The sequence below is a fragment of the Embiotoca jacksoni genome, unplaced genomic scaffold, assembly GCF_022577435.1.
Source record: "Embiotoca jacksoni isolate LCO1_2020_lvr unplaced genomic scaffold, fEmbJac1.0.p SCAF_10, whole genome shotgun sequence".
Lineage (NCBI taxonomy): Eukaryota > Metazoa > Chordata > Actinopteri > Embiotocidae > Embiotoca > Embiotoca jacksoni.
Window position 1 is genome coordinate 16,518,518 of NW_027185230.1, and position 122,170 is coordinate 16,640,687.

The 122,170-nt window shown below is 40.2% G+C and overlaps 4 protein-coding genes across 21 annotated transcripts in view; 1 reads left to right on the forward strand and 3 right to left on the reverse strand.

Annotated features, from left to right (window-relative positions):
• Positions 1 to 7,035, reverse strand: part of ptpn13 (protein tyrosine phosphatase non-receptor type 13) — a 41,410-nt gene extending 34,375 nt beyond the window's left edge. For 6 of the 7 annotated variants that reach the window (XM_069170148.1, XM_069170139.1, XM_069170163.1 and 3 more), the window contains exons 1-2: positions 6,203 to 6,359; positions 1,042 to 1,161 (exon numbers count right to left, since the gene is read on the reverse strand). In XM_069170148.1, the coding sequence (XP_069026249.1) occupies positions 1,042 to 1,156 (115 nt within the window). In that variant the 5' untranslated portion in view covers positions 1,157 to 1,161; positions 6,203 to 6,359. Of the gene's footprint in view, positions 1 to 1,041; positions 1,162 to 6,202; positions 6,360 to 7,012 lie in introns of those variants that run through there. The other variant, XM_069170116.1, reaches the window with a different exon arrangement.
• Positions 7,036 to 9,481: 2,446 nt separating this feature from the next.
• Positions 9,482 to 47,587, forward strand: mapk10 (mitogen-activated protein kinase 10). Of its 6 annotated transcripts, none has more exons than XM_069170239.1 (14): positions 9,482 to 9,836; positions 20,994 to 21,065; positions 22,315 to 22,484; positions 27,318 to 27,447; positions 27,912 to 27,970; positions 28,429 to 28,567; positions 29,549 to 29,714; positions 34,175 to 34,246; positions 35,316 to 35,498; positions 37,106 to 37,230; positions 38,040 to 38,066; positions 39,441 to 39,504; positions 39,725 to 39,802; positions 43,073 to 47,587. In XM_069170239.1, the coding sequence occupies exons 1-14, from the start codon at positions 9,834 to 9,836 to the stop codon at positions 43,213 to 43,215; spliced, it is 1,431 nt and encodes a 476-aa protein (XP_069026340.1). In that variant the 5' UTR covers positions 9,482 to 9,833; the 3' UTR covers positions 43,216 to 47,587. The 6 variants fall into 6 exon arrangements, with proteins under 6 accessions (XP_069026340.1, XP_069026376.1, XP_069026359.1 ...); XM_069170275.1 differs by lacking the exon at positions 34,175 to 34,246 and adding an exon at positions 30,530 to 30,601 and having other exon boundaries at positions 9,485 to 9,836; positions 43,068 to 43,176; XM_069170258.1 differs by lacking the exon at positions 34,175 to 34,246 and adding an exon at positions 30,530 to 30,601 and having other exon boundaries at positions 9,485 to 9,836; positions 39,725 to 39,832; positions 43,073 to 43,165.
• Positions 47,588 to 48,056: 469 nt separating this feature from the next.
• On the reverse strand, positions 48,057 to 109,573 carry arhgap24 (Rho GTPase activating protein 24). 7 transcript variants are annotated; one of them, XM_069170183.1, is made up of 11 exons: positions 109,382 to 109,573; positions 109,122 to 109,307; positions 100,748 to 100,963; positions 88,794 to 88,881; positions 61,858 to 61,980; positions 57,046 to 57,253; positions 54,258 to 54,390; positions 53,261 to 53,334; positions 53,054 to 53,175; positions 51,763 to 52,945; positions 48,057 to 50,757 (listed from the first exon to the last, which is right to left on the reverse strand). In XM_069170183.1, the coding sequence occupies exons 3-11, from the start codon at positions 100,946 to 100,948 to the stop codon at positions 50,493 to 50,495; spliced, it is 2,397 nt and encodes a 798-aa protein (XP_069026284.1). In that variant the 5' UTR covers positions 100,949 to 100,963; positions 109,122 to 109,307; positions 109,382 to 109,573; the 3' UTR covers positions 48,057 to 50,492. The 7 variants fall into 7 exon arrangements, with proteins under 7 accessions (XP_069026284.1, XP_069026275.1, XP_069026298.1 ...); XM_069170174.1 differs by having other exon boundaries at positions 109,122 to 109,573; XM_069170197.1 differs by lacking the exons at positions 88,794 to 88,881; positions 100,748 to 100,963; positions 109,122 to 109,307; positions 109,382 to 109,573 and adding an exon at positions 76,108 to 76,503.
• Positions 109,574 to 118,363: 8,790 nt separating this feature from the next.
• Positions 118,364 to 120,167, reverse strand: esm1 (endothelial cell-specific molecule 1). The gene is made up of 3 exons (XM_069160025.1): positions 119,637 to 120,167; positions 119,135 to 119,278; positions 118,364 to 118,933 (listed from the first exon to the last, which is right to left on the reverse strand). Exons 1-3 carry the CDS (start codon positions 120,064 to 120,066, stop codon positions 118,839 to 118,841), a joined length of 669 nt encoding a protein of 222 aa, XP_069016126.1. The 5' UTR covers positions 120,067 to 120,167; the 3' UTR covers positions 118,364 to 118,838.
• Between the last annotated feature and the right edge of the window lie 2,003 nt (positions 120,168 to 122,170).

Consider the following 122,170-nt stretch of genomic DNA (forward strand, 5'->3'; position numbering starts at 1 on the left):
GCTATTCAAATTTCAGCCTCTGTCATTACTGTAAAACTACACAAAAGGTCATAATTTACTCAGCATAGCTACAAAGCTACACATTGGTAAAGGACAATGTTCACAATCACTGCAGCACAATGCCATGTAAAGATTACAATAATCAAAGATATTCAGAGTATCCAGCCTTGCATTTTGTCCTAAATGGTTATAGAGCTTTATCTCCAGAAGCCTTTGTCACTAACATATCATGTCACTGCACAATCTACTTGTTCTAAAGGTGACCTCGGCATCAAAAGAATATTCAGAGGTCACACTGATAAGAGAGAATTCCTGCAGCATGTCAGGATAGTTTGCGAAGGAACAACTCTGGAAAACCAGATGTTGAAGACAAGCTGGTTTATACAGAAACACACCCGGCCAGATGTTAGCTTACCGCTTCATGGAGATTCACACGGCTTTTGGTCAACGGTTCAGATGATACAATCGTGTCCAGTGTAATCAGGTGCACTGGAGTTTTGTATAACAATAGGCGCCACCCAAACTTTTTAACAACACAGAGGGGAGTGCGGTGCCTGCTGATGACTCGCATCCTGTCCAATGTGTCCAGAATTAAACTTCCCATAATCACTCATTGTTTTCTTCTGTCACAAAAACTCTCTAAATCTTATCTCTTTGTGCAGTCGAGGACATCCCCAGACATTTACAGGCACGACCGAGTCACAAAAAGGATTAAAACACAAGAGACAAATCTGCACAATCAACACTCGTACAAATAATGCCAAACCACAAAGCAGCAAACTGACAATAGCAACTCAAACTTTCACAAAATGAATACGATTCAAATCAAAGGGCAAACGGTAGCCATTGTAAATGCTTTCATTCGATTGTTTGGTTTACATTGTTTCTTTGGATTTGAGTGGCGGATTAGTTTGGGTTAGTGATCCAGTGCCACAAGCAATAACAGTGGGACAAGGATAAGATAAACCTGAACTGTATTTGTGTGCATGTACAGTAAGTTCTAAGGAACATCTTTACACACTTGATTGCACATGTTCCTACCTTTGTGAAAAAGTTCTTGGAGGCTCTCTGCACTCTGGCTGAGCACTGCCCAGACCTCCTCCTCCTGGAGCGGACCTCCTCGAACCTCCAAGGCTTCTGCCAGGGACACATGCATCTTCCCTGTGCAAGGAGAGGAAGAGGACAATGTGAGGTCAGATTTATAAAGGAGAATGAGCATCACAAATGACAGGAGCCTCTGGTATATCAGCCCAGAAAAGCATCTGCAAATCACTGGTGCTTCTCTCATCAGAGCAATATATACCGCAGACTTTTAATTGAAACTTTCCCGGGCAAGTACCGTTTCAGAAATTTTACCTTTTTGTTAGAATAGATGACTGAAAATATACTGATTTGACATTTTACTGTAATTTGGTTGAAAATTATAATCCCAACGGATGTTTAGTGCTGCAAGAAATCCACACGTTTTTGTTTTTTTTTCCACTTTCATGCCCTTGGGCAAAATCCCATATTTTCCAAATAATTCCGGTTTTATCACACTCTGCAGCTGAGGAGGTAGCGCAAGCACATGATGCATGCATGCACACACACCCTGCTTTACTTCAGTTACATTCAACAAAGTAGCAGTTTATTACTCTGGGCCTCCGAAAACCTCTGAGATTGAAGACAGCAGCTTCTGACTGAAATGGAAACTAATCAGGAAAAGCAAAATGCCGTTTTTTTTTTTTTTGGTGTGATCTTAAAGCTGCCTCGTGCTATACATAAGTAATAATCCACACTTCTGTTCCCTGATTACACGTCGTAAAAACTATAACTGGGTCGAGCTCAACAGCTCGGTAGTTTATATTACCCTGTGGACAGCCCAGCAAATCCACAGCTGGTGTAGAATTTATGCTAATTTATGGATCAATATTTCCCAGCAGTACATGTACAGGACTTAACTTTGATTTAGGTTACACACAGCCAAACTACACCTGAGAGACACTCTTTGAATTCACTCACATAACCTGAAGGCTGGCTGTCTTACTCGATTTCATTGTGGTTATAATACATTTTAAAACAAAGTTATGAAGGTGAAGATCTACGTTTTCTTTATTTTTTGGGGGGGGGTTTTCTTTATGTTTACAAACAAAACTAACTCAAATAGGGTATGTGCTTCATGCCATCAACCAGCTGATAACCATCCATACAGGATCATGAATGAGGATGCCGTGCACATATGCAAATGTTCAGGGCAATGCAAAAGGGCCACAAAGGAAATGTGTGTTATATAAGGCTGAAAACAGAAGTGAGGTCATATTCATTTTATGGTAAAATAGTGTGCACGTGTGTGTGTGTGTGTGTGTGTGTGTAGAGTTCTCAGAGAAGTGACAACGGCATCTGAACTTTATCACTTGCTGTGAGAAAGTTAACCTAATGTCTGATTAGAACAACTCCAGCTATGATCGACAGACCTTACAGCATGCAAAGTAGCCACTTGAGAAAATCTTCCTTACCTACATTACACTACATACCTTTTCTTTTAGTTGTAGTATGACTGTCTGACCAGATTTGATTTTGCAGCACATCTAAAATCCATAAAAACCTGCCTGAACCACTTCAGAAATAATCTTCTCTCATGGTAGAATTATATATTAAAACACTGCTGTATGTAATCATGCTGGACACTTACTGTTTGTGACAAAGTTGTATTGCTCCTCCACTTTAAAAGATCTAGAACCTCAAAGACTCATATTTTTGGGTGAAGTGACGACATTTCTAAATACTTACAAAACAAAATATGTCACTGACAGACAGCTATACTAGACTATATCAAGAAATTATGCTTTAGAAAAACAGCATTTCCCTGTGACTCCTAGACTGAATACCATTACACACGATGTTTTGAACTTTTGCTGTCTGTTTTTCACAGTTTTTTTCCCCATAATTAAGAAAACCCACATGAAACAGTGCAGAGTAAATATGGACTCACTAGACCATGGCTTTCAGACAAGATTTTATAAATCACAACTCGACACAAAAACAAACATAAAAATGCACGTAAACAGGAAATGATAAAGCATTATTTGGATGTGTACCAGAGTTAAAAAAAACAAACTCTTTCCTTCTCTGATCATTGAAAATTAAATTCACAAATCTGCAGACCTTATGTCTATGCAATACAGCTTGGCAGGTAAATGCAGCAAAGACATAAAAAGGAGCTGGACAGCAACAATTCCCAAACCAAATATGTCCATTGAGAATTGAATCTGTTACATGACATGCTATTTGTGGTTTTACGAGCAGCTCGTGTGTTTTGAGTCTTGGACCACACCTCGACATCCTCTGGTATGTTGAACACATTTTCATTTATTCACCAAAGTTCCAATTTTCCTGGCAAACCAGCCAGTTGGTGCAGAAATATATCAGTTTAGACAAAATGGTAGAACAATCATTGCTATCCCCTAAAAATATATTACAAAAGGAAGCAATGTTGTGCTCGGCATTATGAGGTGAATTCGTGCATATCACGTATCCATGAACCGACTGGTCCTTTCGGTATAAACTGGGTCAGCTGCCTCATTAGTGACGGGTTGTGTTTCTGAAAGCAATATGCGAAACAATGTGCTTTCTATGAATCTAAGTTTGGAGAGGAGAGTTAATGAGTAAGCATGTCACAGGCCTAAATGTTTATGCAGGAATGCAGGTTAACCATTCTCGTCAATGGGAGGCGTGAAGTTTGAGGCGAAGTGGGATCCTGCCCATCTTGCTCATTACCCATGAGAATGGGGAGACCGGGTGCTGTGAAGACTGATTGTTTTGTGGCCCTTGTTATTTCAGCAGAGACCTACAGTGGAATGTTTTTTATCCGCACTGAGGCTGCTGTGCGGGCCAGCCCCTCTCTCATTGGACCGCGGTCCTGCTCATTATTGAGGGTGCTTAGGAGGCAGCGGCCCAAAACAGCGAGAGCAAGGCAGCCTTCGCCACTTCAGCGCCTCATTCTCTTTTTATTTTTCAAACAGTGGATGTTTGTTCCCAGATATTCCCATGTATTACCACAGCCTGAAAGAAAAAACTAAACAAGGATTAGTCCGCTGCTGTTGCTAAGTGTCTGAAAGTCTTGGCCACAGTCACAAGGATTTTAAAGAAAATAATCCTGGAAACGTGATAGCGTTCTCTACTCCGCACTTAGATGAAGCTTTTCCCTTTCCTCCCACCTTCCTGTCTGTGACACAGCTACAACCCATGAAATGGATTTAATAACAATCCCCTGAAAACTTGCACTGCAGCTAAATAACAATGAAGTAACACATAATTTCAGTTTCTGCTGCGGTCTTTAAAAGCTCACCCCTCTTAAGTTTACCAGGAAGAAAAAGCTGTTTCCTTGAAACATTTATTTCATCCTAAATCTTTTGAAAACCAGAGGAGCTGCACTTTTGAAGCAGCTGTCCATAAAAACGCCAGATTCCACTTCTATTTCCAAAAGCACAACTCATAATATAAGATATGAGAAGGAATTTGTTCATATCCTCCAAACATCAGAACTGCGGTCTCAGCTGGCAAACACATCTGGAACAGAAGCCGGTGAGAAGGGACACTCTGCGCCAGCATTGAGGTGAAAATCTTCCTGAAGTTATTCATGCCAGGAAAATTCAACAACAAACTCTGAGTGAACCTCTATTCCGCAAATCATACTGTGTTATGCAGCCTGCTAGCACACGATTGAAATCCAAAAACAGACAGTGTGTTTTGAATTTGAAGAAGGCCTTGATCAGGATATCTTGCGAGCCAACGTGCCCATGATGTAAGGAAGGATGTTTTAAAATGCGTACAGCAAACCAAAACCAGACTGTATGCCACTGAACTGATAAAATACAAACTTAAGATTCATAGTTTCAAACCTCATCCTTTACTTCTTCCATATAGCAAAACCAGAATTGTGGTTGTATACACAGCTGTGCCTTACTCAAATTGTGAGGAAAACAGTGGAGCAGAAGCTGTGACTCACCTAAATAAAAAGGGAAAACCCAATGGTTGGTTTTCATTATTCGTAACCTACTTACATTTAAGGCAATTAGCTGACATGCTTCGACAGATTACTCTCCAATGACAAAACACCGGGTTTCTGAGACCGCTGGCCATGACGGCACCGAGCCTGGCACCTTCCCAGTCATGAACTGGTCTGACTAACTCACCAATAAGCTACTCTGAACAGTTGGTGGTGTTTTGTTGTTTAACACAGCCAGGGTCAGAACCAGCCAGAAGGAGGGCCACGACTGTTTCGTTGATTATCAGCCCAGCTCTGGACCAACAGCCCTCACTTCTCATTTTTGGTCCCGACCTCATCCGCTCCATTTCTGTTAATCACAGGGTTGCTATGGAGTACCGTGACATGCAGAGCATGGTTTTGCAAAACCTCACTCCAACCCCCTCCACCACCACCACCACCACCCTAGCCCCCACCCCTTCCCAACACACACACACACACACCAACCTACTGACTATTTCCCCCCATTTTTTTTTTCCCTGAGGATGCCAACATCACCTCCATCCCAGCCCCCTTTAGATGGGGATGCTCCTCTTGTTCAGTCACACAGCCTCACCACCGACCTCGTCAGTCTACATGTTGACCTCTGACTTAACTTTACTGCTTTTCTATGGTAATGAAGGGGGGGAGGGGGTGCACAGCAGCCTCTCGGTCTGCAGTGACAACACTCTGCCTCTAAAGGGCTTTGTTAGGGTTAAACCGGAGGAAATGTCCTCCGAAAATATTGTGCATGTTGGATAATTCTCTCAGATTTATGCGAATAATGCGGGAGGATGAACTTGAAATCAGCTCAAGGTTGATATGTATTGTTTTTTTTGTTTTGTTTTGTTTTTTTTAACAGAGGCGTCTCCTCCCTCTCAAACTTCAAACACAGTTACTGGAAACCAAAGATGTCCCACAAACATGAAGCGTTTAACATCGAAACGTGTTAGTTAAACATCAAAAACAACATGAAGTAGATAACTAACAACAGTGTCAACGTTTCTTTTTGTTTTGTTTTTAGGAAAAAAAAAAAAAAAAAAGCAGCTTCGGCGTTTTGAGCCTCTTTTTTTTTTATTTATTTATTTAACAACGGACTCAATCCTAGTTAGCTTTAGTAAGTTCGCTACAACAACCGTAAAGTTCATATAAATCACTTTTTTTTTTTTTTCCCCGAGTAGTTTGAGAGGAACTTACCGGGCAAGAAGAGCTTACGAAATCACGAGAGAGGGGAAATGTGTTGGTGCTCCGACGAGGCTACGAGTGCGCACACAGACGGCACCGGACGCCATCCCATCCGCAAAGCAACATCTTGGATAGTAGTTGACTCAACAGGTTTTAACCTTTCTTCACATTTAAGAAGAAGGAAAAAAAAAAAAAAAAAAAAAGAAAATCCTCCTCCAGGGCTGCAGGTGGAGCTTTCTGACTCGCCGCAGTTTGAAAATATAATAGTTTAAAAAAAAAAAAAAAAAAAAAAAAAAAAAAAAAAAAAAAACCTAAACAAATCTCTTCGGAAAACTGCTCCACAAGTCGCGTTTTGATGGCCACTGAGCGGTACCGAGTCCTCTTCCAAGCGAAGCCGAGTTACCATAACTGCGGAGCAGCGGAATAACCCCTCCCTTTGCCCCCCCTCCCTCCCCAACTGACCGGGGAGTAACCGGACACCTTACTATGGCTGTCCATTGGCTCTCCGAGAGGGGGACTGTCATTTAACCGTTTCTACAGCAACGCACACAAACTGGGAGTACAAAAAAAATGTACAAGCGAGCCTGGATGTGGTTTGTGTCGTGTTTTTCCTGAAGTAAAATACCAATACAGAAGTGTAAAAATACTTTATTGCAAGAAAAAAAATACTGCATTAAAAAAATATATATATATATATTTGTACTGGTTTGGTCCCTTTAACTGTTATTTCAAAGATGAGCTGTTTTGATGTGCATCAGCATTATGCATGTGTGTGTGAATAAACTTATAATTGAATAATGCAAAAGCTGATGATCACTATACCTTTAATCAGAGCAGAGACAGGATGTCCTCTAAGCACATATTCATGCAGGGCGTGCTGTCCTTTCCCCCCTGGGATCGTGTGAAGGAGCTGTAATGTTTTCAGTCTCAATACAAAAAAAAAAAAAAAAAAAATCTAGATAAGCCTACATGTCTGCATTTCCCACAACATCAAACCGAGTCATTTAAAGCAGCCAGGAAGCAATTCGCTGCTGAGTACTTCCTTCCCATGGAGCACTTCAAAGCTGTCACTTTTATGATCGACCTTGCGCCATCTAGTGGCTTTCAGTCATCATTACACACCGCCTCGGATAAATGGTGGCTGTGGTGGAAGGGCTATCACTGCCTGCCTGTGCCTGCCGGTGCTAAAAGGCCTGATTATCATCACCAGCCATGGGCTGGAATGAAAAGACTTGGTTACTCAACTTGCACTGAATTTCTCTTTAGATTGAGACAAGTGATATTTTTTTATTTTTATTTTATTGAACATTTCAGAAACTGCTGCAACGTAAAATTAGACTGTTATACATGATCTTCTCTGAACTCTTTCACGACTCATGTTCTTGTATGTCTCTGTATGTTCAAACTTATTCATAAAAAAATACAGTATTTAGGATTTAATATCACCCTTTTTGGGTTATAGCTTATAATGCAATAGATATGTCTTGCAATAAATACACTACGCTGGTCCACAGACACGTGAGTCTGTTGAGGGCATCACTTTTATTGCATCAACTTAAGATGATACAACTGAACAAATCACAAACATAAAGATTTTCTTGTTGACAGGCATAAAAAAAAAAGCTCTTATACTTAGACACAAATTTTAGCAGAGCCTTTATAAGAATTATCTACAGATAATTTAAATTATAGTTTGCTGTAATCTGAAGTAGGATACTAAGAATAACATGGATCTGTGTATAAATTATCCACAAACCCTTGTCCACATACTGTCTCACCTAAAACTCTGAATAAACACTGAGGTATCTGATAAAATGTTGAATAATTATCCCTAATAGAGGCAAATAGCACCATCGACTGGCCTATTAGAGACTGTCCCATGGATAGAAACAGTGGCTCTTGTCTCAGTAAAAAAAAAGACTGGAACACAATTTAAAAAAAAAAAAAAAACTGCCTCTTAATTTCCAGTTTATGACATTTCAGAAGAAATTAGGAGAAGAACAACTTGAGTGATTTGGTGGTTGTCGTTCTTCCCGTTTGCGTGTGAACCTTCCTATGACCTTCTCGGGGAATGTTTGGGCAATGTGGATTACAATTATAAAAGTGTCTAATGTTTGAAGGACTTGCTTCTGTTTTTCTTTGTTTCACTTCTGGTTGGTTTTAATTTGATAAACTGCTGTCAGAGTGATCCGTTGTGTGCCGCCTCTCCTTTGACTCACGAGCCTTTAATCTCTGTACATTACCTGAGGCGGAGGGGCCCCATCAAGGAGACAGAGCCCGGATAAGCAATGTCTCATAAAGTGTAACCAAAGGGTTCTGGAGTTTGGATGTGCTCTTCCTTCTATTTCTGTCAGTATACTGTCCTCAATACCTCCTCATCACTGCTGGTCTGAACCCCAAGGGCAATTTGCACTAAAACCTTGAAAGAGTTGATATGCCTGTCATGACAATCCTGGATATGTGGGGCACCTGGGATTGATGGATGAAGGCATATGTTGTTGTTTTTTTTGACTGGTAAATTTAGCCTTTGGGTCCAGCTGGAGAGAATTAAAAACTTCCCTGGATCTCTTTTGCACTCTCTTTGAAATAGGCCCTCTGTCTGTGTCTAGTTATAATAAAAGCTTCCCATAATAAATTGCAGGGTCTTTAGAAATGAATAAACTCCGGGCTAATCTGATGGTCGTACATGTAAATCCCCCAATTTTTCTCAGGTTTGTGCTAATGCCTTGGATTTCTATATCAGTCTAATCTTGGAATATAATTTTGATGTAAAGTGTCTTGTTTAAACACGCTTCTTAAATTGAGAATGATGAATTTTCACACTCTGAATTTAAGGCATCTTAAGTCAGATGATTACACGGGGCACCCTGTTTACCAGTTTTTCAAGTGGTTTATTTCGCTGAGGCTCCCTGTCAGGTTGCACGTTTTGTGCGCACGAATTATTGATGATAGAGATGATAAAAAAAACAACAACCCAACAATAATATTGTTTTATTTAAAAACACACATTTTCTGGATCAGGTGCTGACAATAGGCTCGATGAGTTGATCGATGAGAGATGTGGGAAGGTTACTGTGAGACAAATCTAACCAATAACACCGGACTCCACCGCCTCGTGATCGCCCTGGCGGGACGGTACAGGACGGGATCACAGAGATGCTCCCCACACGCCCCTCCCATCCGGAGACACTGCCTCCATGTGATCTCTCCCTCTCTCCCCCTCTCTCCCTCTCTCTCCCTGCTCGGGCTTTGACGTCAGACGTGCTCCTGTTCGGTTGCTGTGGCAACATATTCCCCTATACCCCCGTCCTCTTCCCTCCCTCTCTCTCTGCTCTGTTAGGTCCACAATGGTACAGCCAGCATCTTGCCGCACAATGGTTGTAAGGTGGTGAGCTGAGGGAAGAGTGATTCAGCATCAGCAAACCTCGGTTTCGTCCACCTCTGCCTTTTTCTTTCGTCATTGCTTTTTTTTTTTTTTTTTTTTTTTTTTTTCTTTTTTTCTTTCTTTTTTTTACACAGTATTTTTCCCTCCTTTCGTTATCTTTATGAACGTTTTCATTAATCTTTCAACAACAATGGTCACCGCGATGTTTCCCGTCGGGATGTTTTGAAAAGGACTGGCACCGTCATCAGCTGGCACGGAATGGTAAGGCCGGACGGGTTTGATTAATGTGGATGTGATGCTTGGACCTCAGCTGCCCGGTAAGGTGGAGTGATGAATATTGATTGCAAGGGAAGGTTAATGAAGTCCACTAGTGATGCCTCGGTGGGGAAAGGGACAGCGATTTAAAAATAAATAAATAAATAAAATCGTCCCCATCTTGATACACTGGGATGTTGTTTTATAACAAGTAGCAGCACTGTGCGGGATTTCATTATGGCGTTAGTCCAGAATTGACAAAATGTTGTCCATCCGCTCTCCATCTCTTTACATCCAGGCATCCTGTAAATGCCTAAAGCATCCCAGAGCTTAATTATTAGTTTGTACCAAAACACACACAGTGAATCACTTTATAAGTTGATAGCCAGGCTACTTCTCTTTGTTAATAATATTTAGACTTAAAAATGTTTAGCATTATAATCAGGCATTCATTTCTGTGAACCATATCCACATAACCTGAGTGTTCAGTGAGAAAAATAACACTCTTTACTGCATGAAGCACCGTTAGGCATATTTAATTGGGAGTGCAGTAGTGGTGCAAATGGATGCTGGTTGAATGATGCTCTTCAAAACACAAGCCTCTCACAGGCTACATACTGTAGGCCTACATGCAGGGTTTGTCCCTCCTCCCCCTCATAAGTCAGCTGCGCACCTTGTGCATTATGCAGACCATCACTACTTCACCAGGGACATGTCACCATCCTCAAATCCCGTCATGAGTGCCGGAAAACTAGATGTTCTCATGCAAACAGTCGGGATTAACGGCGATTTATAGATTCATAAGGGTGATTTTCTCGTTCGTGGTTTGGATATCGGAGCTTTATATGTTTGTGGTGTATATTAAGGGGAAAGTTTAAGGTTTTTTTTTTCTGCAGGCTTTGTCATTAAAACTTGAACTTGAAAGATAATGCAGAGGGGATGGGATGTTATTCGCCTGAATGGGGGCTACATTCTGTGTTATGGATTAAAAGAGATGAAGCTACAGAGGAAGGCAGTTTCTCTAAATCAGCTTTGTTTTGGGGGCATTCGCCTGCACATGACTAGACCGCTGGAAAGACATTTCATTCGATTGTAAACCCACCAGACCTATTACACTGATTGCACAGATATTTAGGAAGTGTTACGAATGCTTTAAGTTGAGCTCTCTGCTCCATTTCTCTTTTGGTATGTTTATATTTTTAAATTTCAGATGTGTTTTTGTTTGGTGCTTGCCCACAGTCATGGACTAATTACTGGTGTTGTGCCGTGGAGTCAGTGAAGGTTTAAAGGTGTCACAACAAACTAGACGGAAAAGAAAGAGGTTTTAGCACTGTGACCTTGGGTGCTGAATTATTCAGGAGCAGGCTTCCATGCTTGTGAAAGTGCTGCAGGGAACAGGCTTAACAATTAAACAAAGCTTTTTATGGGTGTTTCTGCAGCTGCAGAAGACGGTGACATCTCTCTTTTGATAGATAAATCGCTTCACCGTCCTTCTCGTTGTCCTCATCATCATGAGCTTGTAACAAATCAGTGCAAATATTTAGATATTTTTGGTGAATATTAAAAAAGTGGCTCCAGTCTTACAATTTCATTTGAGGTAGTAGCCACTGCAAGTATAAAGTGATAATGAGTGACATTGATTTGTGGGGAGGTAGCTTGTTTATCCAATGGAGGATCATCAATGAAAATAGCCACCAGCAGACGAATGTTATGCTGCACTGTAGCGCTTGTATTTTAATTCCACTTTGCTTTGCAGACTTTTGAGCATCAGTACAATAATCCTTTGTTATGCAAGAATGTAAATCGATGTATCAGGATGAGACATTGGTGGGATTGCACGCTCGATTAATAAACAAAGTAAACAACAATATCTTCTGATGATTATTTTCTTTGTCAGGTGTCAGAAAATAGTCAAAAAGGCTCATCCAGGTTTTTCATAGTCCAAGGTGATGTCTTCAGATGTAGTTTTGTACAATCAAGAGCCAAAATCTCAAATGTATTCAGCTTACAGTGGTGAAAAAGTGAACTACTGACAATTAATAAAATGAGGAGGAGAGGAGCGTAACCAAAGGACCAACCAATAATGATGAGGTACCAGTCGAGTTCAGGATAGTTAACGGTGTGCAGTAATGAACAGAAGAAGTTGAAGAAAAAACTTCCAAAACAATTCTTGACCATCATTTATTTAAATATCCTCATCAGTCAATTGAGGGCCATTCTGCCACGAGTTTTAATTATATTGGAAGGTCAAAGTCATCATTAGAAGAGGATGAATCACTGAGGAAAACTGGCATTGTCTGTCATCACCCAATGACCCTGGCTGAGTGGTGTTCCTGGCTTTGGATTACTGTGGTCGTCTTGATCATCCATCCCTCCATGTAGCAAAGGCAGCTCAAATATTAACTTCCATAAAACATCTTCAGCAGTTGTTTTGTGGTAGATAATTAAACAAGGAGGAAAAAAACAAGATAAGAGAAATAACCTGGTTAAGTAAAAGGTTCAATGAGAAATAAATGTACAGTATGTTAGAGATGAAGGTTAATTTACCCACCTGAAGTCAATCAATGTGCTGGTAAATTAATAAGTGCTGACATTAAAATGCACATAACTATTAGTATCGATAGATACTGGAAATTGCTGAGCTATTTAAAAAACTGAAAGCTGGGTCTTTGAATGTCTTTCATATTGTGCTGCTCTTATTTTGTTCGATTTTGTAAATTAAATTCTTGTTGCCTGAGAGTTTATTGAGAGCAATTCTGCAAAATGAAGGTAAAAAAAAAAACCTGCAGATTGACATGCACAGTTACACAATTGGATTTGATCTGACAAATATGCATGCTTTTATTTGCTTTTTACAGACAGCTGAGTACAACTCTTTAAGCCATGTTAGATTTGGTCCCAATCTCCTTGCAGCACATCTGGAAAGAAAATTAAGAGTCAGTAAAGGTCAGATGTTGTAGCAACTCGGGCCATCAAAGGATTTTAAAGAGGGTATTAAATCCAGACAAATGACTATGCTAAAAAAAACTGTCTGGTTTCACCACATTTTCTCAAAGTATTCATTGAAGAGTGGTATTACTAAGTGAATACCACGTGGGCAGGTGATCCACACCCCAAGTTGTTATTAGGATGCACATTTGTGATTTTGGTGTACGAAAACAAAAAATGTAAAATAGCCATAGTTTTAGAGCGGTGTTCATTTTTAGAAACCATCGTCTGTAACCATGGCATCAGAATATCTCTATGACAATGTCAGATGTAATATTTTTAGATCTTATGTGTTAGGAATATTCAGGAGGTTGTTTTACAGTCAGTTCAATAATGTGCTCCAGTCTTGCCCTCTTCTTCTCCTCAATTTGAATCAGGTTTTCTGAGAAGCTGTAAATCAGAGGAATGTGCTCAGCACCTGCCAAAGCTGTACATGTTGTTACCATGCAGCGTATCAGAAAACTGCTGCGTAAGCAGGTTTTCAGCTAACATGTCCGTTGTATTCACAAAGTGAATGAAGCGATGTTAGCGAGACAAGACGAGAGCAGAGACAGAGGAGAGGAGCGTATTTCGGTTCTAAAGAAACAAATCAATAGATGTCAGTGAACATTTACATTCTCACAGCCTGTGGATGAGCTCGGGAGTCAGTGCCGTCTTGTTTTCCTGGCTGGGCCTGCAGTTTGAAGTGCTGTGCTTCCCTTCCCCTCCCCTGAGCCCAAATGGGAGGCTGTGCTGCGTTTGGCTCAGGCTGCACAGTAAAGGCAAGGCAAAGCTGCATACTGCAGGAGAGGCTGAGGCTGCTGAACCAAGCACTCACAATGGAGCTCGGAGGGAGGGGGAGGGGAGACGGTTGCAGCGAGGCTGGGAGCCTGACGGCAGGAATGGTGGGAGCGAGGGAGGGACAAAAGAGAGGCAGGAAAGGGAAAGCGCAGGCTCTCCTCAGTGTTGAGGATGGAGGGGAGAATGAAGACATAGATGGATATGGACAATGTCGTGGTGTGCATTGTGTGACATTCACAGAGAGTGAAGCTTTCAGTCTTATGACAGAGGGAGATAGTATGGTGAGAGGTGAGAGGAGGGGAAGCAAAGATGGATATGAGAGCAAACAATAACACTGTGTGTCTGTGGACATTTGGACGGGCACATTGTGCTTCATCATTACTGCTTTAGTCGTCAATCTACAGCTCAGAGCACACACAAGCATTATATACAACTCAGAGGAAATCCTATATTTCTATACTGAACAAGGATTACAGTGAGAATTACCGTGTATATACACTAATGTTTTCTGAGGCTGGAGCAGAAACAGCCTGTAAAATGCTCATTAACAGCCAAGTGGATGGTCACACTTAACTTTTACATATAGATGAACATCATTATTCTTTCAAACACCTTCTGTTGTCACACTATTGCTGTCCATGTGCTTTTTATTTAGAATGAGAAAAAAATGTACAAAAAAAATATATTTTCATGTAAAACTAACTTTTGTATGAAATATTTTCCTAACCAAACACACCTTTCAGTCAGGAGGGACTCTCACCAGATATTGGGACGACGTCCCTTGGCTGCACTTCTCCAGCTAATAATGAAATGGACGACACACAGGAAATATCTCATAGCACTTCTTTTAATAATAGTCTGTGGGCTTTTAGAAACTTACAAAAAGCTCTGTCACATGAAAGTGCCCATACACCTGCTGCAAAGCTGCCTGTGTCCGATATTTTAAATAGTTTGGATAAAAAAAACACTAGTACTGTTGTTTGCTACATTACTAATACATATAGCATCATGGTAATATTTCTTACCCGCTGTCATAGTGTTTCTGCTGAGCATCGTCACAGAACCATGACTTTGATATGGTATAGTAAATTATTTATGAGTGGTTTGCGTTTTACTGTTGCTTCCATTATGGTCAATCTGTGTTTCATGTAAGTGTGTTTATATGGTAAGGGAGTTCATAATGTGAAAAATATGCCAGAAACCTTTTAGCATACAGAGACGGTTGAAACCGCTGTCACATTTAGGATTTTATCTCTGTTTTTTATACAAGTCCATAATATGCGAGAGGTAATTCGTCCTTAGACAATGATGTGCTCTATTTCACCACCAACAAACCATTTTACGTCAGAAATGTAAAGATCACAGGTGTAACTAATAACGTTTAGCTTCATTTGACCACAGCTGCCACTTAGACATGTGGTAGCAGGAAAACCACAAGCGTGACCAATAACATGAACACACTTCATTTTGTTTACCAGTTGTTTTCTGACTCAGTGGTCGGCCTTACTCTGATCACTTCAATGGAGAGAAGTAATTCTTGACATTAATTACACCTGTGCTTTACCTGCTTTGAACATCTGAATGTGTACTGTGAAGAAGCAGACCAGTTTCTGGCACATGAAGCCAGTCATTGTTTATATTATTAGTTACAAATGAGCTTAACAAGTCAAAATGTCAAAATAAAGTTGTACTTTTTCTCATGATTTTCTTTACCTTTTTGCTAATGCTTCATTCACGTGATATTGTTCAGATAGAAATTACAAGCAACCGTGACCTCTGAGCTACAACAGACCCTTTTGTTTTTACAGCAGAATTCTTTTTTCACATGAAGTAAATGTTTAAATAAATTTAATTAACTGCAGTTCAGTTCCATCAAACATCTCAGTGAGCCATGACCACGAACCAGCCTACAACATCTGGACCATGTAACTGGCTCAACTAAACAGAAAGCAGTTGTTTTTTTAACATAATCAATTGCACTAATACGTACTTGTGCTTTTCTTGCTATGACAAGCCAAAATGCCTGCTGTTAAAAAGGTCTATTCCAATTCACTTTTGTTTTTTTGATTTCTGACTTACTAAAAATAAACTTTTTTCAGGTTTCAGTCATGACTGAGCACCAACAAATACATAACGCAATGAAATAATACAATTTTGGCTGCTTATCTTGGAGGACTACAAGGCTGGTTGGAGCGGGAGTCACGATCTTGGAATAATGCGTGAGAAAATCATATTTGGAATAACAGGAGTTTTGAAGTGCTGCGTGAAGGTACAAGATACTTGAGAAACTCGTAGGCCAGTTTAATAGTCTTAACCGGAGTCTTCCAGCTATCATATACGAGTCAAATATGCACCTTTTTGCCAGGTCTGTGCAATAAACTAAAACAGAAAAGTATCCTGCTGTGGATTGCAGCAGGATTAAGAAGTACTGCCGCACAGAGACCCTGCCTCGCCTCCCATCTATGCAGAGTGATCAATGCTTAGCTTGAGGCACTGTTGTGCCTGTGGGGGGGCTGATGCAACCAGGATCTAAATAACAGCTACAACTGCAATGCACACCGACGTGCCAGCAGTGGAGATTAATGGTCCGCTGTATGTATAATATGCATCATCTCATTCAAGAAAAACGTTCTGTTCTGCCATACTGCTTTTGTCTTTGTTTCATTCGTAAACATTCTTTAGATTTCTTTTAGTAACAGTTGTTAAATCAGTGCTCTCAACTGTATCTTTTGTAACTGTATAATAGATTGTCTTTTGTGTGTGTTTGTGAGTGTGTTTCGGTTTATGTGTAGCAGAGTAGCTGATTTGGGCTGTACTTGTGTGGAGGACTTGATATTTCACATCTTTTCATGTGTCTCTTATTCTTTGTTGAGGCCAATCAGAAAAACAAACATGACTAACACAGCACAGTGTACTCCGATGCCACCTTAAATATGGATTGAAACCAAATCATTATGTCATTTTTTTTAATCCTGCTGTCCTAATTCAGCAGTAATGTCCTTTTTAGAATCATCCCTTGATTTTTTTTTTTGCATGCCATCATCGGTCTGATCTTACATGCCACCCAGATGTTCATAATTCTTACCCGAACACGGCTCAGCACTTGCATGGTCTCTGTCTGGACGTAATGGCCGCTGGCTCACTTTGGCTCCACTGCTGCTTCATGAAATTGCTTTGACACAGGCTCTGAGTGGTCGTGTTCCCACAGAGAAATTGAAAATGCAGCGTCAGACATCAACAGTCAATTCCAGAAGGCCGACGTGGTAGCACCACTAACGTGCTACAACTTGGCAATTTTATACAATCTATACTGCAAAGAATTCTCTGCATCTGACAGCGTTGTTGCTTTCTAAACACTGATGCAACACTCTGAAACAAACCTTAAAGAGCATTTCAGAGGACGGAGAACTTTTTAAATGCTCATAACATGCAAAAGTTCTTTAACACCAGTGTCTACCCCTGATTTTCTTCTGTTTTTCCAGTGAACATTCACCCAGCTTGTTATGAAGGGAAACCAAATGTCAAGAAAGTACAGAACTGAAGATTAAGCTACTATAAAATGAAATCTTTTTGAGCCCTTTGAGCTGCACGGTCATGAAGTAAGGTATCAGAAAAAGTATTGTTAGTATTAAATGGTTTGGACAAACACAGTACCACCTGGGTGCAAATGTCATCAGAAATGAATCACCAGTTCGCTTCCTGGCCGGCCTGACCTTTACAGCGTGTCATCCCCTGCTCCATTTCTCCACATACACCGTCTATCGCTACTGGCACCATCTAATAAAGGAAAAAGCTCAATAAATAATCTTTAAAAAAAAAAAAAAAAAAGTATTTCTTTTGTATTTGCACCAGCTAAAGCACTGTATTCGCACTTGTATTGGTATTAAAAAAAAAAAAAAGTGCCACTTTTCAAGGACTATGGATCCCACATGGAGAGTGACTGCACTATAGTTTTGTCACAGTTCTTATTAAATGAAACTGTCCCATTAACTTTAAATGTTTTTGTTCGAAGCTGTATTTGGAGCCTTTGCCTCCTCTTAACAACGAACTGACCCCCAACACGCAACAATCCCGGTAACTCAGTCTGACAGTCTACAGTCTGTATTACAGAGCAATGTTGCAGCTGAAATGGAGTTGTCAGGAACAGTTTATTTGATCCTTACTGGGAAGTAAGGTGAATTAATTGCAATGTATGTGCGAGACTCCCGACTGTCTCACACTGTCTTGGAGTAAGCCAGAGTTGAAATGCCAACCTTATATATTTTTTTTTGTTGCTTGTTCAACCTCTCAAACAGCTGCAGTTGACCTGCACTGATGAGACATATTGCAGTCAGAATGATATATGGGCATTTTAAGGACTGGTGCTGAGTGTAGTGTTAGCTACCAGCGGAGCGGCATTTCACCCGTGACCACTATCAGCAGAATGTGGTCGGAGGGTTGAACAAACAAGACCAGAATCTGCTGCGTTTCACCCGCCGAAGGGAGGAACCGTAGTGTGATTTGATTTGGTTTGTCATTTTCATTGCTTCTCTATTATTAACTCTTCCTGTTAAGTGCACAAATCAATCTAACATATTTTGTTATTGACATGGCAGTCGGCTACTTTCTGACTCATTTTAAACTATCAAATTTTCAAGGTACATTTTGTTTTTGTTTTTTGTTCAGTCCTTATTTATGGTTACGCCCCATTTTTCATTTATTCTGGTGAATCTCTATATTCTCAATAGCAATATGTTCCCACTTTTATTTAATTGTTTACATTAAATTATGTTGAAGTAATAAAGAAAAAAAACATAATCCACGCTTCGCATGTCTTTCAAGGTTTGCAAAATGTGCTATCTAGCAAACTACTGTATCCCCCGCACAAAATCTCATTCAGAGATGATCCAGGTGGTGTTGGAATTATTATAGCGTATACTGCTGGAAGACAAACATTTTGGCCTGTGAGGGGTTTAATATCTTATGTACACAGATGGCTAAAGATTAGAGCGGCACAGACATGGCCAGCTCGGTGCCAGGGCCGATTCACTGCTGACCCGTTAGATTAATTGCAAATATTGTGCTGGTTGATGCGGTGGTCGTGATGTTTGTCAAGTCAAACATACAGTTGTGGTGTGACATTACTATAGTGGTTTGAGAGATTGTAAATGATCTACGGATTAGACAAAAAATAAATAAATAAATAAATTTAAAAAATCACATCTGTCTCCCGTAACCACCCTTCCCAGTGCATTAGTTCTCAATATACGGTTTCTTTCTCGTCTTTATTTTTTTCTCTTCTTTCCTCGCTTTAATTGATTAAAATTCAGAAAGTGAATGGTTATTACTTAATTGCTCCTTCACACATTGCCACGGTTCATTTGAATGCTCCACACCCTGCGGTGAAATGCAGACACGGCATACGCTGTCACTTTGTACTGTAACACTGTAAAAGGCCAGAAATGTCCCATCTTCGTGTCCCACATCTCTTTTCTGCCCCGTTCCCTTTGGATTTAGCACAGACATTAAATCTTTAGCCATGATGGTATTAGAGGACCGGTGGAGCTGAAAGATAGCCTACACTTATGTCCAGAAAGTTCCTCCAGCGGGGGAAAATTTCAAAGCCACATCCTTTTATCTGCTATTTTAGATTTTGTGAAAAATGAGGACCTCCTCCAAACTGTTTAGGGACATTTGTGTGGGTTTTATAATTGCACACCTACTCTTGATGGGCTGACATAAGTCTTTTTTCTATTATTTTATAATGCTATCATTAGCACTATGTATCAATTTAAGCAGAAGCCATTATCATTAGCACATTGGGAGCTTCATTACCTGGAAAACTCTTGAAGTCATTGTGGGCGAGAGCTTCCGCTGATCTCGCTCCTGCTTAAATGTAGAAGCTTTCGTTCCACTGTTTTACGCCCTTGCAATGTTTTGAACTTATCTGCCAACATATTATCTGTCCCAAAAAATTGGCAAATCTACATTTCAACCAAATTGACCCATTAGTTGTTCTTTCAGCCTCGCAGCTTAGCCAAAAATCACTACACAGCTTTTTACGCAAATGCAATCTCTGATGGCAGTGGCTCTTCGAAAGCTTATTTCATCTGTGATAGCAGCATTAAATCCATCCCTGTGACACAGCATGCGGTGCACCGTTATCTCCTATGTGTCTAAACTCATACGTCCCCTCAAGGTTGAGAAGGTTAATGAGTTCAGTGTCAAAGTGTTAAAATGAGTTTGGATGAGAGCACGAGATAACAGGAGAAATGTAAATTATTTTGGTCGTTGATGGCGACTGTACAAGTTGACGTATTTGTGGTGCTAAAAAAACGACTGAAAAAAATTCTTATGTCGTTGTACAACTCAAATGTCAGATTTGATGATTATGAATAATTCATGTGTTGAAAAAAAAATATTTACACTTTAAAAGGGATGTTTTAAAAAGTCAATTTTTTTTCGTGCTTAGCATTAGATAACACAAGATTAGCTCTACAATGTTTGTATGCTAAATACGAAGAAACAACTAGCAACTGTTTATCTTTGACAACTAAAATGATCTCTATACATATGCAAGTGTCAACTTGTGAGCGTCACAGGTGCTGGTAGGCGGATGTTGTTATCTTGGTACAAAGTCTGGCTAGCTGTTCTTTGTTGACCCTTTAAATCATCTTCTGTACTTATTACCTTACAAATAAAATATTAAAATGAAATCAAAATTTCCCACATTAACTGTTTACATGAATTATTAACTATAAGCTTTCACAAAATAAACACCAGTTTCTTCTAAATAAAATCACCATCACAGTTAGAAAATAAACGTTGGCCTCAGCCTGCCCGGAAGTCATCAACAAATACGATCATATTGTCTTTCACACCGTCTTATTTTCAACACGAGCCACGCCGGCAACCTAGAACTAAAAGCCGTTGATCATCGTAGCCACGCTGTATTGTATCCTGATGAGAAATCAATATATCGGTCAGTTCATATTTATGGAAGAGTTGGTTGTGATGACTTATTGTTTTTCTCACTTTCATTGAGAATGATGAGGATAGAGTCGAGGGAACACAGCAGTGCATTTTCTGGGAGGATTCAGAAGTGTAAGTGAGTGCAAAGGCTCCAACAATTCATTTATCAGAAAGATATGATAAATAAATATTGTTGTGTATTATTCTATATGTCGGGCGCTGCAAGTGACTCTAGATAATCCAGATAAAGATGAACAAATGTACCACGACTCTATTTTTGTGTGTCTTTGCTCGTCTAGCAGCAGCTCCTGTTTGGAGCCAGTTCATTTGTCATAATGGGAGAAATTGCAGCTCACATTATTGTAAATTCCTGCTCGTCATGTGCAGACCACGGACGTCCTGCTCGTTCTCTAACACTACCTCTCCTCTGTTTGTGTCTTCCAGGTATTTATGAGCAGACATTTCTTATATAACTGCAGCCAACCGGTCCTTGATGTAAAGATTGCCTTTTGTCAGGTGTGTGTTCCTTACGGGTAAAAAAGGTACAGTACTCATTCCCTTCCATTTCCCCTTCATTGTTCTGTATGTTTTGCTATTGTTGTGTTTCTGTGTGTACTAAATGAGATCGCACTAGAGCAAAAAATAACATTTAATTGAGGATAAAGACAAAATCCTACAAAATGGTTTGATTAGGAGCACTAGTGAAATACTCTTTGGGATTTGTTTTGTTTTTTAAGGTGAAAAGCTTTCAGCCTTGTGTTAATAATTCACTATGCAAAGCTCAAAATAATTTAGATAGACCCAATTTTCTACAATTTGTCTGTAACTGAGATCTCTGCTTACTAAAAAGTAGCAAGGCGTCTTCCTAACTGAAGCTTATTCAAACGTCTCCCCTTTAACTTCCGACAGTGCGAATACAAAACTCATTTGGGGGTGTAATGACATAAACTGTATTATCTCCTGTCCGTGTGGCGCTGCAGGCGAAAGCTACAGGCTATTCCACTGGAGCTCTTTGCATGGGATGTTTGCATTACACATGCGTGTGCAGCTGGATGTTTAATAGTCACTGTAGGTACCACTGGCTGCACAGTAAAGGCTGCAGTGTAATTTATCAAAATAATTCGATTATACTGTAGGTTTGGATGACCATGTAAACCTTAAATATGTCACGTACTTTGATTTTTCATGGCGATTAAGGGAGGTCTTTCAAACTAATAGTACTGCTTTTTGTAGTTTGTGAACTGTTGTAATTACAGAGTCTGTATTTATCTGGTATTTCTGTTGCATGACTGCTCTGCCCAAGTAATTATAGCCTGATTATCGTGTGCACATTAGTAACAGAATAATGTCTTCTGTCGAGTAAAGACGTTAGTGTCCCTAATGTCATTACATGGCTATTACAGAGGTTACATGTCTGCATGGAAGCAGTGAGAGTGTAAACTCAGCTCTACTGTATGTCCTGCCATGTGTATGCTGTTTTTACCAGTTAGACTTGAACACACACTAAGTTGTTGTTTGAAAAAGTAACAATGTCCTGTTGACTTATACAGCAGTTGCTAAATACAAATCGACTGTGGATTGGTCAATTGTTTTTAATTATGGTAAATAATGTAAAGTAAAATATACAATATTAATGTGCTAATTGTACCTTTTATGGTCATTGTTATAACTGATGTTTCTCTTCCAGATGTTTTATGACTTGGCAGGTAAGTAAACACAAATTATCTTTAGCATCACTAACTTTACTGTGTTTTGTCTCATGCAGGGTTTTGGAAAACAAGTGGATGTGTCATATATTCCCAAGCATTACAACATGAGCAAAAGCAAAGTGGACAACCAGTTCTACAGTGTGGAAGTGGGAGACTCTACCTTCACAGTATTAAAACGTTACCAAAATTTAAAGCCCATTGGCTCTGGAGCTCAGGGAATTGTCTGGTGAGTACTCAGCGGTGTTTGTCTTTTTATGTCCTATTTTGTAACATCGTGCAGTTTGATGTGCTTTTATGTCATATTTACTGTGTGACAATCTTTTTTTAGCCGTTCGTTGTTCTCCTGGTTGTACTGTAGTTTATTACTGTGCTGCAGGAGAATAATTAAGAAGGGAGAATCCCCGCTTCTTCATTTTACTGGTGTAGTGAATACAACAGAAGGTTTTATGACGTTTCCATGATTAATTCTGGTAATTTGGCAAAAGGGGAAGTCATATTTAGTCATATTTTCAGCTCTCAAAAACCCAATTGAAACATCTGAAAACACAGCTTGTAGCCATGTGACTCATGAATGTAGTGATGAAATGTTAAAAAAGCAAAATGAAAAGAAATAGATGAGCTTAACAGTAAAGAAGGAAGAACTTGTCAATGTAGATTTTCCTCATTTCCTCAACATATTTCTGTCAGTTATTCAAGACATCTTTAAAAAACAGATAATAAATGAGAATCAGTAATGTCTTCTGCACAGATACATTTTTATTTATGTCAGTAATACTTATAAATACAAGAATAGACCTTTGTTTTATATTGTGATCAGTTAAGAAGGACAAAAAATATTATTTTGTCACAGGTTAATTTCTTATACAACATGGTGGAACTGTATAAAAAAACAAGGGTAAAAAGTAAAAAAAAATATATATAACTGTCTTGATCACTGGTGAATTTATATTTCAAAAGATTAAGTGGTGATGATTTATATTAGAAATAATAAATTACAGTAAGACAAAAAAAATTGCGTGAAGAACAGCAAAGAGTGTGAAATATCTATTATAACCGATTGTTTCTCATTAGAAGCTGATTGATACTGAAGACTTGGCAAATACAGTGGGTATGGAAAGTATTCAGACCCCTTTAAATTTTTCATTCTTTGTTTCATTGCAGCCATTTGCTAAAATCAAAAAAGTTCATTTTATTTCTCATTAATGTACACTCAGCACCCCATCTTGACAGAAAAAATCAGAAATGTAGAAATTTGTGCAAATTTATTAAAAAAGAAAAACTGAAATATCACATGGTCATAAGTATTCAGACCCTTTGCTGTGACACTCATATTTAACTCACATGCTGTCCATTTCTTCTGATCCTCCTTGAGATGGTTCTACTCCTTCATTGGAGTCCAGCTGTGTTTAATTAAACTGATTGGACTTGATTAGGAAAGGCACACACCTGTCTATATAAGACCTTACAGCTCACAGTGCATGTCAGAGCAAATGAGAATCATGAGGTCGAAGGAACTGTCCAAGGAGCTCAGAGACAGAATTGTGGCAAGGCACAGATCTGGCCAAGGTTACAACATAATTTCTGCAGCACTCAAGGTTCCTAAGAGCACAGTGGCCTTCATAATCCTTAAATGGAAGAAGTTTGGGACGACCCGAACTCTTCCTAGACCTGGCCGTCCAGCCAAACTGAGCAATCGTGGGAGAAGAGCCTTGGTGAGAGAGGTAAAGAAGAACCCAAAGATCACTGTGGCTGAGCTCCAGAGATGCAGTAGGGAGATGGGAGAAAGTTCCACAAAGTCAACTATCACTGCAGCCCTCCACCAGTCAGGGCTTTATGGCAGAGTGGCCCGACGGAAGCCTCTCCTCAGTGTAAGACATATGAAAGCCCGCATAGAGTTTGCCAAAAAACACATGAAGGACTCCCAGACTATGAGAAATAAGATTCTCTGGTCTGATGAGACCAAGATTGAACTTTTTGGCGTTAATTCTAAGCGGTATGTGTGGAGAAAACCAGGCACTGCTCATCACCTGCTCAATACAATCCCAACAGTGAAACATGGTGGTGGCAGCATCATGCTATGGGGGTGTTTTTCAGCTGCAGGGACAGGACGACTGGTTGCAATTGAAGGAAAGATGAATGCGGCCAAGTACAGAGATATCCTGGAAAACCTCTTCCAGAGTGCTCTGGACCTCAGACTGGGCCGAAGGTTCACCTTCCAACAAGACAATGACCCTAAGCACACAGCTAAAATAACAAAGGAGTGGCTTCGGAACAACTCTGTGACCATTCTTGACTGGCCCAGCCAGAGCCCTGACCTAAACCCAATTGAGCATCTCTGGAGAGACCTGAAAATGGCTGTCCACCAACGTTCACCATCCAACCTGACGGAACTGGAGAGGATCTGCAAGGAAGAATGGCAGAGGATCCCCAAATCCAGGTGTGAAAAGCTTGTTGCATCATTCCCAAGAAGACTCATGGCTGTACTAGCTCAAAAGGGTGCTTCTACTCAATACTGAGCAAAGGGTCTGAATACTTATGACCATGTGATATTTCAGTTTTTCTTTTTTAATGAATTTGCACAAATTTCTACATTTCTGTTTTTTTCTGTCAAGATGGGGTGCTGAGTGTACATTAATGAGAAATAAAATGAACCTTTTTGATTTTAGCAAATGGCTGCAATGAAACAAAGAGTGAAAAATGTAAAGGGGTCTGAATACTTTCCGTACCCACTGTAGATATGTTAAGAGAACCTTTATCAGCTTTTAGTCATAATTGTGCCGCAGATGTGGAGGCTGTGGGTTTATATCCTCTCCAGTGCTATGAGCATGATGACATGCAGTATCTTTTATTTTTAATATGGCTGTATGGGCCATAAGGGCCTAACAAGATGGGCACTGAAGTGAATCCTTAATCCAGATTGCAGAGAGCTTGTAGTCATTGTAATTCAACTCACGCCTGCCCTGTCAGAATGCAGTGGAACAACTGCCAAGCCTCCATTTAAAAGGAAAGCATCTTACAGTCTCCATCAAAATGACCAAACACATCTTTGAGTTACATTCATGTTAATGTCGTGTCACTGTGGTGATGTGGCCGTCTCACGAACCCCTCGATGGGGTGACCCAAGTTGACATGTTTCATTTCAGTGTGTCTTACATAGGGTTTGAAGATTCAGCACCCCTGCCCTTCACTTGCCCTCCTTCATTGTCCTTCCTTTGCTTCCCATGCCCTCCGTCCTTCTCCCCTTCCGTTCCAAAGCAATTTTGTGCATTTGCAAAAGGAGCTTGGCCAGGCTGTAACTGCTAATGCTGGGATTGTGCCCATTTGAAGGATATTGTAGAGATGGATGGCAGGGAGTGCAAATCTAATTTAACCTGCTCTGCTGTGTGCTTCTTGGCTGTGCCCGCAGCTGTCATCTGGTGTCATATGGTGATGGTATTACCATGACGGAAACACATAAAACCCCAAAGATAGATATAATATCCTACTGATTATAAAGATCAAATGGGATATACCATGAAAGTATTCTCATTCAGAGGTTAACAAATACATGAGCAACCTACGACAATACACAAAATATGTGTATTTATGCTGGGAGAATGGTTTGGTTGCTGTATGACAATAAAATATCTAAAATAGTGCATAATCCCCAGCTCGGTGGTATTATCACATTCACAAACATCTGTCTGATTTTGCACAGACAGTTCAATTCCTTTCTGCTAACAGTTAAACATGCCCTCACAACTACCAACAGAAAATATGCACACAAGCAGACAGAGATCCTGCAGCTTATCTGTAAAAATCAACAGTGAGGCAGAAGGCATTCTGCTATTCTTATGCAATCAGTAGACTCGCGTCCCAGTAAAGCCTAAGAACATGGTAATGAGGGAAAACTTGTTCTCGCTTGCCTTTGCTGCATTTAAGACTCACTCTGCCAATGTTGTCGCCCACAAACATCCCAATCTGTGCACATCTCTGCCCTTATGACTCGAGCACTTGGGCAGGACGAGCTTTCAGAAGCATCTTAGGAGGGATGAAGGCTTTAAGTAGTTTAGCTGGTCATGACATCATCTTTCACTCAGCTAGAAAAGTGATGACTGGCTCAAATCCCTATTGGATCAATGCTTTTATGAAGGCTCCACTGTTTCCATGGGCACACATCATCTCTGGCCTGCAGTCTCCACAGAGACGTGACGAACCATGCAAATCCCACCCAGCCAGCCTCAGTAAGCCTGCGCACAGATGTCTTGAAACTCAATTTGTAGCATCTTGCAGAGAGACTCTATCAAAAAAAGGCATACTCTTAAGATACAGCTGAGAATAAGATGTGACATCTTTATGGCTGCTTTTTGTGTATACTGCTGTTCATTGAAAGCCATCATAAATAGACGCAAAGAGATAAAATCCCAGAAGTTCTCAGGGGTTGGGATTGTGTTGAGTCAGCGAAGCACCCACTTTGCTGTAATGGTCACTAAAATGGTTTGAGACACTGTGTGGAAAGAGAAACCATCTACATTGTACTTGTACTGTACATCTTATTTCATTGCATTGTACTATTTATTTTCTTGTTAACAATAGAGCAACATCTATGTATTTATAATCAAGTCTTTGCAATCGATTAATAGTACTAAATGTCCTGCCTGTTATCACGCCGAAGCATGTAATACAACCATCAGAAAAATTGTCACATTTAGGTGGATATACTTATATGCTTTCTTAGAAAAAAGTGTGGAGCTACTGCGAAACTGAGCTTAGCTTATCATAAAAGCAGCTATCTTTGCTCTGCCCAACAGTAAATATATCTGCCCACCAGCACCTCTAAAGCTGGCAAAAAACAACAACTAATCTGTATGAGTTATATTTATTTCAAAACAATAATCTGCCATGTATTTGCACAAATTTTTGTTTGGTTTTTATAGATGTGAAAAATCATTCCTTTGTTTTTGTGACCAATGACATTCACCACAGATTCTCCCGGTGTTATGCAGTCCCACACACAGAGAGAGTCATCCAGCCATAAATGCTTAAAGAATACTGATCTCCTGTGGTGTCTCCTCTGCAGCGCCGGCTACGATGCCGTCCTGGACAGAAATGTCGCCATCAAGAAGCTGAGCAGACCCTTCCAGAACCAGACCCATGCCAAGAGGGCATACCGGGAGCTGGTTCTCATGAAATGCGTCAATCACAAAAATGTAAGTGTTTCAGCTGAGAGGTAACAAAAAGGAAGGAGGATATACCGGAGGAAGTGAAGAGTGAAGTTCACTTTTAAACTGTACCCCAGTCTGTCTCTATTTCTGGCTCCCGATAAAGCCCTTCGCCACAAAATGCAGACATGCTGCCGCAATGTTGTGACCGTACTAAATTCTATGCCTCCAGAAGTGTACCGAACTGGCAGGAGAGTGAAACAGAGAGCACTTCAAGGCATGAATGTAATCACCAGCGCCGCAGTTTGTGCTCTTCTGTCTCTATCTTTTTTTTTTTTTGTCCTGTCCTCCACATTTATCCCCACTCTTTTGTTCCAGTTCACTTCTTCGGCTGACTCTCACCCAGCAGTGTCCTTCACCAGGGTCATTACCAACTTGTCCCTTGCTTTCATGTATTGTGTTTATTTTTTAACTCTGTATGTTGATCCTCTATGTGCTCTTCTTTCTTTCAGATTATCAGTTTATTAAATGTCTTCACACCACAGAAATCATTAGAGGAATTCCAGGATGTGTAAGTATAGCAAACCCTTCTTTGCATAATTCAATTTTCTTGAAAAATATTACCATTACATGTTTTAATTTAATTTGAAAAATTACTATGTATATGCAATAGAAAAGAATGGGGCTGAATTTATTATGTATTATGAGCACGTCATTCCTTCACACCTGCATTTGTGAGAACACAATCACTGGAGTAAAGCCAGTGAAAGTACTCTGGGTGTAATGTGAGGCTGCTGGAGGTTTCCTGTTTCAATACTGAATGATAAATGAGACTGTGTTCACTTTTCAAACAATCATCAGCCAAACAGTGCAGCAGAAGGATTCATGTGTCTTCCTGGCACATTTTTCCAGACAGAAATTAATAGAGTGGTTGAAGTTTTGAAAAGATGACTGACTCATCAAATGCCAAATGAGTCATCAGTCACTCACTGAGATGTCACTCATACATCAATTAAAACCTTTTCTCAGGTACCTAGTGATGGAGCTGATGGATGCCAACTTGTGCCAGGTGATTCAGATGGAGCTCGACCATGAGAGAATGTCCTACCTGCTCTACCAGATGCTGTGTGGTATCAAACATCTGCACTCAGCCGGCATTATTCACAGGGTAGGAGAGATCAGTCTTCTTTATTAAACTGCTGAATTTGGTTTTGAGATGTGTACTTTTAAACTTGTGGAAATATGAATTTGTAATGTAACATTAGACATAAACCACGCCCTCTTCCTTCTTCGTTATTTGAAGTCAGAGTCTGCAAACTCTGCAATGGCCATTCACCAACATGGCGTTGCACTGTGCTCACATCGGGGTAGCGTCTCATTTATTTACAGCTTGGCGAGTATCAGCGCACAACATATGGTGGTCAATGTCGATTGGTTAAAGTCTGCTTCAACAGATTCAAAATGAACCCGAGGTCTGCAACCTGCCTATCGGTATGCAAAGACTGGGAACAATCCTCAAATCGAGCGTGGCCAGGGCAGGGCACCGGTCCGAGGCGAGATGGGATCAAGGGTGTAGCATGTGTTACACCTTCACATGGAAGCTTTTCTCTGGCACGTCAACCGAAGTTAGCATATGGCCTTTTACAGCCACCCGGGGGTAACGGACAGCAGGGGTTACACTGCCCACACAAAGGGCAGTTACAACCAGGTTTTAAATTTGAATAGATTAAACAAACTAGATACAAGGCGTTAATTGATTTGTGGAGGTGGTGATAGCTGGATGTTGTTCCAGTCAGACAGAGCCAGGTTAGAGGTTTCCCAATGGTTCCAGTCTTTGTGCGAAGCCAAGCAAACAGACGTCTGGCTGTAGCCTCGCTGTGATTAATGGGCGGAGGTGAGGGTGGTGTTGATCCTCCCATTTAGCTTCCTGCCAGAAAGCATATAAATACATTTCCCTACATGTTGAACTTTTCCTTTAACTGATAATTTCTTTATATTTTATGGTAAACCCACTGACTGTCTCAGGGTGGACTTTTTTCAATCATAAATAACATCAATGAAAAATTACATTGAAAACAAGCACAAAGACTGTCAGTTGAAAAATTATCAAAAAAAGAAGTTCTTACGTTGTTCCTTGTCTCCTCTCCAGGATCTCAAACCAAGCAATATAGTGGTGAAGTCAGACTGCACCCTGAAGATCCTGGACTTTGGTCTGGCCAGGACTGCAGGCACCAGTTTCATGATGACCCCGTACGTGGTGACGCGGTACTACAGAGCCCCAGAGGTCATCCTGGGAATGGGATACAAAGAGAACGGTGAGAATTACCAGTAATTGGATGTGTATGTGCTCACATGCATCACACTCACACACCTTAAAAGGATACGAGTCATTTTATTACTTGCCTTCCTTTACAATGCGACAGTGAACTAATAGAGACTAAAATAGATGTATATAGCTGTGTTTACTAATATAGTTACATCACTAAATTACAGCAGATAACTGGAGCTATTTTTGGTATGGCTCCAAAAACGTAATTTCCTTGCAGTGGCAGCGACAGCCAATATCTCCGTGAGCTGTATGTTTTTATTTTGAAACCACTATAATTTACCGGCAGTAGAACAGACATTAGGAGCTTCTGACTCTCGTGACAAGAATTTAACTATTTGTCTTTTCATGTGCATTAATGATCAGGAAAATAATTACATAGACGCGAGAGTGTCATAACGTCAACTGTGAAACCATATCGACAATTCTGGTTGATATGGCACTTGAGTCAGAGTGAAGTGTTGGAGTTATGAGTCAATGATTAAAAGCCCCCAGAACAAGAAGACATGTGATTGAACACCAGCCGGGCTGTGACTCATTAGCCAGATTCCTCCCAAGAATGGAAACCCGTGGGCTCCGAGGCTTTGAAATCACTGCCGCTCGCAGTCTCTGCTTTTTCTCCGTTTCTGCTACCTGCGTTTCATTCTGATTTTCCTCAATGCAACAAGGTCTCTCACTAATTACTTCTCTCTACTTGAATAATCACTGTTGCCTCTGAGAGCTCACTGTGGATGACACTAACCTTTGCTTTCCCCTCTGTTCTTCTGCTCCCTCTTCGTCTCACCCTCACCTCTGTGCGTGCAGTGGATATTTGGTCGGTCGGGTGCATTATGGGAGAAATGGTGCGCCACAAAATCCTTTTCCCTGGCCGGGACTGTATCCTTGTAAACACACAGAAAGATTATCTGGTGGTATTCACTTGTTTTTATGAAAATCATAAATGAAAATGTTCTTTATTTGAAACACAACCATCCATGTTCAGTTTCAAAATAGATTTAGCCTCTTTTGAAATACGCTGGAGCGATTTTACCAATTGGTAGAGGTAAAAAAAAAATAAAAATAATAATCAGATGGTATTTTAGTTATCTTTTGCTTTAATCATTTTACATTTCTTGGTCACACCTGATTCGCAGACACCGGGCCCGATGTTTGCTGTATGTTACTGAGGTGAACTTAACTGCTCTCACGACTGGCTAGCTTTATAACACACATTTGTACCAACTCTTTTAACACTTTTCATATAACCTACAGTAACATCATGAGCTTTATTTAGTCTCATATATTCTAGAAAGAGTGTGCTATTTGGAGTGTTTCTACAGCGCTGCCTGGTGAGCTCTCTTGCGGTGTCAGGGGGTCTAATTGCATCGACTTCTTTCAGTGGGGTGCGTTTGGATAAATATTCCCCGTGCTGTGTTAGCGCACATGTGTGCACATGTGAAGTACATCTTTGCCATCTATGAGTCAGACATTGTTATTAAGCATTCAGGAATGAATAATTAATATGTTCCCTTTGCGCATCTGTTAATAGCAGCTTAGTTGAACTCTTTTGGCAGTGAAGAAAGTCAAAGGTCAAAATTCTAATCTGTTGGCATGTTAGTGATTCATTTTTTTAAAAATGAAAAAAATAATGCTATTGGTAAATAAATATTAAAACTAGGATGATGCAAATCATTTTCTATGTTGAAGGATAAGCCTTGTGGTAAATAGAACGATGTTTTTAAGTAAATCCCACAGAAAAAAAACAACAACATCTAGCTGTTGTGATACTCATGCCACATCCGCAGCTGAAAATAGTTTCCCATATTTATTTCCTGTTTGAGTAAAAGTACAGCGACCAGCTCCAAAGAAAATGAAAGTATATATGTGGTCTATTTCAGAGGATTTTTTTTTTTTGTGTCCCGCAGGAACAAAAATCATCTTGAAGCTAAGTGCCAGAGATAGGGTGTTGAAGTCGGAGCGTAGGCAGCGCAAATGTGATTCTGCAGTTATTTAATTGCGGCTGGTGTTCAGATCCAGTGAACCTCTTGAAATCTGAACCATCAAAGTCTGTGGCTGTAAAAACTCCGCACCCTGTCGATGATTAAACGCAGCGCTCTGTTGGTACCTCTCACAAGTCACTTCCTTTTCTCCCGGCTTGAAAACACACCGATAGTCAGAAAACTATCGGCGTCGTAAAGGCCAGAAGGAAATAAAAGTAAGAAGAAAACGGCACACATGATGCACAGTGGCAGCATCCATCTACATTACACTGCAGTTCTTGACCTTCTGCACATAAATCGAGATCACACGCGTCACGCTGCATGCTGGGAACCTAACAGATTGTTGGTTGTTGTCAATAATAGTCATATAGAATATCGCAGGCCTCATCCTTTAAACAATGATTTTTAAGTTGTTTTAGAGGCAGATAAATGGTGAGAAACACAAGACCATTGGGTGTGCAGGTGTTTGTGATAACACTCAACTCTCTGCAGCCTCTGAAAGATTAATGCTCTGGAAAACCAGAAAACCCTGCAATGAGCTCAGCAATATCTCTCCCCTTCTGTCTCTGCACTCACAACCACCTGAAATTCTTATCATCCAACACTCCATTCTTTCTAACCCGAGATCAATGAAGTGTATTCAAGCACACTTTTGTTCATCTTCGGCTCATAGATCAGCTCCGGAATGGCACCCTGTTGTGGCTAATCTTAATGGGCTTCATAGACTTTTTCGACCCGAAGTATTGACCTCGCTAAAGTTATCTCCACATTCCTGAGTGGCTGTCAGATGATGATATAGAATCCGTCTGCACAGACAGGTCACAGCGCACCGGTTGTTCCATGATGGATTAGTACAGCAGCGTGTTGAATAAGTGGTTATGGAGTGATGGGGGAGGGAATGAAGGTGTACTGTAGTGTGGTAGGTCGACTGGTCAAATTCACAGGGACGGTATGTGATGCATTTTGTCATGACTATGAATAGCTTATTATAGGAATGTATCAAAGCTTGTTAGCGTTTTGGTTTTCTGGGAGTGTAAATGATTTATTTTAATATTGCAGCAACTGTTATCATGCTGTTCGGGTAACTCCTTGGTCTTTCTGTAATTTAAATCTGGCTGAAGCAACATGCTTGAGTTTTAAAATGGCTTTCTAAGGAAGAGCTGTTAGTCCTCTAGTTTTAATGAGATCAGTGTGAATCTAACTAGTGTGAAAATGGAGAAAGTCAAAAATATTTGTACTCTTTGATCGACCAAAGCAGAGGGTTTTTTTTTTCCATGTTTTCTCAGTCCTATATTCCCCAGCTCTATATAGCGCATAAACGGGAACCTGAAAGAAACTCAGTATTGGCTCAATATTTCATGGGCTACTGTGGGTTGGGCTTGAACATGTTAACGCCGACGAATGGCCCTATTTGGAAAAAAGTCAATAAAAGGAATCTAGCAATAGAAGAAAAATGAAAGCCATCGGGAGAGCATGACCTTGTAAAAGCTCATCAAATAAACTGTCACAAAACTCAAAACTAACTGACTTGTTCGTGTTAACGCACTATTGCTATAGTGTTAAGGCCTTCTGCTAACCTCGTAGTCACCAAATGAGCTAATGTCGTCGTGCTATGCATAACAGATTGTTCACAAATGAAACAAGAAAATAAAATGAATGTATTATACTAGTGTTAATGTTAGTTTATATTTTGAGGCAACTGCCAGCAGCATAATATCTCTGACTGGGAAATACAAACTGGAGGTTGATGTGTTTCTCACTCAAGTGCTGCGGATTACAGTTTCAATTAAATGACATGAAGGCAGCATTGGGGCATCTTTGGCTCCGATATTGTGACATGTGATATTGTATTTCTGACTATGTGGCCGAGGTTCAGTTACAGGAGGGAAAACTAATTCTACAGATTTTACTGGATACTCAGAGACATATTTACCAAGTAACAAGAGATAAATGAACGATTAACACATTAAACATCTACAATCTATATATTTTTTTTATAACAAGTACAACAAACATATATAACAAATGTGTCAAATTAAAATCTGAAATCCATGTCACTGTGACAGGCCTTGCTCCTGATGAACCTACAGATATACAGCAGCTTATGGTGTGTTCCAGCTCATTGTTTAGTCGTTTGGCTCTCATGGCATTGTTTTTGATGACAATGGGGAACCATTTTATTGCTAAAAAAGGATTAAGCCAGTTTAAACTCACTGCCCAGCACCAAACAGCACACAGATAATAATAATAATAATAATAATACATTTGATTTTTATAGCGCTTTTCAAAGACACTTTACAGGTTAAAATGATCAAAACACTTACCGACCATGTGGTGACAATTTAGCAGCTTAAAAAGTCACATATTTGGTATAAAACAGAACTGACAGAGAGTGAATGTTGAATTTAAATACATCGTGGGCACAAACATGACAACATGCGTGTGCCTGTATGTGTTTGTGTGACCCCAGTGGACATGTGGTCAGTCGGCTGCATCTTTGGAGAGGTGATAAGAGGGACAGTGCTGTTCCCTGGGACAGACCGTATCCTTCCGACCTTCTGCCACTTCCTCACTCTGTTTTACAAGTAAACCCGAACACAGCAGGAACCCTGCAGCATTTTGTTGAGAGCAACCGTGTTTAGGTGCATGATGCCCGTTTATATGAAGCGAATAACTCCAAACACAAAACAGCATCACGCTTTTACGACAATGACACGCTGAGGAGAAACACCTCAAGCCATCCGAGTGAATCCAACTACTTGCTAAAGAGCCATGAATAAGAGCCTTAGTGGATGAGAAAAAAAACAAAAAAAAAACTGTCTCACTGAGCGCTGGGTGGATCATAGCCAATCTGCAGTGGAGACAAAACGGAGGAAGTGTGACGCGTTCCAGCAAAATAAAGTAATGGGGATCTGTGGCGGCCCTGGCATCTCGCTGCCTCTACTGGCACTCTGTGTGAGAACTTGGGGAGGGAGGGGGTCATTCGGAGGGTGCGGAGGGGTAAGAAAGAAAATATTTGTCTTTAAGGGGGTGGTAAAATGCAGGCTGACACTCCACGAGTCTATCTGCACACACAGTCAGCTACATGCACATTTTACATGTTTAACAAAAGCTCATATTGTCAGCAGGAGGTGCGTCATCAGCTCTGTGCTTCTGTGACCCACTTCCTATTTTCAACAATGGTTACACAGTCAAAAAAAGAATTCACTAAACTTCTAAATTAGTTAAAAAAAAAAAAAAAGAAGCTGTTAATATAATTTGTGAGAAGCTGATTTGACGAGAGTGTTGATGGGATGCTTATTGAGGTCAGTCAGTTTTCTTGTTTCTAACAGATGCTTCTTTTACCGTTGAGTGCTTTTTGCAATGCAAATAACAAACTTCTTTAATTATTTTTGTTCAATTCATATGGGATTACTACTTCCATTACTGTTAATGCACCCCCCCCCCCAAAAAAACCCAAAACAAAACAAAACAAAAAACAAACAAACTGTCTTTAGATGCAAAATGAAATCTATGACATCGTATGCGGGTAGAAGCGGAGCAGGCATCGAGGCCTACAGGATGCGACATATTCCAGGTGTGTTTCCCTTAATCCTGACCTGCCACACCAGACATCGACCAGTGGAACAAGGTGATCGAGCAGCTGGGCACCCCTTCACCAGATTTCATGAAAAAGCTTCAACCCACAGTGAGGAACTACGTCGAGAACCGGCCAAAGTACGCGGGCCTCACCTTTCCCAAGCTCTTCCCCGACTGCCTTTTCCCCGCCGACTCCGAGCACAACAAACTCAAAGGTGAGATGCAGTTCTACACAGCGAACACGTAAACGTGCTGTGTTTTGTATCCGAGCCGCACTCTGTGAGCCGTCCTGAAATCAAACCAGTTTTTTTTTTATTATTATTTTTTATGCAGTGTTAAACCAAGACATCATTTTTTTTTCTTCTTCTTCTCTGTCTCACCTGAGAGGTGAAGAAGTAGAAAATCCTTCCAGTGAGATACAACTAAATATATATTTCCTGTTACATCAACTCCAACATCAAAGCTGTTGGCTGGTGAAGATTCTACCTGAATCCTTTTGGTGTTCCGGCTGCTTCCTGCTGGAGTGACGGTGTTAAAGGAAACGCACCCATGGGTGAGGGAGAGGGAGAGGGACGGTGTGAGGAAGCGTTGAAGTGCTGCTGTTTTGTGCGTTTTGTACTGTGACAGGTCGGAAGTGACTCAGACGTGAGAGAGACATCCTTCAGGCTTTGGTTATTTTGAACCGTAGAGGAAAGGAAGCGGCAGATAGGGATTTGAGGACCGGTGGAAGGAGAGCGATACGGGAGTTATTTTATGGATTTACCATGTTTTTTTTCTTATTGATGTGTTGACTACAGCGGGTTGCACACGGCTCATCTGTCTTTCTCTGTTCTCAGTTCAGTTTCTGCTGTAGAGCTATTTATAGTGAAGGTCAGGATGTGTAGGAGAGCGATGGCGTGTGCTTTAAGGGTTCTCGATTTCACATCAGTCCAGGAGGGCCGGAGGGAAGACGCAGTGGCCGGCCGGCTGATGCTGACTGCTCTTCTGTTTGTGGATGCCAGATGTTTCACAGAATACAGTTCATCCTGCATACTGAGCTACATTTAGAAACATGCCGGTGGGAGATCATTCCTCAGATCATACACATTAATTCAGACCAAGCTGACACGATCAGCCGAATTTTTACATCAACAGTAGATATGTGGGACAAACCAGAATATTAATGAGGACATCAAAATGAGGAGAAATTTGGATGGTTCATGAAGTATTTAAGAATTTCGAGAAATGCCTTTTAAGCTAAATTTGATATTCAATATTTGATCATTACTGATCTGCGGATTTCTGGATTTTCTGGCTTCACCTGGCAGAGTTTGCACTGTGCCGCATTTCTGCGTACTTTTTGAAGGAGTCTCTTCATGTTTCTGCTGTTTGTACCGCAGCGTCCGACCTCACAGAGACACGTGTTTTACAGAGGCCTGGTAGTAACGTGTTCCTCCTCTAATTCTTTTGTTGCTTAATGAAAGTTGGCAAACAGCTTTTCGGTGCACTGCTGCCACCTGGTGAAAGTAAGATGTTACTGATCTATGTAACTGTACTACATGCTTGTATATATTGTAGCTCTTACACAAATGATTTATAGTGACACATGGTTAAAATAAAACCACAACGCTCTGCACAACTGTTGTTGTTATCTGCTATCAGTCACAAGTTTCTGTGAAATTATAGTTTCCTTTGACAAACTGCTGCTGCCATGTCTTGTTCTCTCTCCTCTCTTTCTGTTCCAGATTTCCCTTTTGCATATTTTAGTGGCATAAAAGAACATTTTCTTGCCTCATAAAATCTGAACTAGATGTTGTTTGTTGGTTGATGTTTCAAACCACAGCTAGCCAGGCCAGAGACCTGCTGTCCAAGATGCTGATCATCGACCCCGCTAAACGGATATCAGTGGACGAGGCCTTACAGCACCCCTACATCAACGTGTGGTACGATCCAGCTGAGGTGGAGGCGGTGAGTAGGCCTTTGGCAGAGCTGTGTATTGATTACTGTCCCGTGCTCAGTCCTGTCTCCCCGTGTTTGAACGGTCAGCACTGTTTATTTTGTATTTAATGATGACTCCCCTCATTTCATTATTTAAAAAGACAAACGCAATCATAGTGAATTAAGACATGAATATCAATTTTTAAACCAGTTTATTCAGCAAATGCTGAGCTGCATTTATGATTGATTTATGATTTTTGTTCACATCTCATTTTCATTTATCTCTCACACAGTTTTATTCATTAGTCTACAACTGAAATGTGTTTAAATTCAGTAAAACAACGCAGAGTTTTTGCTTGGAAATCTTGCTGCTACATTGTAAAACAGTGACTTAGTGCATCGTTCTGTCTTGTAATGTAAGACTGGTGGTGTTTCTGGTTTAACCGGTGAAGCCTAACGTCTTCATCGGTGCCTCATTAGTACGAGGTGACAGTGAGATTGGGAAAAAGCCATCTGCAGCTCAGTAAAGTTGTACAGATACCACTTCTACTCGCAGCAATAGACTAATGAGTGCATGAGCAGCTGATAAATGTCAGTGTTACTGCGTGAAATATCCGGCTGGTTAATAGTAGCATTTTACATACACCTCCATTGTAGTTATTACCAATTTTTTTTTTAGCAGATTTCATGACTGTCCACTTGTTTGTCCACTAGTTGTTGGTTTTAATGATGCTATTGTTGTTAGAGTTGATGCAGTATGTATAATATGGCTGTGAATGGCATTTCAACACATTTTCTGCTGTTTTCCCCTTCTCTAATGTCATCTCATGCTGATGAAGGCCAGAGATCTCATCCAAATATCCATGGTAAATAACAACCGCCCTACATCGAAGAGAACAATTGAATGATACTTTTTTTTTTTACTTTAAAGAGTATAAATGAAATGAAATACATTTGGACACACTTGACTCAGTGCTGTCAATCCTTGATGATTCCTTCCTGGCATGTTTGAAGATATATTGAAGTGAAAATGACAATTTGCATCTCCTCCCTCAATGAAAAAAGAAAATCCAGAATTGGGGGAAATATTTTTCAGTTGAAAAGTTTTACCGCTGCATACGAGATGTCTCCTACATGACCGAAGAAGCTTTCAAATTTCCATACTTCTACAAGTTTCCTATTGGACCAGGATTGACTCCTAAACTAGTTGTAATGTGACCTCGAAGTCACATTTCAGAGGAGCTCAGAGAAACTTTCAGCCTCTTTTAGTCTCAAACTCTGCACATACATGATTCTGTATAACTGGGGGATATAACAGGGATTTTAGTCGTGATAGTGATAATAATAATAATAATAAAAAAAAGGTCATAATAGATGTGTATTAGGGAATTAGAATATAAGGCTTTAAAACAACAGGACCGAGTTATGTGTGTCTGTGCAAATCCCCAAAACTGCACGCAAACCATCTCAGAGAAGTGCATCCGCTGTATTAAAAAATTAATTTGATAAACCCCTCACTTCCACAACATTATGGATTGTTGGTCTGTCCTGCTGTGGCTGCTCAATGCTTACGAGTAACGCTTCCTCCAAGGTCATATCGCTGAGGTTTATGGGTGGTCCTGTCACCTGCAGTGATGGAGAGGGGAGAATTATGGTGTCAGGAGTCTGGGGCAGGATCACGATGAACGGGTGATAAGAAGGGCTGAATGGTTGCCAGACAGCATATTTGTGTTCTGTCAGATGAAACGAAAATCCTACGTGTGAAGGACAAAGGCACTTTAGCTGGACAAGCCAACAGATATGTTGTTACAAAGATCTGAAATATGTTGTGTGATGAAATGTGATGCAGAGAGCAAACTATGTATTCATATTGAACTTTGTGGAAATCAATCACCACTGTAAAAGATTATGGGTAAATAAATCACTGTTTACTTTAATTCGTCTACATTTTATATTTTCTTCATCGTCCACACGCAGGCGGCATGTTCTTTTTGTACATACATGTTAAAACTGTCCTGGCAGTCTGATGTGTTTTTCATGTTCAAATACATGCCCATATTTCTTCTTTTTTATTAATTCATCAACAATTAAATGTTGACAATTTTGACGCATCGTTAACCAAATCTGGTGTCTGGTAGATTTTTGAGTTTGGATGTCCACCTGGAGATGCTGCTGATTGGACCGGTAGCTGGATTGTTACTAAAATGCAGCGTGCTTTCTTTGTACTCTCTCGCCTTTAGCCTCCACCTCAGATCTACGACAAGCAGCTGGATGAAAGAGAACACTCCATTGATGAATGGAAAGGTATGAATCGCTTATTTAAATTACGGAATCGGGAAATCACCAAAAGTAAAAGATCTGGCAGTTTTAGAAGAACCTGTACATTGTTTGTGGTGTTACGGCTCGTTTAACAGTCTGTATTTGTTGTTGTTTTATGTTCAACTTCCCCGGTTTGTTCAGTAATTAAAGGTCATTTAAATGTCAATGTCTTTTTTACTGACTTTTCTCTTCTGTGCCTTGGCAGAACTAATCTACAAAGAGGTGATGAACTTTGAGGAGAGAACGAAGAATGGCGTAGTGAAGGGACAACCTTCACCTTCAGGTACTCTCAGTGCATAACCCTAATCGCTCTGTAAGTGAATTTACTATAACCTTACTGGAGTTCCCCCTTGTAAATAGATAAACCCATTGTGCTGTTGACCATGTGTCTCCGTCCCCTGCATCTCCAGTTAAATGTTGTGTAGTGTCATTTTGTGCCAAGTGTATTTATAAAAATGACATTATAAGACAGCTAATCAGTAACTGCTAAACTTGAATATTTTAAAGAATATTTAATAGCAAATGTTGTGTGCACTCTTTTATGTGTATGTGTTTATATGTATAACATATCATGACTTAAGGTTTGGGTTCTTTAGGGTCCACCACAGGAAATATCAGCACGACATTTCATATGGTTCCTCTCTCAACAGGACTGCACACTAAAAAATACTGACAGTTTATATTGTATTTAATTATAAACAATTAGAACATAATTTTTTTGTTACAATGCAAGTGCTGTTCTCATGATGTGCCACGGAGGGGCAGTATGGAGTCACGTTAGCACACTGACCAGGCCGGCCTGCCTGCACTGTGATCCTTGTGAAACACGCTTATTGCAAGAGACAGCAGCATCTGCTGATCAGGAGAGGAAACTGCCGCATCCGAAATACCTTCAAATGATCTCATTTATGCAAAAACAAACCCTCCTCCTGCAAACCCATAAGGCCTCTGCCTCATTTAGCTGGGCCAAAAACAAGCAACACAAATTTATAGTTCAAACAACATGTAAACTATGCTGTCCTCCTTTCTGCATTTCTACAAGCTAAAATATTACAAAGGAAGAATGTGTTCAGAATTAATTTCACCCATAAAGCAACACATTTTTTTTTTCCATCTGTTTTTTTTTTTTTTTCACCCTCCCTCTTTTGCTCAATCTCTTGAAAATTCACGACACCATCCTTCCTCTTCTTTCCATCCACTAATTAACCGAACGGCCCGGCCTATAATGTCAAGCGCTGAATAAATCAGACGCAGTGCAGGAGCTGCAGACAGCAGCGTTTTACCGCAGCGGGGAATCAGAAGAGCCGAGAGCACACGTGATGCCTCACTCAGAACCAGTGTGTGTGTGTGTGTGTGTGTGTGTGTGTGTGTGTGTGTGTGTGTGTGTGTGTGTGTGTGTGTGTGTGTGTGTGTGTGTGTGTGTGTGTGTGTTGAGATTATAACATTAATAGAGATTTTACCAGGCCACCCCTACAGTATTTATCGGTGTGAGACAGTGTATAATATCTATAATATTATTAACACATTCATAATCTTTGCACTATAGCCCACATGAGCTTTTTGTATCTCTGAAAATATATATTAAAAAAATGGTTCCCAGAGTGTGGAAGATTACCGTGAGGGAATATAATATAACTTTTGGTAGTAGTTATGAATTATTGTTTCCCCTCTGTGGATTAGTGTTAGGATGGAAAGTTAGAAATTAATCTTCCACTTTATAAATCAGTTTTTGGTTTTTTTAGATTTACAGTTGTACTCCACTCGCTTTGGGAACTCGTAACAGTTATTTCTGATGTATTTAAGTCAACATCCAAGTGCAGCAACTGCTGGAACTGATGCCAGCTATTAATTTTGTTCTCGGTTTTATTTTGGGTCAGCTGAAGTGCCTCACCAGCCTCCATTAAGCAATTAACTCTCCCACAGGAAACAGACAGAAACAGCAGATTCACGATGTGCCTACACTTTACATGTCCGCTGCACAAATCAGCGTGTTGGGACCGTTTCCGCCGTCCACTTTGTTCTGAAATCTTGTTTTTATGGCCGACAAAGCAGAAGAGTGCTTCATAAAGGTGTGTGATTGGGAGGCTGGTAAATTCTTCACCGCTTGCTGAGAGACGGGAGAGGAAAGTAAGCTTTTATAAAGAGCTGCTGAACTGAGTTTGCTGTAAAGAGGTGTGCAGCACACCTTCAGGTCAATTGGCAATCTCATGGCAATCCCATACCAAAACCACAGACAATATTTACAGATGCGTAGAAGAAAACGCACGACAGGAGGCGATGACCCGTTAAATTAAAAAATGCACTCTGCAGATTAATCATGGCGGGTTGGTCTGAACACAATTATCACGTAAATTATAATTTTAATGTTCAGGAGTGTTTTCGAAATCTTGAAATCCTGTGAAAGGAGGTCATATTGAGCAGAAACCTGCAGTCGGCAATGATAGCGAGCTGACCGGTAACACAAAGGCCTCTAATAATATGGACCAGCATCTACATTGCAGATGAAGGTCTGAGAGTGTATAAAAATGACAACATGTCCAATAATTTGTTTTTGCGCTGAAGTCTCGTTTGGTCACGCGAGACTTTGTGTGAGATCTTACGTTCCGGGAAGCACCTGAAATTGTTTATTATAAACGCGAAATGTGTGGTACTGCTTTTTGACTTAATTGCCTGGTGTGCGTACTGCTATGGTCAAAATATTGAAATTAAATCTGCCGTTATGTAAGTGGTCTTTCACGTTTTTAAAACCCGTTTACATTATTTTGCACCAGGCTTTACGCACATTTATAGCCTCGCACATTTGGCCCACATTTAGCTCCTAAGAGGATAGATTTAAATTTTATTTAATGCATTTCTTATATCATTCATTGCATCATTAGCATCAAAATGCTATATTAAGACTTTGCTGCTTCTGTCCTGATTTACTTTAACTTTACTTTAGAGGAAACTAAGCATCCTTTGCTCCTCCGTAACTCAAACACTGATTCAGTGTTAATGGGGAAAAAAAGCAGCTGAGCAGATTGAATTCGGAGTTTCTTAATGAAGTCTCCAAAAGTTTACTGCTGACTGTGTCCAGCTTTGATTTCAAAAGATCAATGAAATAAAATTGAATTGCAATTTGAAAGATTTTCAAACAAATTAACTTGACTTCTCACAGTATAATACAAAATAAGCAAGACTTGTATAAAGACATAAGTCCTAATAATGAAGGAGTCTACAATGAAATGCACAAATCATCAAATAGCCCCTTGGCGGCATGTAAATGTTTCTAACATCCCCTTTATGACCTGCTGAAACCCTGCAGCCTTTAATGAGCTTTCCTGTGGAACCCACTGGACCCAAACCTTATTTACCTTTGTCTCATATAGAAACACTGTGATTGTGGCGTCTCACAGTTGTTGTTCGTGTTGTTGATGTCTATATTCAGCATTGGTCTAACTGTACCCTCTGCGTGCACTTGCAAAATATCTCCTTTGGCTGTATTTCTGCTGCTGTCTTTGCAAGGACTCTTTTACGTTGTAACCCCCTGCTGCTGTTGATTCCCTTAGCACAGGTGCAGCCGTGAACAGCAGCGAGAGCCTCCCTCCCTCCTCCTCCATCAACGACATCTCCTCCATGTCCACCGACCAGACCCTGGCCTCAGACACTGACAGCAGTCTGGAGACCTCTGCAGGACCCTTGGGGTGTTGCAGGTGACTAGCCGCCTGCCTGCGTAACCCCATGTTCTTCAGAAGGTGAAGAACCCAACTGAAATGACCCGACTGAAAATACACAACAACAAAAAAGAGAAAAGATCAAAATGAATATATTAAGAACAAAAACATGTGTCATGGAAACACAATCTGAAATGATGAAATCTAAAGCCTGTGCATTGTCATTCAAAAACAGCAGTGGTATTTAAAATGAAGTAAATGAGCTGAGGTATATGTTAATGATCTTCTAGTTGCTTTGCTTATATTACCCCACATATCTTGTATATGGCATCCAAACAAAAATGACCAAGTGCTTAGACTTGCATCTCCTGTAAAGTGCATATTGGCTGGCTGCTGGTCTCCCAATTCCTTACAAACTCATATATGCTCCGATCATTGTGGCAAGGTGAGCTGCCATTTTGCTCATCGCTACTGCTCAACACAGACTTCCTTCTCCTTTCTCCCCTTTCCTTGTTCAACTCTTATTTAATAACACTGCTGTATTTTAACCTCAAGGCTTTTGTCTGAGACCCCCCCCCTCCCCCCTCCCCCTCCTCTCCCCTCCTCCCCCCACACACACTCGACACAATCCCAAATGTAAGGTTGCCTGATTTGTGTGTTTTTATGTGGTAATTCTGCAGGGATATGTAAGCTGCTCTCACCCAGAGCGGCGCTCCCTCTGCTACTTGTAAATATTGTAATTCTGTACAGCTGAAGGGCAGACAGAGTGGGACTGACGGCCAGTACACTAGGAGTTTTTTTTCTGACTAAGCGCACCTTGCCACATCACCGCTTTCCACCTCAGTTGCCCCTGCCTATCGCTGTAGTCCTGCATGGTTAGATTTAAACAATGCTAATCTCACTGTATGCTAAAATGAGTCTGTATAGAGACTTTTGTTTATATACGATGTAAACTAACTCAACTCCAGACAAAAGGGGGATGGAGGGGGAGGAGGGTGAGGGGGGTCTGGTCACAGTAAGACATGTGAGTGTGTATGTGTGAGTGTGTGAGTGTGTGTGTTGGTGAACAACAGGCAGGCCATGAGTAACCGTCAGGGCTGAGTTCAGGACTTATAAAGGGTCAGTACACGCAGAAATAAATGATTTTGATTGTACTCAGACTTCATAAGATTCCCCTTAAAGAAGTCTGATTTGTGTGTAATGTCCCTTTTATTTCCCCTGGCAGCGTGTGAGCGGTCCCTCCACCGCCCCACGGGCCGACCCACAGCCCTGCATGTCATTGTGTACCATTAACCCCACATAGGCACAGGAGGTGGATCTGTTTCACTGTGGCGTCGCCACACAGAGACGATACGTATTTATTTATTTGAAACACAGAACACTTCGAGAACGAGACGCAGGTGATACAGTTGAGAGTTTAAAGGCTGGTGATGAGTGTTAACCTCGTAGCAATGACTTATTCTTCTTAACTTAGATAATATGCATCATTTCACCACACACCACCCAGATATTACATAAAACTAGACCGAGTCCCCCATCAGTTATGTTCCATGATTTCTTAGCCGGACGATTTTACTTACTGATTTATTTATTTTGATAGATGGAATCTGAATATGGCAAGTGCCTTTTGGAATGAAGCATTGCAGGTGCAGAAATGATATTATTTTTGGTATTTTTTTCCTCTGCTTCTTCTCGTTCTGCCTTAAAACTGTGTGAGTCCCCATGAGCCACCAAGTTTGGTGGAAACTTTGAACAAAACATTGTTTTCCTCAAATTGTTTGGCTCAAGGAAAAAAAAAAAAAAAATCCACTGCTTATGCTTGTTTTCTGCCATTTCACATTTTGATTTAGTTTTACTTCTTATCTATGACTTAAAACAGAATCAGCCTACAAAACATAGTGTGACCAGATTTTTTTCCTACGGGGCCACTTGCACATGTAATACTTAGCATATACTTAGAGGCATAATTTGCATTGAAGTTTGCGATGGCTTGGCAGTTGGACCGGCGCTGTCCAGTCCAGGAGTTTAGGTCACGTCTAACTATCAACTGTGCACACTCATTGATTTTAAATTAAAGAAAGAGGCACTGTATGTTTGGCAGACTGGAACAAGAGGAAAACAAAAGGCAAAACCTACGTTGCTCCATGTCTATTTCATATTTTAATCACCCATAACAACAATTTCAGCTGCAAGTTGTGAATATACAATGGTAGACTGCGATTAAGGTGTTACTTTGGCTTTTTTTTTTTATGCCTCATAAAATGCACTCCTATTAGAAACCAAGCAGGTGGCCTATAAGTTGTGTGTACTTGATATATTCTTAGTTATGAAGCAAGAAAGAATGAAATTCTCATTATTTTTGGTTTCCACTGCCATATTTTATGTTTTCATGCAGGTTTGGTGGGTTTAAAGGCAAAGGGAGCATCGATGCAGGTTTAAGAAGCTATACGCTAAGCTTAATTTAATAAATTATTTTCACTCTAAATAATTCAGCGGGTGGATGTATGGTACACTGGGAACTCTGAGCTGTATTTCTGTGAACAAATCAGATAGTTCCCTATTTTGGGTGTTTGCATAATGAGCTGGATAGCCTGTTATCACATACAACATATAAAAATAAAGTTTCTTGGGAAACTATATTCCTAGGGGCTCATACGTTCACTGGTTAAGAAAATATTTGTTTCTTACCCTGTCATTCGATGGTATAACTAAATCTCTGTAACCTCAAGTTGAGCTGCTGATTGTCTTTTTGCATGCAGTTGAACCACCCTGTGTCTGTACATACAAACTCTCATAGTTCCCCCCCAAAAATGATCGACATAACTTCAAGAAGCTACTTCGTTAACACTCTTTCTGCCAGTGGCTTCGTGTACAGTGAACCACACGCAGACTAACAGTACCTTCACAGAGCTAAGAGGGTAACTGAGGTTGGCGTCTCCAGAATAAGCTACGTCTAGCTTGGCTTTTTGTTCAGGGTCTGACCAGGGCAATCTCTCAAAACAGGGTGCAACTTTTAAATTCTTTATGTTTTGAAAATATTCAGATGAACTTCTCACAAAGGGGGTCCAGTGTTTAAGTCGGCTCCTACACCACAAATAAACACAGTACTGTACTTGCAGTTTTTTTCTACAGGGCATTAACCACCCCAACGCATTCTTCTTTCTGTATCTTTACATGTTCTGGTCACATGAGTACAAATACTGACACATATTAATGTTTTTTTTTTCTTCTTCTTCTTCTTCTTCTGAATGTGAACTGTTGATCTTTTTTTTTTTTTATAAGATCCATCCAGACAAATCTATTGTGATAAAAGGTGCTTTTGGTTCCGGTTAATGCGCCTGAAGTCGAAGGTTCTAACATAGAAACAGCTGGTTGTCAGCACTGAATGTAGAAATGAATGGATTCACAATTACGCATGTCATTGCTTCTCTGCTCATCAGTGTGTGTGTGTGCGTGTGGTTGTGTGTGTGTGTGTGTATGTGATTTTAAATTAACCAGCATTCAACACAAACTCTGTAAGGTTGAAGCGGAAGGTGTGCTCTGACATCTGGATGAATTATTTACGTAATTTTCTTTCAAAACAAGATCATGACTTTTGTATGACTGCTTTTAAGAACACTGATGGAGAGTGAGCACAGTTGTGTGTTTGGAAGTAGTTTATGTGTGTATTCATGTTTAGTCACATTAACCACTGAATTTAAAATGCGTCAACTGTCAATCCTGCTCCTAATTTTTTGTCAAGAGGGACCCAAAATGGATTCAGGATGAGTAAAATTAATGTTTTTATTTGTAATCTGAAGAGGACTAACTCATCATTCAGCCATAATATTATTGCCAATATGACTAAATGATTACATGGCCACAAGTTAGGATGGATCTTGTACTCGGCTGTGCCAACTTTAAAATCTTTGGACTCAGTACTGGTGATCTCCAATTTATTGATTTTCACCTCATTCTTTCGAGTTATATTGTAAATAATAACAATCCAACAATGCAATAAACACTTTATTGCACTCAGACAGGGAAGCAAGCTACTACAAGGGTCAGGTGATGCTAAAATGTTTTAAATGTGGAACTCTACAATGGTGAAACCCTGTATAGCTCATCTGAATCAGGTGATGTTGTTCTTCAGTTCTTTTACGATTCCTTCTCTCTTTGTTTCTTTTACTCCGTGCTGTTTTAACGATTCATTCTTTTTGACATTGTCAGGTTGAAAAAAAAAAAAATTGTATCTGTTTCACGCTGATCTCAAAGCTTCAGGCTATAGCGTTTCAAGTAAAGTCAAAACAAATGCAAAAGAAAAAGAAAAAAAATTACTGAAAGCTGTTACTGTAAACACAACATTTTAAAGGAACTGTGTATGTAAAAATAGTATATGTATGTGATTGAAAATAAACAAAACCTTTGATCTTGGACATTGAGGACCTTTTTTCTTTTACCTGGAGCGACTGACTGTTCCATATGTCGGATTAACAGGCGCCGTATAATCGACAGAAACCATCTGTTCAGTCTGTCACAGTCCAACCTACACAGACTATAATCCAGTTTCAGGCACTTTAAGATGTGCTCAATTTAAAGGCAGGTGTCCATGAACAAGTTGTGAGCCTGAATGACTAACACATGTAACCTGATGGTGCAGGAAGAAAGCCAGCGGACTGACGCTTGCGGCTGATAAACTGTACATCATGAGATGATAGTTTTTCTACACCTTTTGTACTGTTAGCTTCCTCCTCTGGTTACACAGTGGGGAAGGTGGCAGATCACTGGGCAGGACTAATTTTAGGCAATCTTACAATATTAGGCTAGATTAGGCAAAACGCATATTTCTGTGTGGTTGATTCATCAAGTAACATTTCCTGTTACTTTTGCAGAAAAAATATAACATTATACCATCAGTTTCCACTTTATTAAGGATACCTGTACAATTTAATGCAATACAGCTTTCTGTCATAGTTTATTTTACAGTATGATGTGTATAAAGTTTTGAGGTCAAAGTTAGTGAGTGTTATATTGGACTGGATTACATTCAGAGGTGTTTCTAATGTTTATCTAGCTGAGAACCAACAAAATGATAAACACCTCTGAATATAATGTAGTTCTTTACAATACCACATGTAGCTACGACCTCAGTCACAAACATATGAATGAATTTAAACATTTCTTACAGTGCTGACCAAAATCTTTGACTAAATGAGATTTTATTGGAATAGTCAATTGTTTATTTATCACATGCCAAATGTTAAAAGCTCCCACGGTATCCACAATAAAATACGCTGCAAACACTTATGATGCTTCTCTACAACTAACATTATTCTAAATTGAATATTGAGTGTTAGTCAGACAACACTGATGTTTTTGAGCTCTGATCAACAATTAAAAAAAAAAAAATCAAAAAGAAAAATAATCATCAAACGTCTTCCATTCATACATTGTGTGACTAAATTCTGTATCTTTTACAAATACGTCAAATACATAACAGTTGGACCCGTTAAAGACACACTCAAAAGTAAAACAACAAATGACACTCACATTAAAATGCGTCTTTATTTGTATTGTTTTTAAAGTTCCTTTGTGTATCAAGTATCATGTCTTGAAAATATTCCACTATCCCAGTCCTCTCCTTCTTGCCCCTTCTGTCCATAATCTGCTCTTTTGTGTGATATTCACAGAACGTGGTGACACTGTCAGCTTGGCTTAAGCCTATTATTTCCCGGTGAAGGGTGCAAAAATGAGAAGCGCAGGCTCCCCTCCCTCTCTCGGGTTGTTCAGGCACTTTTTTTTTTTTCACCCATGTGCACATTCCAGATGTCCTGCAATGACCAGCAGCAGGTTTAAACGGGACCTGATCTCCAGAGGAAAAGCAGCCAGCAGCAGGCCTGTGCACACGTGCACACACACAAACTTCTTTGGACAGAAGTCCTCTCAGACGCCTCCTGTTTTGTACCCATTAGCTAATTTTTTTTTGTAGACATTTGGTTTAAGGCTACATAAATACACTTCATCAATATTCAGTCACTTTACAGACATTCAGGTATTGTATGGCGACCCCCTCGTGGACTCATGCACCATCATGCACACCGCTCACCAGCCGGGCTGTTAATGTCCTCAGTGTTGACCAACTTGATGCTCCAGACCTCTAACTTCTTCACAGTTATGACTAACTCACAGCTCTGTGTTGGGACTCTTTAGCTGTAACTTTTTATTCTGTGCCAAATTTAAATGAAAATGTGTCAGGTGGTTAAATTCTCCGAGGGAGTATTAAAACTGGCATCTCGTAAAGACTACAAACTGTAATTCCCAGGATGACTTACGATAACACTTCATGAATTTGTCACCTGAAATTACTTTTTATCTGGGATTTATGCCAATGCCCCATTGTGCAAGTCTTAAAATGCATTTTTTACTGGCTACAAAACATTCTTCAATTATTATCGACTTAATACGTACCATATCCATCTGCATATCAGTCAAACCACAGTGCAGACTAACGAGTAGGGTCTACTATTACCTATAAAATATTTACAGTACAGGATCTTTTTTTTTTTTGGTCATGGGTAAATGTAACAGCACAGAAGCACGGGCACATACACAGCATACACTCCCATTTATATGGTACACACACATTGACTGACGGGACATTCAGTACCAAGACTAAACAAACATAGAAGTGCAAGAAAAAAAAAATCTTAATATAAAATATCACACATTGATAACTTTGCTTAAATATCAGATAAACATTTAAGTATCACGTACATTTCTCTTTACAAACATATGACTGTTGCATTGTTTCCCTCTATGTACACGAGCAGATACCGAATTACATCCAACACCAACACAGTGTTTTTTTGCCAGATGTTAAATTGAATAAAAACGGGTTTGGGATGGTCTTTTCTGCATTTTCAGCTCCAGAGTTGGTATTGTTATTTTGTATTTTCACTGGAGCTCACACAAAATGGTCGTAGTACCGTATGTTATCATTGACTGTGGTGTACTGTCCCTTTATTCCACTCCCCAGTCGTGTGATTGAGCACCAAAGGAGGCTTGAGAGTGTCCATTAACTGTTTAAATAATGCTATATACAGATAATGTCTGTCTGGCATCACTCCAGGTGATGTCTTCGTTTGTACAGGTGGCTCACATTAGCCCGATACCTCCCATTTCTTAAATTAAAACATGCCGTTAACCTCTGCAACGTAATTTCCCAGTTTACCGCCTTCAATCAGCAGCCAAACCCTGTTTGGAGTCCCTGTAATGTTCACATCATGTAATAAACCATTTCCAGTCTTCCCTGGCATCTCAGCCCACTTCCTCAGCCGTCCCTCACTGTATCCAGATGGAGTTGTTGCGGTCTGGTCGGCGGGGGTCGGAGGCTGTGGTGCTGCCAGTTGCAGTGAGGTCACTAAACGTGGAGAAAAACTGCTCCATCTCTTTCTGTAACATCTGGTTTCGCCGCTCGGCATCGTCCTTGGCACGCTCAGCGTTGCGCAGCTTGATCTCGGACATGGTGTACTTCTTCCTCTCTTGGTCCAGCTCCTCGTGGAGGTTCACCATCTCCGTCTCCAGCTCCAGGTTACGCTGCTCCAAGCTGAGAACGAGGTTTTACACAGGATTAGGAGAGGGGAGAGTAGTGTCTGTCGTGAACAGAACAGGGCTGATCTGAGAGCACAAAGGAACGGGGTCACAGCTGCAGTTCATTTCAATTTAACTAATGAACTAAATGAATTACATGCAGCAGCTTAAATTACTGTTGGGAATCTTCGGATGTTGTAAAATACACTTAATGTTTTTTTTTGTTGCGAGTTAGCCTCTTAACATTAAAACTGCAGGCGGGAACAAACTGTTATTCAGGTTGTCTTCAAAGGTCACAAAATGTGTCTAGAAGGAGCCAGTGGCACCAGCGTCTTGACTAAGTGAAGTTTAACACATTACTAAATTAAAATACCACTATTTAGAAACAATATACGATTAACAAAACAGACATCTCAACATATGTGTGCAATAAAACCAATACCATACCTTTTTAAGCGAAGATATATTTAGTTTGTACCTCTAAAACTGTCATTTTCAGACGTTATGCCAGCCATAGGTGTTGTCTAGCAAGCAATTTATACATTACTCGAGTCTTCAGCTTTCGTTTAACATTACCTTGAAACTAGCTAGAAGTTTCTAAGAACTTGCGAAGGACAAACTTAAATATCATTTGTTGTATTTTGCAAAAATTCCGGAGAATTAGTGGTTTAACAGGTGTTATGTGCTGGAAGACTTCCTGGGCTGAAGTCAGTGTGCCATTTTTTTTTTTTGGCAATATCTTTCCTAAAGCATTTGGCAAGCAAGTATTCAACACAAGGCTGTACTCAAAATATTTGCTCACCTCAAATACAAATGAGATCACATGTTGATATTGACCTCACGGAGACACAGTGTGTGTATTTATTTATATTCTTGTGATAGAACGATAATGATGTACTGAAGAGATAAGTCACTGCTGGCCAGCTGGTAAACGTTTTACTGTGTGTCAATGCTTGTAGTGGTTAATGCCTTTCAATTATCATAAAAAAACAAACTACAAAACACAGCTTTCCCCATGTACCTTTTTATCCTGGCCTCATACTCAGTCTTCTGCTTGTGCATCTCCTGTTTAAGACTGGCCACCAGACTATGTAGAGCACTGTGGCTGCCAGGTCCATTACCAACAGTGAAACTGTCACTATTATCACTACTGCTGGTGCCACGGCTGCTCCTCCCCGCTCCATCTCCACTTCCCTCTCTGTTGCTGTTTCTGCCCTCTCCCTCGGCTCCTCCTCCTCCGGATTGGGGAGGCCGGTTATCCGGAGCTGGTCCGTCCAGGTCTTCGTAGTGGCCTCCGTAGAAGTCCTGCTCGGGGCAGGTGGTGGTGGAGGAGCGACAGGACGTGGAGTTGTCAGGAAGAGAGATTTCACAGGAGGACGTGGACCAGGTGGCGCTGTCCACGCTCTGCTTGTCCTCACAGCTGGTGTTCAAACACGTGTTGGCGATCTGGCTCTGCTGCTGCAGGTTCTGATGGTTTAAATGGACATTATCGTACGTGGACAGACGATTCTGATTGGTCGTCTGCTCCCCGTTGGAGAAGTCACGCGTCTTGCTGGTCTCCCGTAGCATGACACAGCCGTTCGGTACCCACAGACCATTGCGTCCGTTCAGACTCCCCGTGACGTCAGTGCCAGAGATGCCCATGCGCACACCTCCGGTCCCGTTCCCTGAAGTGCCGCCTCCGCTCGTCACGCCGCTGGTGCCCATTTTTGTGCCTGAGCCTTTGAGCGCCCCACTACGACGCATTGGTAAACTCCCCCCCCCCGTCAGAGTCTGGTTCTTCTCTAGATTGAGATCTGCGGAGGGTGAGGAGCTGAAGGAGCCGTTTGTAACAATCCCACTGCCTTTACTGAAGGCCGGGTTCTTTTTTACAGTCAGCGGTGGACTGCGGGTGACGTCGAAGCGTCCCGTGACACCGTTACGGGGGCTCGCCGACCGCGGGGAGCCGCTGCTGTCTACGTGCTGGCGGTGAGAAGGAGACTCGGGGGTTTCCCAAACACACTGCTGCACCACCTGCGTGTTGTTGTTCTCGGCGTTCTGGCATACTGTGATGGCGGAGGTAGTTGTGGCGGCTTGTCGTCGAGGCAGTTGGATGTTGTTGTTGTTGACGAGCTCGAGGCCCGTGGGGCTGTCTTCATCTCGGGGGAAAAGCACATCGTGGCGGCCAATCAGAACGGCCATGAGCTGCTGGACCAGAACAGTGCCTGACAACACGAGACAAGACATTATGATCTTTACTTTTAAACCATTATTTATTTCAGATAAGCACGGCATTAATATTAAAAAAAAGAAGACATGTATTGAACACTGACCTTCCATAATTGCTACTGGATCCTCAATTTTTGGCCTCAAGATATTTGGCCCAAAGACTGTGGCCAAGTTCTGGACGCTCATTTTATTCACTCCTGAATATGATTGCACTTCATCAAGAAATCTGTGGAGAAGAAAAATATGATCTTTTCATTGTTCGGTAATGGTCACAATTTGAAATTGTATCCACTTTAACTATCAATCGATACCTGCAGATGTACTTGAGGAGGTTGTAGTTCACTGGGGGTAGATTTTCCACGAGCCCTTTCAACTCCTTCATACCCTGCAGACAATGGACGCTTTTTAGGTAACGCAAGTTCAATAAACCTGCATGCATCAAGTCCTAGAATCCGATAGCTGATGGGAACTGCAAGAAGACCACGCTTTGAGAAAGAACAAACCACAAATGTCTGTGAAAATAACCCAACGGACACACACATACTATAAATAGAATATATAATCATGGGTTGCACTGATTTGAGCAACATGTTTTGCACACATCATGCCCATTAAAAGCTTTTTATGTGAGCAATGATTTACTGATTAAAATAATTTATTATTTTTCATACAAAAACAATGAGTACTAACTTATTGTTGTTGAGAAATGGGTAAAAAGTTTTGTATTAATGAGAGGATTTTAATTACCACTCTAAGAGTCCAGGTCCATTGCTATTTTACTTTTTACTCATTTGGAAATTTTGCAAATAAAATACCCTCCTTAACTTTATACAATTGAGCATATCAATTGGAATTGGAAGCTGTACAGTCTGCACGAGAACATATTTCTGGATTTACAAACACAAACACACTCATGCACATACATACACATAGAAGCCATGAACTTGGCTCCTAAAATAATAATGAGTGGAAAGATATTTTGGACACAGAGGTACAAAAAAGACAGAGCCCCCTGCTGCTGACTGAGCCTTATAGTGTGAGAAAAATCCTATTTAGATGTTAGAAGTCAAGACAAGCACAACACAGTCATTGTGCAAGAAACAGCAGAGCAGAGCGCGGATGACTGGGCGGCCAGAGACCAGATTTAACGGCACAGAACAAGACTTATGTGAGGGACTCCCAGTGCTGACATCTGATGATATATAAATTGGACCTGAAAAAAATCTTTATGTATTGGAGTTAAGTGTGTGAAAGGCAATTTGTCGGTAGGTATAAGTAAAAAGAAAGTCATCATATCCTCTTACTCACCATTTCATCATCTTTGCTGAGGAGTTTGGTGCAGGCCAAGAAGTCGTCATACTTTTGGAAGGGGATGACGGGCTCGGGCAGCTCTCTGAGGTACAGCTTCAGTAGAGAGGCGACTGTATGCACGTCCGTGTTGCTGTTCAGACCAGACACACGTAGAAATGGAGCAAAGTTGAGGTCATAATATATTAGGACAAACACAAAGAACCATGAAACCTCCGGCAGGAACAGCACCGTAGAATATGGGTGAAATGAGAAGATAATGTAATTACCATAAGTGACATAAACCACAGAAAAGTTTGATATGCTTATTATGGTCTTTATATAATCTGTTAAGCATCTCCAGAGCTCACTAATTGACACGTTATATTTGATCTGTTTAGTGTTTTACAAAAACAGAAATGCATAATGTCAATCCACCATTTAAGTGGAGTTATGTTTACAGTCTTTGTGTTATAAGCCAAACTGACTGGCACCAAGCTGCAGTCTTAAATCTAACAGGCACTAAATCATCTGTGTATACAACTGACATCACTGACAACCACTTTACAGTTAATGGAAGTGGTGTAGTAATTTGAAAATTATGAGTTTTTCACAGGCTCACTGGTCTGAGATCATGTAAGTATTGAGTCAAAATCAAACTGAAGTTACTTAATTTTGGCCTTTTAATGTTGTTAAAATCACTCAAAGACCTGATTATCCTCCCGGTGGTTCATTCATACACCAATGGAAAGCGCCCAAAAAATTTGCATTTTTTTTTTTTTTCTTTCTTTTCCCACCGAGATTTGTTGTAATGTGGAATCAAAACACCCTCAAGGGTTTGAAATGAGCTATCTACAGTAGTGCAGGGTGCACTAAAGAGCTGTATGTGCCAAACCAAACCCAGAAAATATGACAAAAGCAATACAAAGGCAGACATGTAGAAAAATATTTAGCACTAGAGGGGGAGTAACAGGAACACTGGGGCTTAGATGATCTGCCAAAAGGCAAGAGGATTTCCACTGCAGGCTTAGAGGCAGTAATGAGCCAACAAGAGGCAGCTGGTGAAGCTGGCAGGAGGTTACAAGTGCTAATGAGGGAATCAACAAGGTGAGGACAGTGAGGACCCAAAATGGGACACGAGTAGGAGCAGAGGAGGGTCTAGCCACCACACAGGAGAGCAGACGTGCGTCATTGTGCAGCTGACATAATGGTGGCACTTCTGGGTGTGAATTTGTACCCCGTGTTTCTAGGAAGTGGTGGGATGTTGATGTATAGCCTGGATCCCGACAGCCAGGTTTTATTGATGCTCGTCAGATTAGATGGTGGGAGTGGTGGATGGAGTTATAGAGAGAGGAAGAAGATACAGGGATGAGTGAAGGGAGGGGGTGTTATTCCATCAGTCATGTATTTTCTTTGTCAGCCAGAGTTACGGATGAAACCTGTCGCATTAAAAAACAGCATCTGGTCTCTTGGTACAGCCACCTCCACGGCACATAATACGAAGGCAGACTGTAACCTCGGTTAGGATGCCGGCTGAATTTTAAAAAGGTTGAGAGCTTGTTCTGTTCTGCAGACACATTCGTTCATCTCTGGTGAACTCTGACATGCTAATTTGTGCTGCTGACCAACAGCAAGAAGTCTTCACAGTGATTGGGAGTGGAAGGATGCCACGATAGCTTTGTACCTGTGCTGCACCAGCAAATTCAATTAAACAATTCAAAAAGTTTTGAGAAAATGTCTTTGGAAATAAAGCCTTTTTCACAGCAGCGATTTGGACTTGTCAGGAGAAGCAGGTGGATTTAATCACATTAATGATTCTATGTGGGGAAGGTTCTGGTATTGTGCATGCTGGCTCACTGGACCAGCTGTGACCGGACATGTGAGCTCTATCATTAGTATCATTAGTAACAAAGTTAGCTTGACCACTGAAAGCCAGCATGTTACACAGCAGTTCCTGTGTTCAAAAATACTTTAAAAAAAAAAAAATCAAATAATGTACAATTGTGACATATCATTTTTGGGCCACTTTCTGGTGAGACTAATCAGGAGGACAATGCTAATCAAGCGTGGTGTCCACACACCCACTCAGTCCGGAGGTCTAATTAGGAAAATGAAAACACCTGTGTGGGTGGACAAACAGGACGTGGGTCCTTCAGATGTATTGTATAACCTGATCAGTGCCTGCATTTGCTAAATATTTATGGGGAACTGTGCCGATAGAAAGTAAAACTAGTTTATATTCATCACACAAAATGATTCAGATTAAAATGTTTGATTAATTTAGATCTAAATGATCAGCTGTAAAATAAAATTAATAAAGATTAACCATCAAAAATACTTTTTTTTTTTCAAAGTAATGAGGTAATATTCAACTCCTATATTCAGGAGCGCACCAACACTATCACATGTCAAATGAGTATTGACACATTACACATATGTTCAGTAATGATAAAAGTATGCAAATCTGACGATGGAAAATATCCATCATTCTCTGATAAATGAATGTATGGTTCTCTATATTTTGTTAAGAGAAATAACAGAACGACTTTCTTTTCTGTGAGAAACTTCTCCTTTGTGTTTGTTAAAACTACACGTGCTGAATTTAAAAAATTTTCAAAATGCTCTTGGATTTGTCACTGGGGATCCTTTCTCATGTCTTTCCTGTGTAAAACAAGTTTTCAATGTCAAACAGGAGCACCAATGTGGTTTCAGAGGTTCAATCAGTCCAAAAAAATCCAAACACATCATCACATATACGTTAAAAAAAAAATGCACTGTGGAAATCTAAGCAGCTCACGCGTTTACTCACCAATCAAAAGAGGGTTTCTCTCCACAGTCGAAGGCGTCCTGGAGCTCTTTGACCAGGTTGGCCTGACCCGGCAGCCTGAACAGACCTTCCTCCCGAAGGCCCCACTGCCGAATGAAGTCCACACACTGCTCTACCAGCATAGGGGCAAGCTTGTTCCCGAACCGGCGCTCATACCGAACAGTCTCCTCCAACTTCTGACCAAAGATCCCTGAAACACGAGACAAAATATTTAAGGATGTATGAGAGTGTTAAAAGTCAATTCTACAAGAAATCCATGAGTGATTCTGTTCTTACCCCACTTTTAAATATGAATTCAATATGAAGGCCAAGCTTTTATTTTAACAGTCACATATAAACACTATATCTCTATAACAGATCATTTGGTTTGCTAAATTATTGAGCTGCGTGACTCTGAAATATGTGGTTTATCTTTTGGCAAGACTGTTTAATATTCTGCACTCTCAACTTTCTTTTCCAAAGGGGAATTTTTCAAAGAATGACAGAAACGTTAGCATGCTCTATCCACAGTTCAAGGAACATCAGAGAGCCGTTAAAATCAATTGAAAAAGATTCACGATAAGGTTGTCCAGACAGTCCAACCAAAAAATATGTACACCCACACAGCTTTAGTCTGATGATTAAATCTCTAACTTCCTGCTGAGCACCTCTCCTCTTTTGTCTGGGGCGGACGCCGTAGAAAAAAAAACGAGAGACTGATTTCCATTTGCAGCCATCTCATGTGGACGCAACACAAGAGGGGATTAAGGCGGCCTTCCTGAGAGATTTGGATCTGCATACTTTTCCGGTCTCCAGATACAGACAGAGGCTACTCACACACATGCAGACACGTGATACAACAAGGTACGGCGCGGTGACTGAATCAGACTCAGCTTACCGGGGTCCTCGTGCTTTTGACACAACAAACAGTAGCTTAAAAACAACCAGGAACCGTGTCTCAAATAAATATTTTACTGCAGGTGTATTCGGAATTTTCAAAGATACGGATGCAAATGCTTCAAAAAACCTCTTCTTGTTGGATGCAAGTGGACGCAGTGACAGGTTTTTCACAAATAATATCATGCACTGCCAAAAAAAAAAAGTTATTCAATGTTTTTATGTGAAAACTTTCATAATTATACAAGCTATCTCCCATTTAACATAACATTAAACATTATTTCTTTTACTGTCAATTGTCACTATGACAGTATCGTATCTAACTTGAGAAATGTATTTCTAGTATTCAAATATTATTACACATTTACAGTGTAGACTTTGTTACACTTGAATTTAACAGTTTCATCTATTATATAAGTAAATAAACATTTGTGAAATCATGCTAAATTTGGGAATGTATTTTACCAGTGTTTTTAAGGGAAGATATTATTTTACATTAGACATGTAAGTTCACTGTTTACTTTCGTATTTATATATATATTTGATATAGGTCAGTAAAATAAGCTAGTGTAAACAAAATAGTGTAAAATGTGAGATTTCTTTTTTGACCGGTGTGTTATGTTGTCGTACTCACCCCTCTTGAAAATGACACAACTTGTCAGCTTCCGGAAGAAATGTCTATTAATATATTTGTGATAAGATAACATGCCAGAGGTGCAGAATTTAAAGCGCCTGCATTCTAGCATTTTCCTAAAACCAGTCTCAGTCTGTGCAGTTATGACAGAAAACAAAGAAACAGTGCAGAAATAAAAAGGATGCATCAGTTTGATGGCAGGTCAGTCAAAGTGTTTTCATTCCCAGCGTCCTTGTTGAAAGCACAGAAGCTTGAAAAGAAGCTGCTCGAGTTGCTCGAGGGACTTTTCCACTTCAATCTTTACACCAATCCAAATAAGACCAAACAGTAAACAGTCACAAACTCCCAAGAAATATTTCAAGCTGTGTATCCATTTTCCAAATCTGAGAAAAATCAGAGTGAAATATAGATAAGTCGAGCTCCTCCGAAGTAAAGAATGATTAATGTAGTCATGTATTGAAAAGCACATCTGAGAACGAATGAGAAAAAGTGACTGAATGAAAACGAGGTCATCCCTCCAGACGTTCTAGTCATGAGTCTAGGAATGTTTTGCCGGGTCACATGTAAGTGTGTGTGTGTGTGTGTGTGTGTGTGTGTGTGTGTGTGTGTGTACCAGCTTATAGAGAGTGTGTGCATGTGTTTATATGCATGTTTGCTGTTCCCACTGGACCGGGCTGTGCCACACAACCACAAGACTTCAGCACACGAGAGTGACACCTCCACTCTGCAAGCACTCAACTGTTTCCCTCAGCCCTCTCAGGTTCTGTCAGCTACACTGACCTGCTGCGCGCGCGCACACACACACACACACACACACACACACACACACACACACACACACACACCACAACAACACAACACAGGCTGATCTTTCCCTTTCCAGGTTTCCTACTTCCTCTCTCTCATCTTTGATTATTTTTCTTTGGTGTGGTTGAATGAATGTTCCTCAAATATGTAATGTTGATATTAAAGTCTTCCTTAGTTTGTATTATATATTCATATTCAACTACTGTAAAACAAAACAGCCTTAGACTTGAACATCCCATGTACAAATAATGATTCGTCCTCATCAGAAGAAGCGATGAATGAATATTATAAGGGTGGAAAGAAGTTTACTTTAGAGCCTGAACTGATTTCGTGTTAATGTGACCAGTTACAATTTACAATGTTATTACTGCTAATTTGTACTGTTGTGCACGTGTGAAAACATTGCATATTAAACACCATTAAAGGTTTGACAAATACTTGATTTCTGGTAAGGAAATTGGGAGGGAAACTGGTAAGAAAAAATAAATAAATTATAAAGCAAAACTTTTCCAGGACATTGGATTTTTTTTTTTTTTTTAAGTTAGAAAGACATGAATTCAGTAAGAAATAAATATAGACATTAGAGGAAAATTGTAGCTTTCTTCATACCATTTCTATCAACTACACTGAACAAAATGTACTAAATGTACTAAAAACATTTTCTTAGCTTCCGGGCTCTGAGCTGAGTTTTAGCAGAGGTTGTGTCTGGTGTGGAGAATTGCAATCCACAACTAGAAGACAGGTAAACATCTCATTTTGCTGAAAAACACCTTTGATGCATTTAAAACTAAATATTAACTGTAAATTAGGGCCAAAGTAGTTTGAAAATGTTGGCAGATAAAGAGTCTGGGAGTCAGACTGAAGCAATACAAATGTGCAGGAAGTGGGTGTCTTGGGTGGAAGAATATGGTTAAAAAAAAAAAAAAAAAAAAAAAAAAAAAGTGTCTCTAAGTAGTCAAGATGACCACTGTTGTTACTGAATGTCATGCACCCCAACCATCAGACAAAAGTGGATGAAATCAACACAAAACATCTCACATTTCAGCTACATGGTTTGCAAATGTGTCAGTCTGAGTTTCTAAAATAGTCTTTTTAATGTTCTACATCGCTTTAATCCATCAGCAACGATGACTACAATGGTTCAACATTAAAACGACTTTCCTAAATTGTAAATAAACAACTGGTAATTACCATGAAATAAATCTCCAAAGATCCAGATGGAGAAGCCACAGCTGCACATTTCTCAAAGGTCTGACTTCACACTGTCGTTCAGGCTGGCCAGTAATTGATGCAACATCACAGCAAGCGTTCAGCACAACATGACAGCGAACCTTTCCAGGGCTTCGTTTCGGGAGCTGCCTCTCTGTCTGTCACTCTGAGCAGGATTTCTCATCAGACTTCAGGAGCACTCATCGGCCAATCAGGGCTCACTTGGTCTCTGCCGCTACTGCAAAATATGAAAGGGTGAAATATGTGTGTGTGTGTGTGTGTGTGTGTGTGTGTGTGTGTGTGGGACAGAGAAAGCCCGGCTCCGCTCCAACATGAAGCCACCTCTCCAGTGGCAGCTTTGACAAATGGCTCGTCCTTTTGAAGAGCAGTCAACTGCAATAGACATCAAACTCCCCTGCACTGAAAACAGAGGGGCCAGCTCTGCCCCATCTATTCACGTCGTCACCGAGAGCCGCCTGAGCTGCCCGTCCGGTTACAAATGCTGCACTTGTGCCCCGCTCGTACACAATGTAGGCCAATGTCTGCCAGTACAGTCAATAACAAGCCACAGCGGCGCAGCGGGAGACGCAGTAATCAGCACACTGATTCCAACAAAGTCAGGAACAACTTCAGGAGAACAATTACAGCATCGTGCACTTCCGCAGCGTAGCTGATGATTACAGCATCACCATTTTTGTGGGTTCCTTTGACACGTGTAATTGATTTAAATACATCCATTCTTCATGAGCATAAACAGGTCGGATAAGCAGCAAAATCAAACACGCAGGATGACGACATGACACGAGAGTGGAGACTCAAGCACCACTGATTTCACAGTTTTATAGACAAATATTCATAAGTCAAGCACTGTGGTAATGGCACCTGCAACATGTGGTATGACAACATGGAGGCCTTAACTATGGCTTCAACTCATGCCAGACTCTTTCAAAAGTAGAGCCTGTAATAGGTCATCACAATAGTACAGCATTAAATCCAGTGTTGTACCTGCAAATTACTGACAGGTCCTGTCTCTATCACGCACCAACAAGTGGTATCAAGTTATTGTCATTGTGTACAAGGCAACTTTGTGATTTCCGTACTTTGTGAAACAGTCACTGCACATACAGTGGTGCATTTTGTCAGGGTTGTCGGTTGCTAAAGAAACACAGAATAAACACTCCTTCACACGGACGTTCAACTGGTCCAACAAATCGTACATAAATCCAGTTTACAGGATATTCAGCTGATAAAATAGCGTGCGTACTAACCTCCACCAAAAGGTGCCCAGATGACCCTCCGGATTGTCTTCACCCAATCCTCCATGTCATTCTGGGTGCTGGCCATAAGAAGGTAGGTCTCATGGCTGGCTGTCATCCGGTCTCTGTCTCCCCCTGTTAAAGGAAAGAAAAAGGAAAATAGAAATTATTAAAAGAAATCCCGTATGTATTAGGCGGATCCTCTTGAGTGGCAAAACTTTCATTTTAAAGAAACTTTAACGCACAACGTTTCAAGCCATCATTTTAACACAAACCGTTATTTTTCTCGAAACCAGAAGGAACAAACAACCTATAGTATACGATTATACAGGCTGGAGGACTGGTTGGAAACTTTCCCACACCAGCAGTGTGTATGTGTGAAAACAGCCTTTTAGTTTCAAACTCTGCACATATAATTTTGAAGTTTAATCTTCCATTCTGTATGAAGTACACATGAAAGTATAACACATCTTTGAGAGACCTTTAAGACAGAGCTCTAAGCAATGCCGGACCTCTTGACATCACACACTGACTTTAAATGTCTTCGGGGAGACACACACACACACACACACACACACACACACACACACACACACACACAGCAGTCAGTCATTCAAAAGAAATGCTTATATATCTCTAAGGGCATGGTGTGCTCCATCAGAGGCCGCCTCTGTATCCTGATTCAAGTTGGGGATAATGGCCACAAGCACTCTGCCGTCATGTGATACCAGACAGACCGGAGTGGAGGGTCTGGACCTGTTTCACATAACCAATCCTGCAGTGATCGCTATGACAACAGGAGCCATTTTCACAAGTCCGCTTCGGCTTTTATCAAGATGACACGAACGAACATAGAAACAAACAGCGACTCGTGGCATTTCACAGAGATGCACCTGATCTATTAGAGGAAGTAATGAGCTTCAAGAAGACAAATGGAGTGTCACACCAACAGTTGAATTATTCATGACTTTGACCACCAGGGATCCTGCTCCAATGATTGCATCCCGGGATGAAGATCTGTGTGTTGCATATAAAAACTATTTATAGACTAGAAGACAACATGACAGGCCAAAAAGGGGATCCGGTTTAGTCCTAATGACTCGAAAGACAGCAAACATTTATAATTGAATAGTATTTGGCTTAAATCAAGGGTCAATACTTTGAATCCAATTTGTCAGTTACATTTTGAATGTGGTACAAAAAAGATGTGTAATGAACCTTTAATGTGATAAGATGAGCAACTGTGTAATGGCTGTGTGTTTCTGGCGTTCAAAGAGGCCGAGTGGTTAAAGAACCGGACCAACAGTTGCATTTGGAGGCAAACTCCGACAGTGAGATTGATGCTCCCCGTCAGTCTTGATGAGATATCATTAGCAGGCAGCAGATGCCAGTGTTTGCCCCATGCCACAATGATAATACGCAACAGGTTCCCTTCACAAACACAGACCATGTAAACTCTGTGACAAATCGGAGCCAGTGCAGCCAATATGTTTCAGTCCCGGTATGTCACCTCTGATTAAAACGGTTCAGTTGAGGAATAATAAAATGTGACAGGAGTTAATTTCAGATATTCAGACAGACGTTCCTCTTTCTTGTCGTATAGGATAAAACCCCACCAGACAAGTAGCTGCACGATGCTTTATAGTTCTTCCTGTAGGCTGCAACCCTCAACATCCTGTACCCAGCAGCACAACATGACAGCATGTACCAGCAGGTAGTTACGTAGTGTTAGTTAGTGAGAGCATCTTGATGTGTGAGTGTATTTGTGTCAGCAAGGTAAGGTAACAGAAGAAATTGGATTTTCTTGATTCCTGTTCTTCTGGGTTTTGTACCCTCATGGTTGAAATGCACTTATTGTAAGTCGCTTTGGATAAAAGCGTCAGCTAAATGAAATGAAATGTAATGTAATGTAACAGAGAAGCATGACTACTATCAACATCTCTCTGTCTCTGCTGAACCATATATAATGATGTTCTGACCTCAAGATTTCCTTTAATACAGTAATTTAATGCTGTTACTACTAAAATAATAAAACTTGGATTAGTTTATTGAAAGTAATTGGTGACATTTTTCCAGCAAAAATGTAAAGTGTTCTCTGGTTCCAGCTTTTAAATGCATTATTTTTGGTTTTTGGACAAAACAATCCATCTCAAGTCAAAATCTTGCAATGGACACTTTTTTTTTTTCACATTTCATTTATACATGATTCGACTTCATAAAGACTTTGTAGACATTTAATGGAGAATATTAAGATGGTCATTTGTTGCAGCCTTCAATAAAACACGACCTATATAAGAATGAGAGGTATCCATACACTAATCTGCACTTTTAAAAACTAATCAACATACCGATCCATTATGAAAATGTGATTACTTTGTTAACAGAGAAAATATAATAGTTTAATGTAAAATGTATAATATTTGCCAAGTACAAGAATGTAAAGACTTCTGACAGATAATTGATTATAGGCTACTTTGTGGTTTATACATCATTCATCCAAACATATTGATCCACCCATAGAGTCTCAGGTTGATATAATGCTTGCAGTCCAAAAACTAGTCCTTCATTCATTTCCAGTCTCCTGCTGTCTGTTCCTAATCCAGTTATTAGTCACTACCCGCGATTGATTAGCCTCAGAGCACCCATCAATTACACCTGGCACGACAGACACAATTCATTAACTTTACGACGTCCCCATCTGTAGCCTTGAAGGCACCAGACAACATTTGTGTTTAAATTTGCATTAAACTTATTCAATCATTTCCACTATGCCATGTGAGCCCAATTAAAAGACATAAAACATAAACAAAGAGGCAGCTTACCTCCAAAAACAGTAAGAATTAAATCCTCTAGGTCACTTCATCTTTCCTCAACCTGCGACGTGCAACAGTTTCGGTGACGTTATTCGTAAACAAAACAGCGAGAGACACGAAGCACTAACCGGTAACCGAGCTGCTCACTTGTGCTCGCACATGGGAGTGTTTCTTCAGCCGGTGGAAAACACTCGTCGCCCCAAAATACTTCGTGAGTGAAACCGCGCTCCGCGTTTAATTCAACCCGAAGTCCACCGTGCAACGGACTCTCACAGCAGCTGGTAAAATAATGGATTTAATTCAGAGAGTAAGAGAATATGATGTGTTGGCGTGTGTCCAGTCTTGTCAGACAGACCATGTCAGACCGGGACGACCAGGGCCGTGCTAAGGTTTTTTCGGGGTCCGACGAACCCCCCACCCCCCCACCCCTCAATGGTCCAAATTCATGGTTATCAGTGGCTGGCATAAATCTTGAAAAATAGCTCACAAATATATTGTTTCATTGTTTAAAAACAGTAATCTGTGCATTTGACTATTTTCAGCAGTAGATTAATACAACTCTGTTGCTGTTGTGATAGTTCTTGGACAACAGTGGTGCTCTGAGCCCACAGAGCCTGCCCAGTATGCATTGATCCGCCCAGCGCATGTCTCACCAGACACCAGATTTAAAATCTCTGTATACTGTAAAATACAGAGAGATTTGGGCTACCTGTAAATGACAGGCATTATTAGCATTGTGGAACTCGTTCTGCAACGGCTTGAATTGAAAGTAACCGACATTTGTGTATACGTCATTGTCCGGCACAATAGTTTTAGTTGTATATAAATAACTTAACTAACACTCAAATATGCAAAACAACAAGTAACTATTACCAACCTAAAATTTGCCTAAAGTACTGTGTCTGTTATTGTCTTGAATATTTGTAAATTGCAATTACAGACAAAACATTATTTCAAAAAATGATCATGACACTGATATACTGCTAGAGTTTATGATCCATGAGAAAAATAGATGTAAAGTTCAACTCAATTAAGAAAGCCTGCTTTCTCTTAAGCAACAAATGATATCTCAGTCAGGAGGCGCAGAGTATTCCTGCAGTGATTTCTTAGGCTTTGCATTGGAAAATGTGCCTTTTGTTGTGCTTGTTTGTCGCAAAATGTCCAGTTTGTCACCATCCACTGAGAATTTTTGCATTTGTTTCAGTACAAGACAAAATTCAGATATTAGGACAGAACTATCAATAAAACGCGACATTTTCATTAAATTCTTTAAAAGTTTTTTTGCCCTGCTGGAGCACAACTAAATATTTAGTCTAAATGTTATCTTACTCAAACCAAATAATGATTTTTAGCTACCGATGTGGATCTGTCATTTCTTACAGCAACAAAATTCACTCACACTGTCCAGTTTGTCACACAAAAGTTTCTCAGTCACAGTCCACCCTGCCGGCATTGTTTGCTTTAATTGTCATGCAAAGTAATTGCAATCCCCTGGTGTGCTTGCAAGTTCTTTTGTCCACATTTAAAATCAATCAGCCCCTCCATTACTGAGATAAGATACAGGCAGTATTTCCTTTTGGAAACAACGGTTGTGAAGCTGTTAAACAAGCATGCAACAGCATACCACGGCCATTACAGCACACTCCTGCCATTTCCTGTTGATGCTCAATTTTCTTCCACGGTGGCTGAGCTGGCCTCATGGTTTAGAAAGACGGGTGAGATGTCACACCCGCTAAGCACATGGACAATATTAACTATCTCAGGCACAGGTGTTTGAACGTGTTTGAGGAATCCTGTTTGGCCGATTCATAAGCACACAGTGTTCAGATAACTCATAACTCAAGCATTGTCTCCTGACGTGTAAAGATCAATGATTTGACTAAAACCACTATCAGATAAACCGGTAATAAGATAAAACTAAAGCCACATCCCTGTGAAAAACAAATATTAACTATTCAATCCCCGATCTGCAACTTTCACCGCCATAAATATTTTGGTTAGTAAAAATTAACTTTAGAGACAAAACCTCAAATATCATCTTGTTGCTTGGAGGTAAATTCTCCTTATCTGTCCTATGAATAAAAACGACTGGAGGCTCTTTGTTGACACATCCGTTCCTGGCTGTGGTTAAGCTGTCTGAAAGCATTATTCTCCATTCTCAGACTTGCTATGGTGAGACTAGCAATGTATCTTTCTAAAAAAAAACAAAAAAAACACCACTCAATCATCACTTTAAAAAATGAGACCAATCCTAGCAGGAGCTCACAGACGGAGACAGTCAGGTGTAGCACGACCGTACCTGAAGAGAGGAGCGTGACAGCTGTCCCAATTCCCTTGATTCGTCACGTTTTGGCACACTGCTCCAAACTTTTATAAACTCAGCGGTGAACAATTGTCAGTTTCTTCAGAGGCGTGCAAACTTGTACTTCAGAGGAGAGCTTGTATTAAGTAAGGCACACAGATTAAGATTCCCTATTCACGTTGAGACTTCATAAAAAAAAAAAAAGTTACGGAGAAAGGAAATGCCATTTCATTTCACTTTTTTCTTTTTTAAGTTCTATTGAGGATATTCTCTGCAGTGGAGCACCTAAAATGAGAACTAAGTTTATACTAAGTTATCTGCATATTAATAACATACCTCTGAGGAACTGAAAAACCTGAAATAAAACTTTAACCTACGACTGACCAGCTGGCAACATATTAACTTATCTCTACCTCTCCCATTATTCATAGTAGCCCTCTATGTGTGTCATGTCACCATCTGACTGGGGCTGGATGCAGACCGCTAACAACTGTTCATTCCAGTTGTGACCACCAGCTTTAATGAGTGGCTGAACCCAGCTGCAGACTAGTCTTTAACTAATAGCTCAAAACAGGTGGGAGACAACAAAGGATCCCACTGTGTGTGAAACTGCTCTCAAATACCTGGAGCCCCGATACACCTGACTGTGACCTGTACCTCAGTATTAAAGGCTCTGTAAAACCAAACAGAAAGAGGGAAGCTGGATATTAGCATCATAGAAGGAACAGTTCAATTTTGTGCAGATGTCAAATTTTTATCATCCGCAGCTCCTGCTTTAGGTCGCTAGCACTGAGAAGAAGTTTTAATAACTCATACTATCATGAAAAATGACATGAATATAAACATGTAATATATGTGTATATGAAATTCTTGTCGTCTTGTTTCAGTTAAGACCTGTTGGGCTTCTTTTTTTTCACGTCGTAAGTAAAACGAGAAGATTGATGCCTTCTTATATCTGTAAACTAAATACGAAGCGGCAGCCACAGTTAGCTGAGTTTATCTTAGCAGACCGACTGTAGGACGGGAAAGGAGGGGGGGGGGGGGGGGGTCTTACATTTCTGTTACAATTTGTTCCCACAAAAGAAGCTCATTCCGCTGGTTTGGTGGAGCTCAGCTATGTGAATAAATGTTACATGTGACTTTTATTTTGTCAAAGCAGGAGACCCCAGCTGAAGGAAATAACGACGCCTGGTGAAGAAATTGTCAAGCACATGAACTTTCACTACGCTTCGGTTTTTGTTTGGAATGAACCAAACACAATATAAAGTGGTAGAAAAGCATCTCGAGAGGTGCTGGCAGGCAGGCTGGGTGTTTTTTTTTTGTTACCGTTGGACAGGGCTAAGCTCACGGTTTCCCCATTTACAATGTTTGTGTTAAGTTAAGCAAACATGAAAACAGAACGTCAATCTTCTTGTGCAACTGTCAACAAAAAAATATAAAAAATTTCCAAAATGTTCCCTTGCTGTAATCATTTTAAAGTGTACATTTGACACCATTAACATGTGTCTCTACTTTAAAAGTTTAGAAGCCCAGCAAGGTGACAAAATAAAGCTTTCCACGGTCTCGCCACAAAAAAGGCCTTTTGTTTTAGTCCAAGCAGACGCAGGTCAAAAGAGACTCAGTTAAGAAATATTCTGTGTACACAAAGGTGGAAGATTTTTTGTGGAAGACTTATTGTGAAAATGTTAAGTTCTTCCAGACTTTGATTATGTTGCCTGCCAAGTAGAGGAAGCAGCTGCTGCTGGCCCAGAAAACAATGCAGACACTGTAACTACCTTGTTGAGCATTAAATGACAAAAATATGTGTCATAATTCCTCCAATGTGTGTGTATGGTGATAGATTTAATGAACACATCAGTGTCTGCTCTCTCTTGTCTGCAAGAGTCTACTTGTTTGCATGCAAGCAGGGGCAAGTTGAGATTCAATAATGTGTCTAATGATAGTCTTCTCAGAAGTCCAAGCATCATAAATACCTCCAAAATAACACTCACCAAACAGCAAGCCACACAACACAGCAACACATTCGTCCATTCATAAGGAATCATGTCTTAAAAGTGGAAAGAAAAACTACCACCATGTTCTTTTTCATCTTTTCTCGGCAGCCTTATACACAAGAGTCCAGCTCACTCGCGAGTATCATCACCTGCAGATGATCTAATCCGTCTGCAAAGTGCAGCTGTTACAACAAAGAAACCTGCAGTAAACACAATGGTGCATATGTACAGAAATATTTCCATTATATTGCAGTACAGAGATTGAGCATATAAAGCTTTTAAAAGGCTCAAAGTAGTCACATAGTGCATCTATTATTATTATTACCTTGATGTTGGGATAATAAATCAGATAATCCATACTGAGGTAAACTATGAATCGCCTGATGAACCACCTCCATGCCTCGTCCACACTGCTGCAGAAAAGAGAGTTCTCCTGAATGGGTTACAAAAAGTCGTGGCTGCCTGGGTTAACGTGAGGACGGAGTTCCTGACCGGAGGAGCTGCTCTGCCAGTTTTTTGGCCTGGCTGGGAATGAGTGAGTGAGCACAGCTGAGAGGGTGTGAAAGAGAAAGGGAAGGAGGGGAGGGAGGTGAGGTTTGGAGAGGGGGGTTAGTGAGTCCACTCACACACACACACACACACACACACACACACACACAAACCTCTCTTCAGCACAATAGGCAGATCTTTCTGAAGGCTTGGGTTTAAAAAGGCCACGGTGTGACACGGGGCACGACCCCATAAGCAAACATGGAATCTCCCATTCACACTGCAATGCTTTGTTAATTGACATCTTCAACTGTTAAGAGCACAATAATTTGAACACTTTCAATTACATTTGGTTTGTTCGAAAGGTTCTAGATAAGTAAGTTTGACTGACAGTCATCATATTGAGCTTTTCCATGTGGAATCAAAAGGAAAACTTTAATACAGGTATAGTAATAGAGACAACATTAGAAGATGTCATTAATTTATTTAAACTGTCAGAGTTCATGCAGAGATGAAGTAAAGCCAATTTAGATAAATGTAAAGTTATTAATAATGCATGTGCCTAATGTTTGCAGCTTCCTGATTTTCAAATATGAGAATTTGTTGCTTTTCTCTCTTCACTCTTTCGTTTGTTTTTTTGGCTGGCAAACAACAATTCGAAGATGTCACATTGGACTTTGGGGCTAAGCATTTTTTAAGATGTCACCTTTTATAGACTAAACTATCAGTCAAACAATCAACAATGATCAGGAATGGAATTACTTCTTATTTGAAGCGCTTAATGATTAAAGTCAAATTGTTTGCATGTTGTGATGGTTGAAAATGTCAAATGATTGAACGATGAAAATAATACCACATAGTTCTCCTTCACATCTAAAAAACCCTAAACTCTCTTTCCAAGCGTGTCATGGTGCACAGACTCCTGGTGTAAACCTCCTCTCTCTGTAGCTCTATATCTTCCCATGTATCTGTAATGGGTGTCCTGTTTCACTTGAACCTCCCCCCTTAAGGTATCGATGGTTAATTCTCTGTCCTGGTGTCATGGTGGTCCCTGCCTGTCTATAGACATAATCTCAAGACAGACACAACAACATTAGCCTCCACCTGAGTCCCTAAAGACATTGTCTGGTGGAGAACACAGACCCCATAGAGTCACTATGGCTATCCATTACCACCCGACACTGAATGAGTAACAAAGAGAATGGGAGAGGGGAGGTCAAAGGGGACAGGCGCCCATAGGGAAGTGGGTAATGGTGGCACCAAAAAAAATGGAGAATAATGGCCACATCAGCTCTAAATCCTCTGTATTCTTTGGTGCTGAAAGGTTAACATGATACCTTGACTACTTGAAGTTTAACCATAACAATCCAGGTAGTCAGGGAAGGAAGACAATAGTCATAAATCTTTATTTCAAGAGAGTCTGGACAAATGCAGCTGTTGAGTCGTATGAGTCAGTTTTAATAAGTTGTCATGAGGACAAGCGGGGAAGCAATGGGTCAGTCTGTTCAGGGAGGTCAGGGCTGTCAAAGAGCCAAGTGTCTCTGTTCTGATTACATGCCAACTAAATAAAGAGCTGTGTCTGTGTGTTCTGCCAAGGCTCCTGTAAATATACCATTATGTAAGTGGAGTCAATTTCAACTTTAGAAAAAGGAAACAGGAAAACAGACTAAAGCCCAGAGCTGGTATGATAATCATAAAGAGCAGCGACTAATAGAGAGCTAGAGTTAAAGTGAGTTGTAGAGTCCACAGACATATTTTAAAGGCTCATACCTGCATTTTCTAACAATGCATTCATATTCTTCCGGATTCCAAGAAAAGTAAAAGGATCAATTACTGTAACTATTATGACTATAATGTACAGTATCATAAACTAGCCTCAGGTTCCCTTCAGTTGGTGTTCATGCTCAAACACCCTAAAATAAATAATGTTTTTCTTTGGACAACAGCTGTAAGGATTGTAAGCGTTAAGCGATTTGTAGTTGATGTGCAAACAAGTGTGAAAAGACCAGAATGATCCTTTAATACCTGACTTGGTTTTAAACGTCTCATAACATAAATTCAGATTTCCATTCCTTTTTTGATTATAAAGCAGCTCTAGGTGCAAAATAAATGCTGTGAAACTGTCAAAACAGAATACGGAGAAATACACAGCTCGTATTCAGCAACTGTGCTGCTTAGATGAGTTGTTTCGACTAAAGTAAATTTGTGATGTCACAAACTTTGCGCTCATTTCATATTTCCACCCTCAACGCGGTCCACTAACCTTTCATGTAGAAGAATAGACAAGAGCGGTCATTCCGTCAACAAGACTGAAGAATATCTGTAATTGGTCAGGTCATGTGTCACTCATAAAAGAATCAGCCAATCAGAAGAGGGGATCACTGATATCAATGTACCTTTAAGACACAGACACAAAAACAGCCTGTTGTTGGTAGAGCTCCAGTGAGACGCTTTAGAGAGGAAATATAAAACTATATTTGGACGGTTTTTAGTACTTAAAAATACAAAAGTGACCATTAAAACGACAAAGGCCAAAACTGACAAATGTAAATATAAATCACAAACGACATTTATGGAAGCGCCATGGGTAAGAAACCACACTCATTCTGTTGGGCCTATTTATTCCTGTGGTGGTGTGCAGTTAAACGTGAGATTCATTCTAGACTAACTCCAAACATCTTTGAACTATGCATGACAACACTTTGAGGTTTGTTAAAATACCGAAATCCTTACGAGTGATGGTTTTAGAGTACTGACAGCTTCAGTGACTACCGACTTGGGGATTAATATCGCATTAAAATGAGTGTTGAGTTTTGGTGAGTGTTGTGTTTTGGTGAGGGCTGGCAGCTGTTGTCACTTGAACACTTGCACGCAATGCTGGGAGGCTAAAACATTACACTAGTGATACAAGCATGCTGATACGAGAGGAAGCTCCTGGAGAGGTGCAGTACATACAGATCCAAGAGGAAAACTTTGAGTGTCTTGGCAGGAGAGCTCTGAAGTCAACCTGACACCGGTTCTAATGTACTTTTAGCCCGCTATCGTCACCATATTGAATTTATGTTTTACCAGACAGACTTTAAACAAACAGTTACACTCTCCGTTGGGCTGGTTGACAAGATGAGTGTTGATACTTTCATTTCTGTACTATGTATGTGTGCGTTTAGTGTGTTGGAGTGAAACATGCGTGGATTCTCACGGTCATGTAAACATATTTCACAATGACAGATCACCAATTTGACAAGTGTATGATGCCCTCACGGCCGTGAGACTGTAAATCTCTGTGGACTGCGTGCAAGGAGGTCATCGGTGTGCACTCTGCGATCCCACACAAATGATCTCCCGAGATGTTTGTCCGATATTGGAAATTGTTTTGATTTACGCACAGGATGTTGCCAGCGCTAAAGTTCATGCTCACACAATGCAATCAAGGATGCTACTGGTAAAACTACTTTCTGTGGGAAAACAACAAAAAGGGTGAGATTTAAGTAGGATAATTTGTTTTTGTTTTTTTCTGCAGGACAACATGTCATCAGCCTCAATCCGCCTCTTTGTTTACATGTATTAGAAATCAGTTTGATTCTTGTTTGCTAAGGAAACAGACATAAACAAACTTCCTGGCACTTGAAGATGGGAGTGAACCCTCCTTTATCCATGCCTGAGAATGAAACAATGGCTGGACATGACAAAGTACCTGTTGCAGCGCTCAGTAATACCTTCTAATATCACCTTTCAGCACTGATGACGGTTTCAGGGGAGCACACCTGCACTCCCTGCAGTCACAATTGGTAGCCTGAGTCAGCCTGGCCTTTGGGAAGCCCTTTGAACCTTTCAGACGGGGCTACAGCAACCTGACTTATGGCTTATTATGACTAATGGAGGCAGAGCAGCTTGCTGACTGTTGATTAAAAAAAACAAAAACGGAGGTAGTTTGAGTTTAGGCATGTGAGCTCTGGATATACTTTTGGTGAAGGCTGGAAGAATGTGAAGCACAGAAATCCTGACAGCTGAGTATATAAAAAAATGTTTTTCCATGATTTTCATTCAGTTTAAGTAATTCCATTTTAAAATGAATTCATGTTTATGTGTCATAGAGGCATTAATCAGCATGTTCATTTGCTAGATGGCTTCAGGAGATTGACAGACCTGTCATCAGGGAACAGTATTTTGATAGAAGGATAGAACTGAGTGACATTCATCAATCATCACCCTGTATGAGCCTTTCCCAACACTTCATTTTTCTACTTAATGACTGATGAGGTGGAACATGTGTCATGAATTTGTATAATAGTGTTTTTGTTCCAAAAATAGAGAAAGCGTTTGAGTATTTATGTCACATTGTCTGCAGCGACCGAACTCAGAGGCATGCACCATGAAACGATGGTTCGCATCCATCAGCTTCAGCGAGATAAATGTGTTGTTTTGGCCATGGCAGCGGTGCTGTCAGCGTTGCCACTCCACATCCTCGTTGTTTGCTCTGACAAAGCCAGCCAAAGCGCTGTCAGCCTGGGAGGGATGCAATGCATGAAGGGGGCGGGGGCAGGAAGGGGGGCTCGAAAGAAAAAGATTGGTGGTGATCTAAGTGGAGAGACAAAGAAATGCTGATGATGAGTTTGGCTCTTTGTGCGTTGTTGAACTTTTGCTGATGTTGTTCAGTCAGTCAGTTCTCAGAGTTCAATCCCGAGCGATGAGGTTTTAGACTTTGGTTTTGTTTAAAAAAAAAAATCCAATTAGCAAATTCAGCATTAACATCTATCAGTTAATTTACACGACCACTGACTGTTTCAGTCCTTTTATTATGCACTCTTTCCTTCCCTTCTTGGCTCCTTCAACAGTTCTTGAAATCTAATTTCTGCTCCAACGTTCAGCCTGTTTCAGTATTTGTTCTGCCTGTTTCCACTCCCAAAGCTTCAGCTTTTTGCATGAGAACGTCTTTCCCGGGGTGGATTTACAGGCAGACTGGGAGCTATGAACAGGACTCTGTTCTGTTATCTGCCTCAAGCAGCCAAGCAAAGTGAAATTTGACCCAGCCATGAGAGTGCTCTTGAACTAAGCATGATTTTTCTTCCTCTGGCAACATTTCTTTAAAGCTACACATCGAGTGCACCCAACCTGTGCGAGACTCAAATTACACATATCTTTTAAAGGCCTATGGCTATTTTCATTGATGTTATTTCAGGGGTGTTGAATTGTAGTTCACACTTAGCAGAGTAAGACAAAGTTTATCAGGATTCATTCATATTTACAAGTTAGTGTAAGAAGAAGTTGCTATACTTTGCATTTACTCTTCCTTTTCTTATGATTGACATAAAATATCATGAAACAAAAACCAATGAGATGTATTGTCTGCTCATGAGAAATGGCATGTTTGTTTTGTTGAGTAGTACCTGACTGACAATACTAATGCCTTTTATTCCAGCAAACAAAGGTCAAATTCAGTTACGCAATTGGTTAATGGCATTTTTATCACATACCAACGACAATGAAGTAAAACAAAACATACAGATTCTGTGGTCGCTGGAAAATTGGAGCAGCATTAAGGAACAGAATATATTTTTCTGTGATCCCAAGTGGTACCAGTGAATCTCAAGAATGTGTATCAAACTGTAGTGTATGGAAGCAGATGTGCTAACATGCAGATGTTAGCAGTAATGTTTGCTATACTCTAATCAGACCTCAGCACAAAGCGCAGCTGAAGCTGACGGGAATCTCATTAATTTAGGAAATATTTGCTTTTAAACCAAAGTATTGGAGAAAGTCATTTTTTAAACAGATGATGATGATGCTAGAGGATCACCAGCGTTTTTACTGTTCACCCTAAAGGAGGCATGAAATTGATGAAAATGCATCACATTACTTGATTAGACATCTCATTCAAAACCACATAAATTAACCTCATGGCGGTGCAAGAGAAAGAGTCAGGGGATCACCAAAGTCAGAATAATTCCTCCTCTGGGGACGAGGCAAACCTCACTGCCATTGATCCAATAGTCGTTGAGATGTCACACTCTGGACTGACAGACCAACAAACCATTAGACTGACACTGTCATCCCTGGAGCAACACTGCTGGACAGCTATAAGATTTATTGAGAAATAAAATGGAAGAAATGTGCCACATGAAGGAAGATCTTCATCAGGCTCAAAGAGACTGACAGTCGTTCCCCTCCCGTCAATACACTGCTACTGAGTAAAGCCACTATGAAATATCACTATTAACATTCCTGCAAATGAAGCGAATCCTTATGTCAGAAACAGTTAACAGTGTTAGCCACAAAGCATGTTTGCAGATGTCAGAACACTGGACAAATAAAAAGGAAGCCCCGGCAATAGCAGGAAAATGAGGAATACAAGCATCATTAACAGCTCATCTTAAATCACAGCTGCAATAATCATAAGCTAAAACCCGGAGCTGGTAAAACACTCAACAAGACATATGGACGGCATGTGAAAAAAGACACTCGCACAGTGTGAACGGAGGATAAGTGGCAACTCAGCTTTGTGTCTGAAGACATGTAAAGCTGTCTGAGAAGTCCCTCCACCCTTTCCTTCAGCTGCAACTGAAGCTAGAAACAAAGTCTAATAATATATCTGCGGTCGTGATGAAACAGTCCAAACCAGATGCAAACGTGTTAGTATTCATTACGGCTATGCAAAGAGACACACCTGGGTTGGAGTTAAGATCCATGGGGTGCAGACGAAGAGGTGCCCCCTTCTCAGCTGAGGGTTGAGGGAGCACAAGCCACGCTCTCGCTGCTGACCGCCGGCCTCCAAGTGCCACTTCTTCATCTGTTCTGTGCCACAGATGGATTTATCTCCCTCTGCACTTCCTACTCTCTCCCTCCTTCCTCTGCTTCTCCTCCAACTCCTCCAACTCTTTCGCCTACAACTTCATTCTGTTGAGCTGAAGGCGGGTCGATGTGACACGCCGATCAGCAGCAGTTAGGCGAGGTCAGGCGAAGGCTAGTCTGTCTGTCTGCCTCTGCAGGGAAGCCTTTCCCACTACGTGCACTACACTTCTGTCAAAGGAGCTGACCGAGCAGAGGAAGCATATTCTCTGAGACCAGACACGAAAGAAGTGTAGGACAGAGAGCAGCGAGTGAAACAGCAAGCTGAAGGGAAGATGGTGTGTCTGCTCTTCTGTGAAGGAAGTGAGACGGGTGGGGTGGAAGCTGGCGGTGGAGGGAGGAGGGGGTTGCATCGTAAATCAAGCAGCCCTCCCCAAAGCGGGGACCTGTAAATCTGGTGAAGGAAGAGTGGGCACTCAGCCAAATGACTCATCCACAGTGCTCTATAAATACTGCCGTGCAGGGTCGGCAAGGCTGCTGCTACTGGTGGCCAAGAAACCCTGAGACTCCGGGGTTTCTCCCTCTGGAGGGGAGGTCTCTAACAACCTCCTTGTCTTAATTCAGACTTATAGGTGAACTACACATCACTGGCTTCCATTAAGTGGCAGAGGGTGAACACCCGGCCTCTCCGAGGTGATTACATTTAGGACCAATGCTACCTGTTGGATTGTGGGAGGGAGGGGGGACTTCCAAATATTTATACAGAGAGAAATCAGTTTACATACCACTGGTCTGGACATCCAAGTCAAGTGTCCCCATCAGACAAACATACTGTAACAGTCCAGCAGAAAGAAGAGGCCCACATGTGCCCTCACGGAGACCTGACCAACCTGATACATGTGGGGGCAGGGGTTGTGGATGTGTGTGTGTGTGTGTGTGTGGGGGGGGGGGGGGGGGTGTTAGAGTGGGAGGTTGATAGTGGAGACCGGTATGTGACATGTCAAATACCGATCCCGTCAATAAGGCTGTTATGTAAGCATCTGAGCTTCCTGTCCTGTTCCTCTCTCTGTGTCCCGGCCTGCTTTCAGGGCCTCTGTGCATTTCCTCCTCTGAATCCCACTGCTGCAGACTCACAGGAACAATGAGGCACGGTCACAAGAGAGGAAGAAGAAGCAGCCCTGGACTACTGCAGGGTAACTGAGAAGGAGGCGGATGTTTCAAACAACATCTACGGCATACAAAAGGTATGCAGCTAATTGTTTGAGTGTGCTGGATTCTCTCATTTCCTGCTTTTTGTCACGTATAGCTTTTCAAATCAAAAGGTTTTAAGACATACAACCAGCTCAACACGTAAGAGGTTCTGTTGAACTTCATTCTCATATCTTTCGTCTGTTTGCTGCCACAAGCTGCTCGTTTATCATCCTTTCATTATTATGACATTATGACAGCTCTGGGGCTAATGGAGGATGCATCATTAAGTGAGACACCTCTCTTGTGCAGTATAAACAACATAGAACAGGCAACATTGCATGTCCACTCATCCTACACATTATCCTCTTGTCTTGTTATTGCAGCTGCCTTTTCCCAGTTAGCAGTTGATCAATCATGGCTTTATGAAAAATGGCCTGTACAGTTTGAGTCATTATGTGAGCTCTCGTGAGCTTTGGACCTGTCACTAAAATACACAAACTGCACACTGTGTTGTCATAGAGGAACATAATTTGTCTCCTTTCGCATACAAACAAACTTTATTTTTTTTTACTGTCTAATCTGATTAATGTGATGTTATTTTTTTTCAGCCTATTGATATTACTTTGTTCCCTGTTTTAACTTAAATCGAATGCTTATGTGCAGAAGTGAGCGAAAACATATATGTGGTGTTTCTTTTTTGCTTTAAATGTCTGTTAGATATGAAGCTTCAAGTTTGAAACCTTTACAGGCCACGGACGAGCAGAGAAATTGTCTAACTGTTCCACCAATCATATAAATATAACCACTTTCAGCCCCTCAGAAACACAAATGTCACTCAAAACATCTCTCCAGGCTCATTGCTTCATTACTGTAGGCTTCCTGAAGCATTTTAAGTATCTCTGTTGCTGATATCCAGAGTTTGACGCAAAATCTGCTGCGCGTCCTCCATGACAAAATGCCACCTTCGGACCAGCGCTCACATAAACTTGCGTAACTCAGGAACTGCTGATGATCAAACAACATTTTTTACACTTACACATTAGCATTATACCTTCCTCTTGCTCTGTGCACGTCACGGTGCGCAGTCTCAGTACTTATTGATCTACTCTCGTACATATTACCTGCACTCCACAATCTTAATTTTTCTTTCCAATTCTAATAACAATAACGCGTGTGTGCACACGTTTGTCACTCAAAATGTAATTTCTTTGAGTCACAGTTGACAGACAGATCTCCCCTGTGCTTGGTCTTTATTGAAGTCATTCTGGAGAATGATTCACACAATTCAACCGCAGCTGTTGGAAGGAGTTTGTCTCCAAATGAGTGCAGATTCGTGCTTTTTACAGTCCACTGAGACACCAAAGAAAAACACCTTCTGTGAGACTGCTGCAAGACTAGCTATTCATGTTTTTTGGCAGGTGCATTCCTCACCCGCTCCCACTCATGGGAGACAACTTTGTCATACAGACCAAAGCTCCCTTTAACAAATCTGATCACGATAAGCATGTGAACACCTGCATTAGTATGTGATGACTACACAGCTTGTGGCTGCAGTTCTGACAGCACAAACTCCCGCAGCACCTTGGGTGAGATCTTGTGGGTAAAGCTGGTCATTGACCTTTTCCTGATCTGCAAAGGATTAGTAAGCTCCAACCCTTTCCACTGCCGGAAAGAGAGTAAAAAGATGGTACTGCTGCTTGGAATACCAGCAATAATTTCTACTCTTAAATCCATTTGACAGTAAGCCAGAGTTTCCTCGCCGGCACCTTGTCACAGGCTTTCAGGGGGGAGGGAGTCGTAATCTGTTTGAACACAACCTTCAGACCCCAAAATGCTTTGCTTCCACCTTCTGCCAATACAATGGAGGTGAATCTAAATTGTATCTGACGCTGAAAAAGTCTTTTCCATCATGACACTCCAACACTATCCGGAAAGGCTTCATTCACACACACAGCTTTGACATTAATGAGTTTTCTGACAATCTCAGCAACCTCTGCCAAGGATGTTTTCAGACACTCGTCTCTTCAAACTCCACTTCAAACTGTTTTCACAGTCAATCTCAGTCTTTTCTCTTTAAAGACACAAAGAAATATTCTGCCTTTGCTTTCTGGGACAATGAATATTTCTCAAGGAATTCAAACAGGAAAATCTCTAAATCTTTTGCTACTGCTGCCAATATTTGCATCCATCCCAAACTTCTGCTACGGCAACCAGAAAACAGCAGCCTTGCTGGCCTGCAGATAACTTTAAGGGTAAGGGTAACCCAACGGGTCCAGAGAGCCTCCTATTTTAAACTGACAGCACTCGTCTTCACTGGCAGCAGGACTTTGAGTTACTATTACCAACAAGCTTTTGAACTCCAATTAGCCACTTCCATAAAAAGGTGTTTGAGCAGGAAGGATGGTGATAGACAGCGTTTTTGGGATTCAGCTTGTTCGGGTTCGAATAATGCGGGTCAAATGTGTAAGTATTTTTTTCTATTGACCACCGCTGTTGTTTGCCAAAATTGACTTTTGTGTCATTGTCAAGGGAGCAACTGACAGACTGGCATTGCTTTACCTAAATAATCATCCCTTTAAATGTCTTTATCGAGACACAGAGTTTATTTAGGAATTATTTTATTTAGAATTTAGTGTATTTTTTTAGAAACTCTCACATCAGACTTTAGATGCTTCATTTGAACTGCGTCTCTGTCTCAACACTGAGCTCCAAACACTTTGTCAAACACAAACATCCTTCGCTGAGATCCTCCCTGGTGAGCATGTCTCTAATGAGGCAAAGCGTGGGTTTGAAAAACACTGCTTTTGATGGTGGATGTTACATTAGAAGAGGAAACTCTTCAGTTATTGAATTGTGGATTTAGAACATTAAGGAGCATAAAAGGGGCTGATACGATGCGCTAACTCGTTAGTAAAGGAACCGCCTGTAAAGTGAAAGATTATGTCACTTTTTACAATAATAACAATCGAAAGACCTTTCTGGTGATATTAAATTCAGCATTAAGTATCTCCCCTTGTGCTGCCAGAACATCAATATCCACTGTAATCACCTTCTCCCCCTTTGTAATGGTGAGCGCAAGGGGTCATAAATTCAAGATATCAAGAGAACAACAACAAGAATTGCGACTCTCAGAAGCCCCATTTGAGAAATGTCAACAGCAGCAGATTGCCGGGCCACCCACTCCTCCAGGAGGCCATATGTCGCCGTGTCACAAACAGCAGGTTACTGACTTCACATGCACGCTGGGAAAACATAAACATGTAAACATGTCCACACACACGCACACAAACACGTCCCACACATATATAAATATACAGAGAGGAAGAGGAAGGAGAGAGAAGTTCAGTTTCTGACCTTTTTGAAAATGTCACATCATAAAGTGAACTCTTGAGAGAAAAAGGACACTGAAAACATCCCACCGGCTCCGATGAGACCAGGGGGAGGCGTACAAATGAGGACTTTTATATGCAAATCTTTGTTCTTCAGGGTTCATCATTTTACCTCAGTAATATCCATAAAATCAATTTCACTCTTTCCCTTCCCTGAAACTGTTACTCATATTCCTTGTGGATTTATGGTGCATTAGAGGCTGTGTAGGCACTAAACATCCAGCTCATAATTAAATCAGTATATCAGAACACAGAGTTTCAAACACAGAGAGCTGCTTGTTTATGTCCCGTGTGTCAGATTAATCCGATCAAACATTGTGTGTGGATTAATATGTATTCTAACCGTGACAGTGAAGTGGGTGTGGGACGTGTGGTGCTGGGAGGAGAGGTGATTTTATTTTCCAGAAGTTATTTAATTTATTGTCGCAGGGTAGAGCGGTCTCACTCAGCTGCGAAGTTGATCAGTAGCTGGGCCGGCTGGGAATTAATATGTTTTTGTGTTACGCTTGTTTTAAGTGGATTATTACTTTTATCAGAATTATAATCCTTTTTGACAAACAATACTCATCTTGCATACTACTTGTATTTGTGTTTACTCTCTAATTGTTGCTTATTTTATCTTCTATTTTATTTTATTATTTTTAAAACCCTATTGATATTTCATATGGAACTGTTTTGTTTTGTTTATATCTTGTAATAATACCTTCATGTGTTTTTGCACTTCCAATAACCCTGTCATTACTTGCCTTCATCATAACCTACATGTTAAAATCATCCTGGCCTGCACACTGAAGAAGTTTAATGTTTGTACCTGTTATTCCTTTGCATTGCAAATACATAAATATATGTACAACAAATAGAAAAACAAAGGTTTTAAAAACATATTTTTTGTGTGTGCAAACCAGTCCCTTCTCTTTGCCTCATGCCTTGAAATAGACCTGCAGACAGAAGCTGTGGACACATTATGGGATTGAAATAGTACAAGGAATTTTAGACACTCCATAAACACCATTATAATATGAGAATAGGCCACAGTAAAGCTACGATTGAATGTATGAACATTAAATGATAATAAATTGATTAGGTCTTCCTAAATTTCCCCTTGTGGGATTAATAAAGTAACTATCTATCTACCTATCTATCTATCTAAAAATAATTACAGTTAGATTACGTGATTTAGGTAAAGCAGCACCAGCACACTTTTATTTATACTCGAGTCGAAGGCCACAACGTCACATGTACAGCCTTTGCCAGCACCAGAAGTTACCCATGACAATTGTATATCCTGACACTGAAATGTCAGCACAACAGATTAATATGCTTTCTCAATTACTCTACTGGGGCTTCCTTCACCATAAACACTGCTGCATGCTGGGTAATATTCTCAGCCAGTCACATTTCTTACCATCAGTGAACAAGTTGAATAATTGTTTGGGTTATTAAAGCCCCCCCCCCCAACTGGTTAGTTTTTAAAATATTTTCCCATCCATCATTCAATCATCAACTTCAGGTGCTTATGGTCCACATGCCGGCTTATACATGACCTCAGGCTTCTTCATAATGAACAGTACAGCAGTCTTGAAATTACATGTCTGTCTTCAGCCTCCAATAGTAATCTGTAGCTGTGGCCTGACATTCAGTCGTTACTATTTAATGTTTTTTAATAAGAAGACTGACATATAGGTTTAGGGATTAGGATGCTAATCTGATAAAGCACATTCCACACTCATTGCACACACAGGCTCTGTATTTGACTTTCTCATTAACCAGAATAATATGAAATGTCCTCCTCGGCTGTCTGAGACTCTTTCATGCCTCAATCACATAAGACACATTGTGTGAGGAAGACAGGCACCTGATATGATACTCATAAATCATCGCAGAAAGCACCTACAGCTACCCTTCAGACCTACATGTAAAACAGCCACAGAACAGACGTGTAATTATTATACCCACGGGCATAAAACCAAAATCTGAAATAATACAAGGCACATATTTGAAATATATCATATGCTATCATTGGTTGTATTTGTACCGATGTACCAACGGGGCTGTAAAGAACTGTAATAATCCAAATGTATGAAGCATAATTTGAAAAAGTAATCTTAATCAAGGTCCCCGACCGAGATTTTTCTCTACAAAGTTACATACTTAGTCATTACCAAATGAATGTTAACAAATGTTACTTAGTGAAAAACAAAATGTAGTGTTCTTTTTAAACTGTTTTCCATTTTGAATTGATCAAAAAGATTCAATAATTTCATGTAAAAATTTTCACACGTCACCAAAACTATTTTAAAACTGTCTGCAATTTTGTTGCTTTATCTGGTGTGAAAAAAAAAAAAAGAAACGCAAACTAATTTTTACTTGAAAAAGACATCACATCAACTTTCAGCACTAACTCTTGCAGAACTCACCGACTGAATCATACAATATTAGCACATTGCTTCTTTTTGAGACAAATTATGAAAACGGAGTTGAAAAATAAGCTTATTGTTTTTTACTTATCATTGTTTTCTTATTTGTAAAATGCAAAAGAAGGTCTACAGTAAATTGTCATTTTAATTTTTACCCAGCATTGTAATGATCCACTGCACCACATGAGGGCACTATAAGCTTTATTTAAAAATTGGCTCTAAGATTTTCTACATCTTAACTTCACGGCTGCACTGTCAGCTCACACTTAATTTGAGGAACTGCCTAGACATTACTCTATTTCTGGTAATTAGATGGAGCCAAAGATAGTCTGCGAAACTGGTGCAAGAGGAAACTCTTTAGCTCTTCTGCTGTATAATGTAGACTTTCCACACTTTAAGCTGTAAACAGTATTTAAGCTTGAGGCCGTCCAAAGCAACGTGACCCCAACGGTTCTCCCATGAATGAAGGGATGGTGTCCTCTGGGGACGAGCAGGTAAATATTCCCAAACTTCAACAGCAGAGGTCTGACCAGCTACACTAACCAAGAGAAACTGAGACAGAGAAAAAAGGACTGAGCCTGAGGCAAAGAGAGAGAGAGAGAGAGAGAGAGAGAGAGAGAGAGAGTGCCATACTGAACTCATACTGGAGCCAAATCCTTGTGTTTATTGGAGCCTGGGGAAAGACATGCACGCTGTTTCTCCATCAAAAACGCAGCGGGGAGTGTTTCCTGTGTTGATTCTTGCTTTAAAGGAATGGGATCATTAATCACAGTTGGACAACGGGGTGTGACATTTATCACCAGCTATTTATTAAGCTTAGACAGGTGAAATAAATGAAGAGACTGTGTCATTTTGTCTAAATTCAGAGCTTTCTATTGGTATGCTGTATTGTTCGTAGCTGCATACCTGGTGATACCTGACATTGTTGGGAGGATTCAACAACATCAGATAAAACTGCATGAACATCCTGAGCAGCAGAATGACTGAGATATATCTCGTTTTTATTCTAGCAGGAAGTAATAAACGAATATAATTTAAAAACATCCAGCTTGATTATCTTAAAAAAATTTGAATGCCAAGAACCGGAATTATTACAGCTGTGTTTACGTATTTGTGTTGTTATTCCTCTTAACTTTAGCTCAGGCCAGTTGTACATGTCGTAACGTGTTGGTGTAATGGAAGAGAGTGTGGCTGGTGCTTCAGGTCTGGGTATGTACGAGCAAAACAAAAAACCCCAGTGTGTTTGTACCTATTTCTCAGTCATACAGTTGAAAATAAAGACACAACTGTGATTCTAGTCTAAATATTGTTCGCAGTGTGGTGAATATATGCCTCATAAGCGCCCCTCTCTACCTCCCCTCGGCAGCTTTAACGCACATCAACCAGATGTGGAGAGACAAAGAGAGCTGAGAACAAGAGGGAAGAACAGAAAAAACATCAGAGAGCTCAGCGCAGGTGTTTTAAGAACTATTTTGCAACTTTTTTCAGATTTATTTTTCTCCAAGGCACAGAATAACTGAGTAAAACTTTCCAGAAAAGCTAAAAATAAAGCGCTGGATGTTCCTGTGAGAGCAGAGTCAGATGCCACCACAGTGTGATTCAAGCCCCTGGCAGTCACTGGATGCACGGCTCGTGTTTAAACCTCATCACCACCCTTACAAGACAACGGACATCTCTGTACAACTCTTGACTTCCACCCCATTTCCCTGGCAGCCCACCTCCCCCCATCACTTCCCGTCTGTCTGTCTGCCAGAGACTGTCCATGTGTTGTGTTCGAACTGCAGGGCCACATTTAGACCAGTGGAATAAATGTGTTGTGTTTTCCTTTCATTTGCTCTCTCGGCTTCTCTAAGACCTCTTTATTGGCCACCTCAAAACAAGCTATGTTCTTGTTTGCCATTAGTAGGAGGGCGTAGTGGATGATGCACGATGGAGAAAACAGTTTATTAGTGGTGCTTAAAGAATGCTAAAACTCTCAACTCAAGTCTGTTGAGTCTGAACTGAAGGGCTCTTGTTGTGAACATAAGGGCAAGCACATCTTAATCCGCAGGTTTCGGTCTGCGTGAGTAATTTTACGGTATCTGAGACCTTGCCAAGCCTGGGCTTTGATAATCTGAAGAGGCAAGCTTGCAACAGACACTGAGGTCAGCGAGGTGGAGGAAAAGCCTGGGTGTAAACCAGAGAAATCATGTGTATATTAAAACAACAAAATAATACTTCATTTTTAAAGGAATACTTATGAGAAATATGCTTATTTATTGCTGATAGTCAGGTGAGAAGATTGATACCGCTCTCGTATCTGTTAAATATGATGGTTAATTTAGCTTAGCCTGGAAACAGTTATAGAGGTTGAATTAAAATCAGAGTGGTGATCTTTTCCTTGTAACCTTTAACTTTTTTAAAGGTAAATACTAAAATCTTTGTCTTACAAATTGCATTTAAAAAAAAAAGTTGAATCCATAAGCCATAACTTTACCCTTTCTTATTCTATTACACTCAATCTGAGACAGCCTCTTTAGAAACCTTATAAAAATCATGTCATTGTCAAAAATATCATTGTGGCAAATATGTTGTGACTGTGATTGCAGGTAGGGATAATAGATTCACTAGCACGGGCAGCAGTAAAGTGAACAGATGAAACCTGTTTGTAGTGGTGAACAACGGAAAGCACTGAGTTTCATAAATCAGCAGAAACTTAAAATCTGTCAGTACACCACATATTTTTTTCCAGAGGAAGAACTGCTTGATTAAACCACACAACCACTGTTTACATGCCTCGTCTTGCAAAACTAATGCTACTTCACTTGCAAAAAAATGATGTGATATTTAAGTGTGCCAACCCCTGGAAAAGGTGGACTGAAACGGAGGCTGAAACAGAGCACAAAGAGTCAGTGAGGCATTTAAAGTCTTACTACAAAATAAAGATAAAACGGGAACACGGCTAGTTGTCAGTGGCACACATCTGTCTACATGTCACAGATCCTTTCAAACTTTAAATATTATGCTGTGGTCATGTATTCCTCTAAATAATGATGGGTGCATAATTATGTGCCACACACAGTATCATTTCTCTCAAATCAACCTCAGCTCTGTACCCATAACGGTTCAGTTATTTTAAAAATCTGTTTTTTTTTTTCAGCTAAACTTTAAGGAATTAAAAAGGGGAAGTGAAAATACAAAGATTTGTTTTTGAAGCTTCCCTTTTGTTCATTTAGTGGCATAGATCTTTACTCAATCAGACTTCAACATGCAGCCAAACAGCAACATCAAAATATAATTATTTGGACTTTCAATCGATACAGGGCACATCTTGTGTATTTACAGGCACACATCATTATGTCTCAACGGGTCTCAAAGCTCACACCGGCTGCTTCTGTGAAAGTAAGGAACATCAAAAATAGCATCAAAACACCAAATATCTGAGGCTTTTAGAGGCTCCCTGTTGATTTGTGTTGAGAAAACCTTTTGTTTACCTCCCACTACACTGATACATCAAGATGTTTTCCATCAAAGACACACAAGCCTAAACAAAACTGTCACTTCCAGACAACTTTTAGTCAAAGGTTGATACTAGCAACTGAAATGATCCCTGCAGGGAACTCGTTAATCCTCTGCTGATGTGGAAACTGTTGGATAACCAGCAATGCCATTAGCAGCCAGACAAAGGACACGAACACCATCAGGAGTCTTTCAACACAACCTGTGACCACAGACTGTATAGAAAAGTGGATGTAGTCTCCGGGTCTAAAAAAATGAGGTGAAAAACGATGCGGAAGTGCCTTAAGCTGCAATACCACCGAGTGCCACCAGAGGTTGGCTCCCAAAAGCCTCCGGCACCATAGATTCTCATTCAACTTCTCTCATAAAATAGTCAATGCACAAGTTATTTCAGTTTTGCGAGCTAAAGTCACTCCTGCGGATTAGTTTTCTGAAAAATAATGAGAAAATAAGCTTTAAAAAGCCGTGTTTTGGGGGGCATGTCTGTTTGATTGACAGGCCTGTGGTGCAGTCAGGTTACAGCTATCGGTGGGCGGGACGTAGTATCTTCAGGTTTCCAATCAGATCGAGTCAGATCCACCACTCGCTCCCCCCCAGCTCGTCCAGATGTGGTCACTTCTGGCTCAGAAATAGCAAGATGGTGACGGTAAATATCCGAACTGGAGGCCTCATTACGGCCGTTCACAAACCAATGGCTGACGTCACCGTTGGTTGCCGCTTGCCTGTGACATACCAGCACTGTTTATCTGCCATTTCATGGCCAGATAAATAACATGTTTAATTTCAGCTCATTCTTGGCAGTCTTTAATTGACCTTTAAACTGAATGAGTTTGTGCCACTATCTCCTCTCCTCGGCCCCGTATTTGTATGTGTCCACAAACAAGTCACAAATCATGTGAGAAGATGTCTCGATATTTATATATTGGTCTCCGCTGAGAGAAACTCAACTGAATACACACCGGGGAAAAGATTGACACAAATAAAGTACGAGTGGTTGCTGTGCACATCCGGTGTTTTCTACAGGGCTTGGGACAGATCAACTGGTGCTGCTGATGAACTCTGCTACCATATCTTTTAACAGCTGCGTCTGTTTCCCTTGTGTGCGTTTTTAATTTCTGCTCTATACGCTCACATTCTCTACATTACTCTGCCTGGGAATATACCCTGCTTCTCCTTTGTGTTGAACTTCAGCATGTTTCCGTGCAGTCTTGTGTCTGGGTTTATGTGTGGGAGTTTGACTGTGGTCAGTGGTTTGAGTTAGCGTCTGACAGCTTCAAGACAAATGTAAAGGTTGTCGTCAAAACAGCAAACATCAGCATTTCTCGTTTTGTTTCTTTTTCTATATTGAGAGGGAAGAATGTTCATGTTTTTATGTTGCTTTATATCTGTTTTTATGTGAAACACTGCATGTAATTTTCTTGCTGTAAAGCACATCGAGCTGCATTTATTGTATGAGTTTATTATTATTATTATCATTATGGTGTAATAAACACAGTTTAAACCGGAGATAAACAATGTGAGACTCCAATATGGCTTCCTTTTGTCCAATCTTAAAAATTCCCTGACTTTTTTATTGTGATATTTTCCCTTGTCAGTCTCAGTTTCGTAAACCCTCCTGAGCACACAGAACGTCAACAGCCTAATATATATAATCTGTGTTTTTTAAAGATGTCCATTCAAACCTGTCTCATGGCCTTTATTATTCACCACACCCTGCAATTGTGGGACTAAAACATGCTACATAAATACATATATTTAAAAAAAGAAATGCTGTCTAGTATGTGAGAAAATGTAAACCCATCATCATATACAGCACATACTGTATATAGTACTGTGAAGTCCATAATGCTATTTAAAAACAGGAGAACTAAAGATCTCTATAAAAATCAATCACAAAAAAAAACAGCAGGCAAACAAAATCAGAAACAAGTTAGAAATGTTGTCCCACTTGACTCAAAGTTATTTTCTACCCCGTGTATTTATTCCCTCTGCAGCCCAGACAACACGACTATCATCATTCTCTCTGCAGTAAACACCGAAGTAAATGAATCGCTTTAATCTTGTCCTACCTGCAACAACCTCGAAAAGAAATTTTCCCCCTTCATCGCCGCTGGTTGGATGTTCTGTAACTTTGTTTCCAGGTAAGAAAATAACACCCTGTGGAGAATAAAGAACAGACTGATCAGAAGAAACACAATCAATCACAGTGAATATTTTCCAGCTTCCTTGTTTACCATCTTTTGTTTTGTTGGTAAATGTCAAGCATTGGATATTTATGTGTAAAGGATCAAAATGAAAAACAAAAATTACTGTATTTATGGTTCAGATTGGACAAATTCTCATTATAGCAAGGATGCGCCTGGATGATGGAGACGAGTTTTAAATATGACAAAGTGTCAATCTTAATAGAGGATCGCCATCTCTCTGTCCACGATGACACATCACCAGCATCACCTGCATCAGACTTCGCAAATTTATTTGGGGATTTTAATTTTCTATCGTAGCACCGCACACTGAAGACTTTTGGGTTTTAGACTGTTGCAGTTTTGTTATGCACAGCTTCATGACATATTATAGACAAGACAAGAGATCATAAACTGTTAGATTGATTGATAATCAAAATGATCACCAGTCCTATTAAAGAAAGGGTCTGATACTTGAATCTCAGAGGAAAACTTTAAATACAATTGTAAATTGACTGCACCAGACACTCATGCAGTTTAATAACCAACAAGTTACTCCTATCAGGATGAAAAAGTAGCTCCATGAAGTGCTGAGTAATGATTATGAAGTTTAATATTCGCTACAGATAACCTCACTTTGCTTGGCTTGCAAATATTTGTCCTTATTACAACAGAACCAGTTGACTTTTCAGTTGATCAACAACTCGGACGTCGGTGCCACAGTGCAGCATCTGACAGTCATTAGAGTGACCTCTATCTGGGCTAATGCAGACAAGATGTGCACAGGTGACAGCATCAGTATTAAGGACTCGTGCACATTAAACAAGATCTGAGAGGGGGTCAGTTTCCTTCCTGCTGACAGAGGGAGAGAGAGGGAGCTCTTTAATGAGCCATAACTGTGACAATCAGGAAGTGGAAACCCTACCTGAGGCTCCAGATGAAGTGCTTTAAAGGGGGGCAATAAAGATGGGACAGACATGCTCCGAAGTGGAGGAGTGGGGAGGGAAAGGACTTATTTGATGTGGTTGTCAGCAAGAGAATCTGTTCAGCTTCAATATCGCCAGATTAAAAGCACCTTCCTTTCATTGGAGACAGATCTTTCCAGAATTGTGGTGATTCCAGGGAAACAGGAGATGACTTTAAGGAATTGTGTGCGTGCGAGAACATTCATGAACATGCGCCTTTTTGTACATGTTGTTAAAAAAGAAGAAAAGTGCTTGTGTTGTTCCTCCATACCATAAAACCACAACACCACAGATATTCCTCTCCTCCCCTTTAAGCCAAAGACACACTTTCCATACATCCTCCTTGGTGGCCTGTTGTTTGCTACAGACAAACCCAACCACAGGCCGAGTAATATTTACCCAGCAAAGAGTAAATCAGCCTGCAGCCCAACCCAGCAAGACGAAAAGACCCGACCTACTTTAGGGTGGTTCTTTTGCATTTTAACATTGTTGTTAAGTAGGATGAGGTCATTTTTTTGGAATCGGTATAATGACACAAACCCAATTATCTCTTATTCTGAAAAAAAAAAAAAAAAAAAGCTGCACACACAAGAGGCTCAGAGAAATCTGTCTGAGAAAAGCGACAGCAGGAGGCTCAGGCTTGTAAGCAGCAGCCTGGCCTGTCAGGAGGCTGTTTCTAAGGCTCCGTCCAACAGTATGCTTCCAAATGAAATCAAATTTGGTGTGTTTTCTCAGACTGCAGGTAAATAGCAGAATACTGACTGTTACTCTGTTCAGCTAATGGTGTATACACAAGTTTGTCTGGCCAGCCTGCACTCACTGCAGCAATCAAATCCACATGTGACATTCTTTTTGGTCATAAACCCAACGTCTGTGAACGTGCCACGTTTGTTTGGATTTGTTGACAGTTTTAGGGTAAATGTCCTCACGCTGCCCTTCAGCTTTAGATGTTTCATCTGTCCCTTTTAGATGAAGGATTTCTCAGTAAAATAATGAGACGACATTGTGGGACCAGCTTTTATCGGCAAGCTATATGAAAAGCTATTTAGTGTTAAAGACCTCTTGTGATGGAAATCAAGTTTCCACCCTTGTTAACATATCTCTGTGCTGTTTTTTGTATGCTAGGAGACACTGGAACTCCATTAACAGTCAGGCTGTCTCAAAAACAGGAATTGAGACAGCCAGGGTTTAACATATCACATACCTCAGCAACCAATCCACCTTAGGCTGGGGTAAAATGGGCTCTTAGAGCAGAAAACAAATATTAAAAAACAGAAAATAAAATAAGTAGAGAGTGAAGGGAAACTGCAGTAATGGGTGATTATTCCCAGTAGCATGTGATTAATTGTTAATGAATAAAGGATAAAAAATAAAAATGATTAAATAACTGGAGTGATAAATAATTTCTCCTTCATATTGTATCTTTAGCAGGAAAAAAATGGCTCCACGCCAGTAATTTTTTTTTTATTGTTTTGTTGGTGGTTTAAATTAAAAAAATAATCTCAGTTTGTTAATGATATGGTTTGGTGAATGTGTGCAAAAAAAAAGTGCATGTCATCATTATAATAAAAAGCAGAGGTATTTCATGTGGTGGAGAAATTGATTTCCAGATTGCAAACAGATAAATGCTCACACTGAAGTCAATTTACTACAAGTTATTGGTGCAACAGGCAATTTAAGTTCTCATTAAACCTCAGCTCTTTGGCCAGCTGTCTTTTTATCCAATAATTGCAGTTCTGCAGCCTCAGTGACCTTTCAGACGCAGTAACTCAAACTCAGCAGCAGATCTGGAGATATTTTTACCTGTCTCGACTACAGTGTGTAAGCACATTTGTCGGAGTGTCTATTCTTAGTGTCTATTTTTGACTACCAGCTATAAGACTTGTTTTTTGAAGGGGCAAAGACTTACTAATGGTTGTTCTGCTGTAAATGCTCCACTTGGTTCACTAATCCAATAAAAGTTATTATTATTCCAGTTATTAAACAGGTAGTTCTGCTCCTGAGCCACATTCAGAAGCCACATTAAAATCCACAGCTGTGACTGCACCACCTTAAATGAAAATAGTAATGCTGCAGTCAGCCAGAAAAAATGGGGAACTCCTTTATTAATTCTTATTTGCTTGCTGAATTAACTCTAAGTGGCTAATGTGAGAAGTTGGAAACTAAATGAGGAAACTATAATAAACTGAACTTAACAACAGGGGAAATAAAATCACCAAATAAGGCTGGGACCATTTAACTGGTGATTTGAGTTGTTTGCTAAAAACAGTGGCAGAAAGATTGTGTAGGTGTGGTGAATGTTATTTAAAAACAGAAACCTGAAGAGTTCTGGTCCCAGTTGGAAAAGTCAACCAAATATCTGATGTTGTTACCTTAAATAATGGTTCTGAATATGGTAAATAAATCAGTAAAATCAATGAAATGAATATATCAAAAACAGTAGGCAAAAGCAATAAGGAGCTTACAGTGATTTGTGTGCAAGCAGCTGAAAAAGTGTTCCATCACTTTCTTGTAGGAACACTTGTCACTGCTGCTTGATGCAGAGCCATTTTATCTCCAACCACAGAGAACAAATGTCTTCAGCCTAAACCAGCACTGCTTTATGGAAACTGCACAGTACATCATCAGAGCCGCCTGAGAAATACTTGACAATATATTGGTTAACTTTTTTTTTTTTTTTTTTGTGAAATAATCTCAATGCCTCAGCAGTTACTGTAAAATATAAAAATTAAATTTATAAAAAAGATTAATTTTTAAGGGTACAGAGACTTCTTGACATCTGGAAAAAATAATGCTGTAAAGAGATATTCTGGGTTTAGTCGGAGAACTGGAGAAGGCTGAAGTGCCCTTGAGAAAAGCACCCAACCCTCCAGCTGCTCCAGTTGTGTTTGTCTTCACTGCTCATAGATGAGTGAAATGAAGAAGTCATATTCCTGTTTTCTTGTGTGTAAAAACACAGTACTGTATGTATCTTCTTCTTTTCCCTCTGTTTGTGTCACAAAATTGACAATGCACAAAATAAGTTACTGAAAAATGTTTTCCTCTGCGGTGCAGAATGTCTCTCAGAGTATTTACTTAACCTTATTGAATAAGTAATGTCTTTCTGTAACTTTATTAAAGTTCAGAGTGCTCTGTTTATGGATTTACCTCCTTGTAAGCTTTAAAAATACAGAACAAACTGGATGCTGATGGTGAGTAGCCTCAAGTATCACCTGTAAAACATCTGTACCTGCGATTCAGGTACCAGTGTGGAGGAATGAGTATGACATAAACACATGAGATTATGCACACATACTGTATGAACACACTCAAAACTCAAGATGAGTTTTATTTAGATATCTTTCCATTAAATATTTTTTTTGTCTTTTCAGCTGAACTCTCAGTTCCAGTATCTACACCTTAAAAACTAGAACACAGCTGTGGAAGACATTTGGCTTGCAACGTATACAAATACCCGACCCCGGTGGCAGGAGGCACACTGTACACTTTTCAGCGACAGTCCAGCTGAACTTTGCAGCATATATCACAGGTTTGAAACTAGAACACAGCTGCACCAACCTGAGACCGGAGAGAAGACAAATTCCTGCTCACTAAATATTCCTGCGTTGAGGTTTTGGTCATGTGTGTGATCTGTTAACAATATTCATGCTTTAAATAATACACAATATTGTGACTCCTCTCTGGATACCATAACTGTAGCAAGTTTCAAAATCCGCCCACAGGAATGAAGTGGTCCACCATCCAATAATAACACTTGACTGTCACAGTGTTGTTCTATTTAGTGTGAGGAATAGATGAGTAAAATGAGACATTTTAAAGCAGACTGCAGACTATGTACCAAGAAATATAAATAATGAATACATGTGCATGAACATGCTCAGGCTTCTTAACAATCTGCTAACAACTCTGTAAGATATTTTGCTTGTAAGGTTTAGTTTTATCACAGGGAGGAGACTTGTTCTTCCTCTGGGAAGCATGAATACAAACTGGGAATTATTTTATGCGAATAATTTTTGTGATCCTGTCATTGACAAAGTCTTGGTCAAGGAGAATATATGTGCACAGCTTTTATTACACCTGCAGGGTACTGAGATTTATAGCTTTAATAAAACGGTATTTTCCATATCGTGCGCTGTCAGAACAAACACGATCTGCAGTGCTAATTTTATGTATCAATACAAATGCTACAGTAATATAATACCAGTGTTTGTACAGTTTATCACCCAGTTAATGGGTAATTTAGTGTAAACACTAAATTGACTAATTTATAACGTAATATTGCAGGACAGCAGGGTCACATTTGATTACCGTTTGGCTACTGTTGTTGCATTTGCTTCTTCTCTTGGAAGTTGAAGATGTGAAATATCTTCTTGAAGTTTTATTTTTATGCCAACCACCATGTGTGGTTTTGATTATATCTGTCAGTCCTTCAAAGCAGACTTCCCTAAACAGAAATGAAGATGCTGAACTACATGTATAAACTACGATGGCATGATGAGAAAAAAAACACGAGGGGCATAACTGTTGTAGTCTTGACAAGAGAAAGGTACAGTAAATACAACAAATAAAAGAAGCTGGAGATTTAAAGCTTTTCATGTTCATAAGGTGGTGCAAATAACGCACCAGTACAGCGCTGACAGTTGGACATTAGCTGAGGTTGAGCGTCCCCCAGCAGTCCAGAATGGACATTAGCAATCAGACCAGAGTTGAAGTGGATATATTACAGCAGCAGAAAAACAATGTTTAAAGCATTCACAAGAGAAGAGATCTTTTGTGTTTTTCTGTGTATTTTTGTCTATTTCTGATACCTGATTCTCAGACCTCCCTCAGGGTGACATAGTGGAGTGGATTATATGATATAAACTGATACTGCTGACACATGTTTTTGTCAGGCAGGTCATTTCTATCTCTGACTGAGCAGCGACCTTCACACAAGGTGAGTGAGGTTTACATGTTTAAATGTCTACGTTAGCTTGCCCACATTTGCTATTATATTTTTATAATCTGGCAAGCCACCAGCTGGATGAGAGTCCTCTAAATTACATGACTTGTAGCCTCAGCTAACAAACATTCACCTATATAAATACTGCTAAGTACCTGGTGCCGCTTTATGACAAAACAATCTGAGCTTTTCCTTTAAGTTAAACCTGTATTAGTGGATTTTATCACCACTTCCTGAAGGAGACATCTGGCTCTTCAGCAGCTAAATGTTCAACAGCTTCTTGCAAACGTCATTTGTTTGTGCTGTGGAGATAATGTAGCCTACAGTGGGATTTCAGAACTCACTGCATGCTACCTGCTCATTGTTTTGGCCAAAAGACAAGAAAAAGAACAAGCTGAAAGATGCTGAAAATTTCTGGAAAAACTAACACTTAAATAAAGAGAAGGATGATCATTTTTTGTGGATCACAGATATGATGCAGCCCCCTTTACATGCAAGTCATCCTAAAAACATAGATTATAGCTGGTACAAGTTAAATTTGCCAGAACTACAGACCATAACACACTGTTCTGTGGGATTTTCAGACTGTCTATGAAACCAATAGAAAGTAAAGTTAGAAAAAGTCTCCAGCTCAGAAATACCAGCTAAAATCAGTTTCTGATGTGATTCAACTCTCAAGCAGGCTCCTGCACCAGCTGTATACTCTCTTTTACAAATACCCTTACACCTGCATCTACCTCCATCTCACAGACAGTAGTACCTTGTTACCACCTCAGGTATTGCAGACAGAGTAACTGCTTAGAAAATAGGAACTTGTTGCAAGTCCAGTGAGAGTTAATTGACTTTTCCATCCATCAATGCAGATCCTATTAGATATGCAGTCGGCGTACAGGAGTCGAAGGAAATAGTGTCTATACGCGGACAGCCAGAGCTGCCTTCTGTTAATGATGAATTCGTTTCATGCTCCAGTGTTTTTAGCTTGTTATATAAAATGCTGGGCATCAATATTACTTTCCAACCGATGCAATAATGTCAGGAATAAGAGAGGATCTGGCATCAGACGACCCCCGGACACAAGTACTGGTGTCTGTGATCAGAAGATGAAGTCTGGGATGCTTTTAATAATGTATACAAGTTATATACATGTTTGCTTGGTGCTCACATTATTGTACGCCCTCCTCTGAAGTTCAAGTACGTCAGTCAGATCATGTGTGGATGAGATGTGGCTCCCTGCAACTTCGACACCGATATATAGTCTTAATTTTTCTGCGACGGCGCTGTAAAAAAAAAGTCTAAGTGTTGTCTGTTTGTCAATGTCAAATCTGACTGCTTTCATCAAAACAGCAGAAAGAAGACAGTCTTGCAAAATGAATAATTACATAGCTGCAGTGGCATTTTATTTGCTCCTGTTAAATGCCAAGGTCAAACGGTTTCCAGCTCAAGCATCGAAAACAAAGGACTTTCAGTGCACTGTTGCATTATTGATTTCATGTAATTTCTGATTAAAGCCACTTTTCATTTAGCCTGAGTTCAGATGTGGCCCCCTCATGCTATGAATAGTAATTAACAGACTTGTAAGACTTGATGTGGCTTGAACCATAATATTCTAATTCAAGTTTTATGCATCTTTCATGTCTTAATACATTAAATTATTTTAATGTATTCATTCACAATTCTCTCATTCATTCATTATGGTACCTCCCTTAATTCACTGGTGTACAGATACAATGCTAAGTGGTTTAAATTACAATAATCAAACCATTTCACCCACCGGATGAATACAGTCTTTGTTTATGGTTAAGCCAGATTAAATCTGAGTGCACGTGTGTCCGTGTATCTGAGAATGTGAGTCAGGACGTGCATGCTTGTGCGTGCATACATCTCCATGGACGAGTAAGGGCAGGCAGATGGCATGTTGACACTAAGCCTACACGTGCTATACCCTACCCATGCTTGCCAGTGACCCTTCACCTCCATCTGACTCCCATTCTTCAGATTCCACGCGTTGCTCAGAGAGGTTTGGCCCAACTGTGTACGACACAGCATGATCGCCTGCACTGACAACAATAACGCGCTTTTGTCAAGATAACATTTTTCATGAACGTCAGAACTCCTCCTTGATAAGAAAGCCTGTTCTTATTTCGAGGTGAGGGGTAGTTGAGTACCGTTTGTAAGACATGAAACAAAACAAAACAAACAAAGGTGGACACGGCAACATCACAACCCTCTGCAACCCAACAGCCAATACCACTGTGTGTTTTTGCGGGTTTAAGGATCAGCATGGCAACAAAAACAACTTGGTTAGAGCTAGTAAGTGATTGTGGTCATGACAAATGGAAACTAATGAGTATTGGTATGAAAAAACAACCAAAAAAATAAAAATAAACCAAAAGGTCTGTATCACACAAATGCAGCCCTTAAAATAGTAAAAGCTACAAGCATGTGAAAGTATAAGTTTCTGCTATTGTTTTTGTAAAAAAAAAAAAATGTATCCTTCTATTTTTAGCACAACAATCAAAAACACTTATCAGGCTCTCTCAAATGTTTTTTTCCTAAAATAAAAAAAAAGTATCTTTACTTCAAGCCAGAAATGTGTTAAATAGCCTGCTGTATATCACGGTTCCTGTCTAATCAGTCGGCACCGTGGTGGCGTCTGTGTTTCTATGGGCAACATAAACGGGCAGATGTTCTTGCTCCCACTGAGGAGGCAGCAATTAGGTTAATGTGACAGGTAACAAATGGAGACTTCACAGCACGTGAGAGAATTAATTAATAGCTGGTCTAAATATGGCTCCTGTGTTGTGTGGTTCCCAGTTTGGGACGGGGAGATGTCACTCCGCTGCTCACAGTGGAAGTTAAGAGATGTATCTTGGTGCCTTTGTGTGCTCCTCTGTGCGTTTGCCCTGATCTTGATCATCACTGTTCGAGCTTTGTCTCCTCTTTGTCCTTGTGGCTTGGGTACTTATGTTCTTCCTTTTGGGATGTTTGAAACTCTAAACCAGGTATCTTGTATTCTGCTGGGTACGATATCTTGTCTTGAGTGTTGATTTGCGTTCTTCCACGCTGCTATGCTTTGGAGTTGGTGGAGATTTAAGGACGTTGAACATAATAGTCATCTGAGCCTGACCCACTTTATTCAAATTTCCTATTCGCTGAAAACAAATAACAGTTTGAGGTATCTGAAATATAATAATGGCCTTGTTTCAGAAGTAGGGCAAGAATGAAAAGTTGCAAAACATATTTTGTTCTTCAGGTAAATTAAGTTGTCGGGACATTAACAAGTAGCTTTTCTGGGTAGATAAATAGAGATATTTCAGGGAAACAAACTGTGTCCTGTCATTTCCTGTAAACTATTATGAAGATCTACTGAACAGAATTTACACCAGAATATTTACGGCTCCAAAAATCAAAGTAAATCTGCTGGTCCTCCTAAAACTCAGTAGGACCGCCCTCCATTTTAAATACACTACTAAGAGCCCAGAAATAGCTGTGAGAATAGCTCCTCTTCCTGTGTCTGGCCGGTGGCCCACCTTCAGGTCTGGAGCTTCAACCTCCACAGACTTCTGCTGCTGATGTGGCTTGGGTTTGGCTGAGCTGAGTTTGCTGGGAAATCAGCCAGACAAAAAGAAATGTGGGTAGATGAGCAGAATAACGATTTCAATTGTGCTCAAGTTTCTACTGGAAAAAGAGGACACTGTTTGGGTGGAACAGATATTGGAAAAGGATGTGGTCCTTTGTGTATTTTTTCAGACAAAGAACAGAGCTTCTGGCAAGAAATAACTGTCTTCTGCAAATACAAAAAAGTAATTCTCCATGATAAAGAACAGAGTACCAGTGATTGAGTGGGGAGAAAAATCTGGAAATAACTGGAACTAATACAAAGATAACAGGTGTAATATAAATATATAAACAGACAGCCGCTTGAGAACAGACTCCAGTGTTAATGAATTATAACTGAGTATAAAGTTCCTTTACATCCAGTTTTTATGCAAAGCTAAGCTGATACTCGTCTCCTGGTTGTAACAGGGACTGTCACATTTATAAAATATTATTCTGCTGATCACGATTATTTGAGCTGACTGCAATAATTTTGCAAAATCAAATTATTTATATTCATTTGTATAAAAACAGCTGGATGAAACTGAACAAAAATGTCACATTTCCACACCATTTTTCATCATTTGAGGTTTGATTGACACTCTTTGAATGATGTCATGTCATTGAGCCCGTCTTCTTCTGCTGTTGTTTAAAGGCATATCAGTGGACAAGTGGTTCCACCAACTTTTTATCTCAAAGTGCTTGGGTTTTTATTCTTTGTAAGGTCTGTGTGCATGACTAAACTGTGATAAATGGTGGCATAAAATGAACAGACAAAGACAATTAAATCATGAATCACAGTTATTTGTATGACAACAAATCGTTAACTAAACGTTCATGATCATGACTGCCCTGGGTGTAGCATCATGTCTGATTGACAGGTGTCCTTTGTTTGGCACCAAAGACAGTTTGTTACGTGCATCATGCAGCCCTTTATTGAACCAACCTCGTGGATTTCATTATTTATCCATTCTCTTCCACATTTCTATGATTCCTGCTTTGTACTGTGAATCCAAAGTCTGTGTGGCTGCGTCTTTGTTCAGTCCACACATGCTCAGTGAGAAAAGCTGCTTAGTTACAGTAACGTTAGTGATGGCCTTATTGTCTGCATTACTCACTCTCTCCTCTCCGTTCAGGGCAGCTTTCTGTGTTGGCTTCATTCAAATCAAGCTCACATCTGTTTACCTGGTGGGGTCAAAACAAGCCGGGGAATCAGAGCTGGATCTTCTTATCTCACTTGGCCGTACTGTAACATGTATCCAGAGGTCTCGAAGTAAAGTGGCAAAGACACAAACCAAGAAAGTATTATCACCAATTTTGACAACACATGCAGCATTTAGAAAAATCCAACCAAATAAAGAATGAGCTGCGAACACAGAAAACACAACCAGATCCAGAAACTCTGCAGTGTTAAGAGCAGAAATCTGGAATAAAGTTTTAATCACAAGATCAGAATAGTTAAACAAGCAAAAAAACCAAAACGTACCTTTTAGCACATTTTCCACTGTTAGATAGTCAGATTCATGCATACACTTGGCACGCTTATCATTTCTTACTGTCTCCTGAAAACATTTCCATTGCAGTCTGTGCTACCTTCAGTGTTTGGCTGTGTTTTCTGTATTTGCAACCCGTTTCTGTATTTGGTTGTGTTTTCCCACTTGGCGGCAGTTTCTCTAAAAGCTGCATATATCTGTCAGAAAGGTGAAGCTGTTCTCTCACTTTGCCAGTGTTTTAGTTGCCTGTTTTCTTTGGTTGCAGTGCGCTTAACTCTCAGGGGCCCCATAACGTTTCCGAGACAAGCCTCTTTGAATGTTTAAAGTTAACTGCATTTGCTTTTTGATTAATGCAGTGCCATGTCCTGTACAAACCATTTAAACAAACAAAACAGCCCACAATAAGAAAGCATACAGGACAGAAGCCTCTGATAGAGACATTGGTCGCTGTTCTTTTCCTTTTAAATTTTTTTGAAAGAGCTGATTGTAAAATCATAGGCTTTGAGGCTGAGGTGTTTTTAACGGGTCACAGTTTGTCTTGTAGGATAAAAAAAAGGATGCAGACTCCACTTTAACAATACTCGTGTGTGTTCAAAATATTCCTTATTTTCAAGCAGATGTTTGGTGGGGTTTATAGATTCAATCAAACATTGGCTGTAGGAATAATAATGACTTTGAAATTAATGTTAACCAACAATTTGTCAGCTTTGGATTTGTCTGAATTCAGCTGGCAAAAGTCTAATTGTGCTGTAAGAAGTCGTATCAAAAACTCAACGATAAGTCAGTGAAATCTTTAATGTGTGTGATGTGGGGATTGGTCTTCGAGTGCACTCACAGCCTTACCAGGGCTTTGGTCTCCTCCTCGTCTTTGTAGTAGTGGAGCTGATCCCCTCTGAGCACAAACCAGCGACTGTGCCACGTCTTGACGAAACCTCCTTGCTTCCTGAGCCACCCACACCTGATGACATTCGGCTTCTGAGCCTCGGTGCCGGCTGGACCTCCGCCGCGCTGAGGACTGCTGTGGGACACACACTGGTCGTCCATAACAGCAACTCCAAGCTGCAAACAGTAAAGCAATTGTACTCCGTTAAGACTGACAGAAGCTGTGAGTTGGCATTGGACCAAACAGAGCCAATATCTTGCAAGATTTCAACTAGCAGAGGAGAGATAGGGAAACTGGACACCACAGTTATATGGAAGCATATATGTTCAAATAAACTATTCCTTCAGTTGATTTAATGACGACCAATCATTGGTTTGTCATTTTAGACTGAAACAATATTTCTAGAAAAAAAAAAAAACTCCTTTTTTCAAATGTAACTTCACCTCTAATAGAATTCATCACGTCTTTCTCAAAACCTCATCCTATAACGCCTACACTATCTGTACTGCAACATACCACTAGATGTGCATGATCATAATTTCTGTTTTTATGTTTTTCTCTTTTGAATTAATCTTTTAAGGCTTTCTGGCCTTAGTTTATCTGTTGTGGAGCGTGAGGCACTCAGACAGAGCTGAGTGATGCAAGCAGACAAAGGCAGAAGTGGAAATGTGGGTGGAGGAATTCATAAGCCAGAGAACAAGTCCACAGACCAAACCTCAAATCTCTTTTATCTTTTTTCCTGTTACCCACCACACTGGCGGGCCGGACTGGTTCTTGTCTCAGTGGTATATTTTGTCTGCCTTTTTAATCCTCCAACCTTTTTTAAAATTTTGATATGACAGGACCCTTCTTATCAAGTGGACAAAATCGGATCTAGATCTCCATGGGCTTAATAGTCGTGTGAACTTGCTTAGCACGTAACAGACATTTATTCATTCAGTGTATGTGAAAGTTCTGCATTATAGTTTTAATGTAGGCTGTAGTCAAATGCAACAAATGTGCTTGGCTGCTCCTAAAACTTTTACACATGTCAGCACATATAGTTCACGGATGTACTTACAGACAAACAACACCACACTTGCAATAAAACAAATGTAGTTTCCATGTAAACACGTGGACATCTGCCTCATTCAGTGGCATACAGAGAATGCTTTAAGCTTTGAGCATTGCCATGTTATCAGTGGCTCTTCTTGTGCTTGGCTTGGTGGATGTCCAAGCAGCCCACAGGTCCAGATGAGGTCCAGATGAGGACCAGATGCAGCGCGGCAGTTTTCCAAGCAGCAGCGGAGCAAGTGCAGCAGAGCTGCTGTGCTGAACTGAAAACTTTCTGTATGCAGGCAGTCTAAGTAAGTGAGTGCACATTCATGCACAAACACGCTCACTGCTCTGCATTCCTCTCTAAGAAAATAGCTGTTTTTCACTGGATTGTGGTGGCTATAACCCACTTATTATCTTTTATCCATCTCTACTTGATCTTGGCTCAATTTTAATTTTTGTGGGAAAAAAATTCTTCCCTGAACAGTGGGATCAGTTTACTCCAAAAATCTTAATTGAGAGGGAAGATTTTCCCCTAATATTGGTGGAAATAAACTCTGTATCTTTGATCCTGGTTGGCTGAACAATCTGTTTGCACACAAATGAACAGATGCACACACACAGGTAGCATAAATCACAAGTAAATGGGTGATTCTTACATATGCTGATGCAGTCACCTGCTGTGTTAGAAGTGTGGTACCACAGCCCCACAATTTCATGCCTCCTGCCCGGGGCACAGTTAACAGCACTGCTGGGACTGGCTGGTGCTACACTATGAATTGAAACTGTAAATAACTCAGTGCTTTCTTAATGTGAATATCTCAGAGCTGGCTGACAGTAAAAACACCATTTAAAATTTACATTACACAGTGGTCTAGTCTGGAGGTAATAAATTGCAATACAAGGATATAAGACATAGTCATTACGAAATGTATAAATTACAGACAAATAGAATAAGATTATTGGAAAAGTTAGTGGTTCTCTAGGTTATGCAGCGACAGCATGATGAATTGTGACCTTTATAAAAGTTACTTATATTAATTATTATGTTCCCCCTGAAAGCCAATTTGTGGGTTATTTCAAACATATCTAATAGATTAATGGAGAACTGATGTGTTAACAACAACGATAAAGAGATGAATCCTAATTATATGCACAATATACAAATAAATATAGAGAAAGATGCAACTGCTTCATCAGGATAAAAGCATCCAACATTTGCATTAGTTCTGTCTGCAAAACTAATGACATTCCCATTAGTCTTGGATGTATTTTGTGTTTGGCGTTAATTATCTCTACTGGTACAATATATTATAATATTCTGTTTTCAGTTATACATCTATGATCAAATGAGTCAGCCTGAGAGGCAATGCTGTTTTTTAACAACTAAACAGTGTGCTCTTGCATGCTACATTAGTCATATGGTTTGCTAGTCGGCAAAATGTTTTATTTTCAATATTCAGCCAAAATGCTTCCAAAGAATTAGTACTCTGCAACTGCTGCTGGAAAAGCTGTCGGCTCAGACGCGCTATATATTCTGGGGGACGAAAAATGTCCTCACTCACTTAATCTTCTGAGTTTTAGCTTACTACAGTTTGGTTGCCAGCTACTTGATCAGTCTTTCTTTTTTGCACTAAAGCATGCAAATGTTTGTATGATAAATCACAAAAAACTTGCTTTTATTAGGCCACTGGTGCAGCTGGGAGATACTCAAGTTTATGTACCTGACTTTGTGAAACGACAACCCAGCAAGAGCTAAAGTTAAGATAGCTGACCTGTTTTCCAAACGTGGATTATATATGTAGCCAACCTTTCTGCAGACACTGCTCATGTGAACCTCCCGGATGGTGCCAGATGTGGTTGGAAGCACATTTATGAAGGAACTGCAAAGTCTCTGCAAGAACACATCACTACCTGACTGTTATGTCTATTCAGCACGTTGACTCCTTTGTCCCTGTAGAAAACTTGTGTGTACAGATGAGCATGTGTGTGTGTGTGTGTGTGTGTGTGTGTGTGTGTGTGTGTGTGTGTGTGTGTGTGTGTGTGTGTGTCAATGTCGCTGTCCCTTGAGCCACAGTCTCCAAAATAAGCAGTAGCGCTCGGTAGGTAATATTAATGATTTTTTTCCCCCCAGCATATCCACAAGGTTGGAAAAGGTACACAGCAAACAATGAAACATGAAACCTGCTCAAGGCAAAATGAAACACAAGAACTATCACAAGAAGAAAAGTAAAATGTCGCTTACTTTCTAAGTTGTAATCTTTTTTTTTTTAAATGTTTAAAAAGTTCCTTCTTTAAAATACGTTCACACAGAAGGCAATATTCCAAATTAAACAAGACTTGCGTTCAACACCACTTGAGTTAGAGACCGACATGAAGCCTGCTTTTCTTATTTAAGTACGGAGTTGACTGTATTTCACTTTTACATTCTGTCTCAACCTTCGTGCAGCGGAAATATCCAAGAATTGTTCTAAGAAGTCCGTGGTAAGAGACACCCAGACATTCAAACAACAACTCAGTATACAGGACTGACAGACACACACACACACACCCTGTCCACTCAGAAGGACAACACAGTGATAGCCACAAATCATCCCTCTACAGTTTTGTGGCATGCACTATAATTTGTCATTATGCTCTGTGGCAGTCAAATAAAAATGCATAAATTCAAACTGTGTGAGTAAATCAAAGGGGAGACTGACTTCTCTGTGAGGAGGGCAAATCTTTCAAACCACTATTAGTGCTCGTCTCTGTTTGAGGACAGAAGTAATAGCAGCTATTCTCTGTCCATCTATATCCATCAGTTATGGACACCGAGCCCAGCCATCTCAGGTTCACAGACTTCTCATTGTTGGTTTAGAAATATGGGTCTGTCAGTGAAATTATAAACTGCGGCTACTGGATGTGTCTTAAGTGATGATAGTTGTTCTTTGGAGCAGCCAAGAAGGCAGGGAGTTGTACAATAAATCATTGTTTCCCAGGACACAACCATTCGATGTAAACTGATCCTAAACTGATGATGTTAAAGTTAAGACTCTCTGCGTTTTGTCAAATGTTACTGGATGATGCACAGTTTAGGATAATTCAGTATATGCAGGCTTGAATAAAGCGACGGCACCCTTTACACGTTACTCTGTCAAGTATTCTGTAACAGATATCAGATGCACCGCGACATCATTGATAACATTATAACCCAACACCATGGAAATAAGAAGATCTGGAGGTCCAAACAAGAAAGACTGTAAAATGTCGCACAGGACCAATACAGAGCGTGAGGAGGTTTTCAGTGCTTACACAGACTATTTGTTCCCATATGGGAAAGGACTGAAGCTAAGAGCACACAATAAAGGCTGAGCTGCTGTTTGACTGGTCTTGTTTGAACTGTGCTGGTTTGGAGGGAAGAAGATTGGAGGACTGACTGCACAGTGTGGCTCATCTGTTCGGAAATTAAAGTTCTGCTAGTTGTACTTATCTTGGGAAAAAAAAATAAAGTTACCAAAGAATTTCTGAAATCATTTATTTGGTTGTAAAAAAAAAAGAAGAGCATTCAATCTCTTCTCATTGGGACTAGGCACACTGTTGCCCACACTGCCATAAATTCTGGTCTGGGCAGGATATTTTCTGTGACCACAGGAAGTGGCCGGTCACAACAGCAGCGAGGAGCACTGCTGAGAGAAAATTGGACACAACAAAGTTAGAACGACTGCCTTTCCCAGCATGTGGTCACTATGCAGTCTCACTGGATGAAATGGTAAACATGAATGTGCAAAGTGCATCTACTAACTTCATGGGACAAAATTTCACAGCTTTCAAAAATGCTGACCAAGTCTCATTTACTAATGACTGTCAGGCTTTCTGTTATTCCATGGCACATGTACAGCGCATAAACAGGGAGTCGAGTATCTTCACCATCATTTATCAACTATCTCATTATTGCAAATCCGCTGCTTAAAGCTTTAATGAGTCACTGATGAACAGCAGACATAAATTCTCTATTAATGTGTTTGCACAAGTGGCAGACACAGACATTACCATTTGTCCATCAACAGACCTCAGCCTTTTCAGCAACTGTTGAACTCCACATTGACCCCGGTGCTTGCCAGTAATCCCCATGACAACTTTCTTCAGATGATGCAAATGTCAATGATGCGTGAAAGTGAGAAAATCAGCACAAAGGGTCAAAACAGTGTTAGCATCTACCCTTATCGAGACAAGTCGAGTCAAGTCAAGTCTGTAAGTCATCCGACTGTATATGTCAGGTGGTTGAATCCACCTGCCAATGACAAACCCTGACTGGGTTTCCATAACAACAATCACAGCTACATTTGACAAAGACCATGTTGATTTATTTTTTTAACATGTGTGTTCTAACAGCACAAAACACAGGATGAGAGGAAACATGAACTTCACATCGCCAGTCAGTGCTGTCAACCCTTTAAATATCCTGAAGCTAGCTTCCCCCTTAAAGTCGGCACAGCAGGCCCTCCATGACCCACATGTGTTAAAGATAAATATAACCCTCGCCTGCCAGAGCTGCTACCTCGAGAGCAGTCTGTTCCTGTTGGACTCCTGTTGTAAAGTCTGAGAGGTGAGAGGAGGGCGCGCTGCTTGCTGTGCTGTTGCTGTGCTAATCACTGGAGAGGATGTGAAAGAGGAAGGGCTTCAGAGCAGTCACAGATGGAAGCACTCACACACATAAAATAAAAAAAACAACAACGATCCATTGCCCCATCCAACGCACACACAAGTCAGGTCTGTGATGATTTAGAGCAGGACGGGGTTACAGGGAGGTCAGGATCTGAGGGGATATCGCTCATTAAGGGGTAGTCCATGATCAGTCACTACCCACACAGGTCACCGTGAGTCAGAGAGGTGGATGGATGGATAATGGATGGAAGCAGGAAGAGATGAAGGGAATGAGGTGAGCGTAGAAGAATTGGTTGGTTGTTGGAGATAAATGTTCTTTTTGCTTCTGTTGCTGAATCCCCCAATAAGCTCCCTGGTCTTTCTGCATGAATCAAAGTGATGAGTCAGTTTCTATTTTGTCTACACACCGATTTAGACACCGCATGTGCCCCCCCCCCCATACTCTACAATGCAGGCCTTTTGGTATGATTACCCCCTCACTTGCATCACCGCCTCCCCCCTCTCCATTTTCCTCGGTGCCATGTGTCACAGTATGTCTGGGAGCCAAGCAGCCGCCCTGCGGAGCGACGAGAGTGAAGGCTTCACATTGACTCATTCTACATGTGTTTGACACGCTGTTACAACTGAGTGAAGGATACTGTTGATATGGCTATCTTTTGAAATGTGGATTCTGTGGTACACACAGGAGGATATTTTTCAGACAAAATAAGATACCGTACACGATGATGATGATGATGATGATGATATGGTCACAAGGTGAGAGGGCAAACAGAGAATTGCACCTGGTGATCATAGGCATTTTCACCAGGGAGGTTGTTTACTGTAGCAGTTTGGGGAAGGTGGAAGATAAGATTACTCTGCAGTTCAACCTTCATCAAAGTCAGGCAAGCTGCCGTGTATAGAAACCAGATACAAATTATGAAATGTCAGTTTGTAGTACGTTTAGATTAAGCAAGTGAGATATAGCATGTTAATTAGTGAGCTTTAGGCCTTCTGGTAGGCCGATTTGTTACTCTCTGAAGAGCTAGGCTAGCTGTTTACCCTTGTTTCAAGTCTTTGTGCTAAGCTACGCTAACTAGCTACTGGCTGTACTATTTAACAGGCATAAATGAGAGAGCTATCAGTCTTTTCATCTCACTCGCTGCCAGAAAGCACATGTGGATTTCTAAATATGTCAAACTACCTCTTTGACCTACGCATTTTCCAAAAGTGATCGAGTTTTGCTGCAGCTCCAGTCTCTACCCCTTCCTCTCCCAATAAACAGATATCACAGAGATGGACCTGGGAACAGTCGAGTGCAGCAGCTGACACGGGGAACCTGATCCCTGGGCTTTCCAGCAGCACAGCTTGTGCGCTGCGGACATTCCTGGCACACGGGGGTCATCATCCCTCCTTCGACCTCCGCTCATGCCCTGTTTGCTTTCACACCTTCCCTTTTCCATTAACAAACCAGGTGGAGGAAACAAGTTGCAGAGATGTATTTTCTATCATCCGTGCTGTTTTATTAACAATCTGCCGTATCCTTTCTTCCTCATCCCTTTATTCTCATTGGTTGAAATCTTTCCTCATTCCCCTTTTCTGCCTCCTTTATTCTTTGTGGTGGTCGTTGAAATCAGTGTCTTCTTGGCTCACGTGGCTCAACCAGCCCATTAATCCAGACATCACTGAGTTTTAGTATGTTTGACCAGCCGACAGCAAAACAGCAGGTCAGTGTATATGTAAGACATATGGAACGCTTTCACCATCCGAATCTACTGCACCAGAATTAGCAGAACCTCGCCGCAAAATGGTCTCATGGTCTGATCTAACAGAGCCACAAGTGCCCTGAATCGGAATAAAAACTACCTGAAAGGTACAGAAAGGCAGCTATCCTACACACACTGTTTTTATTACTCAAAGTAAATGTGTATTTTGGGTACAGCTATGTTGTTACAGGCTAATAATATAGCTAATGTGATTTTTCCCAGTAGGCTTCACAGATTTGCAGCAGGTCCACTCAGGTTTGAGAGATGCACTGTGTATGAACTGAAGGTCATGTCCCCTGTGCATCTCTGCTCCAATCTCAGTATGACACTTGACAAATAGATGAGCTGTGTCACCAGTTCAAATCAGTGGCACTATATCAAAATAATGAACCACTAGCCTGGTGATCAGATCCATTAGAAAATGATTGATGCTGGGAGTTTGTTTGCAAAGCTTATTACAAAAAAAAGATCAGACAAGAAAAGCACTGATGTATCTCATCACTGATCAGTAAATTGCTGACCTCCTCTGCTCAGTCTGGGGTCACATGTTAAAATCTCATTAAACCCAAAATATTAAACAGATCAGAGAACCTCCAAAACAACACAAAATATCATTGCACAGTCTACTATACGGTATACTGCTAAGCAACAATATGTGAGGTTATGACTGCAAATTTACATAAAGTTCTACTTCTGCTTTAATGAATTACATCATTTCAAGTGTCATCCAGTCAGTCCGAGTCAGACCATTCACCGACAGCATCTTCATGTGCATATGACCTATCAAAGTGCGAATGTATGTCTGGAACAGCGGGCATATTGCCACCAAATAACCAACAATCATGTCCAACAACACATCAGAGACAAAAAAATAACTGCCGGCTACAACCTTAAGCAGCAGACTCACCTTTCAAATAAACAGCCTTTTTGAATCCTTCAGCTCTCACGTGTGGTGATGCCCAACCACTGTATCTAATCCAGTGACAGGTAATCAATCAACAACAACAGAAATCCTGCGCTGAGACGAGCTGAACTTGTACTCCCGCTCAGCTGCTGCTGCTGCTGCTGCTGCTGCTCCCCTCCTGCACTGACTCTGTGTGCAGAGTGGATTGAGTTAGCTGAGGCTCAGATGAGCTGTTCAAAAACTTTTCCCCTGACTGCTCACACCATCTGCATGCTGAGGAAGTCTCCGCTGTGGACAGGATGACTGTCGCGGTCAGCACACTCACACATGGGGCACCATTACAGCTGGAGTCCGCCCAGACACACGCACAGCCTCATGCACTCGCACACAAACACACACACACACACACACACACACACACACACACACACACACTCTTTTTCCCAACACTGCAGTTTACGCAGTCCTAACTCCTCCAGTCATCCTGGCTGGTGAGACGCTCTCACTCAATCGAAGGCTGCATGTTGGTTACAGGAGGAGGAAGAGGAAGGAGAGAGGGAGGGGAAAAGTGTGTGTGTGTGTGTGTGTGTGTGTGTGTGTGTGTGTGTGTGTGTGTGTGTGTGTGTGTGAAGAGAGCATGTTTGAGGAAGTCTGAAGACGAGAGCTCGGACTGAGCAGTCCTCCAGCAGTGCAGCTGACTTTCTCTTTATTTCAGATTACAGACAAACAATTTAGCAGCTTTAAACTCTCACATGGAGTTCCACTCATCTTAAAATGTCAATAGCCACAATTTTTCCCAATTTTTTCATATGGTTCATAATGGGGAATAAAAATCCAGAATTTTCCACAAGCCATCTGTAACAAATCTAACATACACACACTGAGAAAACTACCCTACTTTCAAGGTGTCTCCAAGATGACATGTAGAAATGAGTGCATGCATGCAGCTCAACAAACATTTATTCAGTCACTTTTTCCTCACTTTGGTGCAAACCCAGCTGTACACACACCACTGGAAAGTGCATCTTGTTTATTTGGGAGTGGTCGAGAAGTTTTTCCTATACCATAGTGTAGCAGTGGTTCCTTCTAGAGTGCTTGACTGATTTTTTTATTTTAACATATACAAATCCCAGTGCTGAAAGTGTATTATAAACTGTGACAATTTCATAGGAGAATTATTTTTCAGAAATGTACTGCCTGCAATCTCAAACTGACAGATTGAGATGTGCAGTAAATTCCTGAGCTCAGACAAGCAATTTAAGTGTTTCTGTCTTTATTATCTTTATTTTCACCAGATATAGCCATTAATTAGATAAGAAGTGATAAAGAATAATTGATAAAAAAAATATGCAGGAACGTCCCAAAGAAAGTTATATATAATGAAAAGGTTGGACACATACGGACAAAATCAACTAATAGCGATTTTGGCATCTTATATACCGAAGTGATGAACATGCAGGCTACAATTTATATTATTGCCACAGGACAGATACAGAACCTTCATACAATCTTAATGGATCCTTGGCACGTGTCAGCCATCCCTGAGCCTGACAAATGTGCTCATTACTAATGAGGGAGGGAAATTCCAATCTATGTAGGAGGTAGCTGGCATGTCAACAATAATTACTTCCTGAAAATCAAATCTTCAGGATGAGAATTGGCTTATTTACAAGCTCACATATGTTACAATGTGGACACTGTGGTGCATGGGAGCTGGTTTAATGAGTTGATGGAGATGTTTCACTCTATAGAGCTGCTGAATGTGGAGAAGATGATGTCAACAAACCAGGTCCTGGTTGGGTTACTGAGTTCGAGGGTCGAGTGAAGGGTCAGGCTGATTGTCTATCTATGTGTTGCATCTGCAGACTTGAGTGAAGTCTGTGACATCTTTATTTTATAGTAGAGCATATATCAAATCATTAGTCAGAGAAAAGGCAACAACATATTAAATTTCAAAGATCAGCTTTCAGTTTTTAGTCGTCCACCACTAAAGTTCAGACTAAAATATCTCAAGAGACAGATGGAGACAGATTGACATAAAGTTCAATATAGACATTCATGGTCCCTGGAAAAGTCTTGAAGATGATGCACTGCCACAAAATTTGGTACAGATCCTGATGTTTCCCCCATGATGAATTTTGCTGACTTTGTTAATCTGCTATCGCCTGGCTCCACCCACCTAACGCTGACAGCTTCAGTTATCACTGTGATCATCATCTGGACACCTTGTTTGCATGAAGGAATGCATGAAGGCATGGATCCAGTCTAAATGCCGGACCAATGAGCGACCACTGAGGGTGGCCAAGTGTGATGACGTTAAAGTGAAGTGTTCAGCAACGACAGGCGGTGGTAGATCTAAAAGAAGAAATGCGTAAAGTTGTAGCAACGCTAGCAAATATCAAGGAATTCAAGATGGAGTCAAAGTGTGCAGTGGTCTTTTACTGACATGGCATTGCACTCTGCTCACTTTGGTGGAGCGTCTCTGTTGTTTACAATTTATTCAGCTTCTGTCCACAAGTTACATCATACCATGATTAAAGGCAGCTCAATTGTTTCCAAACTGATGTCTGAGCCTGTTAAGATGTAACGACTAGAGAAAATTCCCTAATGACGTGTGGCCAGACATGTTTATTTACAAAGTGATTTGCTAAGTTTAAAAGCTGTACTTTGTGTTTAATAGTAATCAGCAACTATTAGAATGCTAACAAGCTAAACTAAGATGCTGAACATTATAAACATTATACCTGTTTAACATCAGCATATCAACATTGTCATTGTGAGCATGTTAGCATGCGGACATCACTATTTATCTCAGAGCACCATTATGCATTAATATATCCTATTTGTTTGCAGAGCAACCATTTAGTGTGGGCTACTTTGTGAAGCTCTTGACTTGCAGAGCTGCTAAGCAACAATATTTATGTCCAACAGGCAGCAGTGAGAAAACAGCAGATTTCATTTAATTCTAATGAAACATAATCACCTCGAAGAATAAGAGATTTTTAGGTGTTTTTTTTTAGAAACCTCGCCAGATTAAAAGAAAATGAAATGAAATGCTATAAACAAAAAACAGTGAGCTCTGAGCCATCTGTCCCCAGACATCTTTCAGCATGTTTTATTATATTTGCAATATGTGGAATGCTGAACATGAAACACTGACCTTGTGGCTATCTGTAAACAAACTGGAGCTGCATCTACTCCCGAGAGATATTCTTGGAGACTTTATCAACTCATGAGATTAGAATGGATGAATCTTTACAGAAAAAGCCACTGGGAATTAAATTTTTCTCAATGGCTCTGCTGTTCTCATGGCCTCACTGTCAGAGGTTTGGGACCGTTGGTGACTTCTGGACGGATAATGAAAATCTTTTGAGGCCCACACAGACAGGAAACCTCTTCTGGTGGACACTCATTTTATTTCTGATTGTAGAGCTTCAAAAGTTACTGCATGAATATGTGGTATTCACTTCTGTCCCCTTATATACATATTGTGTTGCCCAGTTTAAGATGTGGTTGTGAGTGTGCATGTTGTGAGTAAAAGCCGTAGCTAAACATAGTGATATTTGACATCTGTCAGTTAGTGCCCACAGTAAGTGTAGTATGACCACAGTTAGTAGCAGCAGTGTCTGGCAGCAGTTCTTTTTTGCATATTGATGCTTGAGACAGTAACTAGTCTTTTTGTTTGTTTAGTTTTATAGTTTCAATGCAGAAAGTTGAAGACTTGCTGCATTTAATAGTTTTCCAAAATTGAAATGAATATTGACGGATGAAAAAGGTATAATCAGAAAGAAAAAGCCTGCACACTGACAAAGAATTAAAGAAGATCTTCAGATGCAGAAATTATCCATTTATTTAAAAAGAAAACCCTGTATGAAAGCACCAAGCAGACAAGGTGAGCAGCTGGCTGGTGAATTGGACAATATCAAAAAAGAGTAAATATTGGATTCATAAAGTCATCACGTGGACACTAACCTGACTTAAAATAATTGCTGCTCTCTGTCTGATGCATGCAAAAAAAACTGCTATCAAGTTTTACTCATCGACATAAGAGATGTCAATGTTTACAACCTGTTTCCACTGCCTCCAAGTGGCCAAGAACAGTAATTACTGGTTAAATACCCAAAAAGGTAACAGGAAAAAAAGATACTGTAGTTGGTTCCAAGACAGTCATCAGCACAACAGTGAAGAGGTAAAGAGCGGACTGAACTACAGTATCCAATGCTGCATCCTTAGACAATGGCTGCATCCTATGTCATTCTATTTCTCTCTCTTAGTATTGACTACAGTGAAAAAATATGATGCAAAAACAAAGACAAAACATGTTTGTGAGTCTGTATTGTAGTTTGTCATAATCGGATACACATCACTGCACGTTTCTTTTTGTCTCCTGACATCAGTGGAGACGGAGGAGGCACATGAATTATCTATAAGCAGCTATATATGGTCACAGTAATGATTTCTAATCATTTCCTGAGAGATGGTAGTGTAAGATTTCCTCCTCACCAAAGATATAATTTACTCCATGACGCATTATTGCTCTCTGCTGGTGACTTCTAAAACTTTGTATTATGCATTTCAACGAGCTTGTTTATAGATGTTTCTCTTTATCTCTATACTCTTGCGCAAATTACATGATTATATTTAGTTCTGTACTATTAGCTTATCATTTCCCAATTACGCCATTGAATTTTTTTTTTTTATCAGACTTACAAAAAGACACACAATTTCATAATGAAGTTGTTATCGGCACATAAAGACAAACTGAACGGAACATCAGAGCAAAACAACTGTGATACAGTACCATCAAGGAGCCACCAGAGGTCCATGTGTCTCACCAAAAATCTAGAAATGTCCATATTCCCAAAACCTGTTCTGGACTAAATCCAAATACACAAACTGTATTACAAAGTACGAGCACATGATGTATATTTAAACACTAGAATCTCTTTTAGATATTCATCTCATCAGCTTTATCCTGAGATCTCTCTCTTCTCTTATCCTGCTTTAATAATACTGCTTATAATACAGTAGAGCACTGTAGCATTTACTCATAATATACTGAAGGAGCACATCAATGGCCTCCTCTATACATTCAACTACACTGATGGGTTGTAAAGTAATGTGATGATGCAACAATAGGTGGATTTTCACAATATCAATATGAACAAAATACTGAAAAATATTCTATTCCTTATTTCGAGAACATACAATTGCATCAAAATAAGTCTACGTCTGCATTAACCTAAAAGTTTGCCTTCAAATATTCAGTAAAAACTAACATATTACTGTGCTTTGTTGAACATCTAATCTTTTGTAACCAAAGCACTTCCACACTGCTGAGGTCGCTCCCCTGTTTGGAACAAAGTGTTCCAACTGTGGAGCCTCTTACAGACATGATTGTTGCTACTGTTGCAAGTTATGTACGAGACGCCCGTCACACCTAAACGCTGCGAAACAGTACAATTTCCTTATGGCAACATGTCAGAATATCACCATATACATTTTGATCAACAGAAACTACACCGACATTATTGTGAAAGCTATGTCACTCCTCCAGATGCAATGCTCATTGTACTGTGAACTGTAGTTTCAAGTCCTGTTTTTCTTTGACCTTTTATACCTAAACATCTGACAAAAGCCCTCACATTTATTATGTTTTTATGATTCTGGTCTTATTTTAACTTTTGTGAGTCATATAATAGACATCAAATTAATTTTGTCTCAAATTAATGAAAACATCTTTTAGATTCATATATTGTATGTCCACATTTATTTAGTTATGCACTAATAAAATAACTCATTCCTTTATGACACCTTCATGGTTTTCTGCATTAGACATGGTCACATGACATCTTTCCTTAAACAAATTGTTATTTTCTCCGATAGTTTTTCATGCATATAGCAGGATGTGGTGGTAAAAAGAATAATATGGATACTAAATATTTATAATGCAGAGACTGAAGCAGAATAAAGAACAGTCACAGGGAGTATAATGTAATATTCATTAAAATGTGACTCCACTAATCATCTAACACTAATCCGATTTCACAAATTTATTTAAATAGTAGAATTACATGTAGAGACTGATAATTGTGGAAGATTTGGACGTATTTTTTGTCTGTCCACTTAAACTAACTTCACATTTCTTAAATGTGTTAGAAGCTGTCGTGAGATGTTCCTCCTCACCTCATATCATCAAGGAAAAGGCGATTCCTCCAGGGGGTCAGAAACTTGTCGGGTCGTCAAGGTCAAGGCTCCAACGTCTTGTTTTGCTGCTGCCAGTTTACTGCATCATGTTTCCGAGAACCATAAAAGAGAAAAAGAGGGAGAAACTCTCATTAAAGGAACCAAAGAATTCAATAATCAGACTGAATTCCCATGATTTGAGTAGATTTAATTTGACATGACGCACTTCTTATTACGCTTCATAAGCCGAAGTTTTAACATCTGCAATCAAAGTAATCAATCACACCCCTTAATTTCCTTGTTCACAGAGTTCATGTGTTGTCTCCAAAGAGCCTTGTCATTCTACAGCTACAATAAACAACCTGTTGAGGCAGGGCCAAACTGTAAATACCAGAACATCTATTTGCAGTAAATCAGTGTTATTTACTACTCCATTCACGCACCTTTGTCTCTGCAGAGGCGGCAGTGACGTGTTCAGGGAGTCAGATAAAGGGTATTTCTCACCAACTCTTTCCTGTTATTTTCCAAGGGTCCTTTGTTTGGTGGCGGGACCTCGGCCGTTCGGTTCTCAGGGGAATGAGAGGAACACTTGAGCCTGAACACTTATGAACACGGCTGCCCCCATACACAGACTGCTCCCAATACCTGTCTCTATCGCTGTGTGTGTGTGTGTGTGTGTGTGTGTGTGTGTGTGTGTGTGTGTGTGTGTGTGTGTGTGTGTGTGTGTGTCACCTTGTCCTTGGATTGAGCAGCTACATCCCTGCAGTATGAGTTTTATGTCTTTCTCAGGGAACTTTATCCTTTACAACTTTGATGGTTGTGTGACCGTGTGAAGTGCAAGGAACCGGAAATCCATAAATGTATCTATACGTTAAGAAACACGAATGCTCTGCTTTGATTTTACAATTATCAGAATTAAAAGGGAAAATTTATAGTAAAAATTACCAACTTGAATTTTAAAGTTTGACACTACAGCTGTTGTGGACCGATTTTGAAGTATTAAAACAATAAATGTGTTGTTTTTCTTGTTACATTCTATTTCCACTGTATTTTAACAAAAAGATGACTCAGAAAACAAGAATCATAGTTATAGTTTTCACTCGTATTTATCTGATTTATAAGTACATTAAAGTTGACCCTATTTCAAATTTCTCTCAGGGACAACTTGTTTGTTCGATGTCTGGGTGTCAAGCTTTCATTTAAATAATACTGATATAATGGACAGGAGAAGTCCTCTTCTAACTTTGAAAACGCAGACAGGGCCTTTGCAGTTGTGTGTCACTTCTAAATTCCAAGCTTTAAGAGTGTCACTTGAAAAAAAGAAAACCTTGCTTTTAAATTCCTGTCCTGGGAAGACACAACAACAACAGGAAGAAGGGCCATTTTCACAGGTGTCAGGAAGCACAGGAAATAAACAAGCTGAATACTGGAAAACATTTTTGTACCAGTAAGAGTCAGAGGTGAACTTAATAAGAGATATTTTTAGCTGGGGTGAAAATTATTTGGAAATTTTGTCCAAGATGTTTGATGCTTACATGTTTTTTTAATGTCCAGTAGATTTTCTTTACTTTAATTCGTACCAGAAAATTACTTAGTAGATTCTCTTTTAAAGTTTTATCATAAACTCAGATAATTGTTACTGAAACATTTATAATCACAACTCTTCTTACATTATTCATGTTGTCAGACAAAATAATTCAGGATTTCAGTCAAATCTATTGATCTAAGGAATGATACAATTTCTTGTGAAGGCTCTATTCTTTATGAAGAACTTAGAACGTAGTTGACATTGACATGTCACAGACTTACAATTTGCAGATATCTTGTTTGCTGTTTCAAGAAAATTATTCATTTTGGATTTCATATGTTGAAAACAGACTGAGGGAGAAAAAAAAACTTTAAAAAGTACATTTTATTATTTTCTCAAGAAATCGGTAAGTAGTATCTCTTAATTCAAATAACTTTATGACATTTCTCCCTAACTAGGCTAAAGTAAGTCTCATCTGTATTTCAAGTTGAGAATACGTTTCTCTGCAAAGTCTAAAGAACATCACTTCTCTAAATCTGCTCCCATAGTGATGCCGTCTTTGCTCTTCAGTTCTTCTTATGCTATTAGTGGTAGTATTTTAGATTTTTACATGACTTAGAGATGTGTCCTGCATGGGAACCGAGAATATGTTGTTGAGGCTTGTTTAAGATTTGAGGATGTCTGAACAATTGGCAGCAGTAACAACCATTTCTGCTCATGTGTTTGGATGTATGATGTTGTATTTTCATGGGAAACAAGACTGACAAGAACTCCTTCAACTAAAAAGACATACATGTCTCCAGACCTCTTCACATTTTTGCACTGCTCAGAAGAATCTTTTTCCACCTCTCATACATAAATGCCAGGATTGTCTGTCTGTGTTGCAACAGAGTTCCTTTTCACGCAAAGAATCTTCCCGTAGCATTCATGCAACTACATGTGAACTGCACAGGGTCTAAACTATAGCCAGGCACATGAAAATACCAAAATACTCTTATTAGAAGAAAAATGATTTTCTGTCTTCAATTAAAGTGCTTCATCTGGTGGATCCCAGCTAACTGCTCATCACTGGGATACTGGAGAAAAAGGAGAGGCATATTTGGAGAGGCTCAACCTCAGACAGATGGTCGACATACCCGTCACAGTAACATGACAATAAACTAAAGCATACAGCAAAGATAATGCAGAAGACGCTCTGCTACAAATCTTGTGTGGCTTTTTACGTTTTATTGATCTGCAGTGTCCTAGAAAGTGAATCGACTTAATATTTAATTACATAAGTGGTCATTTGATTGTTGTCTTTACCTAAGATGACATATGTCGCAGTGCAGTTACTTTTAGGGACAGAGACTGTGTATTGCACTAACTTTTATCAACACTTGCCTAATTTGCAATTGTTACTAAATGTTTACCACGACTTCTGCATGATAAAACCTCTCACTGTTTTATGCCAGGCATCTCAGATGTTGTAACACTGTACCAAATGAGGAAATGCATGAATTGAATAAATTAGGCAATCAAATGACAAGAGTCAGTGATAACTTTGGTTTAATTGCAAGAGCATTCTCTACAATGGCTGGTGTCTTACATGATATTGTCCATGTCGGCTTTTCATTTATACAGTACAAATAAAACATCATTCTAAACTAAAATGGTTTAATGAAAAATATTGCTGCAGACTTTGGAAATAAATGCAAGGTCCTCTCTCTTAAACTCTAAAATCATCTACAGTGTAGGCACCCTATGACACTGAAGCTAATTTGAACTGACTACAAGATCATTTCAATATAATTACTGTAGAAACTGATGAAGAACAAAGAGAATTTGAAGAGAATAACATAGTCAGCATATTTCATTAGAAAAGATGGACCAAACAAACCAAATAAAACTTTCAAATGCTGTAAAAAAGTTTTGTCATCGTTTAACATAACAAAATATATCTTTCAGTTCATTTTATAAGTTAATGCTACATTTACACTGAACATATTCAGTCTTGTCAGCACTTGTCAGCGAGGGTTGAGCCGCTTTGGAGCAGCGGATCTATTTGTGCGCTGATCTGTGTTCTGGGCAGAGCTGACTTCTCCGGAGCCCACTTCACCCCCTGAAAACACAAAAGATAGAATTCATTAATCTCTCAATTAATGCAATTGTGCAGTCTCACAAATTAATTTTCAGAACTTGATCTCTTGGCAAGACATCTACCTCCAAACAGCCCACGGACAATTTACTAATTATACAAAAGCTTTTTAAAAAAATAAAAAGCTGATTAAACAACTTTCATTGAAAAATTCTCCCTGTTTACCTGCTTGTGGCTCAGTCCTGAGCTTGCTGGCAATTTTGGCAAAGAATGTGAGGGTGAGACAAGCTCCAGTCTCCCTGTCACATATGCCCCCTTTGCAGTTGCACGTCTTACGGCACTCAACACCATAGGTTCCATACAGGCAGTCTGTAAAGAAAGAAAACATTGCTTTATAATTTGCAACAAATTACAAGATGAGAAAATATGGTGGATATTGCTGCAGTATTGATGTTTCAATGTCTAAACTCCAAGCCTCCGATGATAGAGGGATAATAGACTCTTCATCAGACAGCCAAACCAAAAGAAAGGAAGCTCAGATCTGCACCAGACTCTAAAACCACTGGTCCTATTGTGCTGGTCATTGGGATCATTCATAAAATATGGGCTAAATGGTTGTGTCAACATTTAGGGATACTGGATTTGGTGCAGCAGAGCATCCTTCAAAATGCAGCCTGCAGAAATAGCAGCAAGATTTTAAGATATTAGATATTGAATGTGACTCTACCTTTGCAAATTCCATATTCGTCTCCATAATCGTCTTCATCCTTGTAGAACTCGCAGAATAATCCCGGTCCGCACTTCACGCCGTGCATCCCCGACACCGTGCGGTAACAGTGCTCCCCTGTGCCGGCTGCACAGACCTGGCAACAGCCGCAGTCATCCAGGACGGTCCGTGTGCACCGCTGCGTCCCGCCGCACCGCTCCGGGTTGCATCTGTCGGGGCAGTTCACCGCGTACTTGACGTTGGCGCTCCACGCCTCAGCATCATGCACCACAAGTGATGACAACACCGTGAGGAGCAGAAAAGACATGACTGCACGCGGGGGACGGTCCGGGGAGGTCGTGGAAAGCTGCAGATTTTTTGGGATCTCGGGAAGAGACAAGAGACGCGCAGCTCCCCTGTGAAGACTTGAGTGGAGTGACCTGTGGTTCATCAGGTTGCGCGGTTATCAGCGATGAACAACTTTGTTTTGCACATGGTTTGCCCTCGTCAATTTCCTCATTCCGGTGTTGTCGTCCTTTTTGTCAGTCAGTCCCCTTTTTAGAAATCCGGCTTGGAAGTGGGATTAACTCTGGACCGCCATCCAGGAATTGAAATTCGTGTGACCTGATGTCATAAGTTATCTTTGGTTTGTTTTTGTCTGAGTGACAGAACCCCCAAACCTCCGATTGCATCAGGTTTGTCGTGACTGCGGCAGCTTTGAAGAGTGCAGTTTGATATTAGACAAATAAGAAATCCTATTGACAATACACACGTAAGAATGGGCCTACATAAAGCACGTAAAGTGAATCTCTTGAATTAACATTCTGTAGCCTAAATTCAGGATTTTAAAGGTGAAACTGGTATAACTTTTGAAAATAAAAGGTTTATGCTTTACAAAAAGAAGTAAAATAAATAAATAAATCAAACAACATGAAATTATGGATTAAACAGAACACAAATGTGTAGGCTATTTTTAAGCGTCTATTATATAACTGTTTGCCAAGATGCATGCTTTATTATTTTAATAATCTTCAATTATAATTTTCAACCAACAGTTTGCATATTTTTTTTTTTTTTTTTTTTTAAAGTTAAAGTAGTAACGTTGCGTTTAATTCATAGATTGGCAAAATTAGAAAAATAGCAGCCTATTATTACATAAAAGAGTAAAAGGCACAACTACAAGATCACACACACACACACACACAAACCACAACAATAAAAGAGGTACAAATGGAAGCAGGTGAGACTCTCAATACTCTGTCAAGTTTAGACCCCAATAGTGTTTCAAAAAGGCTGCAGCCTACATTTCCCATAATAAAAGCCTTCATTTTATCAGTTTAATTTATTCGATCTTATTGACTTGAATTTTAGAGTTATAAGGCATTATTTTCTGCTTTTAGAGCTAAAAAAAATAAATAAATAAAAAATAAAAAATTCACGTGATTGTCCACTCAGTGTTGATGGTAAATGTAGTCAGCTGATGCAGCTTGTGTTCCCATGCCAGCGGACCCGAGCCTACATATACCATGATGCATTGCGCGCGAAATTCTGGCGCCAAACTCCAAATCCTTACCTTACCCTTACTAAGTGTAGCTCCCACTCAACGACCTCCCCCCACAAACAATAAGCAGCTTGTTGATATTGTTTGTACACAAAAAAAAGCCGAAGCTACTTATACTAAATATATATAGCCAATTATAAAGTTAAACTGACAGACCGATGTTGCATCACCGCCTTTTTGTGGTGAACATGATCAAATACTCACTCAGCAGTCCTCTGGCTGACGTCATGCACACACAGCTGCAAATAACTGCAGCAAAAACAAAACAAAACAAAACAAAACAAAACAAACAAAATTCCGTTTCTGTTGTCATCTGATGGCAATTTCAAGAGCTTGTTGGTACCTTATATACAGTTTACGGTTGGTACAAGGGAACCATGTTATTTTTAGTGCGGCATGTCGAGCGCCTCCTGGCGACCCACACAGCTCAAATAGCCTTTAGTTCTTCCGGTTACTAATTACGTCACTGCATACGTAAAAAGGACAGTGGTGGTGCTGGAATAACATCTGCTTTTTTATTTATTTATTTTTTCAGATGTTACCCAGAGACAAAGAGATTTATTCAGTAATGTATTTGCTTCAATTGATTACATTTACCAGCCAGATCAAAAGGGGCACATTTTCTTTTCAAAGATTAAACTAGTGATTTCCAGCCATACAACTTTTTTTTTTTTTTTTGCATATTTGGCCTCATGAGTTGTTAACAGCTTTACCAAATAGTAATCAATCTTTTTAAACTTCTCAAATGGTTTAATATAAAAAAAAAATGATCTGCTATCTAATTAAAAAAAAATCAAAGATGACTTTTTTTTTTCCTCCAGAAAAAGAAAACAGATTTGTGTATCAGAACTTTTTTTTTTTTTAATCTTCTTTCTTCTCCCAGTAATCATGTGATGACCCCACAGATTAATCTGGTGTGCCTGTAAATATAACTGTCGGCTATATAAAGTATAGCCTACTTAAAACTAGCTCCACCTGCAGCTGCTTACACACT

What these genes read in the sequence shown, in the direction of transcription:
- arhgap24 (XM_069170183.1), bottom strand. Translation starts at nt 100,948, where the DNA reads ATGGACGACCAGTGTGTGTCCCACAGCAGTCCTCAGCGCGGCGGAGGT. An exon ending in TCAGCAAAGATGATGAAATG is followed by an intron (nt 53,335 to 54,257) that starts GTGAGTAAGAGG and finishes CATTGTCTGCAG; the next exon opens with GGTATGAAGGAGTTGAAAGG. An exon ending in TATGAGGCCAGGATAAAAAG is followed by an intron (nt 50,758 to 51,762) that starts GTACATGGGGAA and finishes CCTCGTTCTCAG; the next exon opens with CTTGGAGCAGCGTAACCTGG.
- mapk10 (XM_069170239.1), top strand. An exon ending in GGAGCTCAGGGAATTGTCTG is followed by an intron (nt 22,485 to 27,317) that starts GTGAGTACTCAG and finishes TCTCCTCTGCAG; the next exon opens with CGCCGGCTACGATGCCGTCC. An exon ending in ATCCAGCTGAGGTGGAGGCG is followed by an intron (nt 37,231 to 38,039) that starts GTGAGTAGGCCT and finishes ATGCTGATGAAG; the next exon opens with GCCAGAGATCTCATCCAAAT.
- esm1 (XM_069160025.1), bottom strand. Translation starts at nt 120,066, where the DNA reads ATGAACCACAGGTCACTCCACTCAAGTCTTCACAGGGGAGCTGCGCGT. An exon ending in CGAATATGGAATTTGCAAAG is followed by an intron (nt 119,279 to 119,636) that starts GTAGAGTCACAT and finishes CTTTCTTTACAG; the next exon opens with ACTGCCTGTATGGAACCTAT. An exon ending in CAGGACTGAGCCACAAGCAG is followed by an intron (nt 118,934 to 119,134) that starts GTAAACAGGGAG and finishes TTGTGTTTTCAG; the next exon opens with GGGGTGAAGTGGGCTCCGGA.